Below are 144,179 nucleotides of genomic sequence, written 5' to 3' on the forward strand. Positions count from 1 at the left end.
AAGTGGTTATCAAAATCAAAGAGGACAATGAAATCAAATATGGTACTACCACAAAGGATGTTTGATCATACAAAACTGCAATGAAAGGGGACACTTTGTGAGAAACTGCTACAAGTACGACAATACAATTATAATGTACATGGTGTAGACTTGGAGACCATGAAGGCACTAGATGTCCAAAGAAAAAGGCCAATATCAGTCTAATTGATGTTGACATGAAAAATGAAGTGTTGGCCAATACTTGTATCCAAACAAAGAAGGCTATATACCCAAACTCACGTACAAAAAGTAAAGGCTTTGTGAAGCAAAGGTCGAAGTGGAGAATGTCATGTTCCCCAACTTTTCAATTGGTGGATGTAGATAAACAAGGTATTAAGGTACATGGATTTTTAATAATAAAGGTAATTATCAAAACTCAAGAATTTTTGTTGAACTTCATGCTAATTTCATTGAGGAAAAATGTGTACAACACATTGTGGGATCAAGATTGATTGGGCAGCCAAAGATGACCAAAATTGGAAAAAAAAAAATATGATCTCCATTGAGACCAAGGGTCTGAAATATCTAATGGATTTTATTAGCAAATGAACGATTATGAAGTGTTTCTATCAAACTCTAATTTTATTGAAGCTATAGAGATTGATGAAGATGAACCATTATTGTGTGATGATAAGTAGCCAAGGAAGAATGACTTGAAAAAAGGATAGTTTGTGTGTGGAGAAACATTCTGCAGTTTGCAAAAGATGACAATTCTAGTAGAGCTATCTCACTTTAATGAAGAACGCAAAATTACTAATGATATGTTCCAAAGTACTAAGAGTAAAGTATTTAATTTGGAGTGTGCATATACTTGTCAAGTTAAATCAAACTCACAAAAAAATACAAATAAAATAAATAAACAATAAGAAAAGATATTAATTTAAAAAATTGAATTATAAAAAAAGGATAATTGATGAAGAAAAAGAAAATGAAAGAAAAAGGAAAAGGTCCTTTATTTGTACATACCATAAAGCATATTGTACAACCAACAAATTTGTTTGTTGTACAACAAGAAAGTTCTTTGTTATAAGACCTTATTAACCTATTTGTATTGTATACCCTTATCACATTTATATTAGTATTGTACAACCTTATCACCTATCTGTCAATATTGTACAGTCAAGAGTAGTGTGTGATGGAAGCGGCTATCCAACCATATAATTAGCAAGTTATATAAGGGAAAAAGGGTGCATCGGGAGATGTGCCCCTTATATAACTTGCTAAATTACATGTGACTTTGCAATTGTATGACAAAAATACAATCTTCTACTATAACTTACCCATTCATATTGTACAATGATGGGTTTTTTGGTGAACAGTGTCAAAATTTCCACTTTATAGGCCAACAATCTAACTATATTTGCATTGTAAGATATAGTATTGTACGACATGTTCCAATTACCTAGGAAATTTCATTTGTATGACAAGTGAATTTTGTAAGTGTATTACCTACCAATCCTTGCATTTTATTGCATAATATTGCACGACTTAACAAATTTTCATTTGTATGGGATAATATTACTATACAACTTTATACATCCTATAGATCAATATTCTCACCAACATTCTACTCTCAGAAGACATTCTCAACTATAGTTTTCTTTGAATGCTTCCAATATTGTGCATAGTAGACCACAAAAAAATATGTTGCAATAGTATATAGGCTTAGTGATCAATTGGGTGCAACAATCTTAGCTTTCACTATGCAATCATATGGGGGCTTTTGATTGGTTGGTTCGAAGCATTATCCACATATTGGCATATGTTGGTTAAACATCCCAAAATCTCTATTATTTTGGCGATGTCAGCATTATTTTTTGCCTCTAAAAAATCATGAAAATGATGTACACCATGAGGTTTATATGGTTTTGAAAATCCCCACCAAACTCATTTGATTTGCCAAGTACTCTCATACTACAAGTTTGTAAAGTACACTTCTAAGTTCATTGACGATATCATTATTGATTATAAAAGTCTTATCTAATGTTACTTGATGTTTACTTGTCACGTGGAAGACCACTTTTTTTCTTTTGGGGGATGATTTAGTTAGTGTATAATGTCTATTATTTTATTTTGATAATATGGTTTTTCGAATAATGTATTAATTACTTGTCAACTTTGTGCAGTTATAAGCATCAACAGTTGTGTTTATCCTGGCAACTAATGGTCTATTAAATAGATCATGTCTTGTCAAGAAAGGTAGTACATTTTAGTCAAACCATAATCCTTGGTTGACCATCTCTATTCCTCTTTTGTATCTAGTATACATTGTCATCTCTACTATTAATTCAATTGTGCATTTTATTAGATACAACATAAAACAATCCAAAAGTTGAGGATTTTTGCTTCCTATCATTGACATTTTCATCTCAAGGTGTTTATATTTAGACATCTCATGTAGACACATCATGGGATGGCCGATATAATTGGATAACATACATTGACATGGCATCTCCATCATTGGTTGCTTTGAGTGATAATTTATAACAAATACATCATAGTTTTACAAATTTGGTACATTAGAATGATAACTTAACAATTATTGCAAGTTTGTTTTGTAAACCCCAACTAACAAATTTGACAAACACAATTGAAGACATCCATCTTTTTAATGGTTGTCCCATCAAAGTTGTCACACCATCTTCATCTTTGGATCTTGTTCTCCAATCATTTGCACATGGCTCTAGCTTGTCACCTTCTTTATTCATTGGGCTTGTACTTTATTAATTGTCTCCTCCTTGCTAGTATATTTAAAGAAGGAAAGAAATTATATTGATGTTGTCAAAATTAAGGGAGAAAAACAAACTTTCCTTGTTATTGAATCTATGTTGAATATTAATTAGAATGGACCTTATTCTTAGAAAATAGAAGAGCATTTACGCTAAAACTTCTGCCTTATTTGTGCACTACTAAAAAGTTAATTTATTCAAATTATTCATATTTATGTTTGATTAGTATAAATTAAGCATATTAAACATGCACACCCATGTTCCTTCTATTTAGTTCTTTGAGGGCAATGTCTTTTTACTTTTATAACCCATCATAGAGTAAGATTCCCTTATTCTTTTTGACATCTTGATTATTGATGCCCTCGTCTCCTTATGACGCTTACCTTTCCCAACATAAGGTGGACTGCATCGGATGTTAACCACCCATTCTTTCCTTGCATTCATTTTATCACTTCTCATTTCTTGTGCTCATTAACGTGATCTTTCGAATGTTGCCAATTCCAAGTGACATTGCACATAGCAACGACAGTAACGTGTGTTTGTGTTGCGTAATCATTTTCAAATAGAATTGTTCTCTTCTGAGTTTTGTCCATGGTTGATTTATGGGCATTATAACCCTTGGGATATTAGTATGCGATTCAGGCAATGAGCCTAAAACATTATATAGCGAGTAAAACTACAAAGGTAATCGTGCTAAGATTAAGTCAAAAATGAATGAGTTGAAATTGGGGGATAAAGGTTCGAAATTGCTTTCAAGCATGAGCATTTTAAGGTCTTAAACAGTCTACAATTGATGTTGGAGGTAAACCAACTAAACGTATTTTAGATCGCATGCGCAATGACCAGTGTCAACTCTTATTTAATCACAACTTATGTAATACATTGATAAGCTCAACGATCAAGCACGTATCTTGATACGATGGACTAATTACTGAGTTTCATAGGCATTCTTTTGTGTCATTTTAAACGGTTTTTAATTTGAATTGGAACTCAAATCCCTCCAGTACTGGTTCTGTCTCAATGCAGCACTGTTAATTGCAGCTTAATAGGTCAGAAAACATTCATCAGCCGTATAGACTTTTTTATGTTTTTGCCATAAATACTTAAAGTTGCTTTTTCAAGTTACAAACCGTATGTGAAAATAATATAACCGTGTAGCACAGATTTCCTAACCTGAAAAGGGATTACTTTAGCCAGTGAAACACGCAAGATAAACCGTTTTAATTCATCAAGATGAAAGCAATTTAATCAACAATATATAGAACGCTTGAAAGCTTTTCATTAATGACAACACATACACCTTAGCACTCAAAATGACAAGTATCTAGTTCATGCACTAATTACCACTACTTTCTTTAGCACAAGAGATGTCACTTTCAAGTTCTAAGACCAGAAAATGGTTGTATGGAAACATAAATTGAAGTAAATGGAAATTGGGTACAACATACTCTGTTGCATATGGACTATAAATTTGTACTATTGTACATTGGTCATCCTAGTAAAACATGGTACATATGACAAGATCATACAGCGCATTTGAATTTGTCCAAATAAAAAAAGATAAAAGGAGAGCACAGACAGCAAGCAGCATTCTATGAAAACACAATATTAAAATGCCTATGAATTTAATGATTCCATGTGCAAGGTGGGATTGCTCAGATAGAATTTATTTTGTGGGGCACATAAACACCAAAATAATGAAAAAAATAATTCATTTTCCTCTTGACAGTTGGAGAATGGTTAGCAACCAATTATCTGCCAGTTACCTAAAAGTAGCACTACGGTTTCCCGAAGCTGGGAAGACTTGTCTCCTTTTGCCTGGTTGAATATCATCTGCACTAGATTCTCTTGCAACACTGCTGATAGGATCATAGATGAACCCTTTTCCACTTTTGCCCGAAAATTTCTTGTCCGTATTTCCTTTTACATTTGTTGCTTCAAAATGCATAGATCGTCTAGCTGCTGCATAATCAAAAGGCTTGAACTGGCTTTCAGTTTGTGGAATTTTGGAAGAAACCTTGCTCGCATTATAAGGTTCTGGGGAATGGTTTTTTCTCTTTTTTCCACTTTGGAAATCATTTACATTTACACGAGCTTCACAACGAGCACTCTGTAGTAATTGGCAACTAGATTGATATTTATATTTCTGTCTTTGGCGTAATTCAGACAATGAAAGAGGTAACTTCCTTTCATTTGTTTCTGTAGTAGAAACAGATAACTTTTCAACCCCCTCAAATTGCACTTCAGGCCACCATGCTCTATATTTCTTTCCTTCCTTACCGTGCACAATTCCAGGCGACTTCTTCAGTGCTGACACTGCATTCTCAATTTCAGCTTTTGGATCTTTTGTTTTGGTGCACAAAACCTCACTGGCCTTGTCCTCAACTTGTATAGGCTCCGATGGTCTATATTTCTTTCCTTCATCACTGTCCACATTTCCAGCTGTCTTCAGTACTGAAACTGCATTCTCAATTTCAGCTATTGGATTTTCTGTAGTAGTGCATAAAACATCACCATCCTTGTCCTCAACTTGTGAAGATTGATTAGTGACATCTTGATTGCTGGAGTTTTCTTTGATTTTGGGTGAATGTTGAATTGAAGCTATTTCACAAGTTCCGAGAAAAGGCCTGAAGGGAAGAGTTATTGATGCCTTGATGTGCTCCACTTTGTTTCTTACATTATCCTGCCAGGAAAAGAAGAATCAATATAAAAAAACCCTAGAACTTTCCACTACCAAGGGCAATTACAGTGAATATGCACAAAAACACTCAACATAAGAATATGCAAAGTCAAAAGGGTACGATTACAATTCTAATGTGAACAATTTCCATAAGTAAATGGCTCACAACGCTTATTGTATCAACACAATTTTGTGATTTCAAAATGATCCATATCTTTAGTCATGCCAGGATGCAAACAACTATCAACAACAATGTGGGAAAGTAGCTAAGTTTTCCTGCACATTATTCTGAAGCAATGTCCAAAGCAAAACAAAATGATGCCAATGAATAATTATTAATTAACATCGTGATCAAACATTAAAAATCAAAAGAAATCCAGTTGTTGTAGTTAGGCATATAAGACACATGAAATTTGCTCATGTTTCCTGCTACTATTTATAAAGCAATGAAGTATACTAAAAGGCCTAAATTACAATCAATTCAAAAAAATTATGTTCTCTCTCAGGTTGCAGTATAGTGACAAGTGAAGAATCTGCTCCTTGTAAGGAAAAACGGTTTCTAGCAGGTATGACCTTCATGTTAATGTGAGCAATTTAACAAAGACATAAGTAGAGGGAAACTTGCTCCCAGGACAACATGCCCCTTGTTTACTAAACATCAAACTTTCTTTAATCACTAAAGAAGCAATTATCTATTCTGCATACCTGCTCAGTATCATGCATTTTAGAAATCGTTTGACTCTTCTGTTTTGACTTTGAAGATCCCAGCATAGCTGCCAAACCCCGTCCCGGTCTCTTTTGTGCTTGGACCAATGGCTCCCTTGCTTCTGACACAATTAAGTTTCTATCCACCGTAGCTCCATCCTGAACAGATGTGCTGCTCTCATTTGGGATAAAATTCCCGGAATTAGAACAATCCACAGGTCTAATTGACTGAAAATTTTCTTGTATCACACTGTGAAATTTGTTGACAAAGTTTTGTTCTTCAGATCTCTCGGGAGAAACACATCCTGGAGACTGCAGGGAAAGCAATTTCTTTGACGGAGATTGGCAATCCAGATTCCTTTTAACATCATTAAAAATTGGCTGGCTTCCCTTCACAACATCCCCTTTTTTGCCAAAAAGCAATGGAGCAGAAGCACGGCCCACTACAGCAGAAGACTTTCTTTCGTTATGACTTGCTACTTTCTCACTATAATTAATTTCTCTTCTATTAGCTTCCTTGGAAAAGGAATTTTTGTCATCTATCATTTTAATATCACCTGAATTCTCAGAGACAGATGTAATTTCAATGTCCAGCCTGTCACTCGATAAAACATTATCATCATGGGTTTGAGAATATGACACAATGTTTTCTGCAGTTGTATCAGCAGATACACTTAAAGGCTGATTATCAACTTGTGCTGTCTCTCCATCTGTTTTTTCCACAAGAGCTTGGAGTGGTGGTTTTGATGCAATATCCATAACCTCTGTTCCTTTTAACTTGGCCATTTTAATAACACCGAGTACAGCAGCAAGATTACGTTCAACAAATGGGTGTCTGCCTTTGACAAATGACCGCAATTCATCTAATTTTGTAGGCATCCTCTTAGCTGTTTCAAAAGCAAATTGAAATTAAATGCTTAATAGTATAATTGGGGCCAAAGAATATATCAAAATAAAGTCAGAACAAAATTTCCAAGAACAAAAAGTTATCTTCATTTTGGACTGTTCAAAATTTTATCCACTAAAATCAGTAAACGATCAATTGAAATATCAAGGAAAACTAACATTTACAAAAAACTTCAAGCATTTGTCTTACCAATTTGCAATAGCACTTTGTTTGGTAATATATAGCCAGTACTCTCATCCTCCATGCGACCTATTCCATCCCTCCATTCATAGAGCCCCTGCAAAGGCAGAATCACTACCATTTTATACCTTTTTGTGAATGTTAACATGGACAGATAGTATGCCTAATAATCTAATCTAACATTCATGTAGTCGATGGTTAAATTAGAGAAAACAATCAGAACCATATGCATATGTTATCTGTATATAACAACAGCATTGTTAGAAACATCATCTTCCCAATCTCTTAAGATGATTGCATGCAAACAGTGTTTAAAATATATAATAATATTGTTAAAAGGGTTGCTTGAGAAATCCACAACATCAAGCAAATTATAAATAAAGTGAGGACGTCATTGGCTGCATTTAGTAATTTAAATGACCATTAGAAAAATTTCTACATTATAATACACATAATTACACCATTTTGTTAAAAGTTTAGAACCCTCTGAGATGTCTTGCTTCCTCTTTAACAAACCAATTCACCATACACCACCCGTTTACTCTTTAAAGCAAATTAATTTATCATTAAATGCAGAACTGCCCATTGATGAGTAAGATGGTTTTTGTTACACAAAAAAGGTTCAAATCCTCAGAAGATATATGCAAAAAACACCAAAAACACCCTTATGTAAGATTTTCATCATCTCTGAAATTCATATAAAATTAATTTGTTGATGTTCTCTTGGTTCACAGTTGCATTGTTATTGAGCTTTTATAGTTTTTTAAATTCACTGACAATTTGCTTGATAAATAATAATAGTGATATGGTTCCAACTTCCAGGCAGTTTAACTTTGCCTTTCCGGACTGTTTGCATGCATGCACTTACTATCCAGAATGGTTTAGAGCTAGGATGTCCGGTTCAGCCCTCTGGCCCCTGGTACTGGTCCGGTCTGAACTGGGTCCGGGTCTGGGGCCGGTCCACCTGTGGATCTGGACAAGATCCGTGACCACGGTGGCCAGTTTGAACTGGATGGACCACACACAAACCCAGTCGGAAAAGTGTCTGCAAACACAATTTTTTTTGCAAATTTAATAAAAAAATTGACATCTACAACCCTAAATAGTGGTTTTAAAATGACTTACATTGAGTTTTATGTCTCATTTGGTGTGCAAATAGGTGGTTGAGCAAAAGTTTGGTTGACCAAGAGGGAGTTGGAACATTGATTTGTGAAGCTTGATCAAGTGTTTGTGCTTCATTCGTACTCCTTTGCAAACTTCTATTGGGTTGAAGAGATAAGTTTTTTTCCATTTTATTTTGTTTTTGTTCAAGTTTTTTTTAAAAATTCATTTCTCTTTAATTCATAATTGTCCAAAAGATACCTAATTTTTTTTCCATTCTCTCGTTTTTATTTTGAATGTGTATTAAATTTCTTGCCATAGGAACTACAATGCCATCTACCTCTTCCTCCATAGGCAATAACAAACAACCAAATTCTGATTCTCCTTTCTCAAAGTATGTTGATATTATAAGACCCCTTCCAGGAGATGGGGGATTTCTTTGGAAATGTCGGGGTTGTGATAAAGAAAAGAATAGTTCATATTTTTGGGTGGTGGGCCATTTGTGTGGAATACTTAGAAGAGGAGTCAAGAAATGCCCTATAAAAAAAATGCTCCTATACCAAATAACACAATATTAATATATATCATGGAGCATGAAGAAGCAGAGAAGAGAGAAGCACGTAGACATAATATGCCCATTAAAAAAAATCAAAGGGAATGCAGCCCCCATCTTCGAACATTGTGATAGAAGACCACCCCTTTTATACTACCGCAGCTGAGCCTAACACTAAAACTCAACCACCCATTCCACACAAAAGAAAGGGACCACTGGAAACTTCATTTCAAAATGAGAGTTGAGACATTGCCGACCAAGATATTGCAAGATGCATATATGCAAACGGGTTGCCTTTCGGTGTTGTTTACTCCCCATAGTGGAAGAAGATGTTAAAAAGTGTCAATGAAACTCCAAAAGGGTATAAGGGCCCCGATTATGAGAAGATATGCAACACCTTATTGGAAAGAGAGGTCAAGGGAATTGAGGATGCATTGAAGCCCATAAGGGATTCATGGATTGAGACAAAGGTATTCATTATTTCAGATGGGTGGAAAGATTCAAAAAACCGCCTCTTGATCAATGTCATAGCAATGTCCCCTAAAGGAGCAATGTTTTTGAAATCTGTGGATTGTGAGGGGCAAGTAAAAGATGGGCAATTTATTGCTGATATTCTCATCTCTGCCATTGAGACAATGGGACCTAGAAACATTGTTCAAGTCATAATGGGCAACACAAAGAATTGTAGAGCTGCTGGTTTGTTGGTTAAAGAGTGATATCAGCATATCTTTTGGACACCTTGTGCAGTCCACTCAAACAATTTTATGCTACAAAACATTGAGAATAAAATTGGGTGGATCATAGAGGTGTATGCAGAGGCTGAGGACATCCAAATGTTCATCACAAACCACCACATCTCAAGGAATTTTCAGATTATTCTCAAATTTGGATCTATTGAAGGAAATGGACTTGAAGAAGTAAATTAATTTTAAAAAATTAAAATTAGTATTTTACATTTTCTTATTTTCATAATTTGATTGTGTAATGTGTATTCTTTTTACATGATTGTCTCTATTTAATTGTATTTTTTTGCTTTAATTTATATTACAGGTTGTTGAGACATATTTTGCATCTACTGTAATTGTCTTGAGACGACTTGTGAAAGTGAAAGTGGCATCTTGCAATATGGTGATCAGCAATAATTGGTCTATATGAAAGCAAAGTAGCGCTGAGAGGGCAGCAAAAATCAGGCTAAGATTATTGGATGACTCATGGTGGGAAAATATGGGGTATCTCTTTCACTTCACCTAGCCCATTATGGGCTTGCTTCGCTACACTAACATGGATAGGTCTTGCATTGGAGAGGTGTATGATGGCATTGACTCAATGCTTGAGAAGATGAAGAAAATCATAAATCGCAAAGAGCAAGACCTTGAGGAGACCTCCTTCAAACAATTGCAATTGTTGCAGAAGGATGGAACAAGATGACCACTCCTCTACATCTTCTTGCCTATGCATCGACACCAAAATATTATAGAAAACAATATCTTGATATGCCAGGAAGGCTTCACCCATATAGAGATTTAGTAGTGTCTGATGGGTACAAGGCAGCATTCCTTAGACTCTTTCCTGATGATGATATGCAAGATTTGATTTTAGATGAGTTCATAAAGTTTGTGAATGCAAGATGTCTAAGTATTGACACTCTTTGTCATCAATTTAAAAAGGATGCTCATAGTTAATGGTACCTCCATGGCAAACGATTCCAATTCTTGCAGCCCCTCACAATCAAAATTATATCACAAGTAATTTTTATTTATAATTTCAATTTACTTTGTCTTCATAGGTTGCTAGTAATTTTATAACTAATAATAATTTAGTTTTAATTGTTTACTTTGTCTTGTCTTCATAGGTTGCTAGTTCATCAACATTAGAAAGAAACTGAGCACATATTCTTTCATCCACTCAGTAAAGCACAATAAGTTGTAATAAAAAAGAGCGGAGAACTTAGTATATGTGCATTCCAACTTGTGTCTCCTTTCAGACAAGCATAATGAATATAAAGAAGGGGAGTCAAAGGCATGGGATATGAATGCAGAGCATGCAGACTTGGATGCTTCCACTTCTCAGCTTGTACTTGCTGCATTGGAGGACTTGGACAGCAAGAATGTTATTGGTGCAGCTGATCCAATTGGCCTTGGCAGTATTTGTGAATCAACTAATGCCATTGAAGAAGAAGAAGATGAAGAATCCATTAGATGATTTAAACTAAGTTTAAATCATTGCAAGTTGAATTTTGAAACAATGATACTTGAACTTGATATTATTATTTTAATATTTTGATGTTGAACTTGAAGTATATATTGCTGCGATGGTATGATCATGATGCTATGATTACAAGTTTATGGTGTTTTTGTTGTTTATATGATATTATGTGAAATTCTAAATATATATATACAAACACACACTAACGAACCCAAACCCCACTTCAAAATATTGCCATACCGGCGAACCAGTTCTTCGAACCCAAACCCAAACCGGCAACCTAGGTTTAGAGCCATATGCAATGAAGCCTTGAATTGAAATTAACTTCCATATGTCAACTGTTGGATTTTCAGGCATGCAAGGGAGAGAAAAGTGGCCAAAGATCAGGAATCCATGAAGCTGTATCACCTTGCACAAGCACCCTAAAATTTAGTAAAATATTCGACTTAGAAACTCATCTCCTGCCTGACACTATATTCAATATGATAACCTTAGAGCAATGCTTAGCAGCAGTAAATTTCCTATCCCAGAAATCAGGGAACAATCATGGCTTCTACGATCTATCTGATATTAAAAGGGAGTATCCTGATGTTCAGTAACAGACTCTGGATCGGATCTTGAATCTTCTGACAGACATTAGTGACTATATGATAACCTTAGAGAAAGTCTCAGTGGCCTGAAATTCCATGCTGTGGGAAAGAGGAACATCAGCAGCTGGAAATTGAATAATAGTAATTAAGTATGATACTCATTATTATACCATTTTTTTATAACCTTCTCAGATGCCATGTTTGCTCTCAAACAGAAACCATTTCACATAATATTCCCCGTTTAGCCTTCCCAATATGTTAGCTTATAATTAGATTTGTCTGATAGCGAAGTGGTAAGTTGATTTAATAACATCATCAACCCTTATGTAAACTAAGGAGATTGTTGGGGAGTAGCAGTTAACTTTTTATGAGCTTATATCAATGTTTAGGGAATATATACACAACAATGGCTGTTTTTATAGTCCAGTGTTGCAATTGAAGAGATCACAAGTTGTTTAAGAGATTTATCAACGCCTAGAGAATACAATGGCCGTATATATATATATATTAGGAGAATTAAGTCGGGGCACAATAATCCACCTCTTAATTAAAGTGACTTAATAAAATAAAGTGCAAGGTTGAATTAAATTATTTAAAAAGGACCCCATGGCATGCACCCATAGGCATAAAGTGTTTTTAAAAGGTGGGCAAAGTCAAGGATAAATAAGACCCTCAAGTTGGGCGAATTGGCTAGGAGATTATTTCATTTAATAAATTTCATTAAAATAAAGCATGAGAATCCTAGAAAGTTCGATTAGGGTTGGGGAAGCAATAAAGCAATGAGTGGAGTTTCATTTTGGCATCATTGAATTAATTTTTACATCACAGGTTGGAGAATTGAGCTCTGATATTGATTTTCAGCAGCCATTGAGTCCTTGGGAACGAAAACTCCAGAAGGGTAGGTGAATTGGACGAAACCCCAATCCACAAGAGAGAGGGAATTCACTCAAAATCCCTATTGGTACTACAGTAGATAACTATTTCAGAGAATTTCAGAATTGAATTGCATATTTGAAGGGTTTGTGAATTCCATAAGGCAGCCATTACATTCCCAAAGTCGGTCATACAGCCTCCTAATGCAGTCATACCACTTTGTAGTCTCCTGGATGCCAAACATAATCGATCCAGCCAATTGAGGGCATGAATCTCTTGCAAATCTTGTGATCAGCATTGCACAGCAGTATTTCAGTGATTTTGCAGGCTAAAGGAATAAATTTCTCCTTCAGACTATTGTTTTGAACAGTAGAATTGAATAATCCACCTGGGAGCTAGGCATGGAAGTTAGTAGATTTCCACCACTTGTTTTTGGTAATTTTGGTAGGATCAAATAAAACTATTTGGGGCCACTTGCAGCATCTGGAAGCTCATAGATTGTTTTCTTCTTCAATTCATCAACAAAACCTTCTCCAAGATAGGCTTTGGACTCCTGGTACGCAGTTTGTTGTCCTGGTAAATTAGTATTCTTAAATCTGAAAAATATTGTGTTGCTGTTCCAAAATCAGAATTCTGAATTTAATTACCAGTCAATTATATTTCTACATTTTATGGTTCAAAGTGTTGTTTCCCTAGCATTCATTCACAATTAAACCCTATGCAAGCATTGGTAACAAAACACAAGCATAAAACCTCAGACAAACTACTCTAAACTTCAATCAACAGCATCAAAACTCAGAAAAAAATCAGTATAGATCGGCTGGGGATCTTTCAATATTGAAACTTACTGCAACAACAGCAAGCTGCTCCTGACTGAAATTTTCTTCTTGTAATCTGTCACATATACAGGTCACAACAACCAAATCTTCAGAAACAAAATGAGGAAATAGCTATTCTTATAAAAAGCAATATTTTTCAAGCAAAATGATTCCAATCAAATCTTACCCGTAAACATGTAAATATGATGTTTCTGTCAGAAGTTCTTTTTCATACAGTTGTAAGCATATGTCCCGACTGCGTCTATAAACCTTCCATCATCAAAATAAAAGGATCAGGATACTAGTTTACATATCACTCCACTAACAGAAATCCTTTCTTCTTGCCATAGGTAGAAACAAATAACAATGCATATGAAGGACTTCATTGGAATATATATATATATATATATATATATACTGAATGCATATCAAAATCTTTCAATAGTTTGGAATCTCATAAATATAAAAATTTAGAATAAAATTTAAAAGAGTATATCATCCAAACATTCAAATTGAATTGAAGGTCTGGAGTACATCAATATAACATTCAATAACTAACGGTTATCCACAAGCTAAAAAGGTAATACCATTCGTGAACTCAAGAGGATGAATGCATGGCTTAGCATTGATTATATAGAAAAGTACATATAATGGGCAATCGTTACAGTGTATAAATACAATCATAAGATTATTTAACGTGACTGAGCTTAATTCACCAACCATTAGTGTTAAGGGAACTCAAATAGGTGAGATCTGGACCTTCTGATCATTGCATCAGATCTTATGTTGTTGTTACAGTTTGTATGTGGACTTCATTTTGTTAAAATCTAAAAGTGCTAAGGCCAAATATTCCAATCTGCATATGCACTTGTGCATTCTTTTCATCTGCAGACTTGTTATGAATAATGCATACTTACCAATAATAATAAAAAGGGGGCGCATTTGCTAGTGGTCCACTTTATTGACAGTAGTTGATTCGTTTGAGTTTCCTTTTGTACTTTCATTGGAATCAATTGAACTAACCAGAAACCCTAGATCTGAGGAAAGAGAATATTACACCTTCTGCTTATTTGAGATCATCATCCTGTTTAAGGGTGTTTTATGACCACACCAACACAGAATAAAAATGCCAAAGACACTTTATCCTCTCTTGAGCAAAATCGCCTTTTATGCTATGATTGCGAAAGTTCATAAAAGTGATTCCAAGGTTCCTACACGAACTTGCAACCTTATGATGGATATAACTTGTTTGGTATGATGTGTGCTGGTAATCCAAGGGAGACTTACGCTTTCGCTGTTCATCACTTCTCTTGATGCTATGGTTGGAACTTCATCATCAGATATTGCAGGATTGTGACGCTTCTTCCTTAAACAGACTTAACTGGAACTGAAAAAAAAAAAGGACAAAAGGGAAAAGGTTAGGAAATTCTAATCTCTTCCTAGGGGCAATGAGGGTAATGGATCATGTTCCAATGGACAAATTCCCAGTAACCAAGTCCTGCTTTGCCATGCTCAGCAACAACTCCACAAGAACTGGTGCAATCTTCCAGTGATTATGCAAAGAGTTTTCATATCACAAAGAACACCATCATAACAAACAATGTACATTCCATGATAGAAGTTAAGCATCCATATAAAAAAAGGGTTCAAGCTAACTTTACACTGCATATAGAAATCATTGCAAAAAGTATGAACCATTGAAATTCATAAAACATTGTCACATTCCCCATTAACATCATTGCACTTCTAAAAATTTGAGAGATTGGAAGAACACGATACGAAAAAGTTGAAACAAACATGAATCCACCATATCTTCAATGAAATCAAATTTTATTTCTCCAAGTCTTCTAACAATGTGTTCTCCTTCTCCTACTCTACTTTTTCTCTAAGGAGGACGAGCTCTCTATTTCTAAATAGCTATCTAATGATTTACAAATGAGATCCTTTATAGAGATCCTTTCACAAATGAACGACCAATATTGATTTGTAATCAAGGGCCCAGATTACAAAATGGAACTTGTTGATGTGTTTTTTAGGCACATGCAAACACAAAATAAAATACCCAAAAGTATCTTAACCTCTATTGATAAAAGTCTCTCAAATGTTGAAGATTCGCATAAGGATCACTTGAGACAACTCCAAGGTTCTTAATATGTCGGGTCACAACGTGTGGATAAGCACAGTTGGCTGTTGTGATTAGTGTTACTTCGAGGGCCCTTACGTACTTCTTAAGGGATGAATATTTAACTTCAGGGAATGCTTTACAAATGACATGAAATGAAGCTCCTTCCTATTTACTACTTCTATTTCTAATGGTTGATAAAAAAAGTGCAAAAGTTGAGGGTTGAGATAAACTGAGCTATGCCTAAGAATGCAAGAATGAAGGATGACTTTAGCAAAACTCAATTAGTCTTTGCTTAGACATGCAAGAACAACTTCACAAAGGCTAATGCGATCTTCTAAGGGTATTAGAAGATTTTCAAATTATTACCAAACATAGACACCATGAATCAAATGCATATCAATGATTGGGTAACAATTGAACTAAAGCACTTTCAAGGATTCCAGTTGACCTCACAAGGCTTATTTGCAATCAACAAATTGCTGGTGGTATGGATTAGGAGTTTCACCACGAATCAGCACAACGAACCATCATTCAATTTAAACACTTAAACTAATTTCAAAGGTTGATTTGAGAAGGCGAATAACCATGTGAGGAACTTCAAGGATTGAATAGAAACACCACAAATTCAATTTTTTTATTAATCCAATAGCAAAATGGCAACAATTCTTCAAGTTGTCCTCTTATCTTTCTTATTCTCTACCTCTCTAATATCTCTCTTACATCTAATATATATAAATGAAATGAGTGGGGTTTATATCAGAGTTACCCGGGGACATGTCCCCGACCTGAAAACCCCTGTCCCCGTCCCGGGGACGTTTCAAGGACTTGGGGACGGCCAGGGGACGTTTCCCCCCGTCCCCAAATTGCCCTGTTTTTTGAGGGGACGTCCCCGAAACGAGGGTACGCCTGCCCTAGCTCTGGGGGACGTCCGCACGTCCCAGGGACGGCTGGGGATGGCTGGGACGTCCCCAATCTGTCCCGGGGATGGCCAGACGTCCCCCATTCTAAGGCCCTTAAAAAATATTTAAAAAAATTTAAAAAGTTGTATTTTCAATTTTTTATTTAAATTTTCTAATAGAGGCCCCTTATTAATTCAAATTGTTATTAAAAATTAAAAAAATTAAAAGATAACATTAATTAAATTTTAAATTTATTAATTTAATTCATAATTTTGACAATGAAACTAAATGGCAGCAGTGTAGCCTTTGGGCATTTTGACACAGAGATTAGAAAATTGCCAAACTCGGCGAGTCAATAGAAAAATAACACCCAACGCTTTTATTAAAGAATAAGTTTTTTTGGCCTCGCGGGGCACTGCCCCTCGACCCCACCCTGTATCGCGACAAGGAGCGCGCAAGGGGTGCTGCCCCCAAACCCCCGTTGAAAATTATGGGGGGAAACTGCGTTGATAGAAGTAGGGAGAATTTAACCTCCGAGTCTATTGATATGCATATTGACAATGTGAATGAATTGAAATTTTGATTTATGAATGCATAACTGCATATTGTCTATTGAGTATTAACAATGTTGTATGTTCAGAATTTACATTCTAAAATGTTTTCAACTTTTCATAGTATCATACACATGCTATATCCATGTTTTATTGTTTTCATATGAATATAATGTATGTATGCATGCTTTATCCATGTTTTCATATGAACATTTAGAATTTTGAAATTTTCCTATATATTTTAAATTTTTCCTATATTTTATATAGCCGTCCCCTTTGCCGTCCCCCGCCGTCCCCAAATTTGGCAAAAAAATTCGCCATCCCGGAAATGCGTCCCGCCATCTCCTGCCGTCCTCGTCTCGGAAACTCGGGGTAACTTTGGTTTATATAGCACTCCCAAATACAATGAATAGCTGAGATCGAATGAAGATCAAGGGCTAAGATTTCGCCACCTCAACCCTAATTAGGGTTTGATACAATCAAAAACCTATCTAGATAAACATCATCAAAATATCAGCCAAGGAGAAAATGACATCAATTGGCACAAATAACAAGGCATCCTCCAAATAGAAAATGAATTTTGTTCCCTTTTTCCTTTTCCTTTCTGGTGCATTCAATGAATCTGGTCGTCATACATTCAATTTCAGTAGTTGGAACTGCAGGCATGTTCTTCAATTGTTCTTCTAGGTGAATGACTTCTTGAAAGGCTGTAGCAATGGCAGTATCCCATCTAGGCTCAAGATCTCTCGTCTTGCTAACTAGTACCATCAGTGCATGCATGTCATCTAACTGCTTCTCCGTGATCAACCCATCTGTTCTATGGAATATGACCTTTATTCTTTCTTCCAACTCTTTGGTGTCTATATGTGCGTTCCAGGATCTATCTTTCTCTCAAGAAAAATTAGTGCTTCTTCTACAATTTTATCATGAATGAGGTGAAAGTTTCTTCAACTTGATTGCACCCGTTACTAATATCTTCAAAGATGATCTTCTTTATGCGAAGCAAGCTGCTCCAATGTAGAAAGCTTTGTGTTGATCCATCCTTCATTATCCTTTCTCTCACCAAAACTTCCCCAGATGTCTTCCTCATTTCTTGCAAGACAAGGATAGTAATGTCTCTAGTGTAGAAAAATGTATCAAAGGCTTCCATGAGAGCATGAGTTCTCCCAAGAACCTTTATAGCTCTATCAAGTGTCTTCATCATATCTCTTATGAACCTGTTAGCCATCATGAAGGATTTATCCATCCACGCATCCATTAGATGTGTCAGATTTCTTATCTACTCCATATGATCCATTGATTCTAAAGGAAGCAATGATGGTGGTGTAACTGATGGATCATGTTGTCTCAACGGTTCCTTGAATTGTTGGAAGTAATTTCTCCATGCATTTATTTCTCTCTCTAACGTCTTGTTCTTTTCTACTTCCATTCTAAGCGTGTGATGAACCGTTTTCACTGAATCATTCATATCACCCAAGGCTCACTTGGTAGTAAGTGGACCCAAATCAATAGTTTCCATGTCATATTCCTCCATTGTGATCTCATCTTCAAATTTGTCAACCATCGGGGTGGCGATTTGCATCTTTCGAGAACCCGTATCATCTCTCATCACCTTGGACATCTTTGTAGCTTTCTTCTCAGTGATTCCTTGAGTCCAGCTTAGGAGACTATCCAAGTCACCTACTAGTTCTTAATCAACTGCTATTACTTCTCTGGCAAGCCTATCTCTTAGCCAAGCAGGGATAGATGATCTTCTTCTCCCATTTGTGTCTCCTCCAGCAATTGCTCATCTCGAGGAGGGGAAGTTGTCTCACCATTATCCTTTCCTTTATCTTCATCATTTGCTTGAATGTGTGGAGCAAGTTCTTCTTGATCTTGTGATAATTTCTTTACCTCTATCATTTTGAACTGTTGATTCCATGGATTCGTTCACCTCATGACTCAAATCCTTATTAAGTCTTTGGTTCTCATAGCCCTCATTTTGATTCATCTTCTCTTCATGCCTAGAGGAAGTGCTAGAAGGATGATTGGAATTTGACTTGTGTCTCTTTCTTGATGATTCTTTTTCTCCATGATCGTCCTTTCTCTTCGAACCTTTAGAATGAGTTGATTGAGAAGCGCTTCCACTTGCACTTGCATCTTCTTCATCATCCACTCTTATCTCTAAGTTAAATGTCATTGTCATATTCTGTTTCTTCAACTTCCGATGTTGGACATCTACCCATTGTCAGCTAAGACTTGCTTCATCAATTCTTTCAAATCTGTGACTTCCATCTCAACCCAATTGATCTTTATTTCCTTGTCTTCTTTCTCATTGGTTGGTTGGAGACACTTGCCACTATCTTGTGCTTGGTCAGCAACACTAAAGACTTTGCACTTCCGAATGAAGTCAAGAGGTAGCCTGGAGTGCATTCTTCTTTTCACTTCAAAATCATTTTGGGCATTCATCCAAAAGTCTTCCAACTGCCATATATGCTTATACTTCTTTCCGGCATCTCCCCTTACATTATCATAAGGATCAAAATCATCCCTAGGAGCAAATGGCATGAGTGAATAGAGAGATAACTCTTCTTCGGCGCTCTCAGCTGCATGAAGGGAGGAGCAAACTTCTATAGAATCTCCAAGTGATATGGGAAAAGGAATGATGGGCCCATGTTTATGCCGTAGTGCCTTGGCATATGCAGCCAACTACCATACCACCTCTAGTAACACTACCCTATCTATCGGATATCGTGGCAACATGTGAGGAGAGGAAGGGCATCCTTGAATTCTTATGTAGGTAAACTTCGGAAATTGAATGAGCCATGTACCAAATTGCTTGATCAATGTTTGTGCCACCGGAGACAACCGTTGATGAATCCCACCTTGTAGAATCCTTGTGATATGCATAGTGAAGGCATCATTGACTCTTCTATAAAGTTGCCTAGTCGAATGGTGTAGCTGTGTATATGACTCACAAGCTCTTATTTCTCCAAGTCCTCTTCCAACTACGCCTCTATACACTAACCCGACATACTCATCATTCCTAGCAAAAGAGTATATGACATAGGAGCTCATATAGAATGTCCTAGTGTGGATGAGTCCCCTCAGTTGAACATCTAGGTTATTGTTGATAAGTCTTGCCCAATTAATTGTATCCTTGCCATGGGTGACTGTCTCAATGAAGAAGAACATCCAATTCTCAAAGTAGAATGCTTGAGATACACCTACAACTCGATTGAGTAGAGTGATGAAATCCCTAAACTCATCCTTGAAATCCACTCTATGTAGCATGTTGGGCATCTTGCTCTTACCAGGTCTACTCTTCAATAGCCAATATTTGTTGATGATCCCCAAGCTTGTTTCTTGATCATCCTCATCAACTGTCTTAGCTCCTTCTATGCTTTTATAGATCATGTCTCTCGGCTCAAGTAGATGGAAGGCTTCACTGATAACGGCTTCTGAAAGGTTGGCAAGCACTCTTCCATCTTTCGCCACTATTGTCTGTGTGTGTGAGTCATAATGTTTGGCACACTCAACCATTAATTTGTAGCATTAAACCACACGAGGGAAGCCAACTGCCTTTATGATTCCACTGTCCATCATCTTCTTTGTTGTCGCAGTAGGCTTTCTTGTGTATGACGAGCCTCGAAATTTCTTGAGATCAAATTTCCCAAGGTTGGTATCTACTATGTCGCTCCAATGGGACGTGATCTTATTCTCCAACACCTCACCCTTTTGATCTTCCTTGATAAGTGCTTTACATGTGCCAGCCCCACTTGCCTTTGGCGCTGCAATGGAAGAGAAATTCACTCCACAATGAGGGCAAAGGAAGTTCCTCCAACACCAAGGCAAAGGAAGTTCGCTCCTAGACTTAGGCAAAGGAAGTGATAATCACTTCAAATCATGAGCAATGGAAGTGACATTAATCTCAGCCCACTTGGTTATCAATTTACCCTCTTATGTCTTGAATCACTCCAAATCATCATTAAAGAGTACCTAGGAAGGATTTCGCTCTCATGAAGGAGCAAAGGAAGGTGAGTTCGCTCTTGAGAAGGGTCCAAGGAAACAAATTTCACTCCTAAAGGGGAGCAATGGAAGTCAAGTTCAAATTAGGCACTTAGCTCGGTTTTATCCACTTACCCTCCATTCCATCAACTCAAACCTTAAGTTTTTTTGTAGTCTCCATGTGTTAAAGCCATCAAATCACCCTTAACAAATGCCTTGGAGATGACTTCGCTCTCACAAAAGAGCAAAGGAAGAGTGATTCGCTCCAATTGAGGAGCAATGGAAGTAACCTCAAATTCACCCTTTAGCTTGGTCTTATCAACTCATGTCTTGGTATTTTACCATCCATGCAAGTTGATGTGTCAAATTGTTATCAAGGTATTAGAAGCAACTTCGCCCTCATGAAAGTGCAAAGGAAGGGAAATTCACTCCTGATGAGGAGCAATGGAAATTTTCATGTACTTAACCATATTTTGCGCCTTCAACCCTGCCTCTCAATGAAATACGACCCGATCGTTTGGATGACAAAGAAGACCCTGCATAGTTGACTAGACTTGATCTAAGAGACTCCTCCATCAAGCTTCCTTCTATCTTCGTTCAACTTGACTTCTCCTATTCAACGTTTTGCCACCATAAGCTTTAATCAATCAAGTTGACGACAACTTTTACCCCACTCACTCAAACTTGCAAGAGAGACATTATGCTAAGAGACACTAGGAATTGAAGAAAAGAGGGGGTCCCCATTTTGATGGGGTGCTGTTGTGAAATGGTCACAAAAGAACCCTAATTAGGCTTTCAAAGTAAATGACCACCTTTTATGCCAAAGAACTAGAGTAAAGAACTAATAACTAGATGTCAACTAAGCATCAAACAACTCATCATCTAGAAGTAAGCATCCCTTATCTCTCTCTTTGTTGGCAAATTCAATGACAAATGAGATATCTAATGGGTCTTTTATAAAGATCCTTCACCAATAAACGACCAAGATTGATTTGCAATCAAGGGCAGAGATTACAAGATGGAACCCTAATTAGGGTTTCAAAGTAAATGGCCACCTTTTATGCAAAAGAACTAGAGTAAAGAACCAATAACTAGATGTCAACTAAGCATCAAACAACTCATCATCTAGAAGTAAGCGTCCCTTTTCTTTCTCTTTGTTGGCAAATTCAATGAACCTAGACATCACTATCTCTAGTTCATCTACAGAGACACTTGTAGTCGTCTCAAGCTTGCACTCCATGATTGTCGTATCCTTTTCATACTGACAAAGAGTCTTCTCCCATGCTAGCTTGAGTACCTGAATCTTGTTCATGAAACTGATGAATATGGAAATGTCATCCATGCAACTCCTCAAGAAAGAACACATGTCCTCGAAAAGGTGTTCCTATGTCATCCAGGCGACTCCTCAAGAAAGAACGCATGTCCATGAAAAGGTGTTCCTTGACCATGCTCTTCAAATTATTTGTGATCATCTTCTTATCTCCTATTTCTTGTGCAAACATTGCCTCTATTGAGGAGAGGATTTCCATCTAAATTTCTTTAAGTATCCTCCTTAGCCAGGTTGATTCTTCATTTGATTTCTTGAAGGCTTCCTTTCCTAATATCATTGTGCAATACCATCTAGACAAGTCATATGCTTCCTTTTACCTGATCACCCCTCCTTCCATCAATGTGTCTCGAGGAATCTCCATCAATGCTCCTAGGCATGGGATAGTCTCGTCTTGGTAGATATGTGTGTCTTCCCAAGCACGATCAATATCCTAGATTAAACTGAGGCCAAAATCCTATTATACATTTGCACTAAGTCCTCAATGAATGTATCCACCTCTTTGTGCACTTTCTTCGACCAGTCTTTAGTTCCCTAAGCAATTATCTTCATCTCTTCAAGGCCTTCAATTGATTCCCTTGGAAGGGCAATAGGTGGAACAAATGTCTCATCTTCTTGTCTAACTAGCTTCATTATGCGCTGCACATATCCCCCTAAGGCTTTTTTATCAATCTTCAACTTCTTGTACTTTAGTTCCAATTTCTTGATTTGATTTTTCAATGCTTGAGTGAAGTCATCAAAATCCTTGATGGCTTGGGCTCTTGAAGTAGGTCCTAAATCAATCTTTGTTACATCATACTCCTCTAGAGTGATTTCATCCCTTGTCTTGTCTACTCTGGGAACTGCAACATATAGAATTCTCGATCCTGATCCTCCTCTTATCATTTGGGAGAACTTCTTGGCTGTCTTCTTTTCTTGTTGACAATTGTCATTCCTCGAGTCTTTTCCTTTTGACTTTTCATCTTGGATTTTCAGAGGAAATTCAAGATGTTGTAAATTCTTCTTCTCACTAGATTGCCTTGAAGCATGGATGTTTGGAGTTTGAATGTGCTCCTCAACATTTGGAACTAGAATTCTTCCTGTATGAACTTCCTAAGACTAGATTTCTATTTGAACTTGTATGTCATAAATTAGATCTGCTCATCTTGGACCTCCATGCTTGACATCATGATGTTGCCTTTGGATTGGATAAATGAATCCTTGATGTTTTATCATTTTCTGACATTTTGGAGAAGGGTGCATTTGGAGCTTGGAGAAGGAATTTCTCCATAGTCAAATTTTTGAGTTTCCATGCCTTGCAAATGCTTGGGCACCCATGGGATGGCATGGAGGATTTTTCCAACACAGTCACATTTTGAGTTTCCATACCTTCTAAAATTCTTGAGCACATAATAGGCCTGGAGGAGGAATTTTAAAACACAGCCAAATTGTCAATTTCCATGACTTCATGAATGCCGAATTTTCAATTTCCATGACTTCATGAATGCTTGGGTGCACTTAAATGGGGAAGAAGGAATTTTCCCATACTTAGTCAATTTTTTGCCATTTAAGACTTGGGCGCACATGGGATGGTACAGAAGGATTGTTTGGATTTTTGGAAATTTCCTCCTTACCGAAAATTCCTTCTTAGGGTGGATTTTCCACTCTTGGGCGCACTTTTCGGCTGGAGGAGGATTTTTACTTTTCACCAAACTCCTTTGACGAGAATTTCCACTCTTGAGCGCACTTTTGGCCTAGCAAAGGATTTTTCCTTTTCGCCAAATTCCTCCTTCGATGAGAATTTTCACTCCTAGGCGCACTTATGGGCTAGAGGAGGATTTTTCCTTTTCGCCAGATTCCTCCTTCAACGAGAATTTGCACTCTTGAGCACACTTTTGGCCTAGGAGAGGATTTTTCCTTCTGCACTAACTTTTCACGCTCTGCATTTCATCTTCATTCTTCCGGACTTGAATCTGGATATCTGCTCCACTTACAGTCAAAATTCTGATGTTTCTAAAATAGAAACTACTAGAAATAGAAAGTTTTGTCCAAATGCGAAATTAGGTTAAACAAGGCCACAATGAAACTTTCTTAAAATAGAAACTGCTAAAACCAGAAAGTTCTCAAAAAATGCTCAAATTTTACTGGTAAGCCCTTTGAAGTAGAAAGTTTTGTCAAAATGCAAAATTAGGTCAAACGGGGGCCACAGTGAGACTTTCTAAAAATAGACACTACTAAAAATAGAATGTTCTCAAAAAACACTCAAATTTTACTAGTAGGCCCTTTGAAACAAAGACTTTTGTCCAAATGCAAAATTCGGCCAATGGGGGCCACAATGAAACTTTCTAAAAATAGACATTGCTAAAAATAGAAAGTTCTCAAGAAATGCTCAAATTTCATTGGTAAGCTCAAATTTCATTGGTAAGCCCTTTCAAAGATTCTCTTTTCAATGCAGCTTGCTCTTTCAAAACTTGCTAGATGAAACCCTAAAATTGACAATACATGCTTCCAAATAGCCAAAATTTTGGTTGATTCTCTTTCATTTCCTCATATCAATTCTCATGGTTATCTTGACACTTAGCCCATTTCCATCATTCCATTCCTTTCACTGTGCTTTGACTGTGCATTCTTTGTTCTATTACTACAATCTCTTCCTTGGATAATGATATCACCCACTCAACAATGCCCTCCCCTCCGCATCCAAAATCTTGCTCCCCATAATGTACATGAAGAAAGAAGAGGAAACGTTGTGAAGTACAAGTATCAATCAAGTTCATAGTTAGCAAAATGCAAAGTTTGAAGGTTAAAGCAATAAGCACAATGCATTTCTCAATACATTAAAACCCTAATTCTCGACTTGATGGCAATATTAACACTATATCCTATCTAGGTTGTACATTCCTTAAGAATCCATTCCCTACTTAGTCACTTCATTACTTCCAAAGGTCAGAGTCCAAACCAACAAGACCTTATAACTCATTCCTTAGGGTCCGGAGACAACACAGACTACAAAAGACTTGGTTTATTTAGCGAAAAGATTGGGTCCCCATTTGCAATGGGGCAATGTGTGAAAATGTCACAACAGATCCCTTGTGCTTTTGATTGCAACTAAGATCTTGGATGAGCAGCCCATAACACAACAAAAGTAGTTCTTGAGGAAAGAAGAACAAACAAACTATTTGTACAACATTAAAAAGAGAAAAAAGATAACCACCTCCAGTAGTGGACCCTCTTCACTCTCAAATGGAAGAGATGCTAGCTCCTGCCGCATTACATCATGGATGTACAAAAGATAATGGGTATCTTCTCTCGCATATCTGTTTGACAGAAAGGACAGTTTACTATTTAGAAATTTAGAGTGAAGAAATCACCCAGAAAGGGGAAAGAAACAGACAAAAAACATGATTAGAAATAATTTGTAGCTATATAGAAATTACTTTAACATTTCTGGAGGAAGTGGCCGCAAACGCCAATCAGCAGTCTGATATCTGCACAAAGAAATACAAAAAATCAGTTTCCTGTGTTTGTGCATAAGACGACATAATTAAAGAAGGGATATACAGAAAACAGCCATTCAGTGATTCATATTGTATCAAACACTAAGCAGAGATGTAGATAACAAAGTTGACATGAATACAATAGAAACATTGGTATAGCTATTGTAAGAAAACATGACTTCAAGATTGTATCTCTATCAAAAACATGATTTCAAAAATGTTCATATGAAAACGATTTAAGGTAGTCAAGAAACAAAGCTATGCTGATGCTATCTGTGTAATTGGAGGCAGATTTTTTCTAAAACGTCCATAATGATCACCAATTTTTATGCATAGAAAAATTCAGATACCAATTTTTATGCATGGAAAAATTCAGATACATATCATTTTTAGTAAGTGGAGAAATCTGAAATTACAAGTGAATATATTTACATTCTTTGAACATTTTGCTCACTGCTCTAATGCAACACCTCCACTATTAAGCAAGCATTGCTGAGATGATAATTGATGGTTGGATAATTGCAAAAGGAGACAAAAGCTCCTTAAATAGAGATTACAAGAGGATCTTTCCATAACGGAAACAATCTAGAATAGAAACAAGAAAGACAGAAAGGAAACTTCCTAAAAATAACTAAAGACGAAAGAAATAAAAGGATATTTCTAAATACTAACAAAAAGACAGTTGACCATTATAGAAATATTATAATATTATTTTAATACCCTCCCTTAATGGTCATTCTACTAACTACCCTACAGAAGACTTGACATAATCTACAGGTAATTTGGCCATGAATGCAAAGGAGGCTGCCCCATTCTCCTTAGAACGTTCTGCAACATGAACTTGCTGAGACCCTCCTTGGTTTTGCAAAATTTCTGGATATGACCAAGTTTACCACAATCTATCAACCACAATCCTTCCACCCTGATGTTGGGTAACAAAGCCATCCCTCCCTTTATCCAGAGACATCAAGATCAACTTCTCAAAACCACACAAAAACCCATCATGATTTTTTTCCAAAAACAATCAGAAAACCCTCCAGCTTAGAAAGAACCCAAGATTTTTGTGTGAAAACATCGCACAAAAAATGAAAACACATGACCATGATTTTTTCAAAACAATCATGCAAAACCTTTCCTGATTTTGTTGTGGAAAAAAATCAAAAAACCCACAAATTTTTTAACAAAATTATTCGCCAAAAAAGAACCTAAGCATTTTGATACCATGAAATAATAATTGATTGTTCGATAATTACAAGAGATGAAAGATCTCTCAATAGAGAGATTACAAAAGGATCTTTACATAATGGAAACAATCGAGAATAGAAATATTACCACGATGACCATAATAGAAATATTACAATATTATCTTAATAATCACATCACAAGTAGGCAAGTTTAGAATGAATACCAACCCATAACACATACTACCAATATCAACAATTTTGAGACTAAATATAGGGGAACAAAGTAGGGGGCAATTTTGGTCATATCTACAATCATAAAAAAGGGGTTTAAAAATGAGCTCACAAGCTTAAAATCCAGCATTGATTGTATTTGATTGTTAAAGGTTCTTTGCTCTCTTAGGAGAATTGATGTTATCTATTGATTTCCACCATTGATTGAGTCCTCTTCAATGTTTGGAATGAATTCTCCTTTATACTTTATTGCTGGAAGGGTCACCACTTTTCATTGTTGCCCTCGAGAAATATATAGTATTCCTCAAATTGATCTCCCCTTTTAATCTCTTCCTCAAATGACAACTTCTCCCATTTATATCCTCCAATGTGAGGGAGAGTCACACCTCTTCATAATGGTTAAAACACTTCACAATCACCGCCCTTTGAAAAGGTCAAAACCCTTCATCATCGCTGCCCCTTTGGAAGAGTCACTTCCTTATCTTCTTCCCATTAATGCTTCCTTAATTCCTTTGCTCCCTTCTTTCTTCCTTCATCTCTTTTCTCCCCAAATGAAGTTCTCTTCTCTCACTTTTATATCTCATGTTTCAAGGAGTCACAACTTCTCATTTCATGCCTTTTAACCATTCATTAAACTTAACTAAATTTTCTTTTTATTCTTTTATATTTTAATTTATTATTATTCATTAATAAATTCTATTTTAAGAAGGGGGCATTACAATCCGCCCTTCCCAAGATTGCTCATCCTCAAGCAATGTAGGTTTCTATGAATAGAATCATGAAGGTCCCAAGCTAATCCTTGGAGATTTGTATTCCTTAATTAATTTGATTGACCCAATGTTTGCACATTATCATGGATATCTCTTTGCATTAAAGCATCGGTGATCTTAACATATATTAAGAAGAGGATTAAAAGCGTGGCACATATCTATTACCCTAAATAAATGCATATCTTTTGATTTACTCTTGTTATTCTCATATTCTACATCAACCCAAGGCAATAATCATAGAGATTCATAGAATAGACATGCTGGGAATACATCACGCATGAACTAAATGCGAAGCATACACATGAATATATGTAGACATAGTGAACAAGCAAATTACAATAGATATTATGACTAACTAATTAACCTATAACTAATCATTGCTTAATTCAATAGGAACTCGAAAGGATGCCAATAAACTGCCCAACCCAACTAAGCTCAAGAGCATGCAATATCCAAGTCATGGCCATTTGCATCACATCCCACAAGCGGCAAGAACATCCAACCAAGACCAGATCCATCCCTTGGGGTAATCAAATCACCACTTAGCGCACAAGAGGCACGAACGTCCAATCAAGACCAAAACCATCTCTTGGGGTAATCAGTTCATCACTTAGCCCACAAGAGGCAGGAATGTCCAACCATGACCAAATCCATCTCTTTGGGTAATGAATTCATCACTTAACTGTAATGTCCCCTCCTAAATCAGAGCAGTCAGCAGTGGAGGTTGGCCTATACTTGACTCTCGTAGGCCGGCAGAGTGAGTAGGGAGCCTATTCAGGGGCAGAGATAGACACATCAGGGCTTTAGGAGCTTGTTTGGTCAGTTTGGGATAGTCTCCTAAATTTTAGGAGGGATCCCTATTTTTTAGGGATTGACTGTGAGTTGTCCATGACACATCAAGAGACCCTCAGGATCACTCAAGGAACTTTTGGCATAGTTCCTATTTTTTAGGAGGGCACTACCAATTAGCTCACAATGGACAGGCGGCATCAGTGGATAGGCATCTTCAGGTAGAACTTGAAACGGAGCCCAGATGAGCGAGTTACGAATTTTTGGGAAATAATTTAATTATTTCCCAAGTTGGGAATAATAACATAATAAAGTGATTATAATAAGTTATAATAATATTTGGCCCAAGTACCTAGGCAGTTAAAAAATAAAGTTTATAACTTAATAAGGGGCCAAGTTTATAATGAATAATGACCTCATGAAGTTTGTTTCCTAGGAAGGGATTAAATAAAATAAAACATTGTTTTATCATTAAAAGGGGTGAATAAAAAACCCTATTTCGAAATTGTACTTGGAGGGAAAAATGGAAATGAATAAAATGAAGCTTTGGAGGGAAATTGGGCATCCAAGAATCATTTTTTTACCAGCATTGTGGAGAAAGCTCTTGCAAGGGTTTAATCTCAGCTATTTGATCATCTAAGAATGAAAACTCTCAGAAGATAAGAGGCCTGCAGGTGTGAGAGATCATCTAAGGGTCTGAGTTTGCACATGTCCAGCATTGTACTTCATTGGCATCAGGAGATTAGTAGTCAATCTTCAGATCAGACTTGAAGAAGGTTAAATTTGACCATTGTATTTGCAGATCAGTGGTGGTGGAGACCGAGTTTAGCTGTATTTGGGTACAATTCATCAGCTGTACCACTTCAGGAAGCATTATATCAGGCCCAGCTCAGACGTGAGCTAAGTAAATTACAGATCAGACTTAAATTTCAGGTGTTTGGGCAGAAAAAACCAGCTTCCAGACTTGTAAAGCATCTCAGTAACTTACTAGGCAGATTGGCATTGAGAATACCAACCGTACCACATACCCACAGATATTATATCATCAGATCTGGGCATTATTGGCAATCCGCAGCATTTATACCAGTTAGAAATCAGGGCTTTGTTTGATGTCAGTGTCTGGAGCGTTGGAGAATTAAGAGTTGCTGAAAACAACAATACCTCTTTGTATGAATTCAAATCAACTGCCTGGTACGGTATTGTTTGGTTTAGAAAATTTAATAAAGATTAGATAAAAATCTGAACTTGGTGTTTAGTTTGAAATTGGTTGTATTTCAGTATTTGTTATTCGTTTTATCATCATGTATTGCAATCATTATTCATCAAAAACTCAGAAAACCTCAAAAAATCAAAAAGAAAAAAGAAAAAATGAAAAAATTAGAAACTCTGCAAACAATCAGACCTAGCAAAACTTATCTGGGGGTGCATCACTTTATGTTTGGCATTTCTCCTTTTAATCAATAACAATTCATACATGTAATGGTATGATTATAATCTGCTCTCTGTTCCCTCAGGCTGGCAGGAACAGTGCTCTGATACCACTTGTAATGTCCCCTTTTGGGAGGACACTAAATTTTGCCCACTATACTTTGTAGAATTATTGCAGGTTATGTATGTTCAGTCTGTTGTGGTAATTTGGACAGATTCAACTCGATGCTGTTTGTTAGACATTTTGTCATTGATGTCAAGTGGTTTTTGTCAAGCCTATGTTATTCAAGCTAGACGATTGCTCAAAGTAATATTGGATTAAGTTTGAAGTGCTTTTCGAGCTGCTGATTATTCATTAGATCTTCTTTATTTTGGTTGAGCTGCTTGATGTGCTTGAGCTGCTTGAGCTGCTTGACGTGCTTGAGGTGCTTGACCTACCTGACCTGCTTGAACTGCTTGAACTGCTTCAGCTGCTTGCTTGTTTGCTTAGTCAGATTATATGCCAGCTACTTAGTCAGTTTTCCATGTCAGCATTTTAGCATATCTATTGCATCAAATATTTCGTCCAGGTGAAGACATTATTCTCTAGCTGCGTGGAAGATGCAGGTAATATAAATAAAGGTTTTCTTAATAAGTGACTACTCTATATGAAATGGACTTTATTCATTCTCCCAATTCTTGGACCGACGGCTTCAGAATATTTAATGATAGAATCATCTTAGTATTATTCTTCTTGGAGTTGAATATTTAGTCCTTTATCTTTTTAAGTGTGTGGCAGTTTGTTTGAATTTAAGGGGAATCACAGGTGGCATAGGAGTTGATGCAAAGGTAAATGCAGCTACAGTTTAATATGAGAACATGGAACATCATTAAGAATTTTTTTTTGGCAAGTGATGTGGCTATAAAAAAATAATAATTGAACAAGTATAATGATTGTGCGTTTTTTACCTACTCGTGGTGAGCAATGTCAGAGATATGTTACACAGATTATTTTTTCTTGGGAAAAGAAGTGTGGCGTTTTCAAATAAAAAGGAGTCGGGTCTTCAAGAAGGTAGGAGAGCTGGGCATTTTTGTTGGAATTTTGACTGTGCATTTGAAAAAGTCTTTGCAACGATGGATAGATGGATGCATTAATTTCTCATAGTGGTGCATTAATTTCTCATAGTGGTGTGAATGAATTTAAGGGAAAAAGTTGCAGATGTTATCGTGGTGTGTTGAGCAGTTCTGAAAAAAAAACGTTTTCTTTATTAATGATGGCTGTGTAGAGTGGACAGGTCTCTTATGGTGTAGCTATAGGTGAAAATATAAGGCAGTAGTGCACAGAACTGAAGATAGAGTAGAAAAACACAGTCTCAGAGTATCGAGATTGATGGCATTGAGAGTTGATGTCTGTGAGTGCAACGTCTTTAAAACACAGTGTCTTTGTTTTAAATTTTGAGAAGGATGTGATTCATTAAAAAGGTAGTATATTGGATAGCTTTGAGTTGAGCTTGTAAGGAGATATTGATATTGAGTTGTTCGGTTTTACTGAAAGAGTATGTTCTGAAAGGTATTAATGTTTTTAAGTATGTCATTTTGAAAAAGGGAATTTATCAGGTTCTTTTTGGGCAAGTGATGTTAAAAAGGAAACCCTGAGTCAATTAAAATTGTGACTGGATAATGGTGTGCCAGTTAGCTGTGCATGATGTGTTAAAAGAAGATGAGCGATGTTCTAAGAGTAGTGTTATTTATTTCTGAGTATAACTGGGCAGCTAATATGAAATTCATGTTGATTTCATGGTGAAGCTGCTTAATTACTATTGGCATTCTTGGTAGCGTGTTCTCTGTTCAGACTTGCAGAGTCTCTGAGAAAAGGGATATTTTATTATTCTTGGTGCTGCATTTTGACTGAAGATAAAGGGTCGTTGAGTAGTGTTGTGTGTTCAAAATTTTTACTGTTTGAGTTGGGGTTGGTGCCTCAGCGAACAGGAGTTGATACTTCAATATTCGGAGTTGGTGCTTTGAAAAGGGTTGGTGCTCTCTGAGTATTTATGATCTTTGTGGAACGGTGCTCACATTTATGATCTTTTATGGTAATGAAAGCTTTTTGATGCCCTGGTTTTTTACCCGAAAGGGTTTTCCAAGAGAAATCCGGTGTATGTGTTTTGATGTTTGCTTTTTCATGTTTTAGGTGGTTTCAAGTTTTAAAAAGTTTAAAAATCTGCAATACCGATTCACACCCTCCCCCCTCTCAATATTGCCTGTATGCTTTTCATTGTTTCCCTCTTTGAAAGCTGAACGCTGCTCTCTTGGATGAGTGCTACTGCTGAACGGTTCGATCTGTATTTGATTGCTGATGGTTCTTTGCTCTCTTAGCAGAATTGATGTTATGCATTGATTTCCTCCATTGATTGAAGTCCCCTTCAATGGTTTGAATGAATTCTCCTATATAGTTTATTGGTGGAAGGGTAGCCACCTTTCATAAGAATTGAGTCACCACTTTTCATTGTTGCCCTTGAGAATAATATATTATTCCTCAAATTGATCTCCCCTTTTTATCTCCTTCTCAAATGAAAACTTCTCCCCTTTATATCCCCCGATGTGAGGGGGAGTCACACCTCTTCATAATGGTCACAACCCTTCACAATTACCACCCTTCGAAAAAGTCACAACCCTTCATCATTGCTGCCCCTTCAGAACGGTCACTTCCTTATCTTCTTCCCATCAATACTTCCTTAATTCCTTTGCTCCCTTCTTGCTTCATCTCTTTTCTCCCCAAATGAAGTTCTCTTCTCTCCCTTTTATATCTGATATTCGAGGGAGACAAAACTTTTCATTTCATGCCTTTTCACCATTCATTAAACTTTAACTAGATTTTATTTTTATTCTTTTATATTTTTTTTAATGGAGGTCCAGACCTGCGAGCACGGCAGCCCAGCAAGGGCACGAAGCCCACAAGCCACAAGCCCAGCGAGGGCCTTCACAGAGTAGTTTTTGCCACCCAATACGAGGGCACGAGCTTAAAGGCTGAAACCTCTTCGGCTAAGAGCCAAGGACTAAGGGGTATCCATTCCACCAAATTCGCCTGGGGCACGATCCCGGCCTCATCCCTTATGATGTCGGAGCCCTTGCACTCAGCAAAACTGACCCCTAGTGTGCTCATTCAGAGCCATTCAACTTCACCAGTAGACCAAGGGCCCATTGACATTCTTTTATATTTTAATTTATTATTATTATTAATAAATCCTATTTTAACAAAGGGACATTACACAAAGTATTTATCTTCATAAATGTGACTTGTCCATGTGTTTCCTTGCACTCCGTTTGCTATAGCAGACTTCTGAATCTCATTTTCTGAGTATTGAAGGCTTGGTTTTGTGGATCGTGGATTGTGACATTTCTGAAACTTCATGGCAGATCTCTAGCAATCTTTGTATGGGCATTTGATAGTGATTTTTAAGGCATTTCAGATCTATGCAGCAAGTAGACACACATTTCTGAATGTTGCTTTCCATAGACATGTATTTATTACAAATGACTGAAACCAATCAGATCAAAGTATCGCTTGTATTTCGTTGGTATTGGCAAAGCATTGTATGCAAAAACCCTTCAACAGAAAAGATGCAAAAAAAAAAAATCAAAAGTATACATTTCAGTCCAGAATTTCAAGCATATTGGATAAAACATGCACAGAATAATCTTTAGCAACACGAAAAACACTTAAAAGGACATAAAAAATTTACTCCTTGTCAGCAGTAATCCCACAGTAGTGCTTCAGTAGAAACTCGAGGCTATTTCTCTCCAATTCCAAAACTCTTGATGCCTGAAAAGTCAAATCACTTAGTGGTCAAACAATGGCTCTAGCTAAACAGAGATATAATAGAAATGAAAGGCTCTTGATTTAAAAGAAATGATTGCAGTTCTTTAAGCAATATATAAGGTAAAGTCAGAGAATTTGAGATAAAGAAATGAAATTGCCATTCTCCATAGAAAACAAGAAAGGAAAATTGATTGGATAAAAAAATAGCTTATAGATCAATTGAAGATGTAAAATCAAAAACAAAATAATAAAGGAGAAAATATGTACCTTTATCTACAGCATGCTTCTTGAACAAGTCATTCTTTAAAATGTCAGGCAATACCCTCCAATAATAGAGCCAAAGTAATACAAAAACATGGGTTATCGAAACACCTGGATGGTTATTCACAGTTTTTCCAGATTTGACCAGGTTTTCCAAAAATCCAGCATGCCAGTTTGACTTGGCACAACCTAGGTGTTGTTTGCCCGTGGTATATTTGATTATATGTTACACAGGGACGTGTAACCCCTCTAAAACCCCCATACCATAGCCATCCCTGAAGGAATACCCCCCTCTGAAACCCCCACCACCACCCCACAATCATCCCCATAGTCATCCCCAAAGACAAGGGTGGCTAGGAGACTAGTGTCATGCCTGCCCTCTGTAACCCCAATATGCACCCCTGTTTGCTCTCAAATTGTAGGACCACTCCTCTAGAGCCATTACTTAAATTGATATGAGGGGAACAAGATCTCTCAAGGAAAGAGATGGATTCATAAACAAAGGAGAGGATAGTTTTGTAACGGGCAGATCCTCTTCTTCTTCAAGTTCTGTAGAACCCACCTAGAAACTAGTATGGGCACCAACCCAAGATACAGAAAAGACCTCAAACTCTCAGAGAGCACCACTTCCTAAATAATTGTATCACCAACTCCAGTGAGATGAGGCACCAACCTCAAATGCACATGATAAGTGAAATTAGAAGCCACCACACCACACCAGATTTTTTCTTCTATTTCTTCTTTTATTACAACCTCCTTTAAAAAATATTGGGCTCACCAAGTATTGCCCAGCACAATCTCAAAAACACATTCTGAAAGAATTTAAATGACACCACCACTTAATTTTTATGATCTGCATTTAATAAAACAAATGCAGCCTGTAACTTTTGTGCTTCACCAAATTCACCATATACCAGTAACTTCTGCATTTTGTTTTGTTTTTTAAAAACATCCTCCAGCAACTCCACAATATCACCCACAAAGAATGATACACTGAGACTTCTTTTTTCTCCAATATGTTAGCAATGAAAAACGCAGCCTTCAAAAAAAGCCAATAATCCATAGAGAAAAAAAAATCAAGTTCGTAGTCTTCAACGCTATCTTTCACTTCCCACGTGTTAAAAAAAAAAACGTTGGAGGCAAAATTGAATCATTTTCATTAATTGAGACCACTGCATGAATAAACCACTCAAAATCATGGCCCACAACTTCAATCGTTCCCTTCAAATTCGATGCCAAAAAAACACAGCCTCTACCTGTTACGGTGGCAAAAAAAATAAATGATTAAAATAGTCTTGAGTTAAGCCCCCATGGTCTGACATATCCTCTGCGTCCCATGATTCAGTCAAACTTTTTGATCCATTTACAATCTTTAAAAAAAAATGCACATAAGCTTTGTCATATAGCTACCACCAATAATAAAAAAATAATATTTATCTCAACCTCCCATGGCATCAAGGAAAGATTATCCTTACTTTAAAAACATTTGATGCCTTAAAACATATTCACATGAGACAAGTAAGCATACACCCTGCTGATTCAAACACACACACAGCTCAAATAGATAGCCAAGCAAGCAGCTCAAACTGCTCAACCAGGCAGGCAGGTAAGCAGCTCAAACAAGAACACAAGCAACTAAACACCTCAATCAAGAAGGCGGAGAGCTCAAGTAGCTTAATCAAATTAATTTGACCAATATGCATAATCAGCATCTTTACAAGTTCTAGACATCAATGACAAAAATTCCAACAAACTCCCGCTTTGTCATTGATGGCAACTCCAACTCCTTCTGCAACCTCCAGAAACCAAGAAAACAATACATCTCCCCTTGAGATCCTTCTCCCCCTTTGACATCAATGACTGATATCAATCTACAATCAACCAAAAACTGATACAAATTCATTAACAAACCTGCAAACACTGAAGCCAGGCATAGAATAATGCAGTAGATACTCCCCCTAAGCAATACAATCCTTCAATGATGGAGTGAAACCACTCCTAACATCTATCTCAGCTTTTCAAATGTATCTCTGGACAAAGGCTTAGTAAACACATCTGCAATCTGATCTTTAGTAGAAACATATTCAAGCTTAAATTGTTGATTACTAACTTGTTCGTGCAAGAAGTGATATTTGATAGGAATATGCTTGGTTCTAGAGTGCAAAACAGGATTTTTGGAGATATTAATGGCACTCGTATTATCACAATAGATAGAAATAGGATGACTAAAGTCTACCTTAATATCTTTCAATGTTTGCTTCATCCAAAGCACCTGTGTGCACTAAGACATTGTTGTAATGTATTCTGCTTCAGCTGTAGAAAGAGAAACCGATGCTTGCTTCTTCCATTGCCATGAAACTAAACACTTTCCAACGACGAAAGCACCTCCACTTGTGCTCTTCCTATCATCAACTAAACCACCCCAATCAACATCTATATATGTTGTAAGTAAGAAATCATTCCTGCTAGGATACCAAAGCTCTCCATCATACCTTTGAGGTATTTGAAAATCCTTTTGATTGCATGAACATGTGTTTCCTTAGGGGCAGCCTTGAATCTAGCAACATATCCTACAACCCGCATTATATCAAGTCTAGTGGCTATGACATACAATAAGCTTCCTATCAAAGATCTGTAAAGAGTTTGATTAGCATCTGAAGATCTGTAAAGAGTTTGATTAGCATCTGAAGACTCACCATCCTTACTAAGTTTACAACCAGTCACCATAGGAGTGCTAACGAGAGTATTGTCTTCCATTTGATATATCTTCAACATCTCTCGAACGTATTTAGTTTGGGAAATAAAAGTACCTTCCTTTGATTGATGAATTGGCAGCCCTAGGAAGAAAGATAGCACTCCCGACATTGACATTTCAAACTACATCTTCATGTTGGTAGGAAAAACCTTACACATTTGTTCACAGTCGCTACCAAAAATTAAATCATCAACATAAACAACTACGATCAACATATGTTTACCTTCCTCTTTAACATATAAATTGTTGTCCGCTATGCCTCTTTTGAATCCTTGTTGCTGCAAATAACAATCCAACCTATCATACCAAGCATGTGGTGCTTATTTGAGGCCATAAAGAGCCTTTTTCAGCCTACATACATAATCTTGATTTGCTAATAACACAAATCCATCAGGCTGTTCCACATAAACTTTTTCATTCAAATGTCCATTCAAGAAGGCAGATTTAACATCCATTTGAAAAACTTTTAAACCCTTAAAAGAGACAAAAGCTAAAAAAATTCTAATTGCCTCTAAACGAGCAACAGGTGCAAAGGTTTCATATAAATCTATACCTTCAACCTAAGCATGACCCTTACACACTAACCTTGCCTTATTTCTCACCACTTGGCCATCCTCATTCAACTTGTTCTGAAAACCCACTTTGTGACAATCACATTCTTGTCCTTAGGCCTTAGGACAAGTTCCCAAGTTTCACTCTTTTGGATCTGATCTAACTCTTCTCTCATAGCTGCAACCTAAGATTTGTCTTCTGCTACTTCTTCAAAAGTTTTAGGTTCAATCATGGAGATCAATGAAATGTCATCATCTTCATAATAGTTAAATTTTCTCCTTGTTGCTCTAGGTTTGTCCTCTTGCAAGATTTGATTGATTCAATGGTTCTTTTCAACAAATCTTGATGAAGTCTTAAGAGAAGTTCTGAATGTAGATCTATTTTCATCAAGTAAAGGTGTCGGACCAGCTGATACATCTATTATACTAAACTAATTGTCTACTGTTCCACCTTCAAAATGTGTACCAGCACCTTCATTTTGATTGTTTTCAGAGATATTACCAGTATTGTTGCTTGCTGTCCCAACTTGAACAAGTAGAAGTTGACTGATCAGCATTTTCAGCCTCTCCATTTTGTAAATCATCATCACAACTTTGCAATTTCTCAAAAGTGTTAGCAATCTCATCAATTCTCACATCGGTGCTCTCAACTATCTTATGCAATCTCTTTTTAAAACACTAATACCCTCATCAATTCTAGGATCAAATTTGCCTAAGTTATACTCATCTCTCCTAATGTAACAAGGGCTGCCAAAGACTTTAAAATGCTTAATAGATGTTGTCTTACCATTCCACAATTCATATGGTGACTTATTGTCCTTTGCTCGAATCAAACCTCTACTCTGAATGTAGACAGCTATGTGAACTGCCTCCTTCCAAAAACAATCACTCACCATCGATTCATTCATCATGCTTCTTGCCATCTCTTCAACTGATTTGTTCTTCCTCTCAACCACCCCATTTTAAAGAGGTGTCCTAGCAGCTGAATATTGTCTTTTGTTTTCACAAAAACTCACAAAATCATTTGAAGTAAATTCACTTCTATCGTCTGATCATAGGCACTTAATTTACAGATTCTTCTCATTTTCAACCAAAGCTTTAGAAGTTTTGAACTTCTCCAATGCTTCTGATATTTCCTTCAAAAAGGCCACCAAAGTGATACATGAGAAATCATCAATTAAAAGCATAAAATATCTCACACCTTGCATACTTCTTGTTCTTGTAGAACCACATAGATCAGTGTGTATCATCTCTAAAGGCATTGTGCTTGAGTACTCTTTTAATTTGAAACTTCTACGAGTTTGTTTGCCCAATTGACAATCCTTGCACGCAGTGTCAGATGGTTTAGAGAGTTTAGGCAAGTCTCTAACAACTCCCTTTTTGCTGATTTGAACAAGAGTATCAAAATTTAAATGACCAAATCTTTTGTGCCACAACTAAGATTTATCGAGTAAACTCAAGCAACAAGTTTCACTCTTAACATCATCAAAAATATATATGTTGTTTGCTGCCCTACTTGCATCAGCAATGTGAACACCATCTTTACTAATTTTGAAACAATCAAAACTGAAAGTTAAACTATGTCCCTAATCACACAACTAACTAACACTGAGCAAATTGTGTTTTAAGCCTTCTACAAATAGCACATTCTCAACTTTAGTCTTTCCATCATTCAACATAAGAGTATCTTTTCCAACTACCCTTGCAAATGAATTTCCACCAAATCTTACCTTGCCACCATTTGATTTCTTGAGAGTCAAGAACTTACTTTCATCTCCGATCATGTGTCTGGAGCAGCCACTATCCACATATCAAATATCTCTTTCATTATGTGCAAGAAGAGTTATTTGCACAATCAGCAACTTTGTTTCAGCCTCTCTTTCTTTCTTTCTCCACACTTTGGTTTCCTTAACATTGTTCTTAACATCTTTGTTTGAGAAATCTACCCTACCAGTCTTACAAAATCTTGCACTATGTCCAATGTTATTGCATTTGTAACAAACATAATTATAACTCCTCAAAGGGGCAAAAGAGTTTTGATTCATAAATCTGAAATCATTTCTAAAAGACATTCTACAATTTATTGCCTTGTGGTCCAAAAGTAATTGCAAGCATAACAATAACCATGAAAGAAGGAATAATTAAACCTAGTTAAGAGTGCTAGTCTAGTACTAGAAGGCTGCTCGAAACCATTATTTCTTCTTGTTGAAGAAAAATTTGAGCTATTGTCATTAAGAGTTTGTTGTTCTTCTATTGAAGACTTAGACCTTTCACCTTCTTCAAGGCCAACTCCACATTTGTCTGAAGACTGTTTTTGAGAGGCTAAAAGGTCATCCAAAGATAGTGAACTTTTCTGACTTATCTCTTCTTGATTCAACAAAGTTGATGATTTGTCAAACTTCCAAAGAGAAACAATTTCAGCCTCCAATCTATCACAACTTTCTTCCTTCATCTTAATCTAATTTTTCAGATCTTCTTGAACCTTCTTATCTTCTTCAATCTACATTTTCAGGTCATCTATGAGCTTGTTTGCATCATCTAGAGCTTGTGACTTTTTGACTTTTTCTTCACTCTTCTCTGAGCAGCAGCTTCAAATTTAGATTTTTCTTCATAAAACTTTTAATTTCATTGACAGCATTCAACAATTCCTCTTCAAGATCCACTTCTCCATCTTTTCATCAATAACATTTTCATCTTCTTGATTTTCAACATGAGTTTCTTCTAGAGCCATAAACAAAATCTCATCACTCTGAGATTCTTCATCAATTCCTTCAAATGAATCACTTTCCTCCTTTGAATATAAACTCTTTTTGGATTTCCATGTTTTCTTGTCCTGTCCTCTAAACTTCTTTTTGTTGAACTTTGGCTTCTTTTCATAACTACTGTCTTCATTGTTCTCATATGGACATTTGGTTGCAGAATGTCCAGCCTTACCACAGTTAAAGCATTTGAGAGGAATCATCTTCTTTTGTTTGCTAAATTCCTTCTTCACCCTTTTCATGTACAAAGCTTCTTATGAATCTGAATCATTATACAAACTGTCACTTGAAACTTGTTTCTTTTGTTTGCCTTTCTTTGAAGCTTTGAAAGTGGTGTCCCTTTTTGATGATTTTGTGTTTATCCTCAACTCATATGGCAGTCAATATACCATGAAGCTTGTCAATGGACAATTTATCAAGGTCGACCATCTCCTCTATGGTTTCTTTGCATCAAATCTTAAAAGTAAAGACCTTAAGATCTTTTAAATAACCAGACTATCATCAACCTTCTCACCAAGACCTTTAAGAGAATTCTACTATTAAAAAATAGGCTTCAATATTCTCATCTTTCTTCATTTTCAGACTTTCAAATTGCATCTTGTGAGTCTGAAGCTTGGCTTTCTTCACCTTTTCATCTCCTTCATAAGCATTCTTGAGTTTATCCCACATGGCTTCAGCAATATCACAATGCATGACTTTAACAAACTCAGATTTAGACAATCAACACAGTATAGCATTCATAGCCTTAGCATTAGTTTCAAACGCTTTCTTCTCGTCAGCAATGGATGGTGGATTTTGTGGAGGTCTATAGCCAGTCGTAACACAACTCCAGACATCAAAACCAAGTGACATCAAGTATGCTCGCATTCTGACACACCAAAAGGCATAATTTGATCCATCAAACAGAGGAGCTTTGTTCGTTGCAAGACCTTCCAGAGCATTCATCTTCTTGTGCCAATAGGATCAACCCTCAAGCTTTTAAGCTTTAACAGACAGTACCTGCTCTACTACCAATTGAGAAGCAAACAACAAATATTGAGGAGGGGTGAATCAATATTTGCAGCTTTTCAATACTTCTGAAAATTCATGAAACCATTTAACACAGAGAAATAGAAATGCAAACAAAACACAAAAACAAGAACACGAGATTTTCTTGTGGAAACCCCTTCCGGGTAAAAGAACCACAGCATTAAAGTGTTTTCATTAACTAGTATGGGCACCAACCCAAAATACAGAAAAGACCTCAAACTCTCAAAGAGCACCAATTCCTAAATAACTTAAGCACCAACTCCAGTGAGATGAGGCACCAACCTCAAATGCAAATGATAACTAAAATTAAAAGCCACCACTCCACACCAGACTTTTTCTTCTATTTCTTCTATACGCAACAGCTCAACCCAAACAAAAAGGCAGCACTCAGAAAATATGAATTCACGGCTCCACAAATGCAGATGTCCTGACTCCATCAAACTAAGAGCATCACACTGAAATTCCAAAGTGCATACAGGATATTCTGATTTTTGAATATTGTCAAACGCATGTGCACCTCTTATGCTGTGTTACTTCTATCTCCCACAACTTGTGCGCTGCTCAATATATCTCCCAAAAATATCTTTCTAAATAAAATCAGAAGAATAACTCAAGAAGATATAATGATGCACGCACAGCCAGAAAAAGAATATTTGTATCCAAAAACTTCAACACACTATACCCGATTCAAAACATGCAATCCGAACTTCATCCCAACACAAAAACAGAACCAAAAAAAACTCTCTTTTATTACGACCTTCTTTAAAACATATCGGGCTCGCCAAGTATTGCCCAACACAATCTCAAAAAAAAGTTCTGAAAGAATTTCAACGGCACCACCACTTTATTTTAATGATCTGTATTTAATAAAACAAACGCAGCCTGTAACTTCTGCACTTCACCAAATTCACCATATACCTGTAACTTCTACTTTTTTGTTTTTTTAATAAAAAAACATCCACCGGCAACTCCACGGCATCACGAATTGCAGGGTCATAAAAGGCAATGCAAGAACTCAACCAAGATTTATAGGCATAGTAACCATATGTAATTCCTTTTAATCTTGTAGACAATATGGAAGCTATAATCAACTAATGAAGACTCCAAACCATAGTAGCATTGCATTTACATGGCAAAGGCCAGAACTAAATCAAGATTTATAGACTATATCTTGGAGAAGAATGACACCCTCTTAGCAATGCATAAAGCTTATTAGCAATGCAAATTCCTTTAATCTTGTAGACAATATGGAAGGTATAATCCACTAATGAAGACTCCAAAGCATAGTAACAATGCATTTACATGGCAAAGGCCAGAACTAACTCAAGATTTATAGACTCGATCTTGGAGAAGAATGGCACCCTCCTAGCAATGCATAAAGCATATTAAGTTTTAACAATACATAATTCCTTTAAATCTTGTAGACAATATGGAAGGTATAACCCACTTATGAACACTCCAGAGCATGGTAGCATTGTATCTACATGGCAAAGGCACTGCAAGCTGAAAGTGTAACACAGATTAAAACAGGAAAAATAAGGCTAGTTAAAACATGCTAAAATACTCATAAGAACATGATTAAATACACGGCAATTATTATTTCATGTCAAAACGTTAAGACCCACACTTTTTTCAATTACCCGTGTTTATAGTTTTTTTACCCTGGTTTGACCAGGTGTTGACCAGTTTTTGAATGAACCAGGCATGCCACAAACAACCAGCATGGGAGGACTGACGGGAGCTGGGTATTCATGCTTAACCATGAGTTTGTCCTGGTTATTGCTACTATGCTCGAGAATATAGAGTCTAGACACTATTTTTCCATTCAAAGTTGCAAGAACTTCTGCAGGTGAAAACTAGATTTATTCTTGGCAAATTTAAGGTGTTTATTACAACTCTAATTTCATTAGGTGGTTCTCAAGTTATAATATCATTGGAAATGGTCTGCAACTAGGGTTTGACGTGGACCCATCGTGCGCCTGGCATCGGGCTTCTCGCTCCTGCGTGTGGAGGAGGTAGTAAGACCTCCTCCACGGTGGTAAGCCTCTACCCCTGCATTTCTTTCCTTTTTACTAACCTTTCGCCGAGGCTCTCTGTGTGCAGCGGTTGTAGTTATTGCAAGTACGAGTGGAGGCAAGAGTATTTAATACTCAATGGAGGCGGAAGTAAATGGGCCGGATGCGACCCATATGCCTCTTCAAAAGCCATGGAGGAAGATCTTCTTGGCAAATCATTCCGAGACGCCATTGTTGGTGACATCGTGCAGATCTCGCGAGAGGCCAAATTTTCTCTGGTAAGTGCTTCATCTGCAAGCTTCAATGGCGGAGACGGAGGACGAGATAAGGACCCTACCTTGGCTCCTTGTACTTTCTCTATCTCTCCTAACGATTCTATGACTGAAGCCCTTGAACTAGAAAATAAAAGACTCCAAGACATTGCCATTTTCTTTGCAGTAACTAATTTGGATCTCTTATTTATTGATGACTGGATGAAAAATGTGTGGGTTAGAAAGCTAGGGTTCAATTTTTCCTTCTGTAGAATGATTCAGAAGGGTTTATTTGTTATTTTCTTTAGAGACAATAAATCTCAGGCAGAGGTTCTGCATAAACAGTTCTAGGTTGTTGGGCAAACCACCTTTAGGGCCCTCAAATGGTCCTTTGATGCGATTAATGAAGAAATTTTGGCTATCTCTTGCTCTCGGTGGCTTCTAATTAAAAATTTACCTCCCATTTTATGGAATTTCATCCCACGAGTTCTTGAATCGATAGGAAAATTGGTTAGAATTGATCACTCTACAAATCTTGTCCCCAACCTGGATGCCATAGTCTTGATTTCTATCAACCCGGCCACTAACATCCCTAGATTTCTCGAAATCAAACTTCAAGATGAATCCTTCACCCGCATTCTGGAAACCCTAGGTGGTATGAACTCGTGCTTCCTGTGTAGACGGGAAGGGCACATCAGACAATCTTGCCCTATTCTCTCGACTAGAACTAAACTCAATGGTAACCCCCCTGGAGTCGCCACTAATAAAGATGGCCCTGCTCCCCCCAAATCGTCCTCCAAGACTACAGAAACACCGTCTATCAAAGATAAACTGGATTCTCTTAGCAAGGCCATCAATAATGCAGTGGCTAGTCTCCCAAAGGATCAACTAGTCAATCCTCCTAATTTTGAAAATAATGTCGACTTCGGCTACTTTAATGCAAAGCCCCCCCCCCCCCCCACCACTCGACGGTTTCTACTGCCATCTCCCAGATGGATGGACTCGAAGACGCTAGCTTCCAGGTGGTCTCTAGGAAAAAGAAGAGATCCAAAAAGAAGAATGCCAACCATTGGCTCTGGAAAAAATTAGGGCTAGAGGGCACCAAAAAGCACGTACTGTCGAACCAGGCATAAAGGTTGATGGATGTAGACCCCCACCTGAGAATCTAGCAACAACCAACCCTGACAAGGACTCTCATGTCAAGTCAATTGTTAGGACTTTTGAAGGAATTGATCGTGGGGGTGGTGTTAATTGGAGTAGGGCTGCAACTCCCCCTACCCTCTGCGATCCTCAATTTGTTCCTGCAACTAATCAAGCCCAAGGTTGGGATAACCCATCCAATTCGGCATTAGTGCAGAACGGCACTTTGGATCCCCCAGGTCATGAGGGTCGTTCCCCTCATTCTATCCTCATTGCCTCCACGACCTCTGTCCCTTTGAAGTCAAAATCCTTGATTGATGATGATAATGTCCTCTATGAGATTATCTCAGCTGCTCCAACGATTGACAATCCTAAAACCTTTTGCTCTTCTGTGACGGGCATGTCTGAGGGTGATTCCCCTAAAGATGCCTCCTCAGTTGACATTAATGAGTCTGAGGTGGAGACTCAGTTGAGATCCAGCCTGTCGACCATTAATGGTGAGGAGTTGAAGGATGTTGACAACCTAAATGAGGACATATCTGAGGCCGACGCACTCACCAAAAGGAAAAGAGGGAGACCGTTGGGCTCTAAAAACAAGCTCTCTCCCATGCATAAAAAATCTAACCGAAAGGCAAGTATCCCTAAGTGCTTTAACAGCTTTAAGGCTGACAAGAATGATAAATAAACTTGTTCTCCATGAAATGCCTATCCTAGAATATTTGGGGGCTAGAATCCCCAGACAGGAAATATGTGGTGAGAAGACTGCTTAATAACCATAAGGAGTTGGACTTTGTCCTACTTCAGGAGGTTAAAGCAATTAACTTTGCATTGGAGGTCAATCTGAACTTTATTTGGAGAGACTCCCTCAAATTTTAGACTAAACATGAGAAAGTCAAAGGAGGAGCTACCATACTTGTTAACCCTAATTGGCGAAGCTCTATCCTTTGCTCAGGAATCTCCCCTTGCAATAGAGTTGTTTGGGTAACTTTCCAACATGGATACTCTTCCTTTGGGTTGTGCACCATCTACGCCCCCAATGACTATAGGGATAGATCTGATCTCTAACAGTGGATTGCCTCTCTTCCTGATATTCCATGGATATTGGGGGGAGATTTCAATATGGTCAAGCATAAGGAAGACAAATCAGGAGGAGCCGCTATTGAATGGAAAGGAGGGGAAAAACCTCATTGGGAGAGGATGAAAAACATTAAGAGACTTTTTGACCCATTGGAAGGCTTAAAGCATGTTCATAAGGGCATTTGGTTTACTTGGTGCAACTTTCAGAAAGTTGGTAGCAGGATCTATTCTAGACTGGATAGATTCTACACCAACAAAGATTTCTTCTCCTTTATCCCAGATCACCAAGACTATCCAGTGGCTGTCAGACCCTCCTCCCTCTCTGACCATCACCCCATTTTTGCAGAGATTGTCACTAGGAACTCGAGCAAACCCCTTAACAACACTAGTGGCAAACCCCTTAACATCACCCCATTTTTGCAGAGATTGTCACTAGGAACTCGAGCAAACCCCTTAACAACACTAGTGGCAAATTCATTCTTAACAACAATCTTCTTAAAGACCAGGATGTTTAAGTTGCTATTCATATAGTGAAGGTATTTAATAAATGGAATTCCAATAATGGTTCTTATATTCACAACTGGAATACTTCGGTTAAAAGTTGGCAGAAGATTCCTAGCACCATTGGCAAGAAGAAGGGCAAGGATGCCAGGCAGGTAGAGATTTTCCTATCCTCTAAGCTGCACAATGCGGGACAAGACATTCAAAACGATCCTAGCAACTCTCATCTTACCCACCTAGTGGCGGTGGCTAGAGATGAACACAGAAAGCGTCAACATGTTATAGCATTAGGAGCCCGAACCAGAGCTAGGATGCTTTGGCTGTCTCGAGGGGACCAAGGCTCTAAGTTCTTCTTCAACCTTCTGAAACAAAAACAATGCAAGGAAAGGATTGCCAAGCTTTGGGTGGACGGCAAGGAAATATCTATTGATGAGGAAATCATGAGTGAGTTCCTCAACTTCTATAAGCAGTTGTTCTCTTCTGAGGACACTCCTGCATCCACGATTGCTAGGGACAAATGTGGGACTCTTATTCCTAAGATTGTAACACCCGATGAAGTTAAATCTCTTAGTAAACCCTTCTCAACTGAGGAAATTATTAGAGCCATTAACTCCCTTCATAATGACAAAGCCCCAGGGCCGGATGGGCTTACCATTGAATTCTATAAAGGCTAATATCGCCTGGATTGTTGATGATCTTCTTGAGGTCTATAATGAAGCCACCAAGACAGGGTCTCTGGGAATTGACATCAATAGAGGACTGATCAATCTTATTCCCAAAGAAGGGGACAAGGCTCTAATCAAAAACTGGCGCCCTATTACACTACTCAATGTCTCTTATAAGATTCTTGCTAAGATGCTTGCTTTAAGGCTTGAAAATATCTTACCTAAATTTATCTACTCCAGCCAAACAGGATTCATTACGGGGAGATACATTTTGGAAAATCTTATTACAAGCTGGGAGGCTATGGAATGGGCTAGAATTTTGGATCAAAAGGTGGCCACGTTATTGTTGGACTTTGAAAAGTCCTATGATAGGATTGAATGGGGTTTTATCTCCACTATGCTTCAAGCCTTTGGGTTCCCTGAGATCTTTTGTCAGTTTGTCCAGGTCCTTCTTAAGGATGCTCATGCCCAGGTGGAAGTAAATGGTCTGATCTCGCAGCCCTTCGAGCTCAGTAGATTTATTCGGCAGGGGTGCCCTCTAGCCCCTGCCCTCTTTGTGATAGCCTCTGATGCTCTGTTTTACCTGCTCAGGGACAACTCTCTCTCCCCTAAGGTTAGAGGAATCTCCCTTCCAAATGATTCAGAGTTGCTTAACATCCAATTTGCAGATGATACTGCTCTATTTTTTAAATTATCCAAGGAGAACTTGAACGCTTTATCCTCCGAGCTCTCTCTTCCCTATGATGCCTCAGGGGCTAAGATCTCACAATCCAAATCTACTCTGCTCAAATGGACTGAGAGACCTCCAAACTGGCTCTCTACCTATGGGTATCAATGGTGAGGACCAAACACAATTGTCAGCTATCTGGGGATCCCCTTTAGTATCTCTCCTTGCCTTAAGGATATGTGGGCGTGGATTAAGGGGAAGATTGAGTCCAAACTTACCAAATGGAACAAGCACTATCTCTCACTGGCAGGAAGATTGCAAGTGTGCCAAAAGATTCTATCCTCCTACAGTATTTACTATGCGTCTGTATGGATGTTTAATAACTATCAAATCAATGAGATACAGAAAACCATTCAGAATTTTTTGTGGTCGGATGGTAGAGGCCACCGGAAAACTCATTCTGTCAAGTGGGAATGGTGTTGTATGGATAAATCTATTGGAGGTCTGGGTCTTAAGGATCTGAAAATGCAAGGGATTGCACTGGCTACCAAATGGATTTTTCATGCACTTGAAGGCAATGAACCGTGGAAAATTCTCATTCGCAATAATATTAGAATGGGGGTTCCCAAGAAAGCTAAATCATGGAAATTCCTCCCCATTAGTGATCTATTAGTTGGATCCTTTTCAGTCTCTACCGCACGCTCAGCTATCTTTAAAACCATCTGGAAAGCATGGGAAGCGATTAGGTATAGTATTGGCAATAGCTGGATCAGCCGAGATAATCAAGTCGTTGGGGAAAGGTCAATTTGGTGGAACTTAACCCACAACGGTAAGGCTCTGGCCCTCACTCAAGGGTGCTCGGCCAAAAAATGGGCCAACAAAGGTATTTGTTGTCTTAAAGACATCCTAGCTAACGACAATCTCATCCCGTGGGACGATCTATCCAATAAATATCAGCGTCCTTTATCTAATAAGAGGACTTATAACATTATGTGCAATGCCTTTAATCTCTTTCAGCTTCCCAAAAATTGTAATGTAAATGAAAACCGTTTTCTCTCCTTTGCTTGGACTGATGGAAGCCCGCTTGGGAGTTTAAAAACTATCTCTATTTATAAAACCCTCTCTTCTAATTTCAGTATTCTTAACCACCTCAATTCTATTTGGTACTCTGACCTTTCCCATGCTCAACGGAGCAATATTCTTAAGGCACTCTGCGGCTCTCCGCTGGCTCCTAGGAAGAAAACCTTCATATGGCTACTACTACTTGATAAGATGCCTGTTAGATCTGATTATACGAAAGAGGATCTCTTCCATTACCTAGTTGCATACTTGATGTTGCTATTGGGTGATATCCTTTGGTATTTATGGAAAATTAGGAATCTAAAAAAGTTTCAAGGGCAAGAAAGGGCCCTTACTGAGTCTTTTCGAACTCTCACCCTCCACTCTGTTTGCTCGCAGGTTACCATGGTATTCAGGTTAAATAAAGAAAAGTTCTGGAGATTTCTAACAAACGGACACGCTACAGTCTTCATCTTCGAGCTCTCACATAGCTACACCTGGGGAAGAACGAATGCTGAAAGAACACCATTTGTCAACGCCTTAGATGCTCTCATGGAAGAAATCAGAGGTAATGGCCATCTGGTGCGACAGCAGATGATCCAATCTGCCAGAAAGCTGGATGATCGCAGACTAGTGTGGATGGAAGGGCCTTCAGGATGGATCGCCTGGATTTAGTCCAGACATATACCATGGACAGTATTTTTGTATTTACCTCCTTTTATGGATAGTCCTTATATCTATATCTCTAGTTGTGTAAATAGACAGTTGTTGTTCATGACTCAGTCGTTAGACAGGCATGTATTTTGTGTAAAGAAGCATTTTTGACTTAGCATGTACAGGAAGGTCTTCTTGACTTATTTTGCACAGTCGTGACCTACTGATAAATCTGTAATATCCATATTGTACCTCAGTTTATTTGCTATAATCAATCCAAAAAAAAGAACTTCTGCAGGTGTATAAGTACAATCACACAATAGATAATTGCTCTTTACACTCGTGCTAGAGAACTGTCAAAAATGATAAGTGGAAATGTGCTTATTAAAAGGAAAATAAAGAAAACAATATTTACGTGTGCTGCAATATGAAAAAAAACTACATATACCAAATAAATCATCAAAATAATAAATGGATATATGCTTCTCATTCAAATAAGAAAATAGAGGATTGTTCTTTACATTCACACTACCACATGATAAAAAAAAAACGCCATACAAATACCAAAAATAATAATTGTGCATGTACATCTCATTAAAAAGCAAATAAGATGAAGTGCAAAACCTGGCCCGTGTCAAATAGATTGCAAATAAAAATGCCAAAATCACGTTGCAGCCATAATATGTCTCTATCTGCTCCATGCATCACCTGTCAAACAAAAAAATGTGCCCAAAGTGATCAATTCATGATGCCTACTCTACATATTTCAAGATTGGGATCTATTCCAAATAAGATTGTATATTACACTAGCAGATTGTCACTCTGGCAAACCAGTCATCTGTAAGTCATGCCCTGGTTTGAAGAGCAAGAGAAACCCAAGAATGGCTTCTAAAAATTATTGACAGGAGTAAATAAAAGGAATCATTTCCCCTACCATGCATTGAGTGGATGTCATTTTCAATGCATAGAATGAATTAACATTGTCCTTAAAGATCCAATACACACAAGCTAATATGTATGGGGAACAAACTCATGCCAACCAATAGAATATTCTCAACTCTGAATGCCTATTGAAAAGTATTGTACAAGATACCCTTTATTTAGAACACAAAAGCCCATATAACCCCTCAGTCTAAAATGCAAGCAAAAAATTGGTAAGTATCAGTAAACAAAACTTAGTCTTAAATACTGGGGGAGACAAAAGGTACAGATGCTGCCAGCGAATCAAGAAAAGCTTACCATTCCGGAAAAGCAAATTTCACAATCTGGAAAAAATTTGCATCCATCTGAATGAATCTGTTATTAAGTTTGTTTTATACATCTAGATGAAGCCCAAATAAACTATCCCTTTTAGTCTGAGATTAGAAGTTTATGTCAATAGAAATGATAAGGGCAGATGAGTGTGGAGTTTTTGTTAAAGCTCATTTTGTTATATAGGAAACTTGACAACAGGTATTATTCAACAGTTCAACTAATAAAATTGGAATATTGTTGATGGATGTAATGATTTAGTAGCCATGTTCAATTAAAACCAAAATATAAGAGGTTTTCTTTGAAAAGATTTTTTATAAAGAAGGTATATAAGCACATGCAGCCTATGGAAAACTTCAAATAGAAATTGTACTTTATGAGTTTAACCAACCTCTCATTGTATTTTTCAACGGTCAGCAGCCTTTACAAAAAAAATTATATACATAAAAATGGCCTAGCAGGCCATACCCATATAATAATAACTTTATAAAAATTTACAAAGTCTGGCAGCTCTATAGTATAGGGTCGATAAAACAAAACAAACAAAATTCTGAGAGAACAAATAGCAAAATCTTCAAAAGAAGCTAAAGTCTACACAACTATATTATCTTATTTCAGATTGCATCTGACCTCCAACCACACCCAAAAACACAGAGCCTTTAATCTTCATCTTCACTGCCAGAAGACACCTCAAGTGCAAAGGATGAATCGATGCTGCTTTGAACAGCCACCCCTATAGAAGAATGCAATTCCCCACTGCAACAAATGAAGACACTAACAACAAAGATAACAAGCAGAATCCAATCAGAATTACCCTGAAATGCTGGCCAAGAAAAATAAGACATCAGCCAAGAAAGATATCTAGCAAGGCATAAAATGTTTCGATAAAAACTAAAAGTTGTCTCCTCTAAATGGCCTCTGCTTTATAACTACCCATGATAACATGGCGTCCATGACTAGGTCCTTGACAGGACTTAATAATTAACCAATGTAAATTAATGATTATCCGTCAACATTGCATACGAGTCATGTATCAACAGGAAGCGGCTCAACATTGCATGTGCATATGAGTCATGTATCAACAGAAAGCGGCTCAACATTGCATGTGAGTCATGTATCGGGGAGCTGCTCAACATGAACTAAAGTTGGGCACCGAGTCAACCACAACTTTAAGGCTGCCTGTAAGGTCCCCTTGTTGAAATAGAATTTATTAATAAATAATAATAAACTAAAATATAAAAGAATAAAAATTAAATTTTATATAATTAAGATTTAGTTAAGTTTAATGAATGGTCAAAAGGCATGAAATGAAAAGTTGTGACTCCCTGAAACATGAGATATAAAAGGAAGAGAAGAGAAGTTCATTTGGGAGGAAAGGGATGAAAAAAGAAAGAAGGGAGCAAAGAAATTAAGGAAGCATTAATGGGAAGAAGATAAGAAAGTGACTCTTTCAAAGGGGCAGCAATAATGAAAGGTCGTGACCCTTTCGAAAGGTGGTAATTGTGAAAGATTGTGACCATTATGAAGAGATCTGACTCTCCCTCACATATTGGAGGGCATAAAGGGGAGAAGTTTTCATTTGAGGAGGAAATAAAAAGGGAACAAGGGCAACAATGAAAAGTGGTGACTCAATTCTTATGAAAGGTGGTGACCCTTCCACCAATAAAGTATAAAGGAAAATTCATTCCAAGCATTGAAGGGGACTTATCAATCAATGGATGAAATCAATACTGTGAAAATTTGCTTATAGTAACCAAGATCTAGAGGCCAATGCAAAGCACATGAATAAGAGAGAAATAATATGTGAGAAGAACAAACTATATTCTCATCAATGATGCAATTAGATAGATTAGCATACAATACCCATGAGCCAATTTTTGCAGGTCTAGGCAATTTATAGACCAATTTATGGCGACTTTAGGCTATTTTAAGCCAAAAACCATCCGTGAGTGACTCGCGGCCATGGATAGAACACGAGTAATCGTGATTCTTGTGAGGTTTTAGCAATTTTTTCAACTACAGATAATTCCACTTAAGTTGGATCACCCACCAAAGGGGGAATGAGATAACATGATAATCCCACAAAAGGTGGAATTTCTCCTACAACCATGTTCCCTAGTTGCACACTTCCCTAAGTGTCTCATATGCAAACTACAATGAATGCATTATCCTAAGTCAACTTAAGTGTAATTTTGAGACATAATTTACACCAACACCCCCCCTTAAGTGCAACTTAGGGGAACATACACTCAAGCTAACAATGCAAGATGCGTCCCGGCTACTAGGCCCTATTAGGTAGTCATGTACAAATGTAATGAAATCTCTCACAAATGGAGAAGGAGAAAGAGAAAAAAAACCAATGGGAAAAAACTCCCCCCTAAAAGAGAGATGAAAACACACAATGCTCTCAATGAAGAATGAGAAGAACAAAACCTCATATGAGGAAAAAGTCCCCCCCCCCATAAGAGAGGATAAGAGAGACCATGAAGCCCCCCTTCAATGTAGAATCTCGTGGAAAGATGGTCCAATGATACCCTGCCTAGGCCAAGTGATGAATTGGTTATCCCAAGGGATAGAATTGGTAATAGTTGGACGAACCTACCTCTTGTGGGCCATGTGATGAATTGATTACCCCAAGGGATGGAACTGATCATTGTTGGACATTCTTGCCTCTTGTGTTGGAATTGTTTGTCATTGATGTCAAGATGTGTAAGTAAAGTTGAGGTCAAATGAATACAAATGACTAGATATGTTCCTATCATTGTTGATAGTTTGTCAAAATGACAATATCATTGATGTTGAGGAAAGATATGTTCTTATGATATGAATACTATCAACTAGAGTTTTCAACATTGTATATGCACTTGGCATGTTCAGGAGATTATATACTCGTTGTTGAGTAATGAATATTTTGCTTAACAATGTGGAGATATAGTCTAGTTCACTGACTTCAAGCATATGTCGTGTTAGTCTTGATTCAGGCCATACGTTCAGTTTATGGAAGCAAATATATGAAGCGTTCCTTATTATACCAAGTTTGTGGAAGTAAAAGCAGTATCAAATAAATCTGAATTTCCATGATGAAGACATGTGGAGTTAAGTACGGGAAGAAATTATCATGATGAAGACACATGGAGTTAAGGCTGCAAAATGCTTAAAGGCTATTCATTTATTTGTTTACTTATGAAGAACATCAATTCGATAGGAATATTGTATCTATTCCTTGTAGAGATTTTCAAAGTGACAGCAAAGATGATTAGTGAAGCGATTAAAGATAAGTATCATTGATACTAGTTGAGTAATTAAAAATGCTAGTTGAATATGAAGACACAGAGTATAAAGCCACAGAAGATGGCAACGATTTTAAAGAAGAGTGATATCCAAATATTACACAATAGCGTACTGAACATATCAAACTACAGTGCCAAAACAGTATTCTTCAAGAGCAGCGATAATATATTAAAGCGTGGAAATCTACTTGTGGTTCGCAGTCCTCTCCAATATTCACTGAAGATATATTCTCATAGAAATCGGTGCAATTTCTATTATATGGATGAACAATATTAATCGATAGAGACATGAATGATGCAACGACTAATATAAAGGTGGCTTAACATAATAATTAAATTATATAAAGGTGGAGATCTTTTTATGTGATGAAGGCTGTGTCTTCAGTAGCAAATAATGTTATTAACACAGACAATCTCATAAACAGCAATTGTTATAAGAACAGCGATCTGTATCAAATGGTATGAAGATCGAATAAATTCAGAAGCCGCTTACAATGCGATTAATACAAAAAAAATCATCAGCAAAGTAGCGAATTAATGAAAAATATTACACTACAGAGACTTGTATAATATAGCAGCATGAAGAATGTCAACTTGATATGCTAACGACTATGCCCAAGGAAAGATAAAGCAGGTTTTGATGATTAATCATATCTGAGATAAAATAAACTATATCCGATTGGTATTCACTGCCTAGTATAATCTATCAATTTGAAAGAGTCGATAATTCTATCATTGACTTGTTAATATTAAAAATAAAGGAAGAAAAGTTACAATTTATATTGTCTGATGGTGCGATTCGTAAAAGATGGAGTTGTTGAGCCAAGGCAGCATACATGTCAGAAAGAAGATCAGAATATGTTGGTTGATTCCATAAGAATAAAAAGATTAATACTTGTCAAAAAACAGTATATGAATTAAGTGTACAGCGATTTATATGATCATATAAGATAGTGGGGATGTTTATTAAAAGGCAGCGATAATCATTAGTATGGCAGCGCTAAAAAGAAGAAGACATGGTCATATAAATTATGTGTAAATTGCATAGTATTAAGGCATTAAAAAAGAAAAACAACTGACTTCATAAGTCTATGGACTGCAATCATCAAGATATAAGCAATGATTATGTATTAGTAATTCCAAAGTGACAGCAAGCTGGAAACAAATGATATTATAAAGTGTCATTACAATTATGAAGTGCTGTCCACGTGTTTGTAAAAAACGATTTGTTAAGAGTCTAATTGTGAAGTAATACGACCATAAAACAAATATGAAGAGGTGTCGTGTATTCACTGAACATTTAATGAGATCCTAGTTAATGAGACCACACATAACGGTGTGAGTTAAAAAGATAGTACATGGTTCATCATGAGAAGGTGCGATCTCTTAAAAGGCAGCGTTTAAGATAAAGACTTTTTGTTTATCATTTTGATGAGGTTCGACTTAATTAGAGGTATGTCTTTCTAGCATAAAAGGGAATGTCTCTTCATTATGAAAGGATACTATCTTTAAGAAATAAAAGATATATGTAGAGAAGTGTAGTGTGTAGCAAAAGAAATATAAAAAGAGATCTATCCAAGAGAGTGATGAGGTAGATGTGAAGTATGATATGTATATGCTGAAGAAAATTCAGAAGAATGTGAGGAAATAAAAGAATATATATAGGACAGATCATGTATGTAGTGTGGAGAAGAATATGATGTATGTGGTGGCAGTATAGAAGAAAAGGCTGGTCAGATATATATATAGACACCAATTTGTGAGGAGGAATGTGAAGATCTATGAAGTTTTTCTGAGCAAACTCTAAGTAGTTCACTGCAGTCCCTACCAGCATAATGTATTAGCAGATTTTCGAAGGCTACATTTTGGAGCAGTCATATGAAAGATAAGAACAGATTTGAGAAGGAGATTACTTGCAAATATTATGAAGAAGTTATGAGGAATATTTGAGCAGAGTTTAAGAGGACCGTATGCAGAGATAATAAATCAATATTATGAGGAAGCTGTGATCAGTTTTTGATCACCATTAAAGCATATTGAAGAAGTTTTTGAAGTGTTTATAAGCAGATACAAAAGTGATGTATAAGCAGAACTAGGAATATTTATGAGAAGAATTAAGAGAATTTGAGTTTGATTAAGAAGAAAGTGTATGTAGGATGATGTATTCCTTAATGTAATGCAGATTGAGAAGAATAGAATCCTTCGTCCGTTGTTATAGCAACATTTTCAAGGTGGAAAATCAGATTTATGTGAAGTGGGTTGGTGCTCACGAATTCTAAAGTGGGAGTTGCTGCTTTTAGTGGGTTGGGGCTTTCAGTGGGTTGGTGCTCACAAATGTAATGTCCCCTACCTGATTAACATAATTAATCTATTTCAATATACTAAAATTGATTGAGAGACTAATCATGAAGCCTGTCATTGATATTCTTCAATTTATTAGTTCTTAACAAGTGCTTATTTATTGTCCTCATTAGATGATTAATTTCATTATTCATAGTTCTTAATATAGATATCAGACCCTGCAACTACTTCAGTTTTAAGGGAGAAGGGTCTATGTATGTTACCAAAGCGGTTAGAGACCAACTACAATAGGTTCCCTCAAAGTTTACAAATCCAAGCCCTTACCTCTCTTGGGTTTATACCCTCAAGGCTTATGGGTCGCTGATCCCCACCCTATCTTGGGACTTAACGTATTGCTTGGATTTAGATTGCCCCTCTTTGGAACATCTCATTCCCATCTTCTTAAATACTGACAATAATAACTTGATTCAAACTATAAGTATACTAACTTCTCATGTACGATGAATATATATGAAATTAAGTACGGCTGTCATGCATATTGCACTCTATATTAATATTACTACTAAATTCTGCATAACATTATCAGGCTTCATATATTAACCATACATATTCAGCACGCCCTCATGCATACCACCAAGCACAAAGATGCTATTGACTGTAACTTAATAACAGTGCCCCCATGCATACCACCAAGCACAAAGATGCTATTGACTGTAACTTAATAACAGTTCTGATCTGATCCAATCCATGGTGATGTTGTTGGATGTTTTGATTCCTTTCCTTTATATCTCTCAATGTGAGGGAAAGGTCACACCTCTTCATCATCCATGCCCTTTGGCAAGAGACACACCCTTTCACCATTAGCACCTTTGGAAGGAGTGCAACTCTTCATTATTTCTACCCTTTGAAAGGGACATAACCTTTCATAATCAGATCTGCAATTATTTAATTCAGATGTGCACTTCTCATTTCCGAATTCCCCCTCTTCAAATGAGTTCTCTTCTCTCTTTTATATCTCACATTTGAGGGAGTCACAACTTATCATTTCATGCATTTTGACCATTCATTAAATTAATTAAATTTAATTAATTATTTTTCATTATATTCTTCTATATTTTTTTTTATTTTTTTTTTATTCGTTTGTATTTTAATTTTATTATTATTATCATTATTAAATTATATTTCAAAGTAGGGACATTACTGTCCGTCCCTCCCAAATTTGCTTGTCCTCAAGCAAAGTCGATTTTAATTTTCTCAAACTAAGTCATCTACCACTATGAATCAAAAACACCGAGCATACACAAAAAACACGAAGCATACACATAGATATTTGCAAACACGAAGCATACATGTTGTATACACCTAAAAATGGTCTGAAGATAATTAATTGAATAAGCAATTATTTAATTAATCCCCCTTCCTAATTTAATTGAATTCATTAGCAATTCGATTAAATTCTCTCATTCATCTACTTATTAATAAATCTAAGGATTTATTTAATAGGTTCATTTCAATAGTCCCCTTTGATTAATTAATCTCCCCCCCCCCCTTTAATTCATTTCTTCTAATCCCCTAACTAATTAAAACAAATCAATTTATGAGTTGTTGAAAGTTAATTAGCCTTTTCCCATTATTTGAATTTTTAAATTCAAATTACTCACATGTCTCCTAACTTCTAACCACCTAACCTAACCTCCCTCTAGCCTAACCCATTCCACCTAAACCTGGGTTTAACTAACCCTATCCTATCTTGCACATCCTAACCTCCTTATCCTAACCTCCTATGGTGTGGATATTCTCCCCTTGAGACACATGGCACTTTGGCCACATGTCTCCTCTCTTGGACACTTGCCCTCTTATGAGCAAGGCTCCTTGACACTTGTCACCACAGAGATGACAAGTGCCCCTTCCTCCAACCTCTTCTCCAACCTCTTCTCCAACCTCCTCCAATTTCACCCTTGATATCTTCAAACTCAATCTTGACCGTTGATTCTTGCCACCTCACCCTTGGCCTTGGAAATCCTATAAATATTCCCCATTTTGGAGCACAAAGGATCCCATCTCATTTTCATCTTATGCATTGTTACTATTGGCATATCCATTCTAGCATATCATTTGAGCATTGTTATTATAGGCAATTATCTAGTTTAATTTGATCATTTTCTAGCATAATTGTTGAATCATGTGGCTTGATCAATCTCTTTTCTAGCTTAATTGCATCATCATCATAGCTTAATCATGCATATCATTAGCTTAATTAGACTCTTGGATCAAATCTAGCATAATCAATCTCATCATAGCTTGCATATCATCATCATTTCAAATCCTCCGTCTAGGTGTAGTCAAGTCACAGGGATTGCTTATCCAGATCTGAGAGCAAATCCACACTCGCATCTCTTAGGAGGAGATAGGTCGCTTTATCACGGTTTATCTTTCATTTGCTTTTAATTTGCTAACCATGCTTGTAATGATCTATTGAGTGTTTGTGTTGCAGTTGTAGGTATCCTACTTCACACACACGACACACGTATTGTCAGAATTCTTCTAGCGCTCTCTCTCTTCCCTGAGCGCACTTTGCCTAGGGTGGAGGAATTCTAGAAAAAACTACTTTTCCTCCTTATCATGTGTTTTGCGCCCACCTACCTGGTCGGAGCATATTTTCAAGGTGGAAAATCAGATTCATGTGATGTGGTTTGGTGCTCACGAATTTTAAAGTGTTGCTGCTTCCAGTGGGTTGGTGCTCACAAAATTCAAATTTGGGAGTTGGTGCTTCTAGTGGGTTGGTGCTCACAAAATCAGATTTGGGAGATGATGCTTCCAGTGGGTTGGTGCTCACAAACTTAGGGGTCAATGCCTCTAATAGGTTGGTGCCTACAAAATATTGTAAAAGAAGAAATATATAAAAGCAATAATTTGTCGTGGTTTTCCCCCCAAAGGGTTTCCACGTATATATCTTGTGTTCTATTTGTGTACATGGTAGATAGATCACATATGAATGTTGGTATGCAATTAATATGTAAATAAGATAGGTTACATACTTGTGATTGAAGTTGAAAAAGATTAAATTGGTAAAGTTTGTTAATATACTGATTCACCCCCCCTCTCTGTTAATTCTTGTGCTCTTTATCTTGTGGGCCAAGTGATGAATTGATTACCCCAAGGGATGGAACTAGTCATAGTTGGACATGTTGTGACCTAATCACACATTAACCCATTCCAAATGGGGACCCCCTACATTTTTGGTCTGCTTGGTCTTTTGGTAGTGGTTTTTTGGGTTTTTAGCAACAGTCTCTTTGATCTCCTAGTGTTTGCAAGTGTTTTGGTAAACTTTGATCAAGTCTGCAAGTGTTTTGAGCAAATTTGGCTAAGTTTGGAGCTTGTTTTGTCTATTTTAGGGTTTTTGCCCTTCAAACTTAGATTTGAGGTCATTTTCTTAGGGTTTTGGAAAATCTGAAAAGTCAAAACCCTTCAAGGAAGCTACCAATGAAATTTGAGCGAATTGTGAGCACTTACTATTTTTAGTGAGTTCACTGCATCCCGAATTGGCCTAATTTTAAATTTAAACAAACTTACTATTTTTAGAAGTGTCTATTTTTAGTAAGTCTATTTTAGTAAGTGTCACTCTATCTCGGTTTGCCCTAATTTGTTGTTTGGAAGAACTTACTAAATTTAGTAAGTCTATTTTTTGTAGGTCTATCTCAGGCAATTGGCAGGACACTGATGGCAAAGCATTCCTAAAAATCCATGTTCCAAATCCAGAAAGTTTAAAACACAGGCAAATGATCAGAAAAATGGTTGTCTAGAATCCTTTCCTGAAGTGGAAAATGTATCCTAAGGTAGGAAAATGTTCCTTCAATGAGAAATCCACCTCAATAAAAAAATAGCATCTAAGTCTAGATGATGAACATAAAATGCATAAGGCAAGAAAGAATTTCTAGACTCGACAAAATACCTTCACCATGGTCAAACTGCACCCAAGATAGGAGGAGGGCACTAAAACAATGTCAAGGAAGAATTTCTTAAATTCCTCGAATTCCTTCCTTACCCCGAAAGGGCAATCTAGAAGAAGGTTGAGCACGAAAATGAATACATTTTCCTCCATGCCAAAGATTCCTCCTCGTGAGAAATGCGCCCAAGATGAGTTCGGAGCACTAAAACCAAGACATAGAGGAACTTTCTCCTCCACCAAAAATTCCTGCACCATAGTCAAAATGCACTCTAGGGAGAGACAAGGCACCAAAACCATGCAAGGGAGGATTTTTCCAACATAGCCAAAATTCCTTCACTCCTAGGCAAAGTGCGCTCAGGGAAGAGAGAGAGCGCCAGAATGGCATCAAACATATGCTCCAACATGATAAGGAGAAAAAGTAGTTTTTGCCAGAATTCCTCCACCCTAGGCAAAGTACGCTCAAGGAAGAGAGGGAGCGCTAGAATGGCATCAAGGAGGAAATTTTCACAATTTCCAAAATTCCTCCTTCCTATGCAAAACACGCTCCAGGACAAGTAGAAGATACAAAAAACGTGGTCTAGGAGGAAACTTCAAAATTCTAAAAATTCCTTCCTCAAGGTGGAATTACACCCATGGTGAAGAATTTCTAGGCACGAAAAAAATTTGGCTAAATGAGAGAATTTTCTCTCCAGAATTCCAAAAAAGGTAAATTCCTCATATATGGAAAAATGGTCAGTTGATGGAAAAATCTCCCTTAGGGACAAGATGTGAACGAGAACACGGAAATATTCCTTCAAGACAAAAATCTCTCTAGAAAGGATTTTCTCTCTCCAAGAATCCCAGACGTACAGGATTCCTTCAAAAGTGGACAGAAATTGTTATAATTCTTTCAAGGAAAATCTTTCAAAATTATCTTTATGTGTCCGGAATGGAAAGATTTTCGCAATAAAAGTTAGAATATTCCATATTTATGAAGCACAACTCGAAAGATTATAGACGTTTCCATTTTTTAACTCAACAGTACTGGTGGCGTCCACTTGCATGGTGAGTTGTCAAAGGAAATATGACGCATTTTAATGCAACTGCCAATTTCTACCTCTCGCCAACTTAGGAGGCTTAGTGGGAGACTTCTATTTAAAGAGTGAATTGGAATTCATTCCTCACAACGAAGTTTTATTGTTTTTCAAAAGGTCTTGTTCTTTGAGGTTTTATTTTATTCCAAGTTTGGAATTTACAGCTTGGAGTTTCTTCCTCAATGGATTTATTGAATTTCTTTATGATGAATCTAATGTTAATTATTTTAATTTGCAAGAATGGCGGAATGCAGCAAGGTTGCAAACACCTCCCGGTAGGCGGAAATCAAAAATGAGCAAAAAGGAATTATTCCAAAATCAAAGATCATTTCAAAGTGGAAGGAAGTCAACGATGCTAAACTAAGAACATTCAGGCTGGGAGAATTCCGAAAGAGAGTTTATTGAACAGCTTGACGTGCTCTGTCAGCCATTGCCACAAAGATTGTCAAGAGTCTGATACTTACAGTTGTCAACTTCCCTCTAGCCATCCAATGTCGGAAGCTGATTATGGAGTGCGCAAAACATTACAATGTTGAAAGAAGGGCAATTTTGGCACCAGATGGCAAACTTCTGACCAACTTCACAGCTAAAGCAACTAGAGAAACACTTCGAATTCCAGCATACCATTCCATGACATACAGGAACAAGGAAAGAGCAATAATGATATATGATTATGGCTTCGAGAGATGTGCTAGAAGAGTCAATAAAGTATGGATGCAGAAGTCGAAGCCACATATTTCAAAGTTACCTAAGCAAATCACCAGAATGGATTTTAAGCAAGAGTATGTCGACCTTGTGTTGATGACGAGCAAAATCATGGGATGTTTGCACGCCTTCATGTTTGAAACTTGGATGTTTTGCTTCATTAGTCAAGTAATGGAAGGCGAAAGAATGATAGATTGGGCAAAGATGATCAGCAACAACTTGGACCAACAGCTGAAGAATTTAAAGCAACCCCAATCTTTCTATATGAGTTCATATGTCATCTACTCGTTGGCTAGAATGGGCAAATTCAATGGTTTGCCAGGAAAGGGACCCATGGGATGTAGACCAAGACAACCGAAAGTTCATGAATGTTATCCACGGTTGCATTTATACAAATACTACTTCTTTCAAGGAAGTAAAAGACACCTTCACAATGCATATAACCAAATCATTACAAGGTGGACCCCATACGAAGTTGTTGCAGGAGGCTAGAAAGCTAATAAAGAAGTATGGAGCCTGGTATATACAATTTTCGAAATTCACTTACATCTGGGTCCAAGGGTTCTTTGACTAGCCATATAAACTGCCAAGATATCCAACGGCCAAGATGGTGCTACTGGAGGTTACAAGGCAATTGCCCACCTATGACAAAATGCAAAAGAAGAAGTTGTCAATAGAATTTCCAATTGTCATAGGAGATTACATGGAAATGTGGACAACATTGGCAGCAGCAGAAAAGTCAGTAGATGAATTGTCATTCTATCACTTGAAATTCCATACTGCAAGATCATTCTTTGATCCATACAACAAAATCAAAATGGTTGTTGGAGTAAGACATAAGCATAAGATTCAACTGGAGGATTATTGGGCCAATGCCAAAGATGACTTTCAAGTCAAGAAGAGGATGTTTTCCAAGTTGCCTCTCAATCTGATAAGACTTTGTGAAGTTATACAGGGGCCAGATCATGTTGAAGAGGATGAAAATACAGCTCAAGCAGAATATGCAAAGGAAAAGGGCAGGCCCATTCAAGCTCCAGATTGGTCATAGTCAAAAGTTGATGATTTAAGTGTTCAAAGTAGAATCTTGAATTTCACTGGGCACTAGGTTGAGCGACACATCACGAAGTTAAAGGCCAAGAATGCTCACCTGACTTAACAGTTGATGGGAGAGTTGGACTCACACAACGAGGCAACAGAAGGATCATCAGGAGCCCAGGCCAGAGAAGAGGAAATTTTGTAAGAAAGAGAGAAACGTTCTTGGTAATTCGCAAGTAAAGAAGAGAAAGGAAGTCCAGCAAGAGGAGCTACAACAAAAGAGGCCAAGGATAGAAGAAGCGCAATCACCTACTAGCTCTTCCAACGTGCATGAAGTTGAAAAGTTCCAAGGAGGAGTCACAAGGGACCAACCGCAAGAAGATGATCTTAACATGGCACAAGCACCAAATATTCCCAGCATTAGTGCTTCGCATAGACCTGTTCAACAGTTCAACAGAGGAATCAAGAACAAGAACTTCCTTTTAATCTAGAACAACAAGACCAAGATTGTTTCATGGAAACAAATTTTGGAGACTTAGGAACTTTTGAGGAAGTTTCATAGGAATATGCGCAAGAGGAAGTTCAAGATCAACCCGCAGCCGCTCCGGATTGGTTGAAGGAAAGAATGGAAAAGGAGCCAGAAGAAGAGATAGATCCTGCACAAGAATTGGAAGAAATTCTAAACAGCATAGATAGGCCAGCAAAGAAAAACTCGACAAGGAAGTTTTCCAAGATCATGAGGGATGAGTCAAGATCTAGGACATTGCACCTAGTTGTGCCAAGAGTCAACAAAAATAGGAATGAGATCACACTCTATGAATATGAGATCACTGAAGTCGACTTAGGGCATGCTTCCAAAGCACAAGTGGTGGAAGACTTTGATGAATCTTCATTAGCACTAAAGAAACAAATGAAAAGAATGGAAAAGAAGAACAGGAAGCTAAAGAGTGAGAACAAAGCCTTGTGTGAATATTTGCGACGCTTGAAGCGTCCACTTAGAGAAGAAGATCAATCCTTTGTTACTCCCCCTTCTCTTCCAAGGGAATCCATTGATGGCATTGAAGAAATGAGAAGAGCCCAATGTTCAAGGAATGGGTAGACTTGGCCCACTTCCAACGGAGACTTGGCTTGAGACTGTAAATAGTTCGTGGGAAGATGCACATATCTATCAGGCCTTGACAATTACGCCTCTGAGAGCATTAATGGGAATTCCCACGCAGACTTTGATTGCTGGGAAGGTCATCCAGGAGAATGAAATTTACAACTTCCCTCGGTGGTTTTATGCAATCTACACTCGGAAGGAATTCTTTAAAAGGTTCAACATGGAGTCAGCATCATTGAAAGAATCAATCAGGAAGGTTCCAAAAGAAGTCTTCAATGTAGTTGAGGAGTTGTTTGCAAGAAGGTTGATTGAGGAAGAGCTAACAGTTGACCGTCTAAAGAATAGGTTGCACGAATTCTTCTTTGTAGAATCATTCTCAAAGGAACATTTGGAAAATGTTTCCTTGTTCTCCAGAACAATGCACAAGATGCAAGAAACAACATCAAGATGGGAGAAGTTTTTCTTCAAGTGTGAAGAGGAAATCCCATTGCTGGGATTCAAACTGGAGACTATGCCAAGTGTCTGCATAGGAGAGCTGGAAGCCATCATAGCCAAGTCCATCGCATTCGCCATAAATGAACGAGATAATGGTCGTCCATTTTTGGATGATAATCTATTGATTGCTTGAAGGCATGATGACGCATTTATTGCATGGTGGCTGCTCATTTATTGCATAATGAACGATTTTGAGAAGTGATGGGCATTTAATGCATTATGGATGCCATTTTTGGAGCAAAGGGTAATTAATGTATAGTGGGCAAGATTCATCATTAATGACTCTCCCCACTACTTGGCGTCACATATTTGGGAATCTCTTGGTCAAACCCTAATTAGGGTTATGCATGTTAAATCTTAGTCGTTGATAGGATTTTAATCTAGGCCATCCATTTTCCTCCTAGAGGCCTATAAAAGGGGTTCACCGCTTCATTTGTAACAGAGGGAGAATTGTATGAGGTTGTTGCGATAAGTTTTTAAAGTAATAATAGTGATACATTGGCTTTTGGTGTTCACTTGTGTTGTTTCAAAACATGCATGGTTTCATCTTCCTCACTTAGTTTAGATTCAAGCATTTAGATGAACGAGATACATTGCATTGTTTTGTGGTGAGATCAATACACTCCTACGTTTTGCTGGTAGATGATTTCTTACCACAGTGCAAGGTTGGACTGAGCTATTATATGTGCTTTATTAACTTAGATTATTGGATGAACATTATTCTTTGATGGTGTTCATTAATGGTTTACAATCTCACAAGCACAACCTTTTAAGATTGCACCTCCTTTACATAGTTGTCTGATAGTGGTGAAGTAAAGTGTGGTGGATCTTGCCTGAATCATTGTCATTTGTCAAGCTCTTAGATTTAGTTTAGTCTTTCTAAAACCCTTTCCCATTTTACTTTATGCATTACCTTATTGAAAAGTCCTAAAAGGAGAGCTATTTATTGCCAAATCCTTCACGAGACTCTTTGAAGTTTCAGAATTTGTTTGTCTTCTTCAATGTGCATAAGTCCCCTTGGATTACCAACAACATCAACCAAACGAGTCTATATCCATCGTAAAGTCACTAGTACGCAGTTGGAACCTTGGAGTCATTGTATGATCTTCCTACAATCTTAGCATACACATGATTTTGATCAAGAGAGGATAGAATGACCATTCAAAACTTTATTCTATGTTGGTGTGGTCAAAAAACACCTGTCAACAAGACATTCCTGCCTCTTGTGAGCCAAGTGATTACTTGATCACCCCAAGGGATGGAATTGGTCATAGTGGGATGTGCCTGCCTCTTGTGGGCCAAGTGATGAATTGATTACCCCAAGGGATGGAACTAGTCGTAGTTGGATGTTCTTGCCACTTGTGGGATGTGAGGAAAATGGCCACAATAGGGATGTGATGCAGTCTCGGGCTTAGTTGGGGTGGGCAATTAACTAGTGCCCTTTCGAGATCCTACCAAACTAAGCAACGATTGGTAATAGGTTGATTAGCATACTATTTATTGTAATCTGCCTATTCACTATGTCTACATATATTTATGTGCATGCTCTATATTTTCATGTGTATGCTTTGTGTTTTTATGTGTATGCTTCATGTTTTTAATTCAGGTCTGATGCATTCCCAACATGTCTATTCCATGAATCTCTATGATTATTGCCTTGGGTTGATCTAGAATAAGAGAATAACAAGAGTAAACCAAAAAGATATGAGTTTATTTAGGGTAATAGATATGTGCCATGCTTCTAATCCTCATCTTACTATATGTTTTCATTTGAGGAGGAGATAAAAAGGGGAAATCAATTTGAGAAATAATATAAAATTCTCAAGGGCAACAATGCATTATGAAAGGTGGTGACCCTTTCACCAATAAAGTATAAAGGAGAATTCATTCCAAGCATTGAATGTAATGTCTCCTTTTGGGAGGACACTAAATCTTGCCCAGTATACTTGTAGAATTATAGTCTGCTGTGGTAATTTGGACAGATTTAATTCGATGTTGTTTCCCATTTTAAATGCACAGGTCTGCTGTTTATATAGTCTGATCTACTGCCTATACTCAGATATATATGTGTGAGTGTGTGTGTATGAGAATCCTTTCTATTCCATCAGGTCTGATTCTCTGGTTATTGATTTACTATTTCCTCTTCTTTTCCTTTAATACCTGCTTTATTATTGTTTGCAGATTTGTATTAGTGCTCTGATCTCTTTGATAAATGTTAATATCATTCTTCCAAATTTTATTATAATTCTGATTTAGGTCTGCTCCTAAATCTGCTTCTAATGCTTCAGATATTGTGTTCTATTCCATGGATCCTTCCTTCTCAAATGAAAACTTCTCCACTTTATATCCTCCAATGTAAGGGAGAGGTCACACCTCTTCATCATGTATGCCCCTTTGGCAAAGACACGCCCTTTCCACCATTAGCACCCTTTGAAAGAGTGCAACTCTTCATTATTTCTTCCTTTTGAAAGGAACGCAACCTTTCACATTCAGATCTGCACTTCTAATTTATATCAGATCTGCACTTCTGATTCCCCCAAATTATCCCCTCAAATGAGGTTCTCTTCTCCCTTTTATATATCATGTTTGAGGGAGTCACAACTTTTCATTTCATGTCTTTGACCTTTCATTAACTTAATTAAAATTTAATTATATTTATTTGTATTCTTTTATATTTTAATTTTAATTTTATTATTATCATTTATCATTAAATTGTATTTCAAAGTGGGGACATTACACTGAAGGAGACTTATCAATCAATGGAGGAAATCAATACAATTAACATCAATTCTCCTAAGAAAGCAAATAATCTTCAGCAATCAGATACAGATCGAACCATTCAGTGATACTGCAAATATATGCCTTTTAAAAAGGTCAATACTACAGTTAGCAAGTACATTTGCATGCTTGTTCCCTTCTCTCAAAATATGTTTATATAAGAATTCCTCAAAATTATTTAATATTAGCCAGACTTGACTTATAATTCTATAATTTCCAATTTTGAGTCCCCTTCTTCCTTAAGATCATTAATGACAATTTGTCAATCACCTTCAATTTCAAAATTCTTTATCCCCAACTATGAACTGGTCGAAGACATAGAAGAAGAGCTAAAGCCTCAACTGCATCGTTTGTCCCATACTACAAACTTTTACAACACCAACCAAGCAACCTTCATGATTCCTTACTATACATCCCATTCCAAAGATGCCCAGATTACCCCTAGAACTCCATCAAAATTTAATTTGCAACAACCGATGGGTGGAGAATTCCATTTGACATCCATTTTGCATATTTCAGGTGGGTTATTCCATAAAACCCCTTGAACAGGGGGCAGCTAACAAACTGCAGATGTAATGAAATAAAACAAGTAGATATATCAAACATGCATCCTATAATATAGCTAGAAATTTAATGCCAATGGTTTTTAGAGCTAGAACAAGATTCGTGTTCAGCAACGGGAAAAAAGGAACACAGGCTTGTCTGCTGAAAAAGCAGGAAAATTGAGAAAGAATATAAATATACATTGTTATTATTTTTATTTGAGAAAGAATATAAATTATGACAAATGCTGATATTAAACAAGACATTTAACTCAGTGATAATGATAGTATCAAATCAATAAATAAATCAAATAAAAAACTAAAATATTAATATTTTTAACTATAAATCATATCTTATATTTTAAAGAATTTTATAGACATTTCAATTCATTACAGACATTAAATTTCCAGTCCAAGTAAATGAAATTAAGAATGTTTCTGGTAAAAACTATGTGAGTGACTGCAATGGAACAGCAGCATGCAGAATGAGATCAGAGAGAGAGCAAGATCAGAAGGCAGTGTGTTCAGTGTGTGAAGATTTCTTTGCAAAAACAAACAGGTTCAGTGGCACAGAAGCAGTCTATTTGGATGTTCGGGAATGAAAAAAAAAACCCATAAATTTGAAAAAATCAATTTTCTAATACCGCTAATCCCCATAGAATTGTAGGGGCCCACAGAGTTTATAAAATCCTTTCCCAAAAAAATATGAATTTGTACAGCCAAATTTGTAGGTGAATTGGAACAAATTTTGGGGGCTGCTGATTATGTTTGATGGATTTTAAAGCATTTGAATGGAAATCAGCAAACTCTCGGACATAGCCTGCAACCACTACCACTTTGTCTGATTACCCCACAAGCTTTCACAAATAAAAGATTTAGGGCACTTCTATTCACTTTACCAATCAAATCAGTTATCTAAAAAGTTCAAGCATAAGCAAGACCTCTACAAACTACCCATAGCACAAAATAACTATTCCACACATAATTCAGAGTCATAGACAATATTTCATACACACGATCTTTTAAACAACAAAAGAAGGATATATAGAATCAAAATTCAAGTGAACAATGGTACACTTTAACAGTCATTACCTTTTTAATAAAAGGGCTTGAAAATATGTCTTTCAAACAAGGACCAATGTGATAGCGCAGTATCAAGGTATCCACAACAAAGTCCTCTGATCTTGTAGAAATTTGCATTAAACAAGTTAAACCCTGAAAGGATCTATACTGATTGTGCTCCAAATCAACCTGTCAGCATGTCAAACAATAAAAATTAAAAACGATAAAACTCCCTCCAAAAAAAATCTCATCTACATCAATCCTAAATACAAGCCACATAGAATCTCATACATAAATAGATGGCTGATGCAAAGGAAAAATGAGAAAAGAAAAAAAAAAGCTTCAGGACGAGTTCAAAACATTAGGAGTACAATGAAACATGCTTGGATCTTTTGTTCCCAGATTTACGAATCCAGTGGCTTATAAATTCTACAATCTATAATTTCATATCAACAAGAATTTAGTTCCTCCTTGTGAGTTGTAATCTTAATCGCCATATTTGCATGACTTTTATGATCAGATTTAATCACCATGTTAATTAAACTAAATATATAGTGTATTTTCAATTGATAGTCCACATCTAATATAGTTCTTATCAAGAGGCATTAGCTGCTGATTGTAGACGCATCGCCCAAAACCATACCGGCTAGAATGCCTTCATTTGATTGTAGAAGGTGATGGTGGAAGATGTGGAAACTGAAATGAAACTGACAGAGAAAGAGCAACGGTTGTGAAATGAGTGGTATAGCTCACCTCTTGTATGGTTGGAACAAAGTGAATGTCTGAGGCGATGTCATGGGGTTGACATTCATTTCTTCTATGGTAGGATGTAGGCTTTGTGTCCCCGAAGTTTGACAAGTCAATTATGACACCAACAAAGGCCATTGTAGATACAAAAACATAAGGAAGGTTCAGAGTTCCATCCTTGCAAAAAAACCAGAAACCTAGAGAGAGAAAGGTCTGTTCCTATATCACCCAAAGGTTGAGGCAACAAAGAACTACCCACAACAGTAAAGTATGTATGAACTTGCAACAAAGGAAAATCCGAAAAAGGAATAACTTGATAAGAAAAAGGTATGTCAGAGGGCTTTTGCTGAGGAATTTGACCTACTTGTTGAGATCTTAAAACTTTTGCTCGTTTATCTCAATCGGTAAAGCCTCCAAAAACCCAAGGACCTAGAATTCAAAGGACCTAGAATTCAACATGCAAACAGCCCTAAATTGTAGCATAGGAAATGCTTAGGCAAACCCAAAAGGTGTTACTACAATTGTGGTGGCATGTTGCCCTGCATCTTGAAAACTCCCTCTCAGCACTATCCTCATTTTTATCTAATCATCGTCACTGATTCAGGAGCATTCTTCTTGTTCTCATTTGCAAGATCAAAATTCATGCCTATACTCCAAGTATAGCTTGCCTGAATGGAATTTGAGAAGAATGTATACCATTCCTGATTTCTCATATGCCCTTAGTTAAACCTTAGCAAATTTGTTAGCTTCAATTTCTTCTGAATATATCTCTGTTAAGATTTTGAATATTTGTGACAATTTCAAGTGCGAATTTTGGTACACAGCCAATTCATTGGTTTTCAAGACCTCAATAACTCCAATGATAATCTTGTATTCTACCATTTGTAATTGCAACATGTTGATAAAATGCTTTGGTAACTTATTCAATACTTCATAATCCAGAGTTACCGGAAACGGCACACCTCAACACCTGGTACGTGTACCACTGTACCTAATACGAATACGGAAACAGTACGGCAGAAAAACATTTCTGTGCGTTTCAAGAAACTTGCTATTTTTTGATCCATGCTGGATTTGACGGGATTAGATTTCTCACAAAAAATTGCTAAGCTTGGAGTTTCTAGAAACTTAATCCAGAAAAATTAAGGATTTCTTTTGCAAATGAACCCACAACTATGTGAAATCGTACGGCAATCTGGGAGTTCTTTTTGTAAATGAACCTGCGTGCATTTTAAGTTGTGGTCTTCCTCTGCATGTGTTTTGAGTTCCAGTCTTCTTCTGTGTGTGTTTCATGCGCCCTTCTTCCTCCACTCATGGCCGCATACAAGTAGAGAAATTTTAATATGAAGTTTGGAACTTTATTATTGCATTTAAAATTTTATTTAATCAATTTACTATTTAAATTTTCTTTCATCAATTTATTTTACAATGTTTGCATTTTAATTTTTTTATTTATATTTAGTTTATTTTCTTTATAAATAATTTGTATTTATATTTAATTTCAATTATATTTAGATTTAAAATTTATTTAATTGTTCTTTGATGCTATAGCTTTTTTGTCTAGCTCGTTCTATGCAATCTCAGTTTTTTGGTCTGCAACAGATGTAACTTCTTTTTTGGTCATCCACATGCCCTAATTGACATCATTTGGACTCTGGTTGATGTCATGGCTTTCTTCGAAGAATCAGTAGGCATGGGTTCCTCATACTGCTCTGTTAATAAGTCAAGGTTGGATGTTCAGTCCTGTTTTGTAGTGCCTGCTGCATTTAACTAGGGCATCCCATGCTTCTGTTTGTTCTAGCTGAATACAGGATGTAACTTGGCTTTGAAATTCTCCCAGAAAATGTCTTGGAAATTTGCAATTTTGAAATTTTTCAACACTTGGCCAAATTTTTCTCAAATTCTTTCCCTTAGACGAATTTCCTCATGCTTTTCACTTTTGTTTTAATCATCTTTCCATTTTCCTTCAATAGATGGGCGAATTTTATCCTTTGCCTTGATTTTTCTTTACCGTTTTAACTTTCCTTTCTTTACCTAGACGAATTCCCTTTTGATTTCAACCTTTATTTCCAAAAAAAAATTTCTCAACTTGGACGAATTTCTCTTGACTTTCTTTACCCATTCCTTGGGCGGACTTTGCATGTGGTTGAGGAAGTTTATGCCTTCATGTGTGGCCAAGAAACTTTCCAACCTTTTGTCTTCTGGGGCGAACTTCACCTAAGATTTCACTTATCCACCTAGGGCAGGCTTGGCCATTGGTTAGGATTATTTTCTCATGCCTTGGTGGACTTTAGCATGTTACAAACTTTTTCTACATGGGGGAGGCGGATTTTGCCTTGTCTCAAGACATTTTCTTTCCTTGATAGACGTAGTTTGCCTTGGCTCAGGACATTTTCTTCATGTGGAATGCGGAGTTGATGTTGTTCTAAGAATTTTTCTTATTCCTAAGGCAGAATTAACATTTGGACAAGGAATTTTGGCTATCCTTAGGCAAACTTGGCACTTGATTTCAACTTTTCTTTCAATCCACCAACACTTAGCCAAATTTTCCTTCATCTTCCTTGGGCGGATTTGCTTCTTGCTTAGGGATATTTCCTTGACACTTAACCAAATTTTCAAATTTTATTTTCTCCAAGGTATCAACACTTAACCAATATTCTGAATTTTTTCTCCCCAAAGTATCAACACTTAGCCAAAATTCTGAATTTTTTTCTCCCCAAGGTATCAACACTTGGCCAATATTCTAAATTGTTTCTCCCCAAGGTATCAACACTAAATCAATTTTCTTATCCTTTCCTTGGGCGGATTTGCTACTTGGACAAGGAATTTTCCTAAGTGTTGGGCAGACTTCACCGTGTCTTAAGACATTTCTCTCCTTGATGGGCGGAGTTTGCTTGCTACCAAGCCATTTTTGCTATGTGTAGGGCGGACTTTGCTTGTTGGCAAGTCATTTGATTGGTGCCTTGGGCAGAGTTTGCTTGTTGTCACGCCATTTTCTTGGTGCCTTGGGCAGAGTTTGCTTGTTATCAAGGCGGACTTAGGGCATTGCACAAGACGCTTCCTTCTCCATGATATTTCAATTTTTGTTCATCATAATGTTCATCTGAAACCTTTTGGATCAACACCTAGCCTGGAGATTTTTCCTTGCTTTTCTACCTTGGAGATACAAACTTTTCATTTTGAAGACAAGAACCTTGTTGCCATGACTTGAATGACCCAATCCTAGGTCAACTTTCAAAAAAGCTAAAAAAAAAAGACATAAAAAACAAACGAAAAAGATGCTTCCCGAATTGGTCCCAAAGTGCCAAAAATGAAAAAGCAAAGAGCAAAAAAAGCAAAAACCCACAAAAATAAGAAGTTGTCAGAATGGGTCCTAAGCGGTTGCATTTTTCCTCCTTTGGTTTGCCTTAGCACTTCTGAGATGTCAAAATGCCCATTTGATCATGATTGGTCCGATTGACCTAAAGACCTTAGGAAAACTCCTGAAAATCCCTAACTCTAGACTTGCAAAGATTGGCAACTCAAAACACTACCCTAAAAAGTGAAAACAAGGAGGTCCCCATTTGCAATGGAGCAATGTGTGAAAATGTCACAACACCAAGCGAAGCAAGGTTTTCAACAATATAACTCCAGGCAGGTCTCCTAGTAGAAGCATTGAGCATGTGATAGAGATGGAGGAGGCTACCAAACTTATTATTACCACTCCTTACAAGCAACATAAGTGACATAAAGATGAGATTAGAAAAGCAACTAAGGAGCTATTGGAGATGGGGCATATTTGGCCTGATAAAAACCCATTTCCTTCTTCAATATTTTTGATCAAAAAAAAAAGGATGGGACCATGCCCATATGTATTGACTACAGGGCATTAAACAAGAAGACTATTAAAAACAAGTACCCCATCCCACAAATTGATGAGCTACATGGAGCTATGTACTTCCCTAAAATTGATTTGAAATCTAGATACAATCGGATAAGGGTCAACGAGGAGGATATAGAGAAGACAGCCTTTAGGTGCAACTATGGTCATTTCGAGTTTGTGGTCATGCTCTTTGGTGTGACCAATGCCCCTGCCACATTTTAGTCCTGTATGAATCGAATATTTCACAAGCAACTTCATAAGTATGTTTTGATATTCTTTGTTGACATCTGATTTATAGTAGAACATGGGAGGAGCACATGAGGCATCTTGATAAGATTTTAAATATTCTTGAAACAAAATCTTTGTATGCTAAGGTTAGACTGTAAGTTTGAGATGACGGAGTTGTTATAACTTGGCCACATAAATAGCTCTAAGGGAGTTAGTGTTGACCTAGAGAAAATCAAAGCAACCCTTGATTGGCCTCCACCCACAAATCTCTAACTCCCTTAGAGTTCTATAGAAGATTTGTTAAAGGGTTCTCACAGTTAGCTAACCCGCTTACAAATCTCACTAAAAAGGGGGCTTTAGTGTTGACCTAGAGAAAATCAAAGCAACCCTTGATTGGCCTCCACCCACAAATCTCTAACTCCCTTAGAGTTCTATAGAAGATTTGTTAAAGGGTTCTCACAGTTGGCTAACCCGCTTACAAATCTCACTAAAAAGGGGGCTCTTGCTTGGTCAGAATTAGCAAAAAAATCATTTGATCATTTCAAACAAGATATGAGCATACACCTTTTTTAAGATATCCCTGACTTCACCAAGCCATTTGAGCTTGAATGTGATGCTTTTGGTGATGGTATTGGTGTTGTCCTAATGCAAAACAAAGCGCATAGTTGCTTATGAGAGCAAGAAGTTGAGAGGAGAAGAGAAGAGCTACTCGATCTATGACAAGGAGATGCTTGCCATTATGCATGCTTTAGCCAAGATTAGACAATACCTTGTGGGAGGTAAGTTTATAGTCAAAATAGATCATAATAGCCTTAAAAACGTCCTAAACCAAAAGGTTCTTAATAACTGGCAGGAGTGGGTGAAGAAGCTACCAGCTTACAATTTTGATATTAAATATGTAAAGGGGAAGAGGAATAAAGTGGTTGATGCATTGTCAAGAAGACCACATTTGGATTCATTAATAGAGATTACAGCAGATTCAAAGGAGCAAATTCTAACAGAGTATGCCAAGGACACAGTAGCCGATAGTATTGTGGATGGCACCATGCATGATGACAGGCATAAACTGTAAAGGCATGATGAACTCATATTTTATAAGGAGAGGGCCAATCTAGTCCTTGAATTGAGGCTTAAAATGAAGTTATTGAGGAAATTTCATGATGCACCTATAGCTGGTCACCTGTGTTTCTATAAGACTTACAAGCAGTGACCTAAATGTCAACAGAATAAAAATGAGCATACTTATCCTGTCGGTTTGTTGCAGCTGCTTCCCATTCCCAATCAAAAATGGGAAAGTATCTCTATAAATTTTATTACAAGACTTCCCAAGGTGCAAAGGAATGATTGCATATATGTGGTGGTACTCACATTTTTGCCATTTCAGCAATGTTTACAAGTTACAACAATACAGGACAAGGACAACAAATTCTTGAGCTTATTTTAGTAGTTCTTCAGATTGAGTGGGACCACCCACAGATAGATAGGCAAACAGATATTGTTAACAAATGGGCTGAAAGGTATCTCTATAAATATGCTTGAGTGCAGCAAAAGGCATGGGTGAAGTGGTTGCATTTGGGAGAGTACCGCTACAATTCCACCTGTCACATCTTCGTCAAAATGTCTCCTTTAATGGCTTTGTATGCGTATGAAGCTCCAAGCTTCATTGATTTTCTATTGGATGATGATAGAGTGCCTAAGGCCAAAGACTTGTTGCAGCATAGCCTGGATATAATGAAATTTTTGAAATACAATATCCAACATGCTCAGAATCAGCAGAAGTTGTATGTAGACTAGAATACAGTGTCCACTCTCTAGAAGAGTGGATCGGAGAAAAGTTGAAGCCACAATTCTCAATTCTATAGCCCATTAACAATCTCCAAGAAGATTGGAGAAGTGGCATGAATTGGAGCTACCTGATAGTAGCAGTATGCAGAATGTCTTCCACGTGTCTCAACTCAAGAAGGCACCTGGACATAATGTTGTTCCCTCTACTGAGTTACCCCCTTTGAATGAGAAAGGGAAACTTATGTTTATTCCAAAGGCAGTGATTGATTAGAAGGAGCGTAGTTTGAGGAAGAGGACCATCAAGGAGTTTTTAGTGAGGTGGAAGAACTTACAAGTGGAGGATACTACTTGGGAGAGTGAACAGACTTTACAATATCCAAAATTACAATTGCTTGGCAACAAGCAATATTGAGGAGGGAGGACTACAATGTCCCCTTCTCAAACCTAGTCAGTTTTCATGACCATTAGCCTATTCTTGGTTTCTCGTAAGCTAATTGGTGGTGCTATCAGTGGTAGCTATCAGATGTCTATCATTCTTGGAAAACTTTGTTTCAGTTTTCTTGGCTTTCATTAGCAATGTGGTGATCAGTTAATGTTTTGGTCAGTTGCAATGCTCTTTGTAGCGTTTTAGACCTTTAGGATTCTAACTTCTACCCACTTCTTAGAGATAGTTTTGGGCCTGACTTGACCCTCTTTCATGGTTGTTTAGCAAGCTAGGAGTGCACATCAGTATTGACACCATTGGTGGTTGACCCAAAGTGAGTTTGGAGGTTGATGACAGAGTTTTCCCTTGCTGTAGCAGACTATATCAGACCAATTGCCAAACTCTGCTTTAGGCTCTTATCCTTGCCCTTGTTACGAATTCTTTTACTCATGTTTGTTCAACTCTCGTTGGATGTTAAGATGTGAATATGCTCTACTTTTACAATCGTAACCCTTCAAAAGATCAAGAGATCAAGATCTCTAAGAATTGCAGAGCTCAAAGATTAAAAATCTTCAGTAAATGGCAACACAAAGAAGATTATAGGCAAACCCAAGTATATGAATTAGATGGCATTGTAATAATCAGATTACTTCTAGGATGGAGAAAAATCAATTTCACACTTTTGTGTGCATCCTTTAAATTCAAATCCCAAGAACAATCTCTTATAAAAATAATCAAGCTAATGGTTAATCCCACCATAGAACCACATGTGAAAGAGCTCTAAGAGAAATGCTTTGAAGAAATGGGCAATGCAAATACCTGCCTTCATTATATAATAGTACCTACAAAATTCACTATGAAACTTCCATCTCAAGCACCTAATAAATAGGAGAAGCAATACCAACCATCAAATGGTAATTGGAAAACCATGATCTAAAACCACCCAGAATTTTCAACTCCCAAATTCCAAGATGATTCCACAAGCTAAAAATAGCATATTCCTTTCACCAACAATAAGCTCATCAGAATAGGGTTCATCCTGTAGTGTAATGGTTTAGTGGTTGCATTGTTAATGGTGCAACCAAGGTTCAAATCCCCACTTGGCTCACACCGTGTTCATGTTGATTATGGGCTATCATTGTGGAAGTGTTGTTGGTGGCAGATGATAGGACGTGTTGGGGGACGTCCTCGTGGTGGAGGAGAGACAAGAGGAGAAATGGATGGCCAGGTGTTAATGCCAAGGAGAAGGAGAACGGCCAAGTGTTAATGTCGGGGATGAGGCCCCCCGTTTGTGGCCTCACCTGAAGCTAGGGCCAAGCTAAAATTCCTAGTGCTTTCATCGATCCAAAAAAATAAGCTCATCAGAATCCACTCACCAACTCAAGTGCTACATTTAGCTCCATTGTCTCCATTCAAATATGTCTTTATCCATGTAGCTTGAGCCCATTTTTTATCAAGTAAATCTCATAGAGATCCATGTCACCATAACCTATTTGCTTTGATTGAGGCTCATTTCGACATTTTTTTTGAGGCCAAAATCAACTTCCATAGCCTGAAAATAGCAGTATCATGTTCTATAGCCTGAAAATTGTTTTTAACGTTCTCAACATTAGGATGCAAGGTTGAGACACCTTTCCTAACAATACATTTTGATTTTAATACATATTTCTGCCCAAAATATATTCTCAATAATATATTAATATACAATTAGAATTAATGGTTTGTGTTATTCCTTTCTAAGTAGATTAGAGTTCGCTTCAACAGTCAATTGTTAGTTTTTAACCTCTTTCACATTCTTAATTTAAAAAGGTTAACTTCTTGTAAGGGAATATATCTCAAGACTGGCCCATTAATGGGCCTAAAAGGGTTAATCCTTTAAAAAATACAAACAAACAAATGGTGTGGTCACCTCCAGAGAAGGATTAAATTAAGGTAAATTTTGGCGGGGCAGTCAAGGTTTAGGGGTAAGTACTAAAAATGAAGCGGAAGCCAACGCTGCTCTATTGACAATCCAAATGGCAAAAAGGATTGGGGTGGTAAATCTACACTTAGAAGGAGATTCACAAATAATAGTTCAGGTTATTCTGAAAGATGGAGCTGCCTACTGGAAAATCAACAAAACTATTCAAAACATCAAACGCCAGTTAACCACGTTTCAAAAATTCAAGGTATCCCGTGTGCTTAGAGATGCCAATCAAGAAGCAGATGCGCAAGCTAGAGAAGCAGTTGAAATACAAAATGGAGAAATCAAACGGGTTTTTGAAAGGCCAAATGCTCAAGTTGCGAGGTAAAGACAGTAGGTTGAATGACACGAGTGCTTTTAGAACTCGTATATGCTTTATCAAGAAGGTGATGACATTCGCATTTATTAGGAGATGATGGAGTTCAAATAGATGGGATTTGTTTCATGGCTTGAGACCGATGAGGACAAGTCTAAATAATTGCTCTCGTGCGAATTTGGGTGTGGATTGGAGGATGTACGGCAAACAATCGAAAGGGATTTGTATTAATGGTGAAGGCAGCAGAGGTGGATGTCTGATTCCTAATGCATGGAAAATTTGTGGTCGAATGGACTGCAGATTTCAAATTTCTAAGTCTATCAGGGTGTTAACCACAGTTTTTTAGAACTCATCCAAGTTAGCAAGGCTAGAGTGGAAAGCCGTTTATGAAACATAAATGCTCCATTGATTTGTTGTTGGTAGCACATTTTGTAGGTGGTATTTGTAATTGTGAGGTGTTTCGGCAGGGTGCTTTTTTGTAGCGTCTCGATGAAGCTTGGCAAACAGAGTGTGCATTACTCGGAGAGTGAACAGTATGGAGGCCAACTTCTCTCTGCATTCGTCCAAACAAATCATGGCCTTTTGGGGTTGCATCTCTGATGAAAGATTGTCTCATATCTTCTTATTTGAAGACCGAGACTTCCTCACTCATGTCAAGATAGTCCTGGGCAATGAGTACACCAATGCACAATTTCGCTACCGCACAAGACATAGCCTCTATGTTTTTAGCTTGGGACCTTGAACTAGAGTTGAGGGACACTGTAAACTGGATTATGAACAAGTGTGTAAGAATGGAATGGTGTGGGAGACTGGAAAGGATCATAGGAATGGCAAGCGAAGGCGAGGGGTTTGTGTGCCCAAGTGGTGATTGGCTTCACATGAGTGAGTTCACTCCTCCTTTGAGGCCTTTCCTCCTTTGGAGTGCCAATTGCAACAAGGAGGTTCGCAAGGCTTCAGCCCAGATTGGAATGAACAGCGTCAAGGCTTATCTCAGGTCTCGGAAGCACAAAGCATTCAGGAGAAGCTTGCCAAATGGGGGCCACGTAATGAATTTCAGATGCCTACGGTGGTGAAATGTCCTATGTGGCATAAGCGTGGTCAATCAATGGGTTCAACAAAAGCAAACTGAGCTCACTGTTGGCTGTGTGGAGAGTCCTCGAGATGCAGGGATGATACAGAGAATACGGCCAGTGTTCCAGCTCAGGTCGAGGTGATAGATGGGAAAGGAAAGGTGATCAAGGAGGCAAGCTAGGACTAAAGATTTAGTATAATTTCTGTTTTTGATAAATGTAAATGATGAAAATTATTTTGCATGTAAGGGGTAGATGGGAAGTTCAAAGTAGACATGCACTGTAGTCATATAGGCCAGGAGATGGGATATTTTGTTTCATGATATATTTGCAGACTTTTAATGTAAACTTTTTCAACATTAATATAAAGACCAAATAAACGATCAAAAAAAATATATATCTTAAGACTAAGTAAATAAATGCTGTGCTGCAAGAACTTGAATATAGATAGACTCACACAAAAAACACAAAGATATATATTTTTATTTTTTGAGGCCAAAATTGAACTCTAGAGCTTAGACAATTGTATTTTTATTTTCTATAGCCTGGAAATTGCATTTTTTTTCCTATAGCCTGAAAGTTGCATTTTTTTGTTCTTAAGATTAGGATGCAAGGCTGAGACACCTTTCCTAACAATACATTTTGATTTTAATACAGTTATTCTTAATAATATATTAGTATGCAATTATGATTTGTGGGACTACTTTCTAAGTAAGCTACAATTTGTTTCCAAAAATGCAAGGATTTACTGTTAGACTTTATAACCTCATTAACATTCTTAATTTAAAAAGGCTATCTTCTCGTAAGGGAAAACATTTTTTTATGATTTAAATTTAAAAAGTGTTGCACTGCAAGAAGTTATATATTAATAGACTTCAAATATAAATTTTATTCTAGGCAGAAAATACAAAAATGATAACAAATATCGAAAAAGTAATAGAGGTAATAGACGAAAAGAAATATTATATTAATAGACCTCATTCAAATATAAATTTTATTTTAGGCAGAAAATACAAAAAAGATAACAAATATTGAAAAGGTAATAGAGGTAATAGACGAAAAGAAATATTACAGCTATCTCACTTGCAGCTTGCAATTTGATGGCCATTTCTTTCAAATCTTGAACTTTCTCCACAAGTTTAAATGGTGTGCTCTCCAATGGGTAAGGCTTAAGAGGAAGAGGTGCTTCAGTCTGAATGTCTGAAAATTCTAATTTATTTAGCTCCACCTGCACAGAAGAACACCAAAACCAAATTACGGAAATGAAAATAAGAATATAAATTCTAAACAAACAAACAAAACAATTCAATTCTCTATCAAGATACACATAAAAACTGCATCTATATTCCTTTGTTAAATAAGTCATCTGAATTTGTAATGCATCAATACCAACATGTTGTCCTTTAAATACTTCTGAAAACCAACAATCCTAACATTTGGCATTAATTATTACCCCACCACCTTCTCGTAATATACTTTAAGAAAAAATAGCAAAAGTCCCAATAACAATACACAGGCATAAGTCTACATATGTCCCTTCTCTGAATAACTGAGCAATAGAATGGTCAATTACAAATATAAATGTTTAAAATCAATAGTTTTTTATATATATTATACATCAATAATATGTAATTAGCATAGATATTTGAAAGCTACCCTATTATACTAACCCATCAATCCATGTAAATTAGGATTTGGTATACCACATTAAATTCCAGAAAATGCAAATCCTCATCATAAAGACAAAGTCCAACGAAATTTACTTTTGATTTTTCTTTACAACTCTGGATATACTTTGCAAACTGATGAAATAATAAAATATATTACAGCTAAAGATGTAGGCATGTTTAAGTTTAATCAGCTGCCATAAATTGAATGGTGCTTTAGATAATTGATGAGAGAGTCTAACTTCTCTATAATGTGTAAATAGGACAGCATATCTTAACCTAAGAAGTTATATATATCCATATTCCTCGTAATTAACTAGAATTAACTTTAGGATTCCACCAATCAAGCTATGATTTCACCTAAATTATTCAAATATAAAGAAATATTAAGCAACAAGAGATCCTTAATAATCCATGCACCTAATACAGGCAAGAACCCTCATCTGATGGGCAACATCTGCCTGATGCATGGGGGAATCCTGAGGATCATGATCGGCCACTTACTGGGTTTAGTACTCTAGCTGCTTGGTCTACAGTTAATCAGCATTTGAAGTTGTGTTTACATTGTTTTAGACTTTGCCTAGCTTGGACGTTGAGGTGTAATTCCATCCAGATGGGTTGATTATTTTCATTCTGCTTATGTTGCTGCTCCTCTTTAGTATTTCATCTTGCTTAAGAAATCGGTAATTGTGTTATAACTAGTGTTATGAGAGACTTGTTACGTCAGCATTAGGACTTGCACATCCAGGTTCAAAGCAGCTTCATTGAATCAGTAGACTCAAATTGCAAAATCACAATTTCTGCTGATCCTTATTTTACAAAAAAGGAACATAAACATGAATTATAAACCCTAAAAAGATGAACTAGGATCCAAAACTTCACAAGCCTTTACTAGAGATCTGTAAATACAATATCTTTTCAGATTTAACTGCCATAAAACTTCAATCTGCTATGAACACTGCTGTTGGCATCAAACAGCTAACTATATTATTTATTGTTAATGTTAATACAAATGTGCTACCAGAAGCATTCCTGCAACTCATACCATCCTTTTCTTGTAGCATATATCACACTCCTACATGGTAGCTCATACTCCTTTTGATACTAAGTCACTGTGTCGGCATTTCAAGTTATTTGGTTTTCAATAGTTCAACTTTGAAATTTAAAATAGTAGGCATAGACAGGTAGCACTATGAATACATAACAGACCTTTAACATGGACCTCAGTAAAACTGATTTTCAAGTTTGCAATGAATAATCATTTCTAGATTTGATAATTATTAATTATTAGGAATGTATAATAGTTAGCAAAATAAAATCACATGTATATGGTGCCTAATCCAAGGAATATATTATGTCTTGATGTATACATGTGTCTGGAAGATGTAACTACCTGGTTTCAAAAGTATTTTAAGTTGATTAGCTAAGTTGCCAGCCCTAGTACGTGGACAGGAAACAATTCAATATGAATTCAATCGCGCACATGAATATAACCTAGCAATAGGAATGTATGATTTTGTCAAATTAGAAGCCTCAGGTCATTCAAAATGATTTTGACTGGACTTGGATAAATCTTAGAAAATAAGACGGCATGATTTCTCCCCCAGTATAAAGTTCCTCCTAACATAATTGGAAGACTCTGCGGACTCGCCGCGGACTTGCAATCCCGTTGGTGGGCCGAGTCAACTCGCCATGGACTCACAAGCCGAGTCTGGGAGAGTACAAGACAAAGACTCCCAAGTTTTTATAAGAACTCGTACGAGTCTGATGTCGGGACTCCCAAGTCCTAATGAAGGACTCTTGCCGTTTGCTGAGAACGCCCAGACAAACATAAAAAATGTTTTTCTTTTCACTTTCCTCATTTTTGTCATTTGTTATTGCTCAAACAGGTCTGTAGGGTTTGAAGAAGGTGAGAAAACAAAATCAAAGCAGCAAAAGATGTAGTCTTTAGTTTGCTGTTTTTCACATTTGGAAATATATCATTATATGTAATTTTGTAAACATTTATAAACTTATGCTGCTGTTATACATTTCAAAGTTTGGAACTATGAGTATGAATGATAATATTTCAAATATTGAGTGTTTGGAGATCATATGACATGTGTAATGTTTCAATTATGGCTGGAGATCATATGACGTGTAATGTTTCAATTATGGCTCTTATGTTCTCTAAATGCATTAATTTATTTTATTTTATTTTTATAACTACGGTTTCCTTTTTTGCCAAGTCCTTTCCCGAGTTTTTGCAGAGTCTGAGTCCAATTTTTGGGATGCCGAGTCCACAGCGAGTCCAAGCTTTCCAGCTATGCCTCCAACTTACTCCCACATTTTACTTTCTTGAGATACTCCCTAGACAAACCCTCTCTTCTTGTTGAGCTAGAAACATCGCAGAGTTGTTTGGCAACCAAATTCACTTTCTCAAAAGCATTTCCAAATTGAACTTTCATACAAGCTGTGAAATTAAATTTGACAAAGTTGAGTTTTTTTGAAAGAAAAACATGACAATACCAAAGTTGGGACCACCCTCCTACCATAAAGGAATCAACTAATGGAGGGGTCAATCATAAAGCCAAATAAGCTCAAACCAAAGGGGGATCAACGGTAATGAGAAACGAAGAAAATGTCTAGTTTGATAGGCCATGAATCCAATAACATTACATCCAACACAAATAAGGAAGCAAGAAAACCTTGGAGAAGTCAAAGATCATTGACATAGCAATCAAATCTTTACATAACATTGACAAAGCCCATTGATCTATTATTCCAAGTAATCATATTTTGAGAATCTCAACATCAAACATATTCCATTAGTCCAAAAAATTCTCCAAAATCTTACCAAAGGAATCAATTCACCAAGTGCCTCCTCTTTTTCAATGAGAGAGATAACAACCTTGAAGTCTCCATCCCCAATTAGAGGGTACCTAGGATGGCTATTATTGAATGAAAGGATTGCTTTCCATTGCAATGCTTTTAACCTAATATCTATAGAAGCATGGGCATTTAAGTCTAAAAGACTAAGGCCTAAAATGCTAACCAAAGGGCACTATTATTGCCCCAAGCCCCAAAAGTTGCTTGGCCAAATGAAGTTGAAGCCCCTCTACATATTAGAGATTGTGTGATCTATTCCTTGAAGGCTTGCCTTGATTTCCTAGAGAAAAGCTAAGGAAGGTAGTTCATTGAGAAGTACCTGCACCTAGGATTTTACCAAGAATTAGCATCCAGATTCCAAACCCCTTACATTACAAAATGTCACAACCATTTCTAAAAGTAAGAAAAGTAGAAATTGATTGTTTCAAATATTACCATTGTTAAAAATAGAACACAAAAGCTACAAACTCAGATAATAGAAACTAAGAAAAGAAAACAAGAAACACAACAAATTATCCTGGGAAAACCCTCCACCTGAGGGTGAAAAACCCAGCCACACCAAAAATAGATTTTATTGAATGCTCAAAATAAGTACACAACTCTCACACTTAGTAGACAATCATTTAACAATGATTGATAATCCTCAAATAGAAGATGACTATCAGAAAACTGCTTACAAAATAAGACTGAAGAAGATGCTAATAGAACAAATCTTCACACACTAATGACACAGCTGAACGTAGATAATTATCTCGGAGGACTAGAGAAGATGCAAGTTCACAACACCCAATTTCTGAGTCTTTTATCACAGATCATTAGGACAGAATGTCAATCACCTTCTAATTGACTCTCGGCATCTAAATAAATAGCATACACCAAGACCCGATAAAGCTCACGAAGAAGAGGAAGACGAAAAGCCAAGCATCACGAAAGATAGCAGTTACACACCGACAAACACCACGAGCCAAAGAACTTCGGCGGAGGAAAAGAAAAGTTTTTCAGCTCAGCAAAGTCGGTGGCAGCTACGTAGAGTCCGATACAAGAAGGATGAAACCAATACACTTACAACTATTTATGAAGCAAACTGAAAACAAATTTAGAGCTCGAGAGTATCATAAATACAGTAGGCATGATATCTACTAAAGTTACAATCTTTAACACTCTCTCTTAACAAAGGAGATATCATTTACAGATATTCAAGTCATGGAGTCTCTCAACATGACAAACAAAATGTGAAAACAACAAAATTTAATCACAAATTCTCTCAACGTGATAGGCATCATGGATTCACTCGACATGATATTCATCATGGCTTCTCCCATGGATGAAATAACACAAGCTCTCATCACGGAGTCGCTCAACGTGATGTTGTCATGGAGTCTCTCAACATGACATCCACTAGGGCTACCCCCATATAAGTGGAAAGAGCCTCAAGGGCTTTCACCTCAAATTTCTCCATCACAGAGAAGAACTCATTAACAACATATAAAAATTTATTGAAGCTGAAATTCTCTCTCAGAAAGAGCATCATTCTCTATAATACCAAGGTTATCTCGAAAATAACAAAACTTCACTCTGGAAGTGGCTTGGTAAGAATGTATGTTGTTTGCTCTTCTGTGCAAATGTATTTGAGCTCCACTGCTTTCCTTAGAACCATATCTCTCAAGTAATGATATTTTATTTCCACATGCTTGGTTCTATCATGAAAAATAGGATTAACCGAAAGCTTCACACAGCTTTGGTTATCACAATGAATTACTGTAGGTTCCAAAGGCTGTCCAAACAATCCTGCAAGCAATTTACAATGCTGCACTGCCTCTTTGGCTGTTGTAGCAGCTGCAACATATTCAGCTTCTGCTGTTCTTTGGGCCACACATGATTGCTCCCTGCTACACCAAGAAATCATAGCTAAACCTAAGCTAAAACAACAACCGGAAGTGTTTTTCCTATCAGATGCACTTCCTGCCTAATCCGAATCGGAAAAACCTTGCAATTTCAGACCTTCACAAGAAGTATATTTCAAACCATGTCCCACTGTACCACATACATATCTCAATATATGTTTAGCTGCAACAAAATAAATCTGTCTAGGCTCACTCATAAACTGACTAAGAGTGTTAACAGCATAACATATGCCAGGCCTTGTATTGACTAAATACATCAAAGATCCAATCAATTGCCTATACATAGTAGAATCAACTAAATTTGAACTAGCTGCAACTTCATGTAACTTTTTCGATTTGCTTCCATGGGATTTGCCATAGACTTGCAATCTAACATACCAAATCTTTTCAAAATGTCAATGGCATATTTCCCTTGACTCAAAATGACTTCATTTGGTCTTTGCCACACTTCTAAACCAAGAAAATAATGCATCAAACCAAGATCTTTCATCTCGAATTCAGAAGTTAACTCTTTCTTACATCTAGCAATGAGATCATCCTCTCCAGTAAGAAATAAATCATCAACATATAGAACTAAAATTAAAGTTTTATCATCAATTACCTTGAAATAGATTTTTGGATCTGCATCATTTTTGAGAAAACCCAAGCTCAACAAATACCGATCAATTCTTTCATACCAAGCACATGGAGTTTGCTTAAGGCCATACAATGTCTTTTTCAATCTGCATACATGTGATTCTTTCTCATGAATCACAAATCTATCTGGCTGCTCAATAAAAACTTCTTCTTCAATTACACCATTCAAGAACGTTGTCTTTACATCCATCTTATGCAATTTCCACCCTTTAACAGTTGCAATAGCAATAATAGTTATGATAGAAGTGTAACGTGCTACAGGTGCAAAAGACTCTTCATAGTCTATGCCTTCCTTTTGTGAAAAACCTCTAGCTACAAATCTAGCTTTATATTTTTCTACACTCCCATCAACTGCATTTTTAATTTTAAACAACCACTTAGAGGAAACAACAGATTTAGCTTTGGGCCTAGGAACAATATCCCACACATCATTTTTGATAATGGATTGATACTCCTCCATCACGGCATCCTTCCACAATTGCTGATTTGAGGCTTCTTCAAAAATAGAAGATTCGGATGCAATAAAGTCACTCATCAAAGCTACATATCCTGCAAACTTATGAAGCCTTTTACTCTCTCTGAAGGTGCCACGAGGGGCTGCATATTTTTCAGCCTCTTCCATAGTGTTTCAAGCCCACAAAGGTCTTTTCTTATTAGCTGGAATATTACTGGGACCTACAGAAGTATCTATAGAATCAATTGGATCAACGGGATCAGCAGAGTCTTCTAAATTTGTATACTCCCTCTGAGTCTCTGAAGGTGAATCCGGATCAGCCATAGCTATGTCTTGAGGAGACTCAAGGTCTTCTCTATCAGATTATATGTTAAACTCTTTGGATTTCTTGCAAGCTACATCTTCATCAAAAGACACATCCCTGCTGATTTCAATTTGTTTTTGACCTGGAATGTAGATTCTGTATGCTTTTGAAGATTCACTATAACCAACAAAGATGCCTTTCTTCCCTGAAGGTTCTAACTTAGTTCTTTTCTCTTTTGGAACATGAATATAGACAGGACATCCAAAAATCCTGAGATGACTAATGTCTCGTTCAATACCTGAAATAGCTTTTTCTGGAGTCAATGTTGTCTAGAATTTGATGAGAACTATGGTTTTGAATGTATACAGTTGTCCTTCAAGCCTCTGCCCATAAAAATGTTGAAGACTTTGATCATGGATCATAGCCTTCACTACCTCAACAATTGTCCTGTTCTTTCTTTCAGCTACACCATTTTGTTGAGGATTGTAAGGGACACAGAACTCCATCTTAATCCCAGCTTCAACACAAAAGTTATGAAATAAACCAGAAACATATTCTCCCCCATTATCAGATCTTAGAATCTTTATCTTCTTGTTAGATAAATTTTCAACAAGTGCTTTAAATTCTTTAAATCTGGACAGCACTTCATCAAATTCATTAGACTTAAGAAAATAAATCCAACACTTCCGAGAAAAGTCATCAATGAAGGTAACATAATACCAAAAACCACTAAGAGAAGCAACTGACATAGGGCCACACAAATCAGAGTGAATTAACTCTAGGATATCCTTTGCTCTATTTTCACTACTATGAAAAGTACTCTTAACATTCTTACCTAGAGCACATCCCTTGCAGACACCTTCATGGTTTTGATTCAGCTTTGGAAGACCAACAACTACCTTCTCCATTGAAGACAAAAATCTGAAATTTAGGTGACCAAATATTTTATGCCACAACTCACTTGAGCTTGTAGAATCATGAGCTAATGCTTGAATAGGACAAGCTGAAAGCTTGTAAAGACTGTCATGACGAACACCAATCTCACGTGCAGACTGAATGTTGGTGTTCTTCCATGCAAGAACTTTTCCATCAACAAAAGCAACATGATAACCCTTGTCTTCTAATGCTGAAATAGAAATCAAATTCCTTTTAATACCAAGAACAAAGAGAATATCGCTCAGAAGAAAAGGAATACCAGAATTCAACTGAAAAGAAGTAGAACCAACACCCTTCACAGAATAACATGCATCATCACCAATGATAACTTGAAGATGAGAATCTTTTTCCTTCAAGTTGGAGAGATGTTCACGATAACCAGTAATATGGCGGGAGGCTTCACTATCAATAAGCCATGTATCACTGTCAGTAGGAATGTTACTAGAAAGAGCAGAAATAAATAAGAACCCCTTTGAATTTTCACTAGCTCTCTATGAGGAGAAACACTTTCAACATTTGTTGCTGCAGCTTGAGGCTTGGGTCTCGAAGGTCATTCTCTAGCAAAATGACCAAACTTGTCACATCTGAAGCATTGTACCCTAGAGAGATCCTTTCTTTTTTGAGATTCAAGAGCTGAATCAGAATTTCTATCTTTGTTCCTTTTGAAGTTTCCTCTTCTTCCTTTTCTTTTTAGACGTATGGGCAGCAAGAACATGATCTTCTTCATGATGAGATCTACGTCCAATTCCTCTTGCCTCCAATTTGCATTCCTCTTGAATACAATCAGCCCTCAATCGATCAAACTTGGGTAACTCATTTCTTCCACTAATACCTTGAATGAAAGATTCCCAAGAGTGAGGAAGATCATTCATGGCCAGCATAACCAGGTCTTTATCCTCAATAGAATCACCAATAGCATTGAGCTGATCCTTTAATTCAATAATCTTCATAAAGAAAGAAACAACAGATTCACCTCTACTCATTTTAATATGAAGAAGTTGACGTCTCAATGCTAGAGCTCTACTAGTACTATTGAATTCATACAAGCTTTGAAGGCACTCGAACATATCTTTGGCTGAATTCAACTTGGATATAACAGGTACTAGATGATCCTTAACAGAATCAATTAGAATCTTTCTAGCCATAAGATTATTCTTCCTCCATTGAGCTTTCTTGGTGTCATCTGAAGGTTCATCTACAACAGACTTCACATAGTTAAGAAGATCATTCTCTTCTAGCACAATAAGAATCCTGAATTTCCATGAAGTGTAATTGGCTGCACCATCCAATCTGTCTTCAACTTTGAAGACTTTCACCATGATGAAAAACTTGAAATAAACAGACTAAGGCTCCAAATAAAGAGAATTTCAAAACTAAGCAATCTAATCATGGATCTTTTCTTTATACCCACTCTGATACCATGTTAAAAATAGAACCAGAAAGCTACAAACTCAGATAATAGAAACTAAGAAAGCTTAAGAGAATAAGAAATAGAACAAATTATCCTAGGAAAACCCTCCACCTGAGGGTGAAAAACCCAGCCACACCAAAAATAGATTTTATTGAATGCTCAAAATAAGTACATAACTCTCACACTTCGTAGACAATCATTTAACAATGATTGATAATCCTCAAATAGAAGATGACTATTAGAAAACTGCTTAAAAAATAAGATTGAAGAAGATGCTAATAGAACAAATCTTCACACACCAATGAACACAGTTGAACGTAGATAATTATCTCGGAGGACTAGAGAAGATGCAAGGTCACAGCACCCAAGTTTTGAATCTTTTATCACAGATCATTAGAACAAAATGTCAATCACCTTCTAATTGACTCTCGGCATCTAAATAAATAGCATACACCAAGACCCAACAAAGCTCACGAAGAAGAGGAAGACGAAAAGCCAAGCATCACGGAAGATAGCAGTTATACACCGACAAACACCACGAGCCAAAGAACTTCGGCGGAGGAAAAGAAACGTTTTCCCAGCTAAGCAAAGTCGGTGGCAACTACGTAAAGTCTGATACAAGAAGGATGAAACGGATACACTTACAACTATTTATGAAGCAAACCGAAAACAAATGTAGAGCTCAAGAGTATCACAAATACAACAGGCATGATATCTCCTGAAGTTACAATCTTTAACACCCATGAGCACTTGTTCACCTCTCTTCATTCTTTCCCAATTAAAATTTCTACCAACTCTTGTGTGTCTCCTTGGGATTTTCCAATGGTGTTTTTTGAACCTCAAGCTTGGGGAATATCTTGGTTTTTTGTTTTAAAATTCTCTTTCCAAATAATCTAAGGACTTTGGACATGTTTCTATAATTATCTCAGAAACTAGAAGTTTGTCAACATCGATAGGGATTTCCAAGACCTACATCATTTTTGTTGTTGGAGTAAAAAAAGCTAAAAGCGAGTAATTTCAAAAGGGTTTAATAGAACAATTAATGGGAAAGAATATCTCCAATTTCAACAATCAACAAACGGTCTTTGAAAGCTAAGAGGATGATAAGCCACAACTTCATCCTTCCCTTTATCTTTGGCCCTATTTCATTTATGAGCTTTGACCTATGTGAAATCATTCTTTATACATATCTTGCAATTTCTACCCAAGCAAAAGAAAACAAGGCAAAAAGGATACTAGGAGACTTAATCTTATAGCTGTAATCATGACCAAGTGATTGTATTGGTGACCATTTTTGCATTCAAAAGGTAAAGACTCATGGTCCAATAATTACTCCAAAATTATTTATCTAAGATGAATAATGTTGGCTTTTGGATGAGGCTTGGAGAGGTTCATTCCGACATAGATGTTAACATCTTCCATAGCTTTCCTTTCCTTGATGAGGCCAAAGAGCCCTAGGTAGAATCCATGGGTATCTATAATCATTTTCAATATACTTTCATGCTAGAAAATCAAGGCAAACCTAAACAAAAGAACCCATACTTGTATCTCAAAGGTAAATCCTTCAAGTATCAAAACTATAGTGAAAAGTTTTCATGAGGCTTGCTTGTGAAAATAGTAACCTCCCTCAAAAGCTCTAGTCATGTCCTCTATCTTGTTGAAGACTATTATAAATGTCCATTGGCTACAAGAGATAATTCCAGGTCACAAAGTGGTTATCATGTTTTTCCAAACCAGTTTTCTAAAACCAATTTTCTATAAAGAAAGAGTGGTACAAGCTCCAAAAATTTGCAAACTAAAGCAGGTCATGAGAGAAGAGTTGTATCTTTAGCCACACAGTCAATGAAAACTGTAAGTGTGAAATTCAAAATAAAATATAAGATTTCCACAAATGAAATGAAAACTTCAAATTGAATCACATACTCAACCTCCAAAAGACCAAAAAGACAAGTTGCATAAACATGATGCATTGAAAGAATGATTCAAACCAAAATGCGATACCTCTTGACAACAAATGGATATGCTTTGTAAATGATCAAATTTTTGTTGCTCACTTTGACAACAGACATTTACTCCAAATTGAGATAAAGAAATGATGGATTTGATCTCAACTAGAATTTTGACGAGATGGATGAAAGACTAAGATTTGTTCTTATATCATGAGTTCACCCCATTGATGGTGCAATCGATGTGGAGAGGTGGCATCTATTACACATTTTCATGGAGCTAATTAGTTAGTTATCTCATGTTAATCGATGAGTGAAGTGATTTGATTGGAATGTTAGTTAAATTGATTGGTGAGTTAATTGAATTGATTGATAAGTTAACTATGTTAATTGATTTGCTAACTAAATTGATTGATTAGTTAACTATGTGGATTGCTTAGTTAACTATGTTGATTGATTAGTTGACTTACAGGGTGTAAATCGTGTATTTTATTAAATTATTATGGATAATGCAGGGTGTATATCATGCTTTTTATTAAATTATATATGGATAATAGATTTACTTAGATTTATTTTAATATTTCCGAGGAAATGATTTATTTAAATTAATTAAATAATTAAGATTATTTAATCAATTTGATTATAATAGCGTGAATTAATTAAGGGAAGATAAATCATTTCAAAGAGTGGATGAGTGATTATGTTATTAGGTGTCAACATGTGGGCAAAGGCATAGAAATGAGCATATACAAGATTTCAATGTCTACAAACCAATCAAATGAGGCCTGAATTGGGCTTTTAATAGTCAGCATTTGTATTTTCGGATTGAATCGCCATTAGGAAGTAGATTAACAAACCCTGCATCATTCAAGTGAAAACAGAGAAGGGACCAACTGAAAGCGAATGGAAAGGGTAGATACAAAAGGCTTCTTGCACACTTAAAAGAAATCACAGCCCTAAACCATCAATCAGCTCATTGTAAATCAAATGTGGGTGATTCAAGAAATCAAACGAGAATCCCAAAGGGGTCATCCATTTGAGTGTTCACTAATATAGCTTCATTCAATGATAAATACTCACACAAATTGACTTTTAACAATCTAAATTCCTCAAACTAACACAATTTTACTTCCAAAAAATCTTAATTCAAAACACTTCGCAGATTAACCTAAAATAAAAACTATATCTGCCCAAAAGATTGTAAGCTAATAGTAATGGACAATCTTGTAAAAGAATGACCTAGGCTCACTGTGCCTCAATAAGAAATTCCTCAATACCAGCCATAATATGGCTAGGCTGTAGTGTAATGATATTTGGTACATTCCAGTATTATCCACGTTTACAAATCTCAAGAATGTGATCCCCGCTCACAGCACGGTGCAACAGTCCCTTATGTGCCGTAATGATTTACCTAACCAATGTAAAAGTATCTTAAGAACAAAACCTGTTCAACGAAGATTTGTCAAGTACATGAGGCAATATTGTGGTGTAATAATTATGTGCTTCATTTAAGTTTGATTCATGTTTACTACATGTGGCAACATTGTAGTGTCATGATTTACCTAATGAATGTAAAAATCTGAGGAACAAAACCTAATCTCGCCCAAGACTCATCAAGAACGCGATGCAATATTGTGGTGTAATGATTATGAGCTACATTTGTGTGCGATCCATGTTTACAACTCTTAAGAATGTGGTGAAGTCTAAGCTTATCCCAGGATACGGCCAAAATTTATCAAACACGAGAGGGGAAAAGATTAATATCAATCTTAAATCTGTTCGACAAGAAATGAGGACTAATTTATGAAAGACGAGGAAAAAAAACCATAAAACAATTTTAATTACACAAATTGACCTAAATACAATCTTTATTCAGCTCACCGCAGCATCATACCTCTAAAGGATGAATATATTTGCTTCCATCTTCAGTGGTTTGCAACCCGTGGTGCTTATACGGCGTATTTTTGTTATCCACAAAAATTTTATACCTATCCTGCGGTCGACTAATGTTTGGCAAATGAAATGGCACACGGCTGCGCCCGCCGGCAGTTTTTTTGTCCCTTGAAACCACCTTCACGCCAGAAGAGCCACCTTCCACCCTAGAAACCGCTGTCTTCGAAACCCCAACCTCCCTCCTGTTATTCCCGTCCCTCTTTTTCTTGCCATAAACCAACCGAAAACCGCTCTCCAGGTCATCCAAACTGCCTGGTTTGCCGCCTTTCCCTAACTTCTTGAATTCGTCCATTGAAACGTCCACGCGCTCAAGGATATCGTCCTGGACATCAACAATCCATTCTTGGGCATCGTCTGGATCCACCGGAATGCCAGCTACCCGCTTGCAGAGCGAAGGGGATGTTCCGATTTCATTCAGAAGGCATTCCGAGCGGTTTTTGAGATCTTCGACTGGGTGTTTGAAGTCAGGAAAATTGTTGTAGAAGTGGAAATCTGTTCCGAGCGGTATATTTCGGAGAGAATTGCTGAGCTTTTCAACAGATGAAGCGAGAGGGCCTCTTACGAGTTTCTGCAAGTTTTCAGCACGGTCCTTGACGGTTTCTTCATTATCTGAGTCCATTTTTAGCTGAACAATTTGAGTATGAGAACAGATTACTTCATGCGGACAACAGCGATCAGCGGCCTAATGAAGATTTCCGACCATTTGGCAATGGCGTTTTGTCCAGGCTAAAATAAAAACAAAATTTTTTGTTAGGGTTTATTTTATGACCTTTGAAAACACTTAACCGCGATTTAAAAACCTGTGAAGTTTCTGCATTTGCTTTTTTGTCTGTTAAAGATGGGCTTAGACTCTCTCTCTTTTATTAATTGAATTTTATGGGCGAATCTCTTTTCCCTCGACGGGTAAAAGAATGTCTGGAAGATTTAAATTGGTGGCGAAGTATATATCCTACCTACCTTTTACTTATTAGTTCCTTATTATTAGTTCCTCTCATATACCATATTTATATTTAAGGAAATTTAAGTAAAAAATCTTGATAGATATCATTATCACGGTAATGTAAAAATTCAAATTTAATTTTTATTTTTAAAATTAATTTCATCTTTTTTATAACAAATCAAATCTAATTTATGCTTTACTTTATATGATGGATGTGTTTTTTGTTTTTTACATGAATTATACTAATTTCCATTGTAGAATGCAATAATGTTTATAATTAATTGAATTAAAAATAAAATGTGATCCATCAAAATTCAACAAATTGTTAAATAATAAATTGATTAAGTTTAATATCTAATCAATTTTATTGAATATTAAATGGAATGGCGAGCGAGGAGCGACGGGTAGAGTGCGAAAGGCAGAGGGCGAAATGTGAAGCGCAAAAGGAAGACTTTGATGGTTGCTCGATGGAAGGCAATTCCCAGCAACAGACAAATGACCGCGAAAAAGGTATAGCAAAAGGGAAAGGCAAGGAACAACCAACGGGCAGGCAGACACCCGGAAATAATGATAGAATCGCAGAAGGAAAGGATAACACCCCAAATCAGAGCCTTGCGGAAGAAAGCAGTAAGCCGAGGCTAGTATAAATTGATTTAACATAGGAATTTATCGATGACAATTGTATGTGGGAGGATCTCGCAGTTATTGCTAGAATCATTGGTCCGAAGAAATCCAGGCAAAGCATTAACCCTTGGATAAAAGAGAACTGGGGTAATCAAGTGGTGGTGAAATTTATACCGAAAGGTTTTTTTGTGGCCATCTTCACAGAGAAAGAAATAAGGGACCAAATTTTAAACTCAAAGAATTGGTTTTTTTATAATTTGCCAATTTACATCCAACCTTGGACACCCAACTTTAACCCGACCACACTCGCAGTTTATGAAACTCTGGTATGGATTAGACTATTTAATCTCCCAATCGAGTATTGGGGGGATCAGTGCCTAGAGAAAATAGGGCGAACGCTCAGTACCCTTCTAGAGATTGATGAAGAAGTTATTGAAAGTGATTCATACATATACGCCAGGATGAAAATAGTAGTGGTTGAACAAATCCCTCCCCACATAAATCTTAGGACAGCCAATGGAATTTGGAAACAAGGCATCGAAATTGAAAAAGAGCTTTCTGTCTGCCAAAGATGTGGAAGCAAAACTCGTCAAACCAAAAGGTGCAGAATGTTTGTGCGTAGGGCATTTAACACGAAGCAGAGGACAGAAGATAAAGAAAAAGCTTTGTGGTTAAGGAAAATGAATGAGCAAAAACAAAGACCAACTGCGACAAGTGATTCATTGTCTGACACAAGTAAGCACCCTAAACTCTATCAGAAAGAATCAGAAACCAATAAGGGAGAAGGGATGGCTATCCCAAGCCAGGAGACGTCTCCTATAACAGGATCTCAGGCAGTTAACATTATCAAGGAATGCACAAGCGATGCTAATATGAGTAATTCAGACAGAGAGGGTGAAGATGATGTCTTGGATAACCTAGACCCCATATGCATTAGCCAATCAGCAAATACTCTTCTGGGCAGAGCAAAAGGATTTAAAGGCAGGAAAAGCAATAAACAGATTAGAAAGGAGAAAGCATCAGAAAAAGGTATTGTAAGCATTCTAGAATATATGAAGAACTCCAAGGGAGGTAGCCCCTCCCTTGGACAGAAATGAGAATCGCATCATGGAATGTCAGGGGCTTAACAACCCCTGACAAAAGACACTTGGTCAAAAGGTCTTTGGCCAAGTTAGAGTCTGAATTGATCTTACTTCAGGAAACCAAGTTGAATGGGCAAAAGGTGGCGGAATTCATCAAATACTACAATAAATGGGAAGGTTTGTTTTAGGATGCCAGAGGATCTGCTGGAGGCCTGGGAATCTTGTGGAATTCGGAAGTTTTCAAGGTGACCCCATTAGAGTCCAACAAATTTTGGATGGCTTCCAACATTGTGTACAAACCAGGAGGTTTCAGTTTTCCCCTATTTAACATCTATGGGCCGACCAAAACAGATGAAAAGCTAAGAGTTTGGACAGAAATACATGAGCAGATGCTATCATTAGAAAAAAAGAAGGCTATCCTGGCTGGGGACTTCAATGCAATTTTAGATATTGATGACAAGGAAGGAGGATTGAGGAAGAGCACAAGAGTAGTGGAAGATTTCAGGGAGTTCATTTCAAAATGTCAAGTGGTGGATGTTATTCCGAAAAATGGTAAGTTCACCTGGACTAATAGAAGACTTAACTTCTCAAGAATCTCAGAAAGATTGGATCATTTTTTTGTGGGGGAATGGTGGATTAATGGTAGTTACTCAATTGACACTAGAATCATCCCGCAAGCTGGATCGGATCACCTCCCGATCACTTTGTCTATTAATCATGAGGCTCTGAAGAACAAAAACTATTTCAAGTTTCAGAGTATGTGGTGGAGGGACCCTAAATTCATTGAGCTACTTAAAACATGGTGGTTGGAAAGCGACATCTTTTTGGGATCCCCCAGCTTCTGCTTTATAAAAAGAATTCAATATATCAAAAACAATATTAAGTACTGGAACACATCCTCATTCAAGAATATATTCTCTGAGAAACTCTGAATAGAAGAAGAATTGGAAGAAATCAACAAACAAGTCATGTTAGTAGGGATGGCTAGGGATGATTATCTGAAAGAAAAGCTCCTTAAGGAGTAGTATGCAGAAATATTAAATAGATAAGAGGTCTACTGGCGAGACAAATCGAGAGCATTATGGATCGCTAAGGGAGACCGTAATACAAAGTTCTTTCATGCAACCTCAAAAGGCAGAAGGAATAAGAATAAAATTACTGTAATCTTGGATGACAGAGGGATTTTGAGAAGTACTGAGGCTGAATTACAACAAGCGGCACTTGAACATTTTGTTAAATTACTGGGGAATGATTGTCAGACAGGACACGCGACAGAGGACAGGATCTCTGAGCTTGTGCAAAAGATGGTAACGGTGGAGGAAGCTAAAATGCTCTGCGAACCATATTCCTTAGAAGAAATTAAAAGGGCCACTTTCGAGCTCCACCCCCACAAGGCTCCAGGTCCGAACGATATGACAGTTGAGTTTTACCATAAGTGTTGGGACTTTCTGGGTCACGATGTATGGTTGATAGTAGAAGAATTTGGGAAAAAAGGGAAGTTTGTAAGAGAAATGAATAATACCATCATTGCTCTGATTCCCAAAAAACAAGAATGTGCCTCAATACATGATCTAAGACCTATATCGTTATGCAACACCATATACAAAATCATCTCGAAAGCAATTGCCAACAGATTGAAGAAGCTTCTACCCCACCTCATCTCAGAAAATCAGAATGGGTTTACACCAGGAAGAGAATTAGTGGACAACATAATTTTAGTGTCAGAAGTCATGCATTCTATTCATAAAGAAAAATCAAAAGGCATGATTATTAAGCTTGATGTGGCAAAGGCTTATGATAAGGTGGTATGGCAATTCTTGGTGAAGGTTCTTAGTTGCTATGGTTTTCCAAAGGAGTGGATTGATTGTGTCAGGTTCTGCATTTCCACGGTTAGTTTCTCCTTGCTTGTAAATGGGGCAGTCTGTGGCTTTTTCAAAGCTACCAATGGATTAAGGCAAGGGGACCCTTTATCCCCGACCCTCTTTGTACTCATGGCAGAAGTTCTTAACAATCTAATTAAAACCAAGCAGTCAACCAGGCAGTGGAATGGTGTAAGTGCTCATAGATCAATAGAGCCATTAGCGCACTCACAATTTGTTGATGACACTATACTGTTTAGCGAAGCAACAATGAAAGAAGCCAAAGGAATTAAAGAGGTACTGGATGAATATACGAAGTTATCAGGATAGGTAATGAATGTGGATAAATCATAGATTTTCTTTTTTAACACTGAAAGATTATTATAGAATCGCATTTTGCATTTGCTTGGATTCAAACCGTTGTTCCTCCCATCAAATATCTTGGGATCAGAATGAATATGGGATGTAGACAAATACATATTTGGGAGGATGTACTTAATTCTTGCAAGATCAAATCAGGACAATGGAAGAATAAATGGCTTACTCAAGCCGGACGGCTACTAATGATAAAGTATGTGTTATCAGCTGTTCCAATCTACAGTATGCAATGTTTCCAAGTGCCCAATTCGATTGGAGCAAAATTAGATGGAATATTAAAAAAGTTTGTGTGGGACGGGACCAAGGAGCATAAGAGGATACCTTTGATAAACTGGGATACAATGTGTATGCGGAAAGAGGATGGGGGAGCAAGGCTGAGGAAAATGAGTCTACAAAACCTGGCATTAGGAGCAAAGTTGTCTTAGAAAATGTACAAAAACCCCAATAAATTATGGTGTAGGATATTTCAAAAGAAGTACTTAGACTCTGGTGATCTTGATCGTATCTTCACAATAGCAGACGCAAACAAGGGATCTCCCACATGGAATTTCCTTTGGATCAGCAGGGACATAATTACAAATCATATTTCTTGGAAGATTGGGAATGGAAGTAAAGCCAAATTCTGGCGGAACTCATGGGATGGGGAGCCGCCACTAGCAAAGTGTTTTGAAGATCAAGATTGGGTCAACACCATCGAAACGGTGATAGGCACGCAAGTTGCCAGTCATTTTGAGAATATTGAGTCCCATGGTATGAGGACTTGGAGAAGGATAACTATTGGCGATACACAGATGTGTAGGAAATTAGAAGAACTTCTTAACAATTGATCAATATTGGCATCAGAGGAAGAAGACAGAGTATTTTGGTGTGCAGCAAAGTTAGGGGAGTACAATGTGAAGCTGGGCTATGAAGTCCAAAGGCATAATGCTCTGAATCCGAACTGGCCTAGCAAGTTGTGTTGGAACAAATGGGTGTTGCCCAAGGTAGGGGCATTCTTATGGATCACACTAAATGGAAGAATACTCACTAGAGATAGACTGAAAACTATAGGCATGAAAGGGCCAAGTTGGTGCATGTTATGCAACAGTGGGGAAGAAACAGGGGACCATCTACTCTTCAATTGCAGGTTCGCCCGTAGCCGTTGGGATTGGTTCCTAGGAATGGCTAGCCTTTATACAGCTAGAAGTATGACTCTAAAAGAATTTCTTGTCACATGGCCACGATCCACTCAGTCTAAATGGGGAGTCCTATGGTTAATTGACCCAACAATGATTGTTTGGGCTATCTAGAAAGAGAGAAACAAACGAATATTCAAAGAATCAGCCAAAACAATGGAACTAGTCATAAATGATCTTAAGGCGAGCATAGAAGAAGTCATATGTGGTAGGTCACGAAATGTCAGAAACTTCAAATTCAATGATTGGGATATGGAAATGGAAAGGAACTGGTCCTTCAAAAATGCTTTATTCCATTATCCCAAAAAAAGAATCAACAGGAAAGAGGTCAGATGGGAGAAGCCTCATAACAATTGGGTAAAGCTCAACTTTGATGGGGCTTGTAGAGGCAATCCGGGATAGGCTGGATTTGGAGCAGTTATTCGAAATAAGGATGGGAATGTGGTGTTTGGCACATATGGCTATATTGGCCACACCACAAACAATGAGGCAGAAATAAGAGCTCTAGAGGTCGGCTTTTTACTCTGCAAGGAGAAGGGTTTGACCAATGTTCAGAATGAAGGAGATTCTTAGATAATAGTAAATGGGGTGACTAATGACAAGTTACTTAATTGGAAACTAGCTAAATGGTTGTCGCGCATTCGGACCTTACTCCAAACAATTAAACCGTATGAAATAACACATATACACAGGGAGGGAAATAAAATAGCAGACCTATTAGCCAATCTAGGAGTCAATTCACAGGCTACAGAAGTGTCAATCGATCCCAAGGCCCTGAGCTCAGAAGTTATGGACCTGTGCAGGAAGGACCTATGGATAAGGGAATGTGACGGAGTGGGATGATGGCCCTCAGAACTAGGAATGCGGATGTAGGACAGATGGAGGAGTTCTTAGGCAGGTCAAAATATTCGAGAGGTGCAGTGACGGCGGTCCAATCTGCAGAGGATGGGTAGAAATGACGGAATGATAGATTCTTGCAATTTTTGGGGCTGAGGTAAATTAGGCAGGTCAAACCTTCTAGAGCATAGAAAAACTCTATTTATTGGCCTCTGCAAATGCGGAATGCATGGATTGTAAGGCACATGGAAGGTTTTCTCATACCGAATTGTGTAGGAGTTGGACTGAGATCTATCCATGGCCTATTTTGGCAGCATTGGATGCATGAACTATGAAGAAACGCTGGATACGCAGATTCGTAGCTTGTTTGTCACAAAGGATTATGTTCATGATGCTATTAAAGGGCTCGTGGGGATCACACTGAACTTTGATCGCCACTGGTGTGATAGTATGATTTATGAAGTCGTCCTTATGCCCTTGGTCGATATTATTGAATGCAGGGAAAGAGCAGTCGAGGTTTTGAGTGGCTTTGTCAAGCCAGTCAACGGCAACAACATTGCAGAGTCCATCTTAAGTTTGTCGGAGGGTGAATGGATTAGCATACTCAAAACTTATTTTCAGCCAAGCTACTTTCTATCATTGGATTCTGAAGAAGAAGAAGAGGGGAGTGAGGATGATGAGAGCCAAGGATCAGATGCCAGTGAGACAAGTCAAGCAGAATGTAGATGCATTGAGAGGGAGGAGTTGAAGGAAATGATGAGAACATTTCGAGAAAACGCATGGGAAGTGTTTAGGTGCACAGTGCAGAATGACAATATGGCTCCTTTCCGCAAAGTAACTAACTCTGAAACGTGGTGGTTCTCGACTGAAGCCACGACAAATGTACTTACTATCGGGGAATATGCACGGGTCATTATGCAGACCCTCAATGGGGAACAGTAATAACCATATGTGTCCCTGTTTATGTATGCATTGTAGATAACAGTGTTAGGATATGGTAGGAATAGTAGTATTCGTTGCAGATAGCAGTGTTAGGATATGTTAGGAACAGTAATCATTGTGGAAGCAGTTTTTGTGTATGATCCTTTTTTCAAGCAATATAAGGGTACTATCCCCACAATGATAGCTCTTACCTAAAAAAAAAATGAAAAAATTATTGAATATTTAATCAAGATTTTTTGAATATGTACATAAAATTTAAAATATACATCAACACATATTAAATTAATCTAAAACTAGCATGTCTATCTTTAGAGGGGGAATATAGGTAAAGTACACCAAAAATATCATATTTGTGCATTATTCCACATAAAAAAATATTATATTATTTTGTAGTTAATATTTGTTCATCATTCCACTTTAAAAATATATTATATTATTTTATAATTAATATTAAATTATTATTAAGATATGATTATATTATTATGTTTTAATATATTCTTATTTTATATTTTTATATTTTCATTAAACTATGTACAAAAGTAAAAAAAAACTCTTAGTACCAAAGTATTATTACTATTATTATATTTTTTATATCTATTAAACTCTTGACCAAAGCAAAAATCTATTACCCTACATTATTATTATTATATTATCATATCATTATATTTATGCCAAGGCACTTTTTGAAATCAATGGTTGAAAGTTGAGAAGGATGCAAGACTATGGAACTAATCTCACCCAACACTTAAATTTATATTAATTTTAAAAAATAGATCTTTTATGATAAAAAATTAACAATATATATTTTAATTTATTAATTAAAAAAAAATCTTTAAAGAGGGGGTTGACCCCAATAAAGTTGCAAGTCGTGTTGATATAGCATTCAAGGTTCGAGTCTCATGCAGGTATGCAACACAATAAAGAGGGAAGTTTTCATGCTAGTCAAGACAGACAAAACCTATAGACGTGCATGGAGACTAGCGATGGTATGCGTTGGAGAAGGAGTTGTCAACACACGATAGAAAAGAAGAAGAAGTCAACGATTAGGGGACAGATAAGGATAGAGGAAGGAGTGGCACAGAGAAGGTGGACAAAGGGAGGAGTGACGTGAAGAAGGTACGTGGAGGAATAAGGAGTTACAAAATAGCAAAAGGAAGTAGGTGGATGGATAACCAACAGAGAGGAGTGATAAGAAGATGGTGGTAAGATGATAATGGAGTGATAAGGAGATGGTGCCCCAAGGGAGAAGTAATGGGGAAGGAAGTATAGGGAGGAGCGAAGAGATAAGGAGCAAAGAGATAAAGAGGAAGGAGTGATAAGTGGTGGAGAGATAAGGAGTAGATCAAAATTTGATACAACTAGCCTAACTAGTTCATAGCTCCAATCAAAAGCATTCACAGATAAAATAAAATAAAGAATATTCATAAAGAAAAAAAAACTAACTTCTATTATTTTCTTTTCATAATAATATCTTTTAATATTATTTCTTTTATTATCTTGTTTTTAAGTTCCTAAAAAGAAAAAGAAATAATTAAAATTATTTTTTAAAAATCAACTTTATTCCGATTCTTCTTCTTCTTTTTCTTTTAAGGATTTTTTTTATTAAATTTAATATTTATTTTAATTATTTATGTATTTTTATGAAATTAAAAATAATAATTAAAAATTATTAAAATCAATTTAATTTATAATTGTTTATCTTATTAAAATTTTAATTATTGTAGAATAATTATATTTTAAATTAAAATCCATCTTTTATTGCTATTTTCTTTCATACGAATGTCTTTTAATCTACCTTGTAAAATAAATGTATTCTAATTCATCTCCTCCTTTACAAGAATAATTTTTAAGCCATTTTTTTTAAATTTTTTTTTTTTATTTCTTCTTATGAAATCACAAATAATAATTATTGTAGACATATAAAAATGACCATATTCCTAAATGAATATTTAATGTTCATTTTATTCTCGTTCCTCTATTTAGTTAAATCTAATTTAATTAAATCATCCACATTCCTCTATTTAATTAAATAAATTATTCAATTTATTTATTTAAATTCACTTAAGCCTTTTATATCATTTAATTAAATAAATCATTTTATTTAATTAAATCCCTTCTCTCTACTTTTAATTAAATTTATATTTAATTCAATAGTTCATCCCAAATAAATAAATCTAATTTACTTAAATTCCCCACTTACAACCAAATTAAAATAAAACAATTTTTTTTAATTAAATCCTATTATCCCTCACCCACTTGAATTTTCCTAGATCTCCCACTTGCCTCCTAACCCTCTTCCTAAATTCTTCTAGAACCCTCCTAATCCTAATCAATTAACCTAAACCCATCAATTATCCCCTTTCCCTAAATTTGAGGAGGTCACTTCTCAAATTTGGAGTAAAGTCTTCCAAATGCATTAAAGCCTTTATGCCTTCAACAAGCTAACTTGTTGAATACCCCCAAATTTGGAAGGACTCTTACAAATTTATCCCCAGAGTCTTTCAAATCATTAATGGTTAACTAACCCTTAGTGGCATGGTTAGAGACTTTTTGCCTAACTCAACCCTCATCTAACCCAGGGGTCTCATCAAGCATTCATTGCTTTGACCATGGTTATCCCTTTAACCCTTGCACAAGAGTTTATCCTTTGGGTAAAACCTTTATCCATTGGATAACCCTAACCTGACCTTAACCTTTACCCCCTAAGGTAACCATGAGGTCTTCTCAAGCATTTAACGCTTCTTACTTCTCCTCTCAAGCAGTCTTATGTTGACAATTGTCACCATTTCATTGGTGAGAATTGTAAACATGGATTGATAACTTTCAATCCTAACCATTGATTGGATCATTCAATCTTGACCATCCATTGCCCTGTTTCTTCTATAAATAGAGCCATCATCCCTCCATTTTAAAAGTTCAAGTCTTTAGCATCACACTTATACTCAAATTTAGCAAGCATTTAGCCTCTCTTTGTAATAGAAATAAATCTAATAGACATTTTAGAGTATTTCTATCATCCTAGATTAATCGTATAACTAGAATATCATGTTAGGATAGTATTTTTACTAACCTTGTCATCCTATCATCTAGTTTATTTCATTTGTTAGAATCATGCATAAATAGGATGCATTCATAGTAAATTTGATCTAAAGCATCCCTCTTTCTTGCATTTGTCATCCCTAAGTCACTTTGCTTAGTGATCTGAGAGCAAAGGCGTTGGCTTGAGGGACCTTGTGAGATAGAGAACCATGGAACACTCCTTGGGAAGTTGATTTATTCCTCATAACTCCATAACTTGCACCAAGAGTCCCATGAGTGTGTGGGCAAGTCTTTGAATATTTTCACAATTTAAGTTTCATTGAACCGCTTTTCCCACATACATTTCTGGCACCCATCGTGGGGCATAACCCCATTTATCAAATCGGTTTTTGAATATGACCAACTTTGCAGGTACGTGGGAAACGAGAATCGGCGTGTAGAGAACATTTCCTAGCGCATCCAGTCGACACTTCAACGCATCTCATTTTTTGGTTTAGTGCGTTGGAACCATTTCTTAGTGCGTAGAAACCCATCTTTAGCGCATAGCCATTTTTTGTTTCCTGTAGGTTTCGGCGCCTGAATTAAATAGCCAAGTGCATGCAGCAAACAGTTTAGCGCATCAGGTCTTTGCAATAGTGCATCACTGGTTTTCTATAGTGCATCCAGTCCTTTCTGTAGCGCATCACTGACATAAAGCAGAAAACAAATTGTAACAGAAACCTAATTTAGACCTGTATAAGTCCACGAAATCGATTTTTTTTCTAACTAGGTTATTTGCAGGTGACTAACAGTTTGATTGCAGGTTGTGGAGTTTATTTTGTTTAAGCTAGGATTGAAGTAGTTTAAATTTTACTAACTTTGCTAAGTTAGTTAAAGATTAAAATTTCCTTCATTTTCTTGTTAAACTAAAATTGAACTCACACTTTACTTTGGGAATCTAAAAAGAATAACAACAAAAATATTTCTTGCTTTCATAGGAGAGAACACATTTCATTGTGGATATTTAAAAAGAACCAACAACTTTTATTTTTGCAAAACAAATCTTTAAAAAGAACCTCACCATCCTTTGGTGTTTAAAAGGATTCATTTTAATTTTGCAAAGTTATAAAAAACCTCATTTGTCAAAAGTTCAAAGTAAACCAAAAGAGGGAAATTCTTCCCCTTCATTGATTTATTTTGTTGACCAAAATCAAAATTTTGCTTTGTTGACCAGGTTTCTTTACTAGAATAGACAATCACTGATTTGAGGAAATAAAATAAGCACCATGTTGTTTTTTGGAGCAATATCTCCATATAGACTTTAAACAAATCATTGCAATAAAAGGCTAAAAAGAACACTTGTGTGCTTTGCTTCAAAAGTGGTAGGTATATGCTCTCCTCTTAACCAGGTGATAAAAAAGCCAAACCACTCTTACGCTTTTAGTGTTTTTAAGCATTAAATCCTTTAGCAGGCCTGCCCTCCCGAGGAGTTAACAACTCTTAAAGTCATTCTTTGGCCGGTGTGAGGGGAACGACCTAAGTGGGGAACGACTTTGAAGGCAAGTGTTCCAACCCACTATAATCAAAAGTGAAAAGTGATGAAAGTTCTTTTCAACGGTTGTACGCAGCGATTAGCCTTCCCCCGGTATCTTTACGATATGCAAAGCCTTTGTTCTAAAGGTTGGGAAGCCTCATGAGGGAGTTTATCACTAACGGCCGAACAGGAAGCCTGATTACGAACTTTAGCATTAGAAACTTTGAACCAAGTCAATATCCAAACATTTGTAGTATCATAGTGCAATGGTGGGGAAGAATCCACCCCCAAGATTACTCACCATATATCTCCCAAGATAACTACTCAATTGTGAAGCGATTCACTTTGAGTTAATTTCTGGCAAAAGGCAAAAAAATGGGTGCTCCCTAGGGGGTGACAAGGCTGTTTGAGCTGATGGGGTATCGAGACTAGTGAGTTATGGTATTGTCGATGACCCTTGAATAAAGAGTCTGACTGAATTGTATTTTCTATATCAAGACCTGATAAACACTAGGGATTTGAACACATCCTCGCAGAACATACACTCATTGTTTAGACTAAGCAAAATGGCTATCTCTTTTGTGTTGTGCTTTCATTTCTTACTTCAGAAAATCATCCATCATCATTAAAAACAAAGTTCAAAAATCACAGAAAACCACCAAGTCAAACTACCAGGGCAGTTTAGCGCGTAAGAGCAATATCTTAGCGCTTTGGAACCATATTTTAGCATGTGCAAGCTTCCTCATAACGCATCAATTCTAAACTTTAGCACATAATCAATCCCAGGATTCAACAATTCAAACCTTAGCACTTTCTAAAAACATTCCAGCACGTTGGAGTAACAACTTAGCGCGTAAAAATCAAACATTAGTGCTTTAATAGGACATATTAGTGCATAGCTTTTCAAACCAAACCAACATCAAATAGTCTGAATTAGCACGTCAGAAATGCAACTTAGCGCTTTGAGATCATTCTCTAGCGCATTGAGGGTATTTGGTAGCGTATTGGGTTTCCGGTTTAGCGCATAGCCAAAACTGAGAAAACAGAGGGCAAAACGGAAACTATTTTTGAAAATTCTGAAAACAGTTTAGGAAGCCCTTTTTCCTCACTTGGACTCCACCATTAGATAGACAATCAAAATCAAAGTATCAAAACTACTCCAAAAGCAAGTTCTCCTTAAAATGAAGTTGTCAAAAGCCCAAAACTAGTCAAAGGGATTAACACATCTTTCCTATCAGAGTCAGGTAACACCATCATATGTATCAAAAGGTTCTCCAAACAAACGGATTTTATCCCAAAAACATACTTGTTTCAAACTCCAAGTTTTCAAATCGAGTTTCCATATCGAGAAAGCTCTTGTTCCATAACATTTGACACACTTTGTCGTGAGGGGGCATCTAAACCTTCATTTGATAGAAGTAAAATTTTAAGTTTTCAAACAAGATATCTTGAATCCAAACAAATCAAAGGAAACCATTGATCACCTATGCATAACTAATCCTCATATTCTGAGAAGAAAGAGTATTTATCATAACACTAAGTTGAGGAAACAACAACCTAGTTCTCTAAGACTTGCTAAACGGAATAGGTTTTTATACATCAATCATCAACTCTTCAAATCTCATAGAACATTCCTTTGTCATATGCGGGTGTATCTTCAAGAAAAAACAAACAAATTTGATGAGGAACCATTGAGGAGTAGAGCATTCTGTCAAAAAACAACATTCAACCCAATGCCTAAATCAAGGAGGAAAAATTAATCCAGCTTTCTTCTCAGAAGTGTGCATCACTTACAACATACCTCGATTTGAACCACCAACCCCCAAGCAAAACATCGAAGAGGAGTTTGTTCCCTTTGTCACAAAAAGTTTCTACTAGATGCCTATTGTTACTCGCTCTCAACGAAATAAGCAAAGTGAACCACAACCAGAGTCTGGCATGGGTCGAAGATTATCAAATCCTTTTGAATATCCAAATCTAGAAGACACAAAAATTTCTGAGGAACTCCTCCAAGAATGTTAAGAAAGTGCTTCATTTCAAAAACTTGTGGAAAAACTCATGGAAGTAGACAAAGAAAAATACCTACTTGTGCTCACAAGCAAATGAGTTAAACTCCCTTCGATACTGACATATTTAGAACAAGGTCTCTACATTATGCTTATCAAGAACAACAAAGAGAGGAGGAAGCACGTGACCCTGAACAAAACATACCTGAACGAAACATACCCGAGCAAAACATCCCTGAGCAAAACATGCCGCTACACACGCCATTCCAAACTAGAAACAATGGAAGGGAAGAACTCTTCCCTCATCAAACAAATGCACCCTTGGTTGCTCTTACACAACAAATGCAAATGCTGCAAAAACAAATGCAATACATGCAACAAGGATCAACAGTACAGTATTCGTTGAATGAAATTTATCCTTATCCTTTTGACAGAAGGTTAAACATGGTACCTTTTCCCCCAAATTCGATAAATATGATGGGAAAAGCGATCCTCGTGATCATGTCCAAGAATTCTATACCATGAGCCTGGAATTTGCCCATGATGACACTTATTTAATGAGATTATTTCCAAGAAGCTTGGGTGGGCAAACCATGGAATGGCTATCCAAAATCACACCTCCTGTCAGATCCTTTGATGAATTAGTCAACAAATTCATAACTCAATATTCCTACAACATTCAACATGCCATCACCATGCTAGATGTCTGCAATACCAAACAGAAAAACAACGAAACGTTCATGGTATTCCTTCAATGTTGGCGACGAATGGTTTCAAGATATCCTTGAGATGTGCTTGAAAAGGAAAAGATGGAAATTTTCATCAACAACTTAAATAGCGAGATGAGTTACATACTCAAACTCCAATACATACCATCTTTTGCTAAATTGATTGAAAATGCCATCCAAGTAGAGGAGGCATGTGTCAAGAAAGGAACATTGAAATTTTTCAAAGAAGGGACGAATTCATCCAACTCTAATTACAATAACCAAAACAACAACAACTTAGACAAATCCAGGTTCTGGACCAGAAACAAAAATAATGGAAATGAAGGAGGAAACGAAGCTAATGATGTGAAGTCCAAGAAACTGGTGTTAGCTTTATCAGGTAATCCTCAAGCTACCGAGAATCAAAAAGGTGCTAACCAAGGTACTAATACTTATGCACCAACTACCAATCAAGATCATCTTAACACAAACAATACCCAAGACAATAACACCACTCAAGGACCTAATATAAACTCATGAGGTAACACCAACAACTTTACAAAATGCATCTACACACCATTAGGGCAATCATTGGAGTCAGCATTCAGAGAGCTCCTGGCAAACAAAATTATATCTTTACCAGCAATAAACAACTTTGAACCACAAATCAAACCACCCTGGTGGAATGACTCACACTTTTGTGATTTTCATCGAAACAAAGGATATCAAACAAATGATTGCATGAGACTGAAAAACATTGTTCAAGACATGATTGATAGAGGCGATTTAACAGTTGATGGTCTTAAAAAAAATGGTGACCATGACGCCTTTAAGAATCCTCTTCCAAACTACAACAAGGATCGAGCTTTGACCTCAAACGATACACATGGAGCTTGTATCAATCACATATACAATAACACCATCAATCATATATCAACTGGTGACAATCAAGTAAATGTCATTACAATCAAGGACAAAAACGAACACGAATCAATCAATGTAACCACCAGAGCTCAAAAATATGTCTTAAAGGGACATACGTCAACAACAAACACCATACCCAAGATTCAATATGACTTGGCCAGTCAACTGTGCAAAACTCCTGCTCAAATATCTATACTTGAGTTACTGAAACTTTCACCAAAACACAAGGACATCTTGGAACAAACATTATTGGAAACAAATGTACCCCAGGATCTGGATACTGACAAATTCCAAGCCACAATGGTTCACATGACAAGGCCTCATAATCTCACCTTTTCTGAGCAGGATAATATTTCATTGAGCCATCCACACAATACTCCACTCCACATTGAAGTCTTGGTCTACAAACATCGAGTCAAAAGAGTATTAATAGATGGAGGAGCTGGACTCAATATATGTACCTTAAAAATTATCCGTGCATTAGGCTTCTCTGAGCAGTCTATTGATCCACACAAAAAAATCACTATCAAAACATATGATGATGAAGAAAGATCATCCAAAGGAACAGTGGTGTTGCCAATTCAAGTAGGACCAATACAAAAGGACACTATGTGCCAAGTCTTAGACATAGACCTCACATATAATATCTTATTGTGTCGACCTTGGATACATGAAATGCAAGCAGTACCTTCAACTTATCACCAGTGTGTTAAGTTCCCCTACAATGGATAGGAGATTTCTATATTAGTAGATCATAACCCTTTTCAACATTGTAATGCTATGGGGGTAGCCCAAGACAGTTTAGTTCCCCATAACAGACAAAAACAAATTTCCTCAGCACCAGATCTTCAACAAGAAAAGCCTAAATCTCTATCTATGGATTTCAAACAGAAAATAAAAATCAAAGAACAAGGAATGGGAGAATACTCTTTAGAACCCTTGTGTTTAGCCAACTTACCAACATCGCCTAAATCTCATGGATTACCTACAACATCAACACATCAAGCAACACAACCCATCACTAAGTTCGATGGCAAGCTTATTCAACTAGGCACACTAGCACATGAATCAGAGGAAAAGGACATCCTTAGTTGGCTATACAAGGATGATGAAGAAGATAGATCAACTAATATAGAAGTAGCTATACCAACACAACTTTATGGAAAAGGCTACCTAATCATGCAACAGATGGGATACAATGGCAAAGGACCTATTGGCAAGCATTAAGAAGGTATTACAGGACCATTATATCCTCCTTCACAATTCCGTAAAGACAAAACAAGATTGGGCTATGAACACACTCTACCACCAAAGAAGACACCAAGCAAATACCAAAAACCTTAGTGGAAAGAAAAGAAGAAATACAAGGAAGACTTGTGGCAGAAGGCACTATTTGAATCAGCAGAAGCAATACAAAAGGAATGTGAATATTAGGAAAAAGATAAACATCAAGAGAAATCAGTCAATCAAAAGAAAGAAGCACCTTGTGAAAAAGTACATCATATTCAAGAACCTGTTTCAAACAAATAAGAATCACCCCTTGATAGCATCATTACTCCCTGAGGAGAGATAGTATATGAGCAGATGCAAAGAGTAGAAGCATGATCTGATATAGAATCAGAGAAAACTATCAAACTCGTATCAATCATCAAGGACCTGCTTTCACCCTACAACATACCTATCGACAACATTGCAAGAATCTGGGATAATACCTCAGAGACTGATTCAAATGAATATGAATGGGGCAGTTGTTCCAATGTTACTGAAGATATTGTTGCAAATGACAATCATACACCCATTTCTTAATAAGAATAGAGCACAGAACCTAGACTACTTGAATTTGGTCCACAAAATATTTATGACGCCAAGGAAAACGAGCAGCGACATTACGAGCAAGTCTACACAGAAGATGATACCATCGAAGACCTCGGAAAAATCATTAACTTATTTAATATCTCAGCCAACCACGATGATACCTCCATCCTGACACTTACATTAGTTGAACTCAACCCACCCAATGACTCTTTACCACTTATCTTTCCTGACCTCGTAGACTAGGATGAACCTGAAAATCATGACATACCAATTTTCCCAAATGATGATTCCATTATCCATTACTTGTGTACCGTCAACCTGGAAAACAAATTCTACCAGTGAACAAAGTAATGACATCTACAATCAGGGGAGTGCCAAGTCTCTCAGTCACAAAAATGAACGAAATAAAGGATCTACTGCTGAAAACCAGTCAATGGCAACACTAGATCACAAAAAAGTAAAAATAAAGGATGCATCTGCAGGTGAAAACCTTTTTAAGGCACCTAAATATGGGAGACTTGACACTCTTCCTGAACATTATCAGGAGCAATCACCCATATTGATTGAGCCTACTCAATCAATCAACACTGGTACAACAGACGCAACCAAAAACATACATTTAGCAGAATCTCTGACAGAGGAAGAAAAATCAGAGTTTATCCACTTCTTCAAAGAAAAGCAAATAAATTTTGCTTGGTCATATGCAGATATGCCTGGGATTGATCCATACTTAATCATGCATCACTTGTCCATTTCTCCGGGAGCCAAGTTAGATAAGCAAAAATTGAGAAAGATGAATCCACATGTAGCACTCATGGTCAAAACTGAGCTAAACAAACTATTAGACATCGGATTTATTCGACCTATCGACTATGCTGAATGGATTTCCAACATTGTGCCAGTTTCAAAACCAGATGGCGACATCAGGATATGCATCGATTTTAGAGATGTCAACAAAGCCTGTCCAAAGGATGACTTTCCTTTACCCAGTATCAACATCATTGTAGACCTCACAGCAGGCCATGCAATGTTATCACTAATGGACACTTTTTCTGGCTATAATCAAATCAAGATAGCTCCAGAGGATCAAGATAAAACAACGTTTACCTATCCTTGGGGAACATACTCTTGGAATGTCATGTCGTTTGGCTTAAAGAATGTTGGGGCAACTTATCAACGAGTAATGACAACAATATTTCATGACATGATGCATACCTTCATGGAGGACTACGTGGATGATTTACTAGCTAAGTCATTTACCCGAGAAGAACATCTAAGCATCTTTTAAAAGATTTTTGACAGATTGGAAAAATTTCAAGTCAGGCTCAACCCTAAGAAGTGTGTCTTTGGGGTTACATCAAGCAAATTATTAGGCTACATAGTCTCAGAAAAGGGCATTGAAGTATATCCAGCAAAGGTACAATCCATCATGGAGATGCCACCACCTAAGAACATCAGTCAACTTAGATCCTTGCAAGGACGACTCCAGTCAATCAGGTGATTCATCGCTCAACTAGTAGATAAAAGTCGACCATTCAATCATTTGCTACATAAGAATGTACCATTCAGATGGGAGGCCAAATGTACCGAATCATTCTACCAAATCAAGCAATATCTAATGAACCCGCCAGTTCTAGTACCACCCATAGCAGGGAAGCCACTTATTCTCTACATATCAACAACAAACATATCACTGGGGGCACTGTTAGCACAAGAAAATCAAGAAGGCAAGGAATGAGCTATCTATTGCATCAGTAGAACTTTGAATGGATATGAGCTCAATTATACATTCATTGAGAAGGCTTGTCTAACAGTGGTATTTGCTTTCAAAAGTTCCGACACTACAAGCTAGCTCATATAATCAAGCTAGTAGCAAAAATTGACCCTCTAAAGTACTTACTCAACAAAGCAGTTCTCATTGGAAGATTGGCTAAATGGGTAATGATTCTCAGTGAATTTGATATCCACTACACAAAGCGTCGAGCTATCAAAGGACAAGTGATTGCAGATTAATTAGTCAATGCACCATTAACAGATAAACAACCAATGGAGATTAAATTTCCAGATAGGGATGTTCTTGCTATTTCCACCAAGCAATGGACCCTGTACTTTGACGGTTCCTACACTCAACATGGCTTAGGTGATGGCATTTTGTTCATCACTCCTAACGGACACACCATACCAAGATCATATAGGCTCATGTTTCCATGCATAAATAACATTTTTGAATATGAGGCATTGGTTACAAGGATCAAAATGGTCGTGGGATGGAGAATCACAGAATTAAAAGTTTACGAAGATTCACAACTAGTCATAAATTAGATCAACTTTGACTATTAGACGAAAGCTGACAAGTTGCTAACATACAAATGAATGGTGGATGATTTCAAACAATATTTTGTACACATCACTTTCAAGCAAACTCCAAGGTTGGACAATAGAGTAGTTGATGCAATGGCTACTATCGCTTCACTGCTACAAATTCCAGAACAACAGTCGTTACGAGTTTCTGGTAGAGCAACTGTTCTCCCCAGCCTATGACCGTTTCGCATCCCATGTTATCTATGCCCTAACTGGTTCAGACTCTCCATTATACGAAACAATATATGACTATCTTAAAACCAATACCCTACCCATTGACCTATCTCGAAACCAAAAATGCAACTTTATCTAGCAAGCCACCCGTTATACTCTCATTGCTGATACTTTGTACCGTCGAGGTCTAGATGGTACTCTTCTTCGTTGCCTTGATCATAATGAATCTAACTCTGCTTTACAAGAGCTTCACGAAGGTATCTGTGGCACACATTCAAGTGTTCCTACTCTTGCTAAAAAACTTCTATGAATGGGATATTACTGGTCGACAATGGAAAAGGATTCTTATCATTTTGCAAAGAAATGTCCAAAATGCCAAATCCATGGCAATCTTATACATGCACCAGCATAGGAACTGTAGCCATTCACAACATCCTAGCCTTTTTGCCAGTGGGGACTGGACTTAGTCGGTAAAATACATCCTTCATCTTCAAATGGACATAAGTTCATTATCATTGGAACAAAATACTTTACCAAATGGATTGAAGCGGTCCCCATGACCACAGTAACTGGAAAACAAATTGCTTCTTTCATTCTTAATTATCTGATCTGCAGATATGGTATTCCAAGTTCCATCATCACAGATAATGGACGACCTTTCAAAAACTAGGATGTGTGAGAATTATGTGAACGCTTGGTGTGATAGATAGCATGACCATTAAGGGAGGGTATTAGAATATTTAATTATATTTTAGTCACCTATATTTAGTTCCTTGTTCAAGATACAACATCGTTTCTCTACACCTTACTACCCACAGGGGAATGGTCAAGCTAAGGCATCCAACAAAACAATATTGAAAATCCTTAAGAAAACAATAATGATGCAGGAAAAGATTGGCACGTGCAACTCAATCCAGCACTTTGGGCATACAGAACTAGCATCCACACACCTATAGGATCTACGCCATATTCATTGGTGTATGGATCAGAAGCAATTTTACCCCTAGAGGTAGAAATCCCATCTCTCAGAGTATCTTTGAAAGGCCTCATTCCAGGTGAAGAGTATCGAGTCAACTGACTGCAAGAGCTAGAACTTCTAGATGAAAAATGAGAACATGCCTACACTCACCTCAAATCATATTAGCAACGCATGTGCCGAAGCTACAATCACAAAGTCATCCCTAGGATTTTTAAAATTGGTGATCTAGTACTCAAAGAAAATCCTATAAATCAATAGGATCAGGAAAAGAAAGGAAAGATTGAACCTAACTGGTTAGGTCCCTATGTCATCATATCAGCCTATGGATTAGGCGCTTATCAGCTAACAACTTCAGAAGGATATGTGCTCGACGAACCAACTAGCAACATACATTTGAAGAAATACTATACTTAAGTAGTCTAATGCGCAGAAAAGTCAAAAAATAAAAAATTGCAAAAAAAAAAAAAATCAGAAAAAGCAAATAAAAAGGTACAATAAAAACAACTGGTGAAAACGTGGCAATAGGTGCTATTGTGAGAGGATATCTCCTCTATCTATCTATACCCCCGAACTTTTATATCCACAATCAAGCACTACCGGCCATCACCCAACACTTTATCAAAATAATATCATCTAGGATATACTTAGCGTAGTCACTATCCTGGTTTATTCGAATATCATCTCATCATATCCCACCATGGCTTGGTAATCATTGTACATATCCATGTCAGGAGGTAACTTTAGCTAGGGGCAACATTGATCACCATTCCGTTCTAAATCAAAACTTGCAGTAAATTGAGAGCATCATTACAACAAGCAACCAAACAATCATGAGAACAAAACATTGATACACTTAACGATTCAAACACATGATGGATGATTTCTGAAGTATAAAATGTTTGCATTTGGCATAAAGTTTTGACTATTTTTTCACTTGAACTTTTTTGAACTATGGGATCCTCTATATTTTCTCAAAACAGTGCATCAAGCTAGAGAAAGTAATGGGGACTCCAATATTTTTTTAGTTTTCTGTCTGTGACGCGATCACTTGTACTGTGCAAATAATTTCCTCGAGAAGTGATTCAAGGCATATCACTGAAGACATGGTTCCACTTTGCACATACAACTGGTTTAATCTTGTCTATTTATACGCAAGCCGCACTTAGGTCATCTTGGTTCAATTCTACCTCGACGCTTGTGCCATCTTGCAAAATCAAAAATCATGTAAATTTTTCTCAGGTCATTATGGTTCAATTATACCATTATGCTTGTATAAATTTTCAACATATCCCAACAAATCAATGCTCAATGATGATAACCACAAAGAAAGCAAAAACATGTGACTATATAGGAATGACAAACAAAAGAATGAGAATGATCAATTAGTTGCATATCATTTTACAATTAGTTGCATACCGTTTTACAAATAGTTGCACATCATTATCATACATCTCATTTTTAAGATACATCTCACACTATATCATTATCATACATCTCATTTTCAAGATACATCTCACAGCATATCATTATCATACATCTCATTTTCAAGATACACCTCACATCATTATCATTATTGTTATCATTATCATACATCTCATTTTCAAGATACATCTCATACATCATCCATCATGCATCGAATATCAAATCACAGGCATCTATCTAAGCATTGCATCATCATCATAGAATCATCAAGATCATAGAAATAATCATCCATCAAAAACATCACATGTGGATCAAAGAAAACGGTGTCATATATATATATATATATATATCTCAAAAATGATCAAGTACAAAATGTCATGTTCGTTCCAAAGTACAACAAAATGATCAAAATATAATGGAGACAAGGTCTCTTAGGTATGAGTATCTCTCGAGGGTGACGGTCTCGCAGTAGATGCCCCAGCACCTCGATCTCCAAGTGGATCCTGATGAGTAGGACCGGTCACGCCTCTGCTCTCTGTCCTTGAACCAATCTCCCTGGATCAACTGGATCTCATCACCATGAAACTAGGAACTTTGCGCTCCCTGGGAACAAGATCCTCATAATGTCATCGGTAATACGCATCCTCCTTGGTTGTATACTGCATCTCTCTCTTAATGCGTCTCTCATCGAGCCAACGATTGTTGTTCTCTCTAAACTATCTGCTCGTGCCTCCGCTTGACCCAAGCGCTCCAAAATGATATCACGCTTGGCAGTCAACTATGTAATCTGATGTTGATGCACCAACAACTGTGTCTATAGATGCTGCACTGACAATTGTAAGGATCTAATCTGAGCATCCTCACGGTGTGTGGGAATCTGAATCTGCAGGGGTACCTATGTCGTGGTACCCCCTGTCCCTCTCCTTGTCCTCAGCGCTGGTGGGGGTAAAACATCTAACCTCCTCCTCTAGGCTGGCTGCCTAAAATCATCTGTCCCTCCCACAGCTGCTATCACCTCCCCTGCTTGCCCACCACCCTCAACTCCAATCACCAAACCTCCCCTGCCTCTATCCTCCATTGCCCATCGCACTACTCTCTCAACCCGTATCCCTCTATCCCCACTGCCTCCACCTCTATCTCCTCTCCTCCCCTGATCTCCTCTCCCTCTATCTCCACGTCGACCTCAGCCACATTCTCTAGCATCTCCATCGTCATCAAAACCACCATCCCCACCTCCCTGCTCAAACTCCTCTCCCTCCTCTCTCCGTCTCCCTAGCCTCTCGAGCTTCTCATCCTCATCGTCATCAAAAGTGGGAATAATCTCCGTTGGATCTGATATCTTGGCCACTGCATGAGCCACAAACAGCGTTGCAAACTCATCAGTCATCCCTGCATCCACTATCTCGTAGGCATAGTCCCATATCTGGCTGGCTAGGTGCATATACTCCTCAACCGCCACAATGCTATCAATGGTGGGTCCCCACTCTGGCACATCCTGCCTTCGTCGAGCATACAAGCATGCTCTCTATGGTACCCCCTGATGTCATCCATACTACCACAAAACTCGGCTGTGTAGAAATCTCTCAATAACAAAGGGCGTTCACCCTATCAAAAATCGAGACATGTAGACATAAGGCATCTCCATCCCATCCTCTGTTGACACCTTGCAATGCATATACGGTCTCCAGATGTCCATGTCAATATCATCAAGCACTCGTCTCCAATGCTTTAGTTTGCCCAGCTTACGCTGGACAACTATCCCTCTGTATCCATAGGCATAAACACACCCAGCAAGCCTGTCTCTATCTGCAAGTGGCCTCGCTGCGGGAATATGCTCCCATACCCACACCTGTAGCAACGTAACCCCAGTTGATAGACTCCCATATCCCAAGTAAACCACCAGATGCAGGTCCCTGTATAAGTGGGCCAACATAGCAGACCCCCATGCAAATCGGTGACCCTATGTCACCATGTCCTCCAAGACCAACCCCCATCCTACTACCAGTCCCTTCAACCTATGACCGAGACAAAAGAAGCCACCTATAAATCCTACCAACATTGATGATAGAGGAGCATAATCCAAATCAATAAACTCCTGCCATGGGATCTCATACCTGCAAATATGCTCATCATACAAAATCTGGCGAAGAGCCTCTGTCCCACCCTCCTCAGTTTGCTCATATGGTAAAAGTGCACCTAGCATGGGAATCTGCAAAATCCAGTAGCAATCCTCGAGTGTCACTATAATCTCACCTGCCGCCAAATGAAAGGTGTTGGTGTCACTATACCACCTCTCGACCAAAGCTGTCAATAAAACCCGGTTAATGATATACTGAGGTATCTCCAACAAAGAGGATAGTCCACATCTCTCAATAATGTCCTTGTCTGCCCGTGTCAGTCGTGGTATCAAAGACCACGGTCTCGAAAATCGCTCTCGCGACTACACAACCCCAAGTCGCTCCTGTCATATGCAAAACATGTCCAATATCAGTTTCCTCATCCAATCAAAATTTATATCAAAATAAAATTCATATCAACTTGAAACATTGAAAATCTAATCAAGTTCCACATCATATCAATCCATATCAGTATCAGATCATTTCAACTTGAAACACCGCAAATCAAATCAAGTTATCTATCAAATCCATATCAGCTTGAAAAACAACTAAAGTTTCACATCCATATCAGCTTGAAAAATAACTCAAGTTTCACATCCATATCGGCTTGAAAAATAACTCAAGTTTCACAACCATATCAACTCGAAAAACAATTCAAGTTTCCTATTCATATCAACTTGAAACAATGCATATCAAATCAAGTTCATATCAAATCAAATCCATATCAAAATCCATATCAAATCCATATCAACATCAAATCAACATCAACTTGAAACATTTAAAATCAAATCAAGTTATTTATAAAAAATCCAAATCAAAGTACCATATCGGAACTCATATCGGACAATTTATCAAAACAACACAGAGCAGGCACGCAGACTGACTATCGCACCCATCCCAAAAAAAACTGGTAAACACCTACCTATCTTCATTCATCGCATCATCCCTCCCAAAATCCTATTTTCTCCAACATTTTCTTCCCACGCACTAATAACTTTTATTCACACGCTACGCTACTCGCCATGCGCTACCAAATACACCCTAAGCGCTAACATGCACCTATGTGCTACCCTGATCTAGCTTTGTGCCACCTAGAACACCCTATGCGCTAAATTTATCTATCAGCTATCCTAATCCACCCCTGTACTATCGACTTTACTCTATGCGCTAGCCTAATCTACCAATGTGAACCCCTGTCGACACTATGTGCTAGGTCTTACCTATGCGCTCCCCTATACCCACTACGTGCTAGCCTTTTAACTCGCTAAGCTAAATAACTTTGATGCGCTACCCAACCCAACCTGGACGCTACCCTAATTTCTAAAAGTCTACGCGCTACCCCTTTTATCGTATGCGCTAGGGTACAGACCCTACGCGCTAAACCAATAAAATTCGCGTGAAAAATTGGAAAAAATGACCAAAAATGACAAAACGAAAAGCAAAAAGGGGCAAAAATTGATGACTTACCGGTGGTCCATACGTGGCGGGCCTTTGATACCTCTGAACGTGCTTGAATTGATGAGAAGCATGGGGAACCGACATTTTGTCTTTCTCTCCAAATGTCACTTTCTCCAAAGTCAACAAGCACAAATGGTACAAATAAAACCACTTTTTACCTTTTTATAGGGTAAACAAAAATTAGGGTTGCGTGGTGGAACACGTAAATTACTCATGGTCTCACTTCTAACCCTAACCAACATCATTATCGGGAGATGAATCAAATTAACGCATTCAACATAGACAAAATTTTAAAATGCAATAAAATTTATCAAAATCAAATCAAAGTTTCACAATTTTTTATTCATCTCTAGTGGGGGCATTATCAACATCATTTATCAAATCTGGGGTACGACATGAACATCTCGATACATGACATCACACTGATCATGATCAAATTTTGACGACACATCATTTTCTTTGAATCAACATGTGCACACACGTCACTTCAAAGAGGGGCAAAATGTAGACGTATAAAAATGACCATATTCCTAAATGAATATATAATGTTCATTTTAATCTCATTCCTCTATTTAGTTAAATCTAATATAATTAAATCATCCACATTCCTCTATTTAATTAAATAAATCATTTTATTTAATTAAATCCCTTCTCTCTACTTTTAATTAAATTTACATTTAATTAAATAGTTCATCCCAAATAAATAAATCTAATTTATTTAAATTCCCCACTTACAACCAAATTAAAATAAAGCAATTTATTTTAATTAAATCCTATTGTCCCGCACCCACTTGCATTTTCCTACATCTCCCACTCGCCTCCTAACCCTCTTCCTAAATTCTTCTAGAACCCTCCTAATCCTAATCAATTAACCTAAACCCATCAATTATCCCCTTTCCCTAAATTTGAGGAGGTCACTTCTCAAATTTGGAGTAAAGTCTTCCAAAGGCATTAAAGCCTTTATGCCTTCAACAAGCTAACTTGTTGAATACCCCCAAATTTGGAGGGACTCTTACAAATTTGTCCCCAAAGTCTTTCAAACCATTAATGGTCAACTAACCCTTAGTGGCATGGTTAGAGACTTTTTGCCTAACTCAACCCTCATCTAACCCAAGAGTCTCATCAAGCATTCATTGCTTTGACCATGGTTATCCCTTTAACCCTTGCACAAGAGTTTATCCTTTGGGTAAAACCTTTATCTATTGGATAACCCTAACATAACCTTAACCTTTACCCCCTAAGGTAACCACGAGATCTTCTCAAGAATTTAATGCTTCTTACTTCTCCTCTCAAGCAGTCTTATGTTGACAGTTGTCACCATTTCATTGGTGAGAATTGTAAACATGGATTGATAACTTTCAATCCCGACCATTGATTGGATCATTCAATCCTAATCATTCATTGCCCTATTTCTTCTATAAATAGAGCCATCATCCCTCCATTTTAAAAGTCCAAGTCTTTAGCATTACACTTATACTCAATTTTAGCAAGCATTTAGCCTCTCTTTGTAATATAAATAAATCTAATAGTCATTTTAGAGTATTTCTATCATCCTAGATTTAATCATATAACTAGTATATCATGTTAGGATAGTATTTTTACTAACCTTGTCATCCTATCATCTAGTTTATTTCATTTGTTAGAATCATGCATAAATAGGATGCATTCATAGTAAATTTGATCTAAAGCATCCCTCGTTCTTGCATTTGTCATCCCTAGGTCACTTTGCTCAATGATCTGAGAGCAAAGGCATTGGCTTGAGGGACCTTGTGAGATAGAGAACCATGGAACACTCCTTGGGAAGTTGAGCTATTCCTCATAGCTCCATAACTTGCACCAAGAGTCACATGGGTGTGTGGGCAAGTCTTTGAATATTTTCACAATTTAAGTTTCATTGAACCACTTTTCCCGCATACAATTATAAGACATTGGAATTAATTTAATTTATATTTTGTCTTATTTAAATTTTGTTTATTGTAGAATAATTATATCTGAATTTTATTTGGCTTGTTCATGGGCTTTCTAGGGTTAATCCTAGTGGTGGAGGGGTTTCGGACAATTTTTGGGTCAAGTCAGAGTAGGGATGGGTTAAAGTTAATTTTGATGGGGCTTCGAGAGGCAACCCAGTAATCTCAGGTGGTGGATGTGTAGCTTATGATGCGGAAGGTAATGTTTTAATTAAAGGAGCTCAAAGATTGCAGGATGGTACTAACAATGAGGTGGAGGTGCAAGCAACATTGCTTGCGGTCAAGTTGGTTTTCAACCTTAAAATTTTGAAGTTACATTTAAAAGGAGATTCCAAAATTATAGTTGATGCAATTTCGAAGGGTTCCTCTCCATGTTGGTGAATAAGAAAATTCATTTCAATTATTTGCTCAAAGTTACTCTCCTTTTAAGATTTTTGAATTTCTCATATTAATAGGGTAGGGAACGAAGTGGCAGATTTTTTGTCCAATGTTGCATTTGAATTGGACCCTTTTGTGATCCAGTGGTGGGGTAGTGTTGATGAGGAATTACTTTGGTCGACTTAGTTGGCAACTAATGTTATTGGTTTTAATACATGTGGTACTGATGAGAGTGTACTTGCTACCGAATTAAATGTAGTGTTCTTGGAGAATGATTTCTTTGGAAGGGTGACAATGCAACATTAGTAATGTGCATTTATGAGATGGATTGATTGTGCAATGGTAGGTTGGTGTAATCCTTTTCTTTCCCTTTCTCGATGTTTCTATGGAGATAATTGTGGAAGGAAGGAGTCTATGAGAAAAGGTATGAGGTGGTGCCACTATAGTTGTAGAGAGATGGAAGCAAATTTCACACTTAAGTTGAGAAAATAGTTATGCCCATTTCTTGGCTCTATTTCAGATACAAGATTGAATGGAATGTTCTTGTTCAAGAATGAGAACTTGGTTAAATGTGTGCAATTGATTTTGGGTTATTCTTTTGGCGACTTAAGGCACAGGTATCGAACAAATATGGATGTCTACTCCCTGATAATGGTGTGGGGGATGGATTAGGGAGATTCAGTGGAGGTTGTGAGGGGGGTTATGGAAACAACTATACACCACGACTACTTGGAAGGCATGGAGTCAATCTTGGAATGGGCAATCCCTCATGTTGGGTTCGATGTTCGGGAGGGCATAAAAAATTTAAATCATGAAGTGTTTGAGAAACACATTGATTTTGTGAGATGGTTGGAAGGTCCTTTCAAAGCCCATTGCAGAGAGGAGGCTCGTCAGGGATGAGAGGCACTGAAGGCCTAAGTGTGGGTGGTGGAGATTGAGGTTGAATTGCAGAGAGTGGAGGAGGAAGTGGGCCTTGCAAAACCTAGAGTTAGATGACAGAGAAAGAGGAAGGTAGCGGCCATTCAAGCTAGAGAAAGGCATAGGTAGCTTTGTTTAGTAATCTTGCTTTTTCTACTATGTTTAATGCTTCTTGGGGTCAAACTCTAGCTTTCATCTTTCATCACAAACAGTTAAGTTGTATGGTAGACTGCTTAGATATCTTTCATAGCTTAGATGGATAGAAAATTGGTTTTTTGAGCATTTTTTTGGTGCTCAGAATAGTGGCTCAAGTGGTTTTGGTAGGGTGGTTTGTCAAGTGGTGTTGGTAGGTTGCTTGGCTAGTTTAGAGGATGGTCGGTATCTATTTTTTTTGGATGGACTTTAATCTTGCAAGGATGTAAATATTTTTATTTTAATAAAAAGAAACCCTTATTATTGATCAAAAAAATCTATTTGAATTTTATTTTCATTTACATAATAAAATAAATTTCAACTTTAAACCTAAATTAAACATTTATAGTGAGAGAGAAAGAGAGAGAGAGACGACAACTAACTTTTGATTGCTCATTTAATGTCAATAATTCAAGGATAGAATGTGTCCTTGGGGAGTTATACTGAGGGCAGCACGTCATTTGATCTCTCTCTCTCTCTCTATATATATATATATATATATATATATATATATATCATTGTGTGTATCTCTCTATATCTCTCTCTTTCTCTTTCAATATGTGTGTATCTCTCCCTACTTCTCTCACCCTCAATCCATCTCTATTTGGCTATCTTGAGTTCTCTCTATTTGTCCATTTTCTTTATCTCTCTCTCTCCCTCTCTGTATCTCCTTAGACCTCCATCTCTCTAAATTTATCTCACTATATATTTATATCTCTATATCTCTCCATCTTCCTTTATAGATCTCTAAATCTCTTATATCTTCTTCTCCCCCCGTATCTCTAAACATGCATCCATCTATCCATCCATGTCTCTTCCCCCTCTCTCTCTTTCTCCCTCTTTTTAGACCTCTATATCTACATATAATTTCCTTTTGATATATATCCCTCCCTATCACTTCTTTCATTTATCACTTTATATCTATCTAGTTATCTCTATCTCTCTTTACCACTATATCTCTCCCTATCTCTATATATCACTTCCTATCTCTACATTTATCTTTCTATTTCTCCCTTTCTCTTTTTCTATTTATTTTTCTCTTCCACCTCTATCTATTCCTCCCTATCTCTCATTATCTCCATATCTCTCTCCTTCTCTCCATCTTCCTCTCCTTAATCTCTATCTCTATCTCTATCTCTATCTCTATCTCTATCTCTATCTCTATCTCTATCTCTATCTTTGTTTGTCTCTGTCTCTATCTCTATCTCTGTCTCTATCTCTGTCTGTCTCTGCCTCTGTCTCTATCTCTATCTTTGTCTTTGTCTCTACCTCTGTCCCTGTCTTTGTCTCTATCTTTATCTCTATCTCTTTATTATCTCTCCCTTGCTCAAACATAGCATGAGCTTGTTGGTAATGAAACTTGACTATCTTATCAGTTTAGAGGTTTTGTTTCCGTTATGATTGGATCCTTGTAAGTGGATGCATAGTTAATTTGAATTTATCACTTCTCCATTGAGACCCTTGTTGCACAAACAACATCATGGCCTACCAATTGACCTCATGTACTACTCAAATCTATGCAAAAAGTAGACCGAATTTTCCCTAATCGACCTTTCACACTTCTTTGGCATACCCTTGCACACCAGCGTGCAATTGCTAGTTTTATTTTATATTCATTCATAAAAAAAATGGATTTTATGTAGAGATACTTTCAATCCCCTATAATTAATAATATTAGATTGAGGCAATTACAAAGTTAACTAATTGCATGATGGAGATAAACAAAAATGATTGATCAGTTGAACTCAAAGTGAGTAGTAGTTGAGAGGAGTAAGTGAAGATATAATTAACATTACATAATTAAATATTATTTGATTGAGTGCATGAGAGAGAAAATAAATAAAATGTTTTTGTGTTAATTAATTTTTTTAATTAATTGAAATAAAAGTAAAATGTGATCCATCAAAATTAAATAAATTGTTAAATTATAATGTTTTTATTTTTTTGCTTGGTAATGGACTGAAGCTAAATAGCTTTTGACTGGAGCTATGAACCAGTGAGATCGCATTTTTGAGGGATCTCATCCTCATATTTTCTTCGCAAAAACATTCTTATATCTCCTTGTGTCATCCTTGTCTTCCATGCTCGGGCATTACCTTATCTCTCCATTGCCTATGTGTGGGACACATGGGCCTTGAGCAAACTCGAACCCAAGACCTCCCAAGTAGGAGACTCGTAGCTGATTGTTGTGTTGTGGGATCATCCCCATTAAATTATAATGTATTAAATTAATTAAATTTAATATTTAATCAACTTTACTAATTAAGATTTAAATATTTAATCAAATTTGTTTGAATATGTACATTAAATTTAAAACATACATCAACATATTTTAAAATAATCTAAAAGTAGCATACCTATCTTCAGAGGAATATAGGTAAAGTACACCAAAAGATATCATGTTTGTTCATTATCCCACTTAAAATTTTATTTTATTATTAATTATAATTAATATTAAATTATTATTATTTTGTAGTAATACATTTCTATTTAACTCCTGACCGAAACAAAAATCTATTAGCCTACATTTTTTTATGTTTGGTAATGGGCTGAAGCCAAATCGCTTTTGATTAGAGTTTTGAACCAGTGAAACCACATGTTTGAGGGGCCTCATCCTCATATTTGTTTGGCATTAACACCCTTATATCTCCTTGTGTTGTCATGTCTTCTACGCCTAGGCATCACCTTATCTATCCATTACATGTGTGTGGGGACACATGGGACTCGAGCAAATTCAAACCCAAGACCTCCCATGTAGGAGGCTCGCAACTAACCGTTGCATTGTGGGGTCATCCCCCAAAATCTATTAGCCTACATTATTATTATTTTATAATATAATAATTATTATTTTTATATTCATTCGTAAAAAGTGGATTTTATGTAGGGATACTTTCAATCCCCTATAATTAATAACTTTAGATTGAGATAATTATGAAGTTAACTTATTACATGATGGAGATAAACAAAATTGATTAGTTAAACTGAAAGTGAGTGGTAGTTGAGAGGTGCAAGTAAAGATATAATTAACATTAAATAATTAAAAATTATTTAATTAAATGCATGTGAGAGAAAAGAAATAAAATGCATTTTTTTTGTTTTTCATGCATTTAAGTATCACAAGCACGTCAAATTTAATGCTTCTATTTTTTATTAGCAAATGCTTTTGCATCCATTATGTGAGTATAATACGCCTTCAACGTAATGAATCCATTGCATTTAATTATTTCTATCCGTTCAGCCTATTATCACACATAAATAAAAAAATTGAACAAAAATTCTATTATTTATATTTATTTTTTATTTTAAATAATTATTAAAATATCATTTTTCTTTTCTAAATTGGTTCATATTGCAAATAGTTAGTTCAAAATTCCATTTTTCCTTTCTTTAAATTACATATTGTAATGTATTATATTTATTATATCAAATGTCAAATAGCATTAAATTCTCGTATGAAATGTTTACTATCGTATATGTCATAAATTTTGACTTTATTGTATATTCTATTAAAAGCATATCTAATTGAATATCCAAAATCTTATTCAAAGATATTGTTTGGCCTTGTTTTTCTATTAAATAACTTCTATGTAATAACTTGATAAAGACAAGGAAGATAGTAATAAAATTACAAAAATGATAAGCAATCTATATCTAACGAATCTTTTGAGGAAATTTTCTAGCTAGTGACTACTATGTTTTTTATTAGCTTTTCTTTCTACATTTTGTTTAGTGCGGGATTTAACTATACCAAAGAGATTTCTCTATAAAATAAATAGTGAAAAAAAGAAAGGAAAATATGTGATCATTCTATGTAGGATGATTATGCAATGAGCTTTAATTAGTTGTTTTCAATTCATCTTTTACATTATTCAAAATGATTAAACCGTTTGTTTGGATCTAGCGACCATTCGTCTTCGGGAATATATTTGCTTTTATAAATCATAAGGTGTTATTTTATATTGAACAAAATAATGATATATAGAATACGTCGTAACAAAATAGTTTCTATATAAAGAGGAATAAAATATTCTAGCTCAAGATAGTCACCTAGTATTAGCAACAAACAAAGAACATAACAAAAGAATTATTTTGCAATGTGAAAATAGATTACATACCTAATGAGTTGAAGTTGCCTTGTGTCTACTAAAAGAAGGAAAAATAAAATAGATGAACCTTCCTCGATAGTAGCGGATAGAGGATCTTAGATCTCAAGTGTGTTGTATCTCCATATATCTATAATTAAAATCAAAAAAAGCTTTGGATATATTATTTCTTAAATATTTATTTTTTTCTTAAAAAAAGCGTTTAAATTAACCATGATCCTAGAATATTTATTTATTGGAGATGATATGTGGCAAATAAATAGAGTTTTTTTCATGAATTGCATTGAAATGGTGCACTGATTTCTCTCAAGTTTGCTTCACCGAGTTTCATATGTTGAAGTTGCTCTATCTTGGGTAATATATGTTGTAATCTTAACTATATGATATACTTTCTATATTTGAAGATTATGTGGGTTTATAAGAATTTGCAATACATATAGGTGCTTGTTGTAAACATTCAATATCAAGCTTATCTCTGTAGATTTTAAATTTATCTAATTTTATCATTCTCTTTATCTAAGTTGACGAGGTTCATGGTGTCTCATAGTCATCTTTATTGTCAAACTCTTAGTACAATATCATGTACAATATCATTGATCATTGCAATGATATCATGAAACTTACCTTAACTTTTTTTATTTGTCTAGGTTTCTTTCTTAGTCATTTCTTGCAAATAATGTAGTTTAATGAACCAAAGTACTGCATGATGGCAATTAGTAGAGTTGAATCTTTAGCTATACTGGTATCCTTTCCTACATTTGATATGTTTTTCTATGCATTTGTGTCATTTATTGGCTAAAACTACATGAGTTCACATGTGGCTAGAATTGGATTGATCGATTATTTATTAAGTGACAACTTTCTTACGTTGTCTAAAGTTATCAAATTCTAATATGTTGCTACAATCAAGGATTTTGTCACTATTGTACTCAAAATTTTGGTTGAAATTATTTCCCTAACTTTTACTTCCCTTTTATTTGTTTCTCTAGTTTTTATATCTAGTTTGCATTTTTCCTAGATTGTGAAATTTGTGTTCTAACTAATATATTGCCACATCCATCTCAACATATTCTAAACTAGTTGTTATTAATAGTAGGACTTCTAATCTTTCTTGAAATGAAGTTGACCTTATATTTCGTTTGATCGTTTTAGGACATTTGTTTGAGCATTCCTTTTTAATCATAATTTTGGGAAAAACTACACAAAATGGAAATAAATAGTAACCATTTGTGAGGCAGAAAAATGAAGTTATGTCTTGGCATAAGTATTATACGGGGAAGTTAAAATTTATTTTTAAAATGAAACCTTGAATTAATTGTAGTTTGGCATTTGACTACACGATTGAACATTTACCACAAGACTTTTCAAGATACGAAATTTCTTTTTAACCCTCATTTGTAAAAATTGTTTAGTTGGAAGAAATCGGCCTTATCAAGAGTAGTTAATTTTTTTTCAATATTCTTGATATTGGAAAGTTGTGGAGTGAAATTTATTCTCTAGGTAAAACACTCTCTTCATCAAATTTGATTGTGTTCATTTTTTTTTTATCGGTAATTTTGTGATTTTATTTATTTAAAATAGAAACTTTACAATTAACTCTCCATACATTCTAACAGTCCCAAACCACCATCCAAAAAACCACCTTTACAAACCATCATCTAAACCCCCTATATTCCCAATCATTAACCATCATTGTATCATCAAACAAATTAAGCAACTTGAGCATCCAAAAATGGCTCGTAACAGTCTTAAACAAGAAAATTTAAGTAATAAAACAGTTCAAACAAGACCTACAATGGACCAAATAATAGGGGATTAACCCCCGAGACATAAAAAATGGTAAAAAACTCCAGGAAATAGCTAACCAGATGAGGAGAAAGGGTCCACCCAACTCCATTTTCTCGCTTGGCCTCCATCAATAACACTCGTACCCACGTCCTTAAGAGCTCTGGCCTCCTCAATGGCACCTTGCAACTCCACATCCACCTCCACCATATCCACAAACACCTTCAAGGCCTCCCATCTAATTTGTGCCTCCTCTCTAAAGCGAGCATGCATTCGGTTGTCCCACCACCTCAAAAAAGGAGTGTAATGTTGCTCTAATTTATAGTGAAAATTCACAATGCCTTCGCACAAATCAAACCCTTTGTGAGGGACCGCCCATTTGAAAATGGAGGCAAGGTTTAAATTGTAATCTTCTGGAATAATTGCACTCACCACCCTCTTTACCTACTCCAAAGAATGATCCAATTCCAACCCCCATGCAACAATTAGGGAGTATGCATCCATATTCGTTATGTAGTGGTAATCTACAATCCCAATTCTCTCCCCCATTAATCTTTGGATGTTTTTCATCAACAATTAGTCTCTATGAAGAAACATCCTTTTCAACCTCCTTTCCGTGAATGGTCCAAAGAAAGGGTAGAGTTGTTTCTTGGTCTTGAGCGTGAAGTTAGCTTCCATTTCTACCAAAAACACTACAAGTTCACCACCACCTCGAACTAGAGTTATTGTGCACGCTTTCAACATAAAAAGAGAGGAAGAGAATCTTTTTTTTTTTTTTTTTAAAACAACAACTGGAAAGGCCATTTAAGGCAACATTGGAATGATCTCAAAGTGCCGCCTTTCTAGTCCGATGTGATAGTGTGCATGTCTCCCAATGAACTAAAAAGAGTTGGCATTAAAGGCTCATACTTCTCCAGGAGTGGGAGCATTCAAACGGATCACTTTCGCGCATTCCCCATTAATGCACCACCCCTGACATTAAATGAAAAATCAGGACATACAATAGTGATGGTACATCTCCAAATCACTAAAATTTGAATTGAAAGATCCAGCTAGGCATCCCAATGTGTTTCTTCATCTGTGAACCCCGACTACTTGGTTACAAAATTGTCCAACTCCCAAGCCGCATTCGACAAGTAATCTACCACCCCATTCCCAACCCGCAAAATGTGTGAAATTCAGAAGTCTAGGAAGGTTTTTTAATTTTGAACAAATGATAGAAACAAACTTACTGATTCATAAACACGAAGAAGACCCCTTAAAAATTGCATCCAAAACTACTTGGGAACCTCCTTCTAAATGGACCTTTGGATCCTTCAAATTCCTTGTCAGTTCTATCGCAAGTAAAGCTGCTTGATCTTCCACTTCATTATTTGTTCCATCTTGTAGAAGTTGGGCACCTTTAAATAGACTTTGACCATCATCATTGCATGCAACACATCATGCACCTGAAATACCCGGATTACCTTTCGAAGCTCCATCAAAATTAATTTTGATTCACCCTTGCTCCGGTTTAGTCCAAACATAATTTGAAACCCTCACATCTCTAAGACTAATCTTAACCTGCCCATGAATGGGCCTAAACTTCAAAAGAGGCCAACTAGCCTGAATTATCTTATTTGCCATATTAAAGGGTTTCTCAGGGTATTTGTGGCTACTCGTGGACATAGAAATGACTTCTGAGATCGCCCTTTCTACTATGTCGCATAACCTCTCCACTGATTCTTCTTTATCTTGAAACATTCATCTATTTCTTTCTTTCCAAATCTCCCACACAACCATTAAGGGCGATACAGATTAGATACATGATTAGACTGATTGGACCTTCTCCTCAAACCAAGTTTTAAATAAATCAATTACCTTAGTGGGCAATGCAATTTTCCGAGAAAGTTTTTGAATCAAAATAGTCCAAATGTTATGTGCCACCCTACATTGTAGCAAAAGGTGGTCTAGTGATTCACTCTCCTCCTTACACATCATACACTGAAAGGCTCCGTTAAATCCCAATTTGCTTAGTCTATCACCAGTTAAGATTCGCTCCTTTAGAACCAACCAAGCAAAAACCCCTGCTTCCATCTTAAAGCATCCTTCTTATCTCAGAGGTATGGTCTATATTCATTCAAAATATTTTTAAATCTGATTAGCTGGTTAGTAGACAATGGAAGGGTCCTAGCATCCTTCCACTTCCATGCATCCACTCCATTCCTTCTAAGGTAAACCAAATAATTGCAAACCTTGGATCCCCAATGTTGCTCCACCACCTTCTTAATATCCTCTACATCATCTTGCAAAAAAAAGTTGGCTTACCCTCCTAAGAATCTTTCAAAAAATTAGCTTTCTCTCCATTATCCAACTGTCAAGTAAGGTGCTTAGTGATCACTTTCTTGCACGAGACCAAGAAGTTCCAAATAACCGATCCTCTAGGCAAATCCTGGATAGTGAAAATTCTTTCTCTGTGATGTGAGTCCAAATATTTATGTGAATCTAAACCCACCTTTGATTAGGATTCAAATACATTTGCCAAATAAGCTTCGTGCCCATAGCTCCAATTATGCAATCCCACACCACTCGACTCTTTTGGCTAACAAAGTTTGTCCCAAGCCACCAAAGGAATTTTGTCTTGATCACTTTTACCATTCCAAAAGAATTTCCTCATTCGTTGATTTATAATTTTGACAACTTTCTCAGGGATTTTCATACACATCATTGAATAAATGGGAATGGCAGATAACATCAATTTAAGCATCAGAAGAGTGCCCTCTGACGAAAGCCACTTACTCAAGTCCATCCCTCTAGTTTATTTACACAATAGTCTACCAGTCTATGCCACAAGTCAATTTTGTTAATACCTCCAAAGAGGGGAGTACCCAGGAATCTACTCAGAGGCCTACCTGCTTTGACCCCGAGGATTCTCACAATCTCTCTTTGTCACTCTAAAGGTGTGTTAAAGAAAAAGATATCAGATTTAGCCCAATTAAGATATTGTCTTGAAGCCCCACAAAAAGAGGCTAAAGCCTTCTTAATTGTACAAGCTTTGTTGAGTGAAGCATCCCCAAAGAGGATAGTATCATTTGCAAACTATTGATGAGTGGAAGGTGCCACCCCCTCCGCAATGCGTATACCCTTTCATTTATCACTATTCCTCAAATTCTAAATAAGCCTCGTCAAAGCCTTTGCCAGTATAGTGAAAAGAAATGGAGACAAAGGATCCCCCTGCCTGAGCCCGCATGATGACTGGAAGAATCCTTGTGGACTTCCATTAACTAAAATTGAAAATCAAGGTCTATCAATGCAAGCATTCATCCAATTCAAAAAAGATTCAACAAACCCGAAACTTTTCATTACCTGTAACAAAAAAGATCTATCTACCATATCATAGGCTTTCCTGATATCTAATTAAATCATCATTCGATCTACCTTTGCTTTCCTCACAGTGTGGATTGCTTCATGAGAAATAATAATACTCTCCACAATTGATCTACCAGGAACAAAACCACTCTACTATTTTGATATGATTGACTTCAAGATTGGTTTTATCCTATTCATGATGACCTTTGTGATCACTTTATATAGTGTGTTACATAGGGATATAGGATGAAAATCACCAAAGATCTCAACTTTCTCAACTTTAGGGATGAGAGAAATGAAAGTGCAATTTAATTCCTTGGCCACACAAGCACTTACCCTAGAATCGTCTACCACTTCAAGAACTTCTTGACCCACTACATCCCAAAAATATTAAAAAAAGAAAGCAGGGAAACCATCTAGACTTGGAGCTTCATATCCAGGCATTGAGAACATAGTTGCCTTTAGCTCCTCCAAACTGATTGGTTTACCCATGGCCTAATTTTGTCTCTTAGTAATAAGCTGAGGTATATGAGTCAACAACATCTCCTGCTTCTGAATATTCACCTCCTCATTCTGCTTCTAAAGCTCTTGAAAGAAGTCCACTGCCTCTTTATTGATATCTTTCACTAATTCCAACACTATGTTATTCTTTGCCCTTGTAGTCGTTATCTTATTCAAAGATCTTCACACTTTGATGGAATTGTGAAAGAATTTAGTGTTATGATCTCATTGTTTCAACCAGCACTCCCATGATTTGTACTTCCAAAACAACTCTTCCCTAGCTAGAATTTCAACATATTTGCTTGTCAATAGCTTTTCCTTGGCATAGGATTTTGCATTCGTACCATTATTCATATTGGTCTCCTGAATCACACCTAGATCCAACTCCAAAGCAACCTTATCAAAAAAGATATTTCATGTAATATGGTGAAAAGGGATGAGGGGAGATCAAGTGGAAAGCTTTACTCCCTTCAAAAGAGGGATGAAAGTTTCACAAAGGATCCCCTTCAACTCTTCGCACATATTACATTTAAAAGAGGGGGTTGAGTTCACTATATCCAAGCCCAATGGGAAGGAATTGGATACTAAGTGAATTGTAGGGGATTTGAAATATATTAGGAAAGTAAATTAACCTTCTTTTAAAATAGACTAGTTGAATTAAGCAATTTGAGACTAAGTGTGGAAATGACAAAGAAACGATTATATCTTGAGATAGAGATGTAGGATGAAGCTGTGCACCTGGAATTAGCAATAGAATGTCGAGGTGAAGGTTCCCTGTAAATTTGAGCAAAAGTTGCAGGGACCAGGTTGAAGTTGCACCTGGTCCTCCAAAACATTCGCGCGTAGAAAAGGTTTTTTTTGTCTCTGAAAATGAAGCCTAAACCTGCAATTATAGTTGTGTACCTACAACATACACACATAAAAGAGAGGAAAATGTTGTTGGGATTGGGGATTTTCCTTGAGGTCAAACCTCATTTTGGAATTAACCAAGTGATTGAAAAATGCTACAAGTAAATGAAAGGAAATGTCTGAAGTAAAATCTACCTCAAGAAGGGGATGTAATTGAAAATCTTGCTTGAAAGGATATGTGAATTAGGATATCTTGAGTGTTGATAGATATATCCTCTTCAATGGTTGAATCCTTGACTTGAATGCAACACCTAGCCTTAAAAAGAGAATTGAAATGCTCAATGTTTGAATGAATGCTTGAATGCTTCGTGATCAGCTTATTATTGCTTTGCTTGTGCAATTTTGCTTATTGAACTTCGCTTATTTTTGCTTATGAAAATAGGAGGGGAAGTGCTCCTTATATACCTACCAATTAGGGGTGTTTAGGTATTTTCCCATCTTAGGTCAACATAGGAAAACTTTTCCCACTCAACAATTGATAATCCCAATGCAAGATAGGACCAAAGGGGGCACAAAATAGGACTAGGACAAGGGTGCCATGCCCCTATCCTAAGAGGATAGGGGTGCCACGCCCCTGTCCTGCCCTAATTTAGGACAGGGAGTGACAGTAGGCAATGCAACATGATGGAAAATGCAAGTTTCGGATGGCATGAGCATGTTTCGGGTCTCCAATCATTCTTAGGGATTCGTCCACTAATGCAAAGACCCAAATGCAGTCGAAAATTGAAAGGGTCACAATTTTATGACGCTACATTTCCAAATTTATCTCTATTCCATTCTTTCAATTTCTCTTTCAGAAACAATAGCTTTTTGAAGAAAATAAAAGCTTGAGTTCTCACAATCCTAGGGGCCTCATCCCACCACTGCTTTAATAGATCTAGCAGGCATCTATCTCAAAGCCACATCTTCTCAAACTTAAATGGAAATCTGAGAGGTGCTTTATCCAACACCACAAGAAGTTCCACAAGAAAGTGATCAGAGGCAATAATTGCCTTAACAACAACTTGAAACAATAATGATTTATGGTTCCATTCCCCCCCCATAAAGAAACCATCCTTGATTTCTCAGCAATGTGCTCTGGTCCCCATCTACCATTTATCTAACTAAAGGCATCATCCCTGGTTTTGATTTCCTTCAAACCATTGGACACAAAGAAATTTAGGAACTCCACCTACGAGATTCTAAAGCCCACCCTTCCTCCGACTTTATCACCCAATTCCAAAGTTGCATTAAAATATCCACCCAATATGATCATCTCATCTACCAAATTTTGTAGTATCAGAGATAATTGTCGCCAAACATCTGGTTGGAGATGAGCCTTAGTAGGGCCATATATGTTTAAGATAAAGAAATCACAATTTAATATGAAATAATGCACCTTACAGAGTTTCCAGAATTGAGCATTAATTAGTTCTTCCACATTTAGGGAAGTCAGGTTCCAAAGGATCCCAAGACCCCCCATAGAGCCATTTACTTCTGAGAATATCCCTGCCCATGATCGCCAATACCTTAACCAAGTGCCTATATCTTCCAGCTTCAATTTCATTTCCTATAAAAGTACTCGGCTTCATTTGATCAAAATCATGTTTGATCAAACAACACTTGTCAGAGGAATTGCAACCCTTGACATTCCAGCTTATGATTTTCATTTTCCTTCAAGAAGGGTGGACCCATTCCCTATTGGTAGTTTTCACTGAACCTTAGCACAACATGCCATTGCTAGTTGAACTCTGTTAGGCTTGCACCCCCTAGACTTCTTCTCCCCCAAACATGATTTCAAAACCTGTGAATCTGATTGATCAATAGTATGAACTCCCATTATGCCCTCCTCCTCCTAAATTACCCATTCATCTTCATCATCTTCCTAGTATGTATCATCAGAATCATTATTGGTCTCACTTGGGGTCCCTCCTCCTCATCCTCCTTCGCACCAATAACCTCATGGTCATTGTTACTTATAGTATGAGCCTTGTTTTGATCTTTCTTAGAGGCTTTCAATGCTTCCATGACTTTTGCAACCTTATAAAGGGAATCTCCCACCAGTTGAGATGCTTCTACTTTTCTTATGATAAGACCAACCCCTGATCTCAAAATCCCTTCACCATTAGGGTCTGGTTGGATTCCCCTGATGATCCTATTAGTGAAGGTAAGATCAAAAGAGGTCGAGGCACCCTCCTCCGTTTTATTTCCCTGGGTAGTATTAATCACCCCCTCCTCCAAATTATATCCTTTGGTAGTGTTAACCACCACCGTCTCAACCTAAGCTACATCCCTCACCTCATTACCATCCATTGCCTTACCCTTTTGGTTGACCAGGCACACATCAGCCAAGTGACCATTCCTCTTGCAAAGTTTGCAATGTTCCATCTTTTCCTCAATCTCAATCTGTTGACTCCAGCAACCCTCATTAGTATTAATTTCAATAATGGATGGTAAAGGAAAGTGTGGTTTCCATCCAATACAGATGCGGGCATACATGCTAAACTCCTTCTCTTCAATGGCTTCATTTGATTTAATGTAAAACCCCAATTTATTGCCAATAGTACTAAATGTCTCCTCATTCTAGTATTCCCGAGGAAGATTATAGATCCTCAACTAGATCGAAACCTCCTCGAGATGGGATTTCAATGGATTAAAGTTTGGCTCCCATTCCTTCACATACAAACCCTTACCGCCCATAAAAAAGGGGCCATTATTGAAAACCCAGTTTTTGCTAGATTCATCCTCCGCTATGCCTAGGAAGAAACCATTCGGCATGGTTTTAATCTCCATCTTGAAAGGATAGTTTTTTTCACACCACTACTTCACTCGACTAAGCACGGGCCAATCCCCAATCCATTTCATAAAAAACCCTCTAGCTTTCAAAAAAGAAACTAAGTCACTCCAACTACTATTGTTAAAAAAAAGGACAATTTATTGGCTTCAGGGAAAGATTGCAACTCTTTCTCCTTCTCCACACTGGTAATCTTCTTTGGTTGCCATTCCTTATCATGGACCCACTTACAGTTTGACTTCTAGCTAGTTGGATCCCCATTTAAATCCTTGAAAGCCCCAAAAGAGTCATTTCTACGCCAGTAGAAACCCTTGTATCTACCATGTTTATTTTCCAACTGCGTCTGGGAGGAAAACTAAAACTCGTTTTGACCCTCCCAAACCCATTTAGGTTTCGACCACGGCCTGAAAGCTGCCTGAGCATAGACTCTAGGTTGTTCCTTCTGCCTGAAATCCCTAAACTCCTTGGTTGCAGACTGAGTCTTCTCCTAGATGCCATCTGATTGTGTTCAAGTTTGATTTTATTTCTCCATTGACATATAGATTTCATATTGTTTTGGGCTATTTTCGATCTATGATGAATATTCATTTTGTTGAAGCCTTTCTTTTTGTTAGACAATTGTTAATGTTACATGGTCAAAATTATAAACTTTGGGTTTATAGTATTTTAGTATTGTTGCATGAATTTACGAAATAATCAAGTCTAATATAATAGAATAATTTTACTTTATTATTTTTGAAAATTTATTTATTCATCTTTAGCTCCTTTGATGCAAATATCTACAAGGTCATCTGCAATAGACAAATATATTTCTAATGATTATATTACCAATAATACTCTAGATTTTTACATGTAAGCAAATGGGTTTTCTATCAAAAAACATAATACCAAATGCTTTTTTTATATTTTCTACTCTAAACTAACCACACTATTAGGAGGAACTTTATGTATCACATCTCTAATTGTTGTAATGGTGAAACTTCCATACACATACCAATTTCCATTTTTATTGAAGGCCTTATTTGATGGAATTTATAAATGGTGTATTATTTTATTTTTACATATATAAATCAACTAGGTGAAAATGGAAAAAGGCAACAAACATTTCATCCAACAAAGCATCAACATCTTTGGAAATGTATTATGTCTTAATGTTTAATGATTTGATTATTTTTATTCTTTGTTGTTTAGGACTTGTGGAGCGAGCCATCATTCCTCCCTGAGGTAGGACATAATTTGAACTCTATTTAATCACTTTTTAGGATGTCCATCCATGGGAACTAGGTATTATATCCTATTATTGTATTATCAAGTGATGGATTTGATTGATCCTACATTAGTTTGTACTTGTTGGCTTTAGTGTCAATAATAGTTAAGAAATTGTTGTAGTTCCTAATGTCTCGATCTTAATTGAGAATTGTTGGCACCCCTTCAAATTCAATTATAACAAAGTGCAAAAATAGAGTAGACAAACTAATCCTTCCCAACCTTTAGAACAAAGGCTTTACGTATCATATAGATATTGGGGGAAGGCTAATTGCTGAGCAAAACTGTTGAAGGGACTTTCGTCAGCCTCCACATTTGGTTATAGTGGGTTGGAACACTTGGCAATAAAGTCATTTCCCACTTAGGTTGTTCCCCTCACACCGGTTGTTTAAATGGCTTTAAGAGTTATTAGCTCCTCGGAAGGGAAAACCTGCTAAAGGTTTTAAGTGCTTGAAATAAGGAAAGCATAAGAGTGGTTTGGCTTTTTGGTCACCCAGTTAAGGGGAGAGCATATACCTTCCACTTTCGAGATAGGGCAATCAAGTTCTTTTTATCCTTTCAATCCAGTGATTTGCTAAAGTCTATTTGGAGATGTTGCTCCAAAAAAGCATGGTATTAGTTTTAACCTTTCATAGAAAAGTGTGTATTTCCAAATAAATAAGCTTGGTCAACAAAATTAAAGTTGATAGGGGAAAGTTTTCCCTCTTTGATTTGCACAAAATAAAGATGAGATTCTTTTACTTTTGCAATGATTTGAGATTGATCCTTTTAGACACCAAAGGAAGGTGAGGTTCGTTTTAAGCTTTGCAGAAAGTAAGTTTGTTTGTTCTTTTTAGAGCCCCAAATGAAATGTTTTCCCTAAAGGTTTGTTTCGTTATTCTTTTTACCATGCAATAAGGAAAAGATGAAGTTTTGTTTTTAAAACACCAAAAAGGAAGGCATGAAGTTCATTTTATGCATCCAAATGAAATGATGAGATTTATTTTAACTTTTGCAAAAAGGAGAGAGTTCTTTTTAACCAACTTTTGTTGAAAGAAAGTAAAAAAAGAAACTTAAAGACTCTAAACTAACTCCTTCCCCTGCACAAAAAAGATTAGAACTTGCACACAGTCAGTGAACAAATGTTAGTGTGGGCTTACACAAGCCTAAATTCTGATCTTGGTTACAAATTTTACAATCCTAATCCTGAAATGCCCTGAAATTTGACTGTCTGAAATTTGGAGGATCTTCCAAAAACTAGATTTTGCATTATAACTCCTAGAGGTTTGAAACCCCTCTCAAACATCCTGACAATATATATGGAATATAACTTAAAGTATTATATTCCATATATATTCTGCCTCCCACAAGCCTAATTTTTGACTCTGTAATAAATTTTTGCCTCTATCAGATCTATGCGCTAAAGTTCGGCCTGAGTGCGCTACAAAAAGGAATGGATGCATTGGCAAACAGACCGGATGCACTAAGCTGTTGCTTTGATGCGCTAAAATAGTGCTCCTATGCGTTTGACAAGTAGAAAATTGTATGCGCTAAAAAGAAGATCATATGCGTGGAAAGATGGTTTCTATGCACTAATATGTGCCATGGATGCGCTAAAGAAAGTTTCGGATGTGCTATTCTGGTGTTTTAGTGTGATTGTTGTCTTCTACCTGCATGAAAAATGATGTTATTTTTGTGGTGTCAGCCTACAAGAAGAGAAAACAATTCAAACACACACATGAAACATTTCATTAGAGGTTAGAAATACAAACAAAGCAAGTTAAATGAATCTAAACTCTTTAAAATCGTTCCATGTTCCTCTATCTCCAAGGATCTTCAAGATTCAAGGTGGCTCTTAGCTTGGAAGAGCACTTGATTCTTTAAGATGACAACCTAAAGAATGAGATTTATGATTCTAAGATCTAAATGGAATGCAACCAAGATCCTAGTGATGAATTAGATATGAAACTAGATGATGATAGGATGCAAGATATTGATATGAAGCTTAAACTAGTATGAAAATGATACTAAGATGAAGCTAACATGATATGAGATTAACATGATATATCTAAGATTATAATGCTATCAAAATGATCTAAAATGCACTATTCCATCAAATAGAGATAATATGCTTAATGTTATGAGACTATAAGTTTGATGCACAAAGACTTGATTGTTTTGAAGAAGGAACGAGCTCTATTTATAGGGAAAATAGGGCAATGGATGGTCAAGATTGGATAATCTTATCAAGGGTCAGGATTGAAAGCTATCAATCCATGTTTACAATTCTCACCAATGAAATGATGACAATTGTCAACAAGAGACTGCTTGAGAGGAGATGAAGGAAGCATTAAATGCTTGAGAAGACCTCATGGTTACCCTAGGGGGTAAGGGCTAAGGTTAGGTTAAGGTTATCCATTGGATAAAGCTTTTATCCAAGGGGTAAACTCTTGTGCAAGGGTTAAAGGGATAATCAAGGGTAAAGCCATGAGTGCTTGATGAGACCCTTGGGTTAGATGAAGGTTGAGTTAGGCAAAAAGTCTCTAACCATGCCAAAAGGGTGAGTTAACCATTAATGGTTTGGAAGACTTTGGAGACAAATTTGTAAGAGTCCTTCCAAATTTGGGGGAACTCAACAAGTTAGCTTGTTGAAGACATAAAGGCTTTAATGCTTTTGGAAGACTTTCCTCCAAATTTGAGAAGTGACATCCTCAAATTTAGGGAAAATGAATGATCGAAGGGTTTAGGCTAATTGATTAAGATTAGATGGGTTCTAGAAGAATTTAGAAAGGGGGTTTAGGAGGAAAGTGGGAGATGTAAGATTTTGCAAGTGGGTGGGGAAAATAGAATTTAATTAAAATAAAATTAATTTATTTCAATTGTGGTTGCAACTTGCATTTGTAAGATTTTGCAAGTGGGGGGATTTTAATTAAATGTAAATTTAATTAAATGGGCTAGAAGGGGGATTTTAATTAATGTAAATTTAATTAAATGGGTTAGAAGGAGGATTTAATTAAATGTGAATTTAATTAAATGGCTTAGATAGAAGAAGGGTATATTAATTAAATCTCAATTTAATTAATAGGTGATTAGAAGAATAGAGATATTAATTAAATCTTAATTTAATTAATTGGAAGAATTGAGAATAATTAAATGAATAAAATTCACTTAATTCATTGTGCAACTTTTAGGTGTCTACAACTATGTTGAATTTTCCAAAACCCTCAACCTGAATGCCTATTTTGGCCAGCAATCCTTTATCTATGAAGTTATATGTGTATCCACTATTTATTAGCATAATAATGTGTTTTCCTAATGAGAATTCACAAACTCTAAGTGTTTGACATTTGGGATCTCCTAAAAGTGTAGCAAGAGTGTTTTTCTTTTACCCCTTATTCTATTATTTGGGGCTCAAATTTTGAATCTTCTTCATATGTCATTGGTGTATTTTTTAAATTCTGAAGTCTTCATTAGAAACTACTTCAATGTTATGAACATCCTCCTTACTGAGACAATTATGATTCAATCCCCATGGTTCATGACTATTGAAGCATAATTTCATCCTTCAAATTTTGTTTCTAGTATCCTCCTTATTTGATAACAGGGGAGTGAATATTTGCCCACCTTTTGGGACAATCTTCTTGTGTGGATTAAAGGAAGGTGGCTTGGAATTGATTTATTTATTGCTATTGAAGACTTTAATGTAAGAGATCTCTTGATCAACTCTTTGAGAGACAAAGGGTTAAAAGTCTTTATTAGGCCCTTTACAGGTTTTGATAAACCTTCTACAAACAAGACAATGATCCTCTTCTCTGAAACATCGAGAAGCTATCCTTTGAAATTTTGTGCTCCATAATGCCATATTGCTTGAGTTGGTAAAGCCCTTGGAAGTGTATCATGAGGTCTATTCTTTCAAATATTTCAATCAAATGTAATGTCCCCCAAACTAAAACAACAAAATAATATGAAATTAACCATAAGAAACTTATTATCAAATTCCTCTATGACTAGAAAACAACTTCAACTCACCCAAACTTGTAAAATACAACTTGTAGATGATAACCCAAATGAAAGTGTTGGTTGTCTAATATTAATCGACAACCTTCTTAACACCCTTTAACATACAATTACACTCACATTTGAGTGAATAGACGATGCATTAAAAAATTTAAATATAAGCATTGATATGATTGAAGATAAATGAATAATTTATCTTATTTTAATTAGAAAAAAATCTTAAATTTATTTTTATAATATTTGAGAATAACTTCATAATATGTGAAATTATTTTTTAGAATTCATATTTCAAATTTAAATTTTTTTGGCTTCACCTATTTCAATAGTTATTATGAGTTGACTTAATACATGTTTGCATGATTAATTATTATTTATTGATATTTAAAGGCATTTAATATGAATTAATTCATCTTCCAATTCATATTTAAAAATCCTAAATTTTTTGAGGATGATTTTTCTACAAAGACTTTATTTAGAGCCATATAACAAATTTAATTTACATCACACTCATCTAGAAAATCTACATGTCTAATTGTTGTCTAAAAAAATTAACATGAGGTCATGGAGTTAGTAAAACAAGTGGATGAGTGAGAACATGAACCCATGCAATTCAATAATTTTCTCAATCTACCTAGATTTTTAAACATTGTCAATGCTTTCCAATTCGAAGATATTCAAGTTTCAAATGACATAAATTTTTATTGTCTATAATAAAAAACTTCATTTTTGCAAGTTTCAAATTAATTTCCACATATCAATTCAATACAATAGAGGCAATGTCAATCTTTGTGTAGACACCTAAAATCCATCCTTTAAAAACTACTAAATCGAGCAACTAAATTGAACTTAAAAACACAAAGCTAAAGTAATATCTTATTAATTTACAATATGAGTAAAAAGGATGACATGATAAAGGGGATGACCCCACAATGCAACAATTAGCTATGAGCCTCATACATGGGAGGTCTTGGGTTTGAGTTTGCTCGAGCCCTATATGTCCCACACAGGGGTAATGGAGAGATAAGGTGATGCCTACGCATGGATGACATGATGACACAAGGAGATATAAGGGTGTTAATGTCAAATAAATATGAGGATGAGGCCCCTCAAAAATGTGGTCTCAATGGTTTATAGCTCCAATCAAAAGCGATTCGGCTTCGATCCATTACTGATAAAAAAAAAGATCATTCAATAAATGAAAACAAAAAGGAGGTGACATGGAAGGTAGATATTTTGGGTGATGGTGACCTATTTGTGTTAGGGTTTGTGTACCCTAGTCACATAGCTTTTTTAATGCTTTGCCTCATGTAGGGTCATGGTAGGGGGGTGATTAGTTTTCTAGGGCAAGGAGGGCATCTATTGTTGAATGAAAAATCTATTTGGATTGACAAAGGGGTGTGTGGGTGTGTGTGGGGCTTTTTGTGTTGGTGGCATTGAAAGAGTGAAGTTTTTGGCTTGCCTTTGCTATTGGGAGTGAAGGTTTTCTAGTGGGTGTTAGAGCTTGGGTTTAGTGTAAATCAAGGTTTATTTTTGGATTTTTTTTAGAGTTGTTTTCCCCTTTTAGGGATTGTGCATGGCCTCATTTAAAGGTTCTATTTTGAATTAGAATCTTTTTTTAGATATGCGGTGATGGAGTAAATTTCTTCTCCAGACATGCATGAAAATACTATCGTTCATTTGAATAGTATCATGATATAAGAAATTTCATCACTGAATGGAGGCTCTTAGATTTGGAAGGTTAATGGATGCCTCATAAGGAGTGAAAAAAGGCATATACTTGTGATCCAACCTAATTATGTAGAGGAAGATGTCAATTACTTGATCAATCATGCCTTAATATGCAAGTCCATGGGGATTTGGGTTTAATTAGCCTTTTTGGAATTGTGGACCCAACATACATGGAATCCAAAGAGTAATATAGAGGTGATGTTGACTGCCAATAGTTATTTTTTGTGGTATATTCATGTATGTTAGATATAAATAAGGCCTTTGCAGAAGGGATTTATTTTTTTAATCAAGTTGGGCTCTTAATTAAGCCATGACATGTTGAACTTAACCGTATGGAGGAACTTCCATCAAGGGTGCCAGTTAGGGTGTGACTTCCATGGTTTCCTTTGGAACATTAGAGGAATAACGTTCTTCACATGGTTGCACTTCTTCTTGGGAAGCTAGTGGACCCATTACAACAAACACTAGATAAAAAGGGTAATTATTTATGCCCATGTTTGTATTGAAATTGATTAATGCAAGCCTTTGCTAGATTCTATGGAAATTTGACTTGGATCTACTAACTATTACGTTTTG

At 36.7% G+C, this 144,179-nt stretch overlaps 1 protein-coding gene across 1 annotated transcript; it reads right to left on the reverse strand.

Annotated features, from left to right (window-relative positions):
• Positions 1-4,358: 4,358 nt before the first annotated feature.
• On the reverse strand, positions 4,359-94,274 carry LOC131069603 (protein RRP6-like 2). Its single transcript, XM_058005130.2, has 12 exons — positions 93,329-94,274; positions 80,381-80,536; positions 68,944-69,102; positions 49,955-50,038; positions 33,870-33,949; positions 25,686-25,736; positions 25,463-25,565; positions 13,568-13,650; positions 13,411-13,456; positions 7,250-7,337; positions 6,154-7,040; positions 4,359-5,451 (listed from the first exon to the last, which is right to left on the reverse strand). The coding sequence occupies exons 1-12, from the start codon at positions 94,004-94,006 to the stop codon at positions 4,531-4,533; spliced, it is 3,336 nt and encodes a 1,111-aa protein (XP_057861113.2). The 5' UTR covers positions 94,007-94,274; the 3' UTR covers positions 4,359-4,530.
• Positions 94,275-144,179: the final 49,905 nt, after the last annotated feature.

This window comes from Cryptomeria japonica, chromosome 3 (assembly GCF_030272615.1).
Source record: "Cryptomeria japonica chromosome 3, Sugi_1.0, whole genome shotgun sequence".
Classification (NCBI taxonomy): domain Eukaryota; kingdom Viridiplantae; phylum Streptophyta; class Pinopsida; order Cupressales; family Cupressaceae; genus Cryptomeria; species Cryptomeria japonica.

What these genes read in the sequence shown, in the direction of transcription:
- LOC131069603 (XM_058005130.2), bottom strand. Translation starts at nt 94,006, where the DNA reads ATGGACTCAGATAATGAAGAAACCGTCAAGGACCGTGCTGAAAACTTG. An exon ending in ATCTATTTGACACGGGCCAG is followed by an intron (nt 33,950 to 49,954) that starts GTTTTGCACTTC and finishes TTGACTTTTCAG; the next exon opens with GCATCAAGAGTTTTGGAATT. An exon ending in AAATGCATGATACTGAGCAG is followed by an intron (nt 5,452 to 6,153) that starts GTATGCAGAATA and finishes TTTTCCTGGCAG; the next exon opens with GATAATGTAAGAAACAAAGT.